The sequence below is a fragment of the Callospermophilus lateralis genome, chromosome 9 (genome assembly GCF_048772815.1).
Source record: "Callospermophilus lateralis isolate mCalLat2 chromosome 9, mCalLat2.hap1, whole genome shotgun sequence".
In the NCBI taxonomy this organism is placed as follows: domain Eukaryota; kingdom Metazoa; phylum Chordata; class Mammalia; order Rodentia; family Sciuridae; genus Callospermophilus; species Callospermophilus lateralis.
Genome location: NC_135313.1, coordinates 14652314 through 14796492, shown reverse-complemented (window position 1 = coordinate 14796492; position 144179 = coordinate 14652314). Strand labels below are relative to the sequence as shown.

The 144179-nt window shown below is 38.8% G+C and overlaps 1 protein-coding gene across 2 annotated transcripts; it reads left to right on the top strand.

The window, feature by feature from the left end:
- Window positions 1–60191: 60191 nt before the first annotated feature.
- On the top strand, window positions 60192–126227 carry Acsl3 (acyl-CoA synthetase long chain family member 3). 2 transcript variants are annotated; one of them, XM_076865600.2, is made up of 16 exons: window positions 60192–60415; window positions 82326–82383; window positions 99604–100021; window positions 106595–106772; window positions 107782–107891; window positions 108713–108851; window positions 109808–109958; window positions 111194–111317; window positions 111553–111624; window positions 113091–113230; window positions 114500–114672; window positions 115861–115935; window positions 116952–117143; window positions 118445–118559; window positions 120174–120331; window positions 125242–126227. In XM_076865600.2, the coding sequence occupies exons 3-16, from the start codon at window positions 99644–99646 to the stop codon at window positions 125397–125399; spliced, it is 2163 nt and encodes a 720-aa protein (XP_076721715.2). In that variant the 5' UTR covers window positions 60192–60415; window positions 82326–82383; window positions 99604–99643; the 3' UTR covers window positions 125400–126227. The 2 variants fall into 2 exon arrangements, with proteins under 2 accessions (XP_076721715.2, XP_076721716.2); XM_076865601.2 differs by lacking the exon at window positions 82326–82383.
- Window positions 126228–144179: the final 17952 nt, after the last annotated feature.

Below are 144179 nucleotides of genomic sequence, written 5' to 3'. Positions count from 1 at the left end.
TCCTTGAGTTTTCCCATAGCTTGCCTGAACCTTTTAATTTAAACAGTCTGTTTACTAAACTCTCCTCAAATTACCCATTTTAATGTCCCATCTGTTTGGATACAGGGGAGGTAGAAGGTTCTGACATATTATTGGGCCAAGGAATGAAGGAATGAGTAGCAGAAAAAGCAGGAACTTTGCAGGTATGTCAGAGTTTAAAACCTGCGCAGGAGGGTCCTGTCCATTTCCCGCCACCCCCATCCACGTCTTGTGACCATCCTGGCATACAGAAGAAGAGCAAAATCAGGTCAGTCAGAAGTCTAACGGACCTGCCAAGGACATGTGGGATCAGCCAGGTGAACCGAGGAATGCTGGTCAGAAAACCATCAGAGTGGTTGAAGAGAGAACTGGAGGCAGCTGATATATTAGCAACCTGACGTAAACACGGGGTCTGTGACCTTGAGGGTGTTTGCATATTTATTGGGGACAGTTTTTATTTCTCCACCTTCCACTCTCAAACCGAGCTGTTTTAAGTTTTATGTCTGAGGACACATCTTATGCTTCTTATATTGCAAGTATGCTTCTCTATTCTTCTCTGGGTAGCGGCCATCAAGGTCACAGTCATGAATATTCACCATGTCAGGCTGCTCTGCCAGAGATTTTCTTCAAGCCATAAGCAAGGTTGTTTGGAGTCTCTCAAGAGAAATTTTAGTTTTCTTTGAACTTTATTCTTGGTATCACAGGCAACAAAGTGTTACAACTAAATATACTGCCGGGTTTGAAAATGGGAAATCTAACTTGTCTCAGAATGAGAACCAACAACGACGCTTATATCGTCAAAGCAGTGGCTGTCACTGCAGAAAATGTGACGGCCTGATTTGAAGAACTGCTGATCTGCCATCACAGCGGAGTTGCTATTTTAACATGGTCCGTTTATTTTGAGAAAAGTCTCCTAGGTGGCAACTTCACACCTGTCTATGAGCCCTGCCTCCCGCATCCCTCATTGTGATGCCCAGTACTGATACCGGAGATTCCCTCAGGGCTGCCAGATTCATCATTTGTCATTCGGTTCACTTACACGTGAACAGTAAACCTTGTCAGGAGATGAGAAATACATTGGCTTTCTGGCCAATGTGCTGAGCTTTGTAAGAATTGCTTCTTTGAAGGTTATATGCTTTGAGTTCCGTCTGTGGTTATGGAGACAGATTTTCCTCTTTCAATTATTCATCCATTCAAAGTCTTTCACGATTGTTCTCTCGGATGATTAATGTCACTCATAATGGAAAAATTGAGGTTACTGCTATCATCAGGGTCATAAAACAGCAAAAGGCTCTCTGGCCTGCTCAGAAACCGAACCTGTGACCCCAATGGGATTAGCACCATGTTATTGACCACAGGTTTATGGGCACTTATTAATAGGACTTTGGCCTGTGGTCTTTCTAGGACAATGGGAGGCAGATGCTGTCATCTACAGTCAGTGGTGCTGCGACATGTGCCAGCCATTAATCTTTAAAGAGAGCTAAGCTTGGAGTCCTCAAAAAGAAAAATTTCAGGTTGGGTCTAAGCATGTGAGGGAGGTAAGAATGGATGACACCTCTCTTGGTATGTTCTGGAAATTATTCTCAGGAAGATACAAATACATCAATAAAGTATTTAATGGTTTGCTTCAGGAGCTTCCTATAAATGAATTTATCCAGGAAAACAGTTTGTTCATGTGGAAAAACAACTCTCAGGAAGTGAGTTTCTCAGCTGAGAGGAGACTTTGCCTATCAGAGAGAAGCTCACTCATCAAGACCCTCTGTGGTGCCACCAACCCCACCCTATGATGTCGTGCAATGGGCCCAGTATCAGTTGGCTTCCTGGATTGAAAAATCAGCCTTACGCCAATTGAGCCTGAGTGACTCCGATAAATAATCTCCCTCGAAATTCTCCTTCGAAGATACTGTCAGGTATTTGTCAAGGTGTTTTTTGCTGTTACAATAAGTATAATAAAATCAGCTCCCAGGGAGTGAGCAGTTAGCAGAAAGGAGGGAAATAATATTCACTGAGTGTGGGTACGGCTTCTCAGTGTTTGTCCAGCCGTGACATGGTGTCATCCACTTCCATTGCTCCTTTGTAGAGTTCACACTTGCTAAGCGTGGGCATCACGCCATGCCGGGGTAGAGAAAGGGTGGTCGGTGTCTTGCTATGCTGATCTCTGAGTCATGGTGAATGGCAGTGTGCGCAGGCAGCTGCCTTAAATATGAAATGCAAGATCAGATGGTCTTCAGCAAGCTGCTGCCCCTCCTCTTCCCTGTGTGTCTGGCCTCTACAAGTGTCAGGTTCACAGAAGTGGGTGTGGAAAATCCTTCCTTGCCATCGTCCCCTCTGACCTCATCCCGAGGTGGGCTTTGGTGGCCATTACTTAGCATGGCCTCATACCTCTTTGCTCAAGTCCAGTGGTTCTGGGCTAAATCATATCCCCCAAGAAGCTTATGTTGACGTCCTAACTCCCAGTGCTCAGAAAGTGACCTTGTTTGGAAGTAGGGTTGTCGACATGAACTCCTTGGGGCTGAGTCAGACTCAGTATGACTGGTGTCTTTATAAAAGGGGAAATGTAGACATAAGGACAGATACAGAGGGAAATTGATGACAGGAAGACACACAGTGAGAAGATGGCCACATGGCTAGAGTGATACATGGAAAACACAAGAAATGACAAGGATTACAGGCCAACACCTGAAGCCAGAGAGGCAAGGAGAGTCTCCCAGGGGCCACCGGAGAGCATGGCCATGCCCACAGTTGACTTCAGACCTCTAGACTCCAGAATGTACAATAACCTTCTGTAGTTTAAGTCACCCAGTTTTGGGTGCTTTGTTACAGTAGCCCCAGGAACCTAATACACCCAGAGTCAATAGGAAAACAAACTGATCACATCAAACATTTTATTATTACACACATGATTTATTTTAAACTGCTATTCAATGTGGTTTGAGGCAATATAATGGATAAAAATAACAGAATGCTGGGTTTCCAGTTACCTAGAAGGGCATTTTGCATTATTTCTTATGTAAATAATTTTCCTCTATGACTCATTTTAGAATGAATTGTCTTTTCCTGAAATATGACTTTATATTGGAGACCTGAATCTATTCTCTTGGGCTCTTGGCATGTGTGAATTAAATTGTTGAAGTGGTTGTAAATACTTTTTCTGCAGATGGGGAGATAATTTTAAAACATTAACTTGCCCGAGATCTCATGACTTATAGATAGTGAAGTCAACCATAGAACTAACTGCCATCATAAAACAAAGTCCAACTTTCCGCCCCACAACTTCATTATTATGGGAACTAATTGTAAAAAACAACTTACACAAAGGGACTATCATAGGATCAATATCGAAGGTCATGAAAGAAAAGAGACTGTTCTGGAAAAAAGAAAATATCAGTGGATAAAAATCTTTTCTTTAACTTCTAGAAAAAAATATAGCTATAGATAAAGATATATTCTAGAAATATTTTTGTTTTAATCTGCTTTTTCGCTGCTGTGAATAAAGAACCTGACAAGAACAATTTTAAGGAGGAAAAGTTTATTTAGGGGCTCATGGTTTCAGAGTCTTAGTCCACAGACTTCCGGCTCCATTCCTCAGGGCCCAAGATGAAGCAGATCATCATGGTTGAAGAGTGTGGCCAAGGGAAGCAGCTCACATGACAATCTGGAAGCAGAGGGGAAGACTCCACTAGACAGATACCAAATATAGACCCCAAAGGCACGCCCCCAATGACCCACCTCCTCCAGCCACACCCTGCCCACCTTCAGTTACCACTGAGTTAATCCCATTACAGGGATTCATTCACTGATTGAATTAGAATTCTCATAACCCAACCATTTCTCCTCTGAATGTTCTTGCATTGTCTCACACATGAGCTTTTGGGGGACACCTCACATCCAAGCTATAATAATTTAGATTCAAATCTAGTAAAACTTATTAGGTATCAGACCTTGTGCTATGTACTTTCATAGATAATGACTTTCAAATCTCATATTGATAACAAAAAAACCACTACTGATATGCATTAGGATTATAAAGGGTTCGTATTAAAACAACAATACTATCTCCACCCTTCCCTCATTCACTTCTAGGATGGATTTGGTAAAAATGTGTTAAATGTTGAGCGTCATACTTCCCTTTGTACCCTTCTTTGATCTAGCTTGTGAGTTTCAGGCTTTTAATGTGGAGGTTAATGCTACAAGATGGTACATGGCACAACATGCATGCTACAGTTTGTGAATCATTTAAGAAGTTTTCAAAGATCACTTAAATTACACATAATTTTTGTTTTTGTACTAAACTCTAGTTTAGTGTGCAATTTCTTAATAGTTTCTGTGATTCAATTCCAAATTTCATGTTGCATTTCCAGTATCCAGTATTAGAAAATCGTGATCACACACACACACACACACACACACACACACACACACACAAGTTCTACATGATGTGAAGTGTTAATTTGAAGAACCAAGAAGGGAAATTGAAGCTTTCTAGGAGCAGTAAGAATTCCTTGGAAAAAGTCCTCCCACACAAATCTCACTGGCCTTCTAAATGTTTGGATCAGGAGAGTGCTTCTCCTGATCTGAAGATTTGAGAAGGATTGAAAAAGGATTTCACAATGTCCTTAGGACAGAAGGTGATCATGAAGTGAACCTACCAAGTCTTGTAGGACTCTAACTTAATGGTGACCAGCCTCACTTTAGAAAGGGGTCCGTAGGGACAGGTTGAAAGACTCTATCCTGGCTTTTTTGTTGAAAATACCTCCTGATGATTTACATGGGGACCAAGAGCATCCATTTGTTACGCTTGCTGATAGTGTCAATCTGGAATGGATAACACTGCCTGGATAATAGAATTAAAATCTGAAAATAACTCTGTAAAGTAGAACCATAAGTCAAATTGAACACCCTATAATATGCTACAAATAAAGACAAATTCTGTTCTAGGATTCCCAAGATCAATGACGTAAGTCAAGAAAGATGAAGGGATGGAAAAGATTTATGGTCTTTACTCGGCTGAATCACCATTGGGAAGTGCATAGAGGACAATGAAAACTTGGCCACCTGCAGTGATCACTTGGAATGATGGAGAGAATCATCTGACTTCTCTGGCTTTGCTCACATCACCCCTTGAACAGTGGTGTTATTGGAAACCTTTTTTTTTTTTTTTTTCACTAGACATTGCAGCTGGGAGTGCTCTACCACTGAGCTACATCCCCAACCCCTTTTTTATTTTTTATTTTGAGTCAGGGTCTCACTAAGTTGCTGAGGCTGGCCTCAAAATTGTGATCTTCCTGGCTCAGACTCCGGAGTTGCTGGGATTACAGGTGTGCGCCACCATGCCTGGTCAGTGGTGCTATTTGGGACAGTGAGATATAGTAGAAACATTGAAAACAGAGGCAAGCCAAAAGGTGAGAGCACTAAAAGTCATGTCATGTAAGGACCCAACTGAAGATGCTTCCTGTGAACAAGAAAATTAAAGGAGATATGACAGCTGTCTTCAAATATTTGTATGTCCGTCAATGAGAAGTATCTCAATTTGTCTGCATAACTCCTGCAGGGCAGAACCAACAACCATGGGAGGATTTGGAGGGAGACTGATTCTGAATCCAAACAAAAACATCTTTCTAGAGCTGCCAAACATGGAATGACCTATCCCTTTGCCTTCAGGATTTTCAAGCGACTATGAATGGCCTTGACTGAAGAAATCTGGCCATCACTTGCAGTTTCCTGCCCAATATTCATCCTCTACTTCCTTTCTCACTACACCTCAGTTTTACACCGGGGTGAACAGGAAACCCAGTTAAAATCTTGGATCTGGAGAAATTGTCTACTGGACCATTTGAATGAGCTTTTGATTTTCTGATAAAATCAGAAAATTAATGATGTAGTAGGGGAACACCCACCCCCTTCTTCCACCTGAAATGCAAATGTGATATAGAAGCCACCTTGAAACCATGAGGACAAGTCCAAGAGTGTCAGGGAGGATCAGTTCTGACATCACAGAGCTGTTAAAACAAAGTCAGCAACTTCTTACTTCCAGATCCTTTGCTGTGTAAAAAAAAATAGATTCCTACTTGTTTAAGCCACTGCAGTCCGATATTCTGTTATTTGTAGCCAAATGCACTGCTTAACTAGACTGGAAAGTGGAATACAAAGAGCAATGGCGACAGGGTGGATTAACTCTAGAGTCCTCCCAACCCGGAGATTCTTTAGTCCATCAGCTAAGTTAAAGTACCCAAAATCTCGTTTAGTGAACCAACAAGTTCAAATATTCTTCTGAATATTTGCTGTGCAGATGTCAGGGTTATAAGGGGACTGACCTCTCCCACTTATGTGTATTCTACCAAAGCATCTTGCTTTTGGCTAAGAGTTTGATCGTATGCTGAAACCCCAGTAAGGTCATTACAAGAAAAGATGATTTCACTTGTGAATGAGTTTTCTATAGCAATTCAAATACAGTTTTGTCATCTATGATCCCTGTTTCAGGTTCAGATTCATATTTTTTTCAAAGGGCTAATCCCTTTTGGTCCAGGGTCTAGAAAGTGTGTTTTGGGGATTTCTACTAGATATGACACATTTAGATCAACATCTCGCCTCCATCACTACTACCAGAAGGAGAGGTAAGCCAGATGGGAACCACCACTGGTGAATGGAGTTTGAGGAGTGGGGCCCTAGCCAGAATATCTGTGGTCATTCCCAGCTTTGAGACCAGGGAAGGAGTGTGGAGAAGGATCTCCGCTGCACCACTTGGGTGAGACCCCACTGGACAGCTTCCTCTACAGATGGCATTCCCATTTCTGTGCAGCTGCACTAGCACATTTCTGGCTGGATAAAGAGCAGGAGCTCTCAGGTTGAGAGGTCTCTGAAATACCAGAATGCCTTCCAGGACCAGGGGCCCAGGACCACAGGTGTGGTGCCCCACCTTGCAAGGTGGGAGAGGTACCCTCTGCTTGAGCAGGGTTGCCAGGGTTAGCTGTGCAGCCAGAAGGGAGCCCAGCCTGGCAGAGTGGAACCAGACCTTGACTACAAGTGCAGACAGGACCCATCCTGGTGGTGTCCAAGGGCAACAGCACCAAGAAAGATGGAGGAGAGGAGGCAGTTTCCTGAGGACTCTGTCCTGCTCTGCCAAGAGTGATGGTTTCCCAGGCAATTTGGAGGAGGGACAGGAACCACATCACTCTAGAGATGGGAGAAAATCACTGGAAACATGGTGGGGAACTCTAGTTCACATTCCAGGAAACCTGGTTGTAGGTTTGAGCTGAACCAAGCTTCCATTGTGACCCAGGTATGAGATCTCGCAGCAGCGCAGCAGCAGGTGGGGCCTCAGTAACTAAGACATTGCCCATTAGGCCATGTAATAATTATCTTTCAAACTGTGAACTTCAACCTATTAGCAAGTTATGAAATCACCTCTAACAGTTTTTTTTAAGCAAGAATTAAATAAAATAGTTAAGAAAGAAAATAACCAAGTGCATTTCTTGTAGTAAAGGTATAGTGCAACTTTGCCCGAGTGTATTGTATGTGTGTGTGTGTGTGTGTGTGTGTGTGTGTACCAGATTTTGATATAAAATGTATTTCAATGATTATGAGTCTTACTGCCAAGATTGAAATATATATATATTTCATTTAAGTAATATAGTCCTCAGGACATTTTGTATCCTGTTTAATTTTCATGATTGGCCAATAGGAAGGTAAACAATTGAGGAAACAGGCCGGTATTAGTTAAACAAATGTCTCTTGGCCTTGGGATGACATGGCCTGGTTTTCTGTTGCTTTTCTGGTTCATACAATTGTTCATATGTATGAGAAGGGGAGAGAATTGTTTGTTCTTTTTCTGCTTTTATTTTATTCTTCCTTGTTGTTAGTGATTTATTTCCTGGAATATTCTCTACTTATATTTCTATAATTTTGGTCACTGGTTCCAACATCCTTCCTCTGGATCTGATATAAATTATGTGGGTTTTGTTAAATGAAATTCTTTCAGTGTTCAAGAGTCATAGTGATGCTTCTGCCTCTTCACATTTTCACTTGGGCAAGGTAAGGACCTTGTTTCATTGCCCTTGGTTTTTCCAAATATTTGGTGCAGATTTTAAACAAGAACACAGCTCCCAGAACCTGCAGAAAGGTTCCGGCCCCAAAAAGAAAAGATTCTGAAAAAGAGGAGAATGCAGCAAACTTTTTGCATGCATGTTGCTCCTAGGGAATTATGATGTGTATTAAAATAATTGAAGTCATACCACTAAATTCATACGAACTCAAGGGCTTCCCAGCTCCCTCCATTTAGTGTCAGGAAGGAGCATTGGAATTCTTGGATGAGTAATGCCACCAAGGCCACAGAGTCTAGGAACTTTTAAAAGACTGAGAGGCCTTCAAAAATAGGGAAACCACAGAACAGGAGAACTTTTTTGCAAGTTATATACTTGGTAAAGCATTAGTATATATCACATATAAAAACCCTTTACAACCCAATAATACAAAAGGCAAATTATCCATTTTTAACAATTGGCAAGGGATCTGAAACAGACATTCCTCCAAAGGATTTACACAAATGTCATTAAGTGCATAACGTGTCGCTTCTCCAACTTTTGGCTAAGATCAAGTGAAGCCTGTGAAAAGATTCTCAACACCATTAGCCATCATGGAAAGGCAAATCAGAACCTCAGAGAGATACCATTCACCTCTACTAGCATGACTCTGAACAAATGGACATAAAATAATGTGTCAGCCAGGACAAGAAGAAATCGGAAGCCTCACACCCTGCTGATGGAAATACAAAGTGATGCCAGCATTCTAGAAAATAATCTGGCCATCCTCAAAAGGTTAAACACAGAGTTACCATAGAGTCCTGCAATTCCATTCCTAGGTGTTTACCCAAGAGAAATTAACACATACGTCCACTCAAACACTTGCCCATAAATGTTCACGGCAGCTGTATTCACAATAGCCCAAAGATCCACCAACTGATTAATGGACACATGGATTGTGGTAGACACATATAGTAGAGTATTATTATCCTTAAAAATGAAGCCCTGACATAAGCTATGACATAGGTGATTGCTGAAAACATTATTATAAGTGAAAGAAGACAGTCACAGACAGACAAATCTTGTATGATTCCATTTCTATGAACTGTCCAGAATTTGCAGTTGCCTAAGGCTGGGGAGAAGGGAGGGAATCAGGGAGCTGGAGGGAAACGGAGTGGAAGCTAATGAAGTTTTTTTTTGGGGGGGGGGAAGGGATGAATTAAGGCATTTTAAAGTTGATTGTGGTGATAATTGCAGAAGTAGGTCAACACAACAAAAACCACTGGATTGTGCACTTTAAATAAGTAAATGGTATAGAATATGAAGTATATCTTAATAAAGCTGTTTTTGAAAAAATACAGGTTGAGAGATGGGCCCTCAGTCAAGAGGCAGGATTTGGGGGTTAATGGGAAGGTCCTAGACCTTGATTGTGGCGGTGGTGGTGAGGGCGTATCAGCTTGTCAAAACTCATCGTAATATTTGTCAATTAATCCTCAGTAAAAGTTGTTTTTTTTAAATGTCCAGAATTCAGACAAGTAGGCCCAGCTGGGCTGAACAGCCTGCTATCAAGCTGTCAGAATCCTCTTTGCCTTCCCACAAGGAAGGTGACCGTACCCAGTGTGAGATGTGCACGATATCTAAGGCCAGGTAGGCAGCAAGACTGGGCGGCCCTGAGACACAGTGGGGCTGGAGAGCCTATCCCAAACTCTCAAAGTCCCAATTGTTACAGCAGCAGGTGACTCCTTTTCTCCAGGTCCCTTGGGCACCTCGAACTGGGTGGGACTTCCTCATGTCCTCCTTTCCAACTCAGCTGGGGCAGGTCACTCTCACCTTGGGCAGAGTCAGAGTCAGGTGTGGCACCAGTGACGTCACACCCCCTGACCTCCCGCAGGGCAGTGTCGGAGGCACAGCCTTCCCTGGGCCGCACTCCCCGAACTCCCCGCACTCCCCGTAGTCCTTGCTTGGATGACTCTCTTCCGTGTATCTCCAGTGAGCCCTGAGAAAACAGCATTCCAACTCCCCAACCAGGCAATTGCTGCTGGAGCACACCCGCCACAGATGCTCTAGGGGGCGCCACTCCAGTTGCAGTGTCTGAACTTGGCTGGGGAAGCTTAGCCCTCAGCAGGCGTTATTCAAAAATAATAATCCAGGGGCTGTGGCTGTGGCTGTGGCTCAGTGGTACAGCGCCTGCCTGGCAAGCGTGAGGCACAGGGTTCCAGCCTCAGCACCACATAAAAATAAAACAAAGGTATTGTGTCCACCTACAAATAAAATTATAAAAAAATAAAATAATAATGCATTTTCATGGGATGGTGACTAGGTATCTGGCACTAGTGAGCACTATTTACATGGTCTTCACATACCTACTCTTATGGCTAGAATATTATTTTCCTTATGTCACAGATGAGGATTGAGGTTTAGAAAATTCAAGTCACCTGTCCAGCGTCACATCCCTGGAGCTCTATCCAGCTAGGATGCAGTGATCAAGGCAGGGGCCAGAGCTTGGACCCTGGGCTGTGACTGAAGCTCAGTGTGAAGCCTGGGTTCCATTCCCAGCACCACCCGCTGCTGAAAAAAAAAAAAAAAAAAAGGTCTTATTCTGACCAGCAAATACACATGAACTTGGTAAACAAACACCAGGAAGACTATGAGAAGTGAGTTTTGATAAGCTTCCTCATCCTATAAGCTGTATTTGCCTTTGTGCTTTCTACCTGCGGAAACAACACAATTTAGGGCTTTAGGAGAAAAAGTAAATTCTCAGTAGAGCAACAGAGTTGCTTCCCTTGTTTGCTCTTCTATGAGAGGACTCCGCGACCATCCGCTGTTCTAGGGACTGAGAGGTGCAGGGCTGAGGTCAAGGGCTGGCTGCCAGTTCTTCCAGTGCCTGAAGCTCTGCATCAGGAACGGAGAGGCTGTGAGGTGGGCGTCTTCCCTGAGGATTGAAATGCAGCCCTTTCTACGTTGGATGGCTCTGAGGACTTAAGGAAGGCCACGAAGAGACCAGCCTTGCCTTGCAAGTGGAAGAAGGGGAAGGGAAGGCAGGGAATTTGTTAAAGTAAGGGTTCTCATCACTGCTCTCCCAGGGCAGCTGCGTGTGTGTGTGTGTGTGTGTGTGTGTGTGTGTGAGAGAGAGAGAGAGAGACAGAGAGAGAGACAGAGAGAGACAGACAGACAGACAGACTCAGCAAGATTTGGGGAGCCAGAGGACAGCTGTTCTAGGGATCTGCTTCCATAAAAGTGGTATGAGGAGCTTCCCAGGCCCTGGGAGAACTTCCAGAAGCCGTAAAGCCACAGGTGTGTAGGTTTGGGGGCTGGAGGGTGGGCAGGGGCAGCGAGATGCTGGGGCTATTGGAGCCCGAGGCCACACTTCTAGTTGCACAAAGCCTTCCATGGCCCGAAGGGGAGTGAGACCCCAACGCCTGAGAGGGGAAGTGTGGTCCTTTTGAATGTGCAGTGGACCCACAGAGATCTGGGCTCATCAGAGGTGAGGATCACAGGTAGCAGCTAGAGGAAGCCGTGGATCACCTCCAAAGTCAAGATGGGATTGTGCACATCCTGGCTCTCAACCAGACCACGGTAGAGACTGGCCCGGGACTTTGCAGAACTCTGTGTGGATCCAGCAGACACTGTGAGGACCACGTGGATAAACCACACACACCCCATAACTCAGACACCATTTTGAAGAGCAGCAGACAGAAGGAGATGAGATGGGAAAGATGAGATGGTCCCTTGAGGGGCCAGCATTTCCTCTGAAGGAATTGCTTCAATGACTGGATTAGAATTAATGACAAAAACGGAGTTGTTTCTCCCTCTAGTAGGACAAATCGTGTTCCCCACCCAAATCTGAATATTGAAATCATAACCCTTGGCCCTTCAGAATGTGGCTGTATTTAGAGATAGTCCTTCAAAGAAGTGATTAAGTTAAAATCCAGTCTTTGGGGTGGGGTTTGATCCATTCTTAGAAGAAGAGGAAATTACCCTCACAGAACTAGGAAAGTACCCACACAGACACGGCCAGGTGAGGACACGGAGGGCAGCTGTCAGCAAGCCAAGGAGAGGGACCTCAGGACAAACCAACCTCTCCAGCACCGTGAGAAATAAACGTGTGTAGTTTGAGTCACTCATTCTGTGCTTTCTGTGACAGGACTGGGGCCTTCTGGGAAACCGAGGCAGTGTGAAGACTCTATTTCCAACCCCAGTTCTTTCCCCAAACACCAAAGGCTGAAGGTTCTCTCTGATAATGGAATGCTTGTCCGCAGTGGGGCGGGGCAGGGAAGAATGAAGGAACTTTGGATTGCGCCTAGGGGAGTGAGGGGAGGGGTGGAGCTTGGGGAAGCCCAGTAGAGAGAGACGGACATTATTACCCTATAAACACGTATGATGCCACTACTGGTGTGACTTTGCACCAGGCACAGCCAGAGGAAAGAGAAGCTGTGCTCCATTTGTGTACAATGGGTCAAAATGCGGCCCGCTGTCATGTATGACGAATTAGAACAAATTTTTTTAAAAAGAAAAATAAATATAAATTAAAAAAACAATACTGCTTCTGTTTTAAATTTCTAGTTGCTTATTGTTAGTATATAAAAATGCAATTGGGGGCTGGGGATGTGGCTCAAGTTGTAGCGTGCTCGCCTGGCATGCGTGCGGCCCGGGTTCAATTCTCAGCACCATGTACAAACAAAGATGTTGTGTCCGCCGAGAACTAAAAAATAAATATTAAAAAAATTAAAAAAAAAAAAATGCAATTGATGGATGAAAAAAAAAAAAAAATCCCAAGTCTTGTGAACAAAGTCAGAATCAGAAGGATTTCAGACATGTGGCTCAGAGTAACAGGAAGGACTTTATTGAAGGAATGGGGGGAAGGGAAAGAGGCCACACTGGAGGGACAGAGTGGGTCCTCTCAGAGAGGAGAGGGACAGTGTGCCTCTCCTGTACCCCAGTTTTATTGGGGGCCCCGGAGAAGTTTCCCAGAGTTCCACCCAGGTCCACCTCTTGACTATTGACTGACGGCAGGATGACATCACTTGCAATCCCCGCGGCCATGACAACTGTAGGTTACTATGGCCCATGCTGACTGGTTCTAATTGGATTCCTAACCATAAATTCCTACAGGTTCTCTGACTAGGAGGAGTTATCCTTATTTCTCTGAATTTCAGGATCTGGTCTGTGAAACGGGTTACAAATTTCTCCCCCTTGAGGGTAACTTGGATTCCTCTTATCAATATTATTTGGGGACTGCATTTCTTTTGCAGGTAACAGGTATTTTGCTGAGGAATGTGACATATTCCTGAGGCCAGGCAGGGCCAAGAAGGCCTGTGGGGGTCAATGGGCACAGTGGGCCTATTTTACAGAATTGTTCCCTTGATATCTTTTCCCTCCACTCCCATCTGTCTGTCCCCCACCACTTGGTTGTAGAAGCCAGTGCAGAGTAGATACTCCTCCACCCATTCCTGAAATTGAACCCAAGGGCAGGGCTGGAGGAAGAGCAAATCACTTGATAGAAAAATAAAGAAGCTATAAACTTCCTTGTACTTGTTCAAATTATTAGAAAACAATTTTTTTAAAACTTTAAAAACAGAACAATTTACCTACAAATAATCGACTCTCGCTTGTTATTGGAGAAGAAGAAAAGAAATTTACTTAGTTTAGTTACTTAACTAAACCTCCATAAATTAAAAAGCAAAATCACTCAAACTATACTTAACATTTTTTCTTTCTTTCTTTTTTTTTGGTATTGGGGATTTCACTCAAGAGTGCTTTACCACTGAGCTATATCCTTGGCCCTTTTGATTTTTTATTTTGAGACAGGACCTTGCTAAGTCGCTGAGGCTGGCATCCAGTTTGCAATTCTCCTGCCTCAGCCTCCCTAGTTGTTGGGATTATAGGCATGTGTTACCTCTCCCAGCTGTACTTAATGTTTTAAATCAAATGATTTTTTTTAGATGTGCACCAGCTAATCTTTTTAGAAACTAAATTAGCACAGTTTATTGCAAATTAGGAAGTATACCGTATTTTAATTCAGAGTCCGTCTTGGAGAATTCTAACTTTCTCCTATCTCCCATTAGATAAAAAGGGAAGGTCATATTTTTCTACTAAAAAATGTCACCTGAAATTAGAAATATTTCCCTTCAATTGAGTTTTATATTTGAACGTTTGTTGTTCCTTTGTTCTCTGGTCCACAGTTCTATTTTATATGTTAAAATTAAAAACAGAGATGCAGAACTTCCTCATGAATATTTCTGAAGAGGGACATTATTTGAAGGGAAGTGGGGCAAATGCAGCCGGTCCTGGTTCGGGCTGCCCTTTGTCTTTGTACGGGCTCAGGCTTTTCCCCTCCATTGTAAGTAGGACAGTCGGGGCCTTAGCCGGTCGCCTCATTCAGGCTGAATGGTAGGGAACAAAACCCTGCCTCTGACTGGGGACACGGAGCCCGGACACTGTGTGCTACCGACTGTGTGCAGTGCCATTTGGCATCCGTGGGCATTTTTGCCGAGTCTTGAACAGTTGTAGCTGATTAAACACAATTTACTAATGCTCATGACTTCCTTTTGGAATCAATTAACTCCTCACAGGCCCATTTCGACAAGCTTCAGGATCAAGGCCAAGTCATCCTGATGTCGAAAAGAAGAGTTTGGAAGCCTTGCCCCCCGCCCCCAGCCACCTGTCCCCCTCCCACCACAGACCTAATGGCAGGGATGCAGGGCCTTGGCTTTGACAGCCTGAGGACTTTTCGTTACAGTCACTCCTCCTTTTTCCTGACTGTGGCTGACCGTCTTAGAGCGGGGATCTGTGGATGTGGCACAGGGATCCCTGGAGACAGGCAGACACAGAAAAGGCACGAGAAGTATTTTCCCAGAGCACATCATCAGTGAAGATGGCGTGAGGGTGTCTGAAGGATCCACAGGCGGTGGAGCTTAGTACATTTGGAAGGAAAGCAGGTCATCTGCGGCCCAGATAGGCAGCTGTGTTCCTCTTCTGTTAAAATCCATTGCTCTTCCAAAAAGATTCCCTGCTAAGTGCTAAAGAATTCCAAATGTAAACCCATGATAAAAATTGCTGGGTCGCTTTTTGGAAAGCTTCCTTTTTATATTTCCAAAATTAATGTCTTCTTCTCCTTGACCTCTTCCTCCTCCTTCTTCAGTAAAATGCTCCTTATGGACATAGACAAAATTCAAGAGGTCTCAAAAACAAATGCTGACAAATGGTATTTTTTGGTAAAGTTCAGAAATACTTCCCTTGAAGCATAAAGAAAAGTGCAGATATAGTCTTTAAAAATCCCATGCTCATCCTCTCTTCTCTCCTAAAGAGTTACTATTAGCAGTTTCTTGTGTGTATTTCCAGAATCTTTTATATATAAGTGCATGCTGACATGTTATTTTGATCCGGTAAAAACAAAACAGGATCTGCAAGCAGGCGAAAGACTACGCTGTTGTCTGCTGGGTGAGAGGGGAGGTGGTCCTGGGTCTCCTAAGGGACCCTGAGGCTCCCTCCCAGTCTGTCCCATCCACGTAGAATTCCCTATGGAAGGATTGTCCTGCTTTTTATCCATCTGTCAGAACACCTACGCTGTCTCCGCTTAGGTTAGCACAATAAAATAAAATCTCATTCAGCGTATTTCCTACTCTAGGTTGTGGGGCCCTAAGGAGCTGATGATTTTTCCAGCAGCATCTCTATGGAGTTCATCTTTGGTCTACAAATTGACAGTCACTTGGTGTTTTTGACAGTCTGGACTGATGTAAGGAGATACCATAGCCCGGATGACTAGAACGACAGATTTATTTTCTCATGGTCCTGGGGTCTGGCAAGTCCAAAATGAAGGGTTAGTTTCTGGAGAATTCCCCCCTTCTGGCTCAGGGGTGCCACCTTCTTATTGGCTTTGGCTCATGAGGACAGGGAGAGAGCTTTCTGGTGTCTCTGCTTTTAATAAGGACACTGTTCTATCAGCTTGAGACCGACCTTTACCATCTCACTTAACTTTAATTACTTCTTAAAGGATCTGTCTCCAAATATAATAAAATTGAGGGTTGGGGGCTTCAACAGGAATTTATATGTGAGTGAGGGGAGGGGGCACAATTCAGTCCATAACAGAAAACAATATTGATAACTATTTTAATAAAATAATAATAATGGCTACTCTTTATTCAAGGGCTTCCTGTGTTAGGTAATGCACAGCATGCTTTATGTGTATTATAATAACTCCAAGAGGTGGACATTATTCCCCTCAGGGTCATAGTCAGAAAACCCAATAAGAGGTACAAGTGAGCATTGACCAGTCAGAAAGATCCCTGGCTATAAAACAGCCAGGGAGGACGCTTGTTTCAGGGCATGTCGAGGATGAGCTCTAAATAATCCCCTGGCCCAGGCAAAGAAGGGGCGGTTTGGAAAGTTAAGTGAGCTGCATGGGCTCACTCAGCTGGCTAGGGATGGAGGAGGGACCGGAAGCCATGTCTCTCTGACTTGGCATCTTTTTGCCACCTTGCCAGGGGCTATCGGCTGGGGTCTCCATCTCTCTCTGCCTCAGTGAGCCTCAGTTACAGAATGTGTCCTGAAGGAGGCTGGCTCGGTATCAAGATCAGTTTGGCTGGGGAACCTCTGAGCTGACCCGGACCCAGCTGGCAGGAAATCTTTGCTGTGCACACTGGCTCGCGTCTGACACTCTTCCAGGGCTTCTGTATCTGGGTCTTGGCATTTGGGTCTCTGGAGTCCTTTGTCTTCTTGCATAAATTTGACTTCCACTGTCCATCTAGATCAGGGTGTGTGCTGATCCCTGCTCACTGTAGAGACTGCACCTCTTCCTTTGTTCCCTTATGGGATCCTCCTTGAGGCTCAAACTGCAGCCTGATTTTCCATCACAGTGTACCCAAACACCATGTCCAAGGCTTCCCAAGGGCTCCCTTCCCAGGTCCCAGCCTTTCTCTAGCTGCTTATCCCTCAGCTGCTGAAGCTTTCCTTCATAGGCCTTTGTTCTTCTCTGCCCAGGAAACTCTAAGTACCCCTCCTTCCTTCCTTCCTTCCTTCCTTCCTTTCCTTTCCTTTCCTTTTTTCTCTTTCCTTTTTTTTCTTTTTCTTTCTTCTTTATTTTTTGGCTCTCATATTCCTCTTTACTTCTTTTTCTCTTCCCTCTTTTTAGAGCTGTGTTAGGACACACCCAAAGAAGCAACTTTCACTTCACAGTTAGGGCTTTGGCTCACCCCGTCTCCTGGGCCGTGGGGAGTGGAGTGTGTCTGTGGGCCATCGGTGCACTTCTCCCTCCATCAGCCCGTCAGTGATACCTACAAAACAACCTCCATTAGGCCGAGTTTGAGGCAGCTTCGTTAGAGATTAAAAGGCAACCTTACTCATCCCAAACTCCACCACACTTTCCCTCAATGTCACCTTGTCCAGGGGGAAAGGAAATACTGTGTTATCAGTAAAACCGCTGTCCCTTTCAGACTTTACCTGGATACATCCTCCATTGCTTCAACAAAGGTCCATTGTACACAGTACTCTTTGGTCCAATATCCTGCGGCGCTCATTATTACTGGAACAAATATTTGTAGTGCAAGCAGAACTTTGTTCTGAGTGTAAACCCAAAGTATGCTTAGAGCTCTGACAAATGAAAACACATTTTTTTTTAGCTTCTCTTTGTTTGAAACACACTATATTGTGTGTGTGTGAGTGTGTGTACACATAAGTGTGTTTTCTGGGTTATGTACGATGGGTAAGCTTCAGGCATTTCTTGACAAATGCTTGTAATGAGAGTTTGCCTCTAGATAACGACTCTAGAGAGCCTTCCCCTTCCCGAGACATATCCCTCCATGCCTCGGAAGATCTCGGTATAAGGGCAAGTTCCTGGCTACTTTTCTTTTGCGACATAAATAAAATGACAGTGAAGACATGAGTCCCACCTTATTGGAAAACTGTCTACATGTTTCTTGAGACCTTAGACAATCTTAAAACAGGAAGGCATGATGCTCACCAGCTAATACATCCACAGAGAGGCATGCTTTACATTCTCATGCCTGAAAGTTGCTCTGGGGAAGGATTCGTTTCCCACCTTTCCCCCACAGTAGTTGACTCTCCAAGATCAAGGCACATCTTGAAGTCAGTATAGACCCTGAACTGGAAGCCTGAGGAATGGCTTCAGGTTGCCCAAGAGCTGACATGCATTCTTTTGTTCACCACCTAACAAATATTTACAGAGTGCCGCATCTGCACTAGATACAGTGCAGGGAGCGTGTCCAGGAGTAGAGGAATAGTTGGGCCCTGGCCTTAGGAGGTGCTCCTGGGCTCCTTGCCGGGGGGTGTGGCCCTGGGCATGGACAGGCAGTGGTGCGCATCTGCTGAGCTAGAAGAACAATGAAATCCAGTCGCCAGGACCCAACGACCTTCCCCTGGTGGACCCAGAAGAGTCTAGCTTTTAAAAATCTGTTGTTCAAGTGTTGAAAACCTGAACCATTTTCTGGTCAGAGAAAATTTTTTTCTACACAATGAAGATTAAAACCAGGAGCCCCTATCCCTGACATTGAAGGGAAGACTGCCTAGGGTTCATGGCTTAGAGATTATTTTTAAGAAGGTTTAATCTTGTCAGGATGGATTTTTGTGACTGTTGCCAGGTCTGGGAACCCTTGGCAAATAAACGCAGATGACATTTGCTCAAAGTAATGCTACCTCAGATAAATGTAAAGGGTCCCCATCTTTCCCCCCAAACTCCTCTTCCCCGCCATGATCTTCCCTGCAGCTCATCTTCTTTGGCTCTGGGAGGCATAGACTCCCCATTCTGAACAGGGTACCATCTGCCTCAGCACAGAATTGTTCTAATGCTGCTTTTGAAAAAGTTCTAAAAGCCAGCAGTTCTTGTCCCCCCACCTTTAGCCCTAGTCATTCAGGGATCAATTCTCTGCCTCATACTTTATCACTGCCATTTATTTGCTTTAAAGTAATTATAATTCTTAAAGACAGAGGGTTTAACCTCAGCAAGAGGATGATTAATGACTTGCTTTATAACTACAGTGGCTAAAACAAGTAAGCTTCCTTTTTTTTCTGAGTGGCACATAGAAACATACAAAATTCCTCCTTTTCTTTTTCGGTATCCTGATTTTCTGGACAATGTTTAAAGAGTAGAGTGGATTAGTATTTTGCTGGGTCCCACAAACGTCTCAGCCCATTCATCCCAGACAACATTTAAATGCCTGTTGGTTGGTCTAAGCAATGATGCGGTAGTGTTGACAGATGACTCTGTGTGGCCTTTCTGCCTGCACCTCCTGGTCATGGGGAGCTTTGAGATAAACAGCAACACTGAAGGTGTAGGTGAGCCCCGGGTGCAGTTCACAGGACCAGAGACCCCCTTACGTTGACAGGTTGGCTCCTTCAGAACCCAATGACTACTCGATGAGCAAGTACTTGGTAGGTAGCCCCTCGGTTCGATAGTGGGAATATTTTACAGCTGGGGTCCAGTCCAAATCCCAATCCTAGGAGCCTACCTGTGAGTGGGATTTGGGTCTTGGGCAGGGTGGACCTATGGCCTAATGACAACTACTGAAATTCATTTTAGGTTCAAGAACTTACGAAAGGCTTTCATGTTCAGGTATAGCCAATATCTTAAAGGGACCCATTTTACCAAGTTCCATAAATGACAACTGTCCATAGAGCTTTGAGTCTAGTTCTCTCTTGAAATTGTGGGCAAATTGCTGTCAATAGAAAAATTATTTTCTGCCACATACTTCAAGATTTTCCATTTCCAAATTCAGTTGATCTTACTGCCATGTCTTAAAGTGTGTAAGAACAAACTCATTAAAATGTTACTTTGTTTTATCATCCAATATTGCAAATCCTATCACTATTTGGAATCATATCACTATATGAATGATTCAGTTCTTAACAGAAGGACATTTCTTGTAGGTCTCATAGGTTGTTACTTGCATACAAGTTTTTTGAAGGCTTTCACTGTATTAACCAAGAGCCCTTAGTTCTCGTAAATATTTTCTTCTTAAGCTGTAAACATTTCTTTTAGAGTCTCCTTTTCTACAACCCTGGGAAGTTAATATTAGAATAAGTGCCTTAATCAAGATAAAATAATTGAAGTCACGGTTATTTTAAAAGTTATCTTTGAATTAACTCTATTTTCTTTTACCTAATAGGACAACGAGGTATTTCCAAGACAATGTTAATTGTTTGGAATGCAAGTACTAAGGTTGTAATATATAGTAGGAAAATTAAGAAGCCTTGTTGCATTTTGAAAATGTTAAAAAAAAAAATACTCCCAAGGAAATCACTCAAAAAAAGTTTTTTGTTTGATTGCTCTTATTTTGAGAATTGGCTACCTGCCAGTTGTCTTAGTTGTATATTAGAATGCAAGTGAATTGATTTATTGAAACCACTCTTTAGAAATAATGATAAGAAATGAAACATGCAGTATGCCAAGTGTAGCTATGTAATTTATTTCGTGCATGACTGGCCATTTTAAGGGAGAGAAATAGGAAGATAACTTTTGTATTAAGTCCAGGCCTATCAGAAACCCTGACTTCTTTTCCTAGCCTGTCTCTGTCTTACTGGATGTCTATATCAGGTCTAAATCTATCAGTCGACCTCTCCTACCAACACACTTCTGCCCAGCTATGCCCATGTCCAGAGTTTCCATTCAGACCATGCTGACGCTGATCTGACCTGCCAATGCCAACCTGAAAGCAGGCTTTTCTCAGCAGTCTTAAATTTTGCAGCAGTAGTCACACTTGCAATCATTACCAAGGACGGAAAAGGAGTCAATCCTGCACACACTTCTGGAAACATTTTTCTAAAGCATGGCTCAGAACTGCAAATTACTCCTAGAGATCATGTTGGAAGTTGTAAATATCTGCTGTTTGGGGCTACTGAGCTGTGGCCTAAGAGGAATGAGTTGCTTTGACATTTGAAGTTAGTGTTTGTGAAGACAGAGAATCCAACACAACATTTAGGAGACAGGAATCTCCAGGACATAGAAAAAGGGCGCTGTGTTAACTGAGGTGGCTGCCCCTTGCTGGCATGTCCAGAGCAATGCCATGCCTCCCACCAGCTATTACACCAGCAAGCTACACAGCTATCTGTCTCCATGGTGGAACTGGATTAAATTGGTTGAAAATCAGATGTATTAATATTTTGAAATCTGTGAATTACAATTTTCTTTTAAGGGTGACAGGAAGCAGAATTTCTGCTTCTTCATCTCAGATGATTCTGCTCCTTGCCCTCATTTTCCTGAACATTCAGCTCCGGCCCTGTTTTGTATTTGATTTAGAGACAGGGAGTTGCTTAGTGCCTTGATTTTGCTGAGGCTGGCTTTGAACTTGTGATCCTCCTCCTCAGCCTCCTGAGCCACTGGGATTATAGGCATGCACCACTGCACCTGGCTGAGAATCCTATTTTCTTTTGCCTTTTCCAGAAGACATGTTGCCAAACTTGTGGATTTTGCTAATCTGTTGCTAAAAAAAAAAAAAAAAAAAGCAAAACATCTCCATGTGTGTGAGTTTCATTGCGTGTTCCTTATTATGGTTGAGATTGATATCAATATTTACCAAAGACTCTTACGAGTTCCCTCTATGAACTGCATCATCATGGCTTTGTCAGATTGGTGGTTAGAGTCTGTCAACTATGATAATTTGACTTTCCATAGTATTTGACTTTTGCATCTTTTATATTTTCCATTCTTGCACTAACAAAATAAAGGTACAATACAGTAAAGGTATAATGAAGTTATCTTTTTTAAGCATAGATAATTATCTCCATAACACATATTTCAAAAGGAATGTAATTTGTTGATTCCTAATTGAATAAGGACTTATCTTTCATTAGTGATGACTCCTTTGGTTTGCAACATAACTGTCCTTATCATGAAAGTTCAATTCACATGAAATGAAAACAAAACATCTATTTATAACCAGTTGAACTATTTCATTATATGTTAGATGACTGCCACCAGTTTCATTTGGAATTTCTAAAAAAAAAAAAAGGCTATTGAATATCCTGAAAAAAAAAAAATAAGGCTAACAAAACCCCTGCTCCACTAGATATTCTCCTCTTTCGTTAGACTTTTTATCAAGTGAGTTTGTTCTTTTGAAACTAAGATTTCTACATGTGTTCTGATTGATTTAAGCTAACTGTACTGTAATTTTGAGACTTGTTCACAGCCAAAATGTGTGTGCCTCCCTTAGCAGCACACTGTGAGAGAGAGGTAAATACTTTTCCTCTCAAAGAACACTATTAAGCATTGAGATGGAATTTGCATATCTGCCTCAGATAATGTGGGGTGTCAAAGCAGGACAGCACAAACTCTCCTTGAGTGGGTCAGCCCACATCTCCTGAGAGAAACAATGATGAAGATAGGGCTGGCGGCCAGACCCTTAGAGCTCTGACTCAGAGACTCCCCGCGCAAACCAGAAGCAAACCGATCCTGACTAACAGGCTCCTGATGCTTCCTGGGGCCTGGCAGGAGCAGGGGCACTTTGAAGAACAGGCATCAGGGCTTGGACCAGTGGTCAAATGCTATGGGGTCGGGAGTGAGAAGGCAGAAGAGCTCTTTCTTTAGAGTGTCAGGGTGTTGGCTAGCAAAAAAAAAAAAAAAAAAAAAAATCTAAGACAGTTCCCCAGCATCCCCAGCAGGAAGGAACGTAAACTACTGGTGGGACTCTCTAGCATAAGCTAAATTTTCTGAGAGGCCCCATCTTTACTGTTAGTCAACAACAATGACAGCAACAATAATACAGTAGATTCTAGTTATTCATGACAGTTATGTTGCACGAGGTTGTCATAAACACTGACTTAGGAAATACTGAACTGTTGCTTTGAGGGGTAAAACATGGCTAGGTTCCTGCAGGCCTCTGGGCATACATTTTCCACTGATCAATACATAACCTTGTTTTGTGTGTGAACTCACAGCCAACAGCACTGCAAGTCACATCTGAATGAAGTGTATCTAACACATGATTTTCTCTGCATGGACATCACCTCCTGCTTGTGCTCAGGAACAGTAATGGCACTTCTGTGCTATACTGGGATGGGGGTGGGGGGCATTTTGAACAGTGAAATCACCCATAAAAGCACAAAGATACAAACCAAAGAAAAACAAAAAATTGCCCTCAGAAGAGAAGCTTGTCTCCGGTATAAGAGTCGAGAGAAGCCAGCTCATTTATCCTCAGTCAGGAATGTGCACCACAGGGAAGGAGGTGTGCTCGAATTTCTTTACTGCTATGTGCAGATCCAGGAAAGCCCAAGAAAGCACAGGGAATATGTAATGATTTAGGGACTGCAATACGTTTTTGCTAGCAGGTAAAACTGCAGGTATAAAATATGCAAATGATGAGGAGCCACTGAATTGTAATTGAGAAGAAGAAAGTTTCTCCATGCCTTTGAGCATCCTGCACTGGTAGCAGAAGCAGGGGAGCAGGTATGATGCCCATAGAGAAGAGCAGCTAGAAATGTCCCTTGGCGGCCACCATGAGACCAGTTTGAGCTCTGATATGAATTTGGTGTGGCCTCTGGACGTGTTATTGAATTTCATCAGTTTCCTCATTAGTAATACTGACATAATAATTCCTGATCCACCTACTTCAAGGGGATATTTTGAAGCTAAAATGTAGAAAACTTGAGACTAATATCAATTAGAGAATTAAGGTTTTTTTTTTTAAATCTAAGAATCAATGGTTATTTCTATATGGATATATGGTAGAAGTAATTTTTATTTTCTCCTTTGTATCTCTGAATTTTGTTTGCAATGATCTCTATTTTATATATATATATAAATGTTTACAGTCAAAAAAAAATTTTAAAGGCAAAATTCATGTGCCATCTCTTTGGGAAAAAACAAAAAACTAAAATGTTAAAGATTACAAGGTGTCACTTTCCTGAGATAGAGCCACACAAGCAGAGGGTTAGTAAACTGAAGTGAAATTCCAACCTGCTCTGTCACGTGCGGAAAGACAAGTCCCACCTGGTTTGCTTAGTTAATCTTGTTGTCAGAGCCTTGGGCTGGGGACTTCATCCACTGAGAAGCCGCTCTGCTCTGAGCAGCCTCCGTCTGCCTGCAGCTGCCAGCACCGCCCTGACTTCATTTGTACTGGAAGAAAAACAAAGGGGAGGAGGACTGTCCCTCCCCCTTCCTAACAGCAGCCAGTGCTAACAGAGCATTAAGTCGGGGGAGGAGGGCGGTCGAGGGTGGGATCTAGGCTGTGTATGCTGCAGCTTTTCACAGGAGGAGCCCCCAGGGTTCTGCCGTGGTTCAGTAATGCAGTTTATACACTGAAGCTCACGTGGGTTTCTTGGTTCCAGGAACTAAATTGACCCAGTGTTTAGAAGGGCATGTCCACTGGGCTCCTTTGAACAAAACGCAGGTTTATCTGATTCGAAAGGGCACTGCCTTCCATAAACAGTCTTCACTAGCCCTCAGATTTCTCCTTGTCATTTCAATTGGACATGCGATTCCTTTTCATTTTCTAATCTAAACTGTCCTGTGGTGTGACTCAGGGCAGCTCAACAGCTGTGATGTTTTATGGTAGAGATGGTTGGTTCTCCACGCTGGGTAATGTGATCCTAAAATAGATCACAGTGAGGCCTAAAGCCCTTCAAGCTCTCCTCCCTGGCTCACATAAAACATAAACCTGGTTAATGTATTTTAATAGTGTTAAACAGTTAGGTCCCTTGCAAAAGTCAACAAAAAGCATCCCTTGTGTAATGATTTTACATCATTTTTAGATATTTCAGAGAAAAAGCCTTGTAGAGTTAATAAGGAATGACCTACATGGTTATTATTTAATAAGAAGAAATACAAAGTAATTAATGCTTACTGGCATTAACGTGTTTTAACATTAATTCTGTTTACCCAACTAATTTATTGTGTAAATTGGATTTCAAACATTAGCTAAATATGTTCTACCCAGATTTTCACAGAAAATAACTGAAAAGACTGCAGCTTCACAGTGATGTATCAAAAGCAAGCAATATAGCAAATTTCAGGATTTTCCATTCAGTATGGCTCTGAACTTAAAACTGATCATGGGGCTGGGGATGTGGCTCAAGCGGTAGCGCGCTCACCTGGTATGCGTGCGGCCCGGGTTCGATTCTCAGCACCACATACAAACAGAGATGTTGTGTCCGCCGATAACTAAAAAATAAATATTAAGAATTCTCTCTCTCCCTCTCTCACTCTCTCTTAAAAAAAAAAAAAAAAAAAAAAAAAAAAACTGATCATGGAAATAAAGTCTATTTTGCTGGGCACAGTGGTGCACGCACATAATCCCTGCAACTGGGGAGGCTGAAGCAGGAGGATCACAAGTTCCAGGCCAGTCCCAGCAATTTAGCAAGACCCTGTCTCAAAATAAAAAAATAAAAAGGCCTGGGGATGTAGCTCAGGGGCAAAGCACCGCTGGGCTCAACCAAAATAAAATAAATAAAACAAACTCCATTAAAAAGGAGATGATAGGCAGATCTTAGGGAATTTCAGTCTAGATAGAATTTTTTAACTCCTGACATATTAGAGTAATTTAGACAAGACATGCTCTTAGAACTATACAAATGGTTAAGATTTTGGTTGAGCTCTTTGTAATTTTGTATCATGGCTTAACTATGAGAATATTACTTTATATAATTCTCTTTTGGAAAAAACCTACGTTTTGTGCTCTATTAGAGAATCACTAAAAGTGTTTACATGAGTTGGTCATGATTGAAAAGTTGGAAATTCAGTGATGACATTTTTAATAATACTCTTGGAAGGAAACTGAGTCAGGAACATGGCCAAATTGATGATGATCCCTGGCAGAAACCAGTCCATTTTGACCTCTACATGAAGTCATAAGCAAAGCCCTACTTGAAACTACGTAGTGCAATCAAGGTACATTTTAAGCACCTAAGAAGAACCTTGAAGTTGGTTGGACTCTCAGCTACTGGAATTCCATGGGTAAGGGAGAAAAAAGGAGAGATAAATAAATGAAAATAAAATGAAATAAACCACGGGCCATGGAACAAAGACTTGGTTTTGTGGAACATTCAAATATATACACAGGCAAAGCGTCTTTGCTGACATGTATGAACCATGCTTTTCCTTAAACACATTAGACATAAACAGATGTCAAAGAAGAAATAAAAAGAAGTAGAATCTTGGGTTGGCCCTGCTCAGAGGGAGCACCCTCCCGGCCAAATCATCTCACTGTCTCTTACCATTTTCCAGTTGCAGACCCTACAGGGAGCCCAGGTTATTGCCCAGCTGAGGTTCTTTCCTCCAGGCCTCACTCCTCTTGCAATAAAACACACTAAAGGACCAGGAATGTCGAGAACACCTCTGTAACTGGGAGAAGTTATTCTTCCTGTGGCTCAGCCCAAAGCACCTGAAATACATTTATTTATTTTATTTTTTGGTGGCAGGAATTGAACCCAGGGGTGCTTAACCCCTGAGCCACATCCCCAGCACTTTTTATGATTTATTTTGAGACAGGGTCTCGCTAAATTATTTAGGAACTCGCTAAGTTGCTGAGGCTGGCCTTGAAGTTGCAATCCTCCTGCATCGGCCTCCTGGGTTGTTGGGATTACAAGTATGAGCCACCATGCCTGGCCCCACGTTTTTTTTTTTTTTTTCATAAACCTCAGGCTGCCTCTTCATTTCCCCCTCTTACTCCTAAGTGTCTATCATTAGTTACAAAGATTCTGTACCCAATTAAAAATGAAATGGGCAGGTGTAGTGTGCATACTTGTAATCCCAGCCATTTGGGAAACTGAGACAGTAGGATGACAAGTTCAAGGCCAGCCTCAGCGATTTAGTGAAACTCTGTCTCAAAGTAAAAAAATAAAAAGTGCTATTGGTACATATCACAATGGAATATTACTCAGCCACAAAGGAGAATGAAATATGGCATTTGCTGGTAAATGGATGAAACTGAAGACTATCATTCTAAGTGAAATAAGCCAATCCCCAAAACCCAAAGGCTGAATGTTCTCTCTGATAAGTGGATCTGACTCACAATGCAGCAGGCTGTGTGTGGGTGGGAGGGTGGGGTTTCACCAGGTTGGACAGAGTGAAGTTGGGGGAAGGAAGAGGGCATGGGAATGGGAAAGGCAGTAGAAGGAACTGTGCTCATATGGGAATATGCAACCAGTGTAACTCCACATCATACAACCACAAAAATGGGGAGTCACACTCCATGTGTGTATGATATGTCAAAATACATTCTACTGTCATGAATAGCTTAAAAGAACAAATAAAAAGAAAGAAAGGAATTTAATTGAATATAAAAAAATAAAAAGTAAAAAGTGTCGGGACTATAGCTCAGAGTGACGGTGTCCCAGGGTTCAATCCCCAGTACAAAACAAAACAACCAAAACCAAAACAAAATCAGAAATTGACCTGAATAAATAAACACACTAGGATACACCCAGACAATCAAGTATGATTTAATTCCAAAAAGAAAGGAGCTGTCCAGTCGTGGAGGAGACTTCAATGCATGCTACTAAGTGAAAGAAGAGAATCTGAGGAGGTTATAGATGCACATGATTTCACATACGTGACGTTCTGTAGAAAGCAAAACTATGCAGACACTACAAAGCTCAGAGCTTCCAGGGTCTAGAGGAAGGGAGAGATGATCTGCAGAGCACAGAGGATTTTCAGGGTTCTGAGATTCTATAGTCGTGGATACATCTGTCTAACTCACCAGGAGTGAACTCTAATGTGAACCATGGACTTTGGGTGACAGTGAATTAAAGTAAATGAACTTCTATGGTGAGGGTTTTAGACAGTGGAGGGGGATGTGGAGGAGGGTGTCAGTGGGCACATGGAGAATCTGTGCCTGCCTTTCAATTTTACTATGAACCTAAAACTACTCTGAAAAGTAAAATCTTTTTTAAAAGGAATAAGAAGAGAAATTTAAAAAATGAAATGAACTTGAGGATATAAGGAAAAGTTAGAAACAGCACCTGATAAATCCATACTAAAGAAGAATAAATTAGCTTTTAAAATCTATCCTAATAAACCTGCAGTATTATCAAAACAAAGTTTTTAGGGTATGTAAATGTTAATCTAATAAATTACTGCAAGACTTGGATGTCCCAAATATTAATTTGCAGAAGAACATATGCCTATAAGAATGAAAGAAAAATTTAGGAGTCTTGGATTTTTGTCTCTAATTTGTTGTACGACAATGGGCATATGCCACGATACTTTCATTGCAGCTTGTCAGTCCATAATAAGGATAATAAAATTCCCCACGGAAGTGACTTCAAAGAGTGTTCTCATGATGAATGAGTTGATGATGCTAACATATCCAAGATGAAAGGCAGTGTTTAAAAACAGAATATCATTGTTCTCATAATTACCGTTATTACTCATACACAAGGGAAAGACTCAAGGGCTGGCCACATGTCATGTACCAGTCTGTTTTGCATTGCTATAATGAAACAACTGAGGCAGCCTAACTTTATAAAGAAAAGAGGTTTCATTTAGCTCACAATTTTGGAAGCTGAAAGTCTGAAGAACATGGTAGAGGCTCTGGCAAGGGTTTCCTATGGCTATGTCACTTCATGGTAGAGGGCAATGGTGGAAGGAAGAGATCACATCAAGAAATTAGGAAACTGAAGAGAAATTGAGGAGCTACAGACCATTCTGAAGACATGTCCTCAGTGGACCTACAGGCCAGTACTCCCTGGGACCAAGCTTCCAATGCATGGGCTTTGGGGGACAAATATCATTCAAATCATAGTAGTTGGTCATAGCTAAAGACCATCCCCCCAAAATGAGCACATTTATGAATTGTGATTTCACTGGTGTTTTAGTGAGATATGCATCCAAACTTGAGTCATTGGTATACTGAAATGTTTTCAGAAACTCGTTTTCTCATGGGAGATATGGAATGTTCCAGAAGCCAATGTAGTACTGGGACTGATTGAAGACTCTAACTGTGCTAACTTTTGATCATTGATCCCATAGTGCTGAGCTCCCATTCGTTGCCATGGAGAATGCAAAGATTCAATTGAGTGGATCTCAGTTTCTATGTCTGTAAATTCCAGGTGCCGGATCAGGTGATCTCTGAGCTTTTTATGAGCTCTGAGGGTCTACAGTCGTATCACTTCAGAATCCTTGAAAGCCAGTTTGCAGCTGATGAAAACCAGAAGAAGTCCAGAGGCAACGACCATTGTCAGTTGGAGAAGGTTGGTCACCGAACTGTCAAGGATGGTGCACAGGTTTAAGGCAAGGGTTCCAGTGAGGGCTTGGCTGTGGTTCTTGTTCTGGAACTATATGCCAGCAGGTGTCCTCATCTAAGCTCAGTGACCTGGAGCGGATTCCCTGAAGTGTTGAGGACAGTGGCAGTGCACAGGGAATGCTCCATCCTCGTCAGATACGACCAAGCTCTGGGAGGATCTCCGCAGCACCAAGTCACTCCCCATGTGACATTCGGTAAGCACCCACTGTGCCGGGCATAGTGCCTACCAGCCTGTACATGTTCTTGCCCAAGAGATGGTGCTTTTGTTTTTGAAAGAAAAGTTGGGATTTATTAATTCAGATGATTGTCCTCAGCTTTAGTAGCTGCAGTGGGGGAAGCAGTGGTGGAAATTTTTTTTTTTAGGTTGACCCGAACCCAACCCTCCCCTCCCGTGATTTTGGGAATTTCATACTGTATTCTCTGATAGCAAAGGGGGTGCCCCATGTCCCTGAACCTTCAGATCCCCTCTTCCCTGCCTCCCGTTAGCCACCACTCGGGACAAGAGCTCAGCTGCACTGGCTGGTGGCTCCCACCAGGGATTTGTGACTCTCTAGCAATGAGGCAGAGATGAACTGGCAGAGTTCACTGGCAGCCAGGGGAGGTGGGCAGCAGCGCTGTTCTTTCCAGATTGTTGTGTTCGACTTCACGGCCCCCTGGAGCCGCCCAAGTTTCTGGACTGTTTTCAAGTCTGATTCTTGGTTGTGAGCCCCTGCTCCCCTCCGATAAATTCCCTACTCACATTAAAAGGAAGAAAGAAAAAAAAAATCCCGTTGGGTCTTCTGCCATCTTATTTTTTCTCTTTAACATCATTTTTTCTCCCTTTAAAGTTTTAAAAAATTTTGATTTATTGAAAACTCTCTAATTGACCCACAGTATTTGTACATATTTACAGGGTATAGTATGATAATTCAGTAAATGTATACAAATATAGTCATTAGGTAATTAGCCTTTCCATCTTCTCAAATATGTGTCATTTCTATGTATTGGGAGCATCAATATTGGTTCCTTATTACAAATCTTCACCCATGAAATATGTCCACCCCCAATGGGTACCACGTGAGTATGATTGTGAGTATCATTGTTACATGTGATTATGATTGTTACTTTTGCAATATTATTAATTTCCTTAGGTTTCTAAAATGATTTTGTGATCCTATAGGAGAATATTTTATTCTCAGGAGATGCATGTTAAAATATTCAGGTTAAATGTCACCATACCTGACACCGAGTTTCAAGTCATTTAGCTAAAGCCCCACACTGTACCCCTATGTCTGTATATTTAGGTGTGTGTATGTATGTGCATAGGGGCACATATACATCTGTGTAACCAGACCTCCATCCACCTCTCTAGCAAGCTGCCAAGGCGTTAGTTAACGTTGATGACTGCAGGTGGAGGATATATGAATATTCACTGCACTGTTCTTTCACTATTTCTGTAAATTTCAAAATAAAAAGTTGGGGGGGGGGTTAAAATACAGTGTATCATGAATCGAGAAAAGTGTTTTTTGAGAAAAAGCTGTGTAACCTAAGTTTCCCCAGATCTCAGCAACTAGAGAATGGCAGCATGTTGCCTGTTATATCCCACAACACCTAGCCTGGAATTGGTGTTTACTGAGTAAATAAACGAGTGGACATTTCAACATCTCTTTAGCCCATTTGTTCCCACTCAACACCAACTCTCTGCAAAGTCCCCCCCCCCAACACACCCAGCTATTCTGAATGGCTTTAACGTGGGCTCATACCAGATTCTGGGCCTCAGACCACAGGCTTGATCATGGGCAAATTCCCAAGCTCTCCCAATGGTGCAGCTACTCCTCACACATCTTTCTATTCCGTTACACTGTGTGTACGGCTCCTTGAATCCATTGTTTCTCATGGGCTGCTGCCTCGGGATTGCTCCCAACATGGAGTTTTATTTTCCTCCGGTAAATAATCCATTGTGCTGACCCTGAGAGATGTCTATGAGCAGTTCTTCAACTTTTCTGATTCTTCGAGGATTGTCATGTATTGTCTATATTAATTTATTGCTGATATGGGTCAGTTTTAAATTTTGCCTCAGCTCTGAAAGTTCAAATTATGGCATCAAGTGTAAATTTCCTGAACCCATCTTTTAATTTATCTCTGAGGTCGAATAATAACCTTTCATCCGTTAAATCACTACCTTTTCCAAAGTGGGGAAGTAGTTTTTCCATTATCAGTTCTCTTCATTTGTCAAAGCAATTTAAGTTTTTTGCTTAGAAAAAGTAAAAGGGAGAGGTATCAAATATGTGGAATTATACTCCTCGTGTAAAATTACTTGTATTATTAATGAGTAAGCTGGGTCATTACTAATTCCTTATAATATCTCCCTAGTTTTTACTAGGTAATTGTATTGCCAAGTGAAGTAGTAAATTTCAGATTTAATACATTGGCTTTATCTATATAATTGGGCTTCATGATCCACATCATATCAGGGCAGGTACTTAAATGGTCTTTACCACACTTGCCTTCTGTCCTCTAGTAGCAAGACACACAGACAGATGTCAATTAAAAAGGGTCAAAAGCCTCTCCCCAAGTGATTTTTCTTTCCTTGGAATGGGGCTTGTTGCCTTAATCTCTATTTCTGCAAACTCTCTTTGCTTATTAGGTTAGTTGTACAAATCACAATCCCTCCCCTATTCAAGTACAAATGTGAAAAAAGCCTTGTAGGTTGGTTACTGGAAAAAAGACTGAGCCTCTACTCAAATAACTAGACAAAAACTATGTATTAATATGTATTACGAGACGTTTCCCTTCAGTGGATCAATGAGAGTAATTGTCAATTGAGCGCTGCCCACAGCTCGGCGCAGATCTTGCTCCATCCCAAAGCCAGTCAAAAGCGGGTTTCAATAGGCCTGATGTCAAGAGATAGGAGGAAACAAGGAGCCTGGAGAGACCATCAAGGAAGCTCTGCAGAGCCAACATGGGAGTCATTACAGGGTGCACTTGGAGCACTTGACGTCATTTGTTCTGGCATCTTGGACAAAGTGGGTCCTGCTTCTTTCTGCAGCCTTATGCAATACTTTTTCAGGTTGAATGAGGTTCTTAACCTCATTCCCTTGTAGCTAAGGTTGTGAATCATTTTATCTATGTACGTACCTTGCTCCCCACCCCCATCAGTGCAGGAGGAGCTTGAGGAACAAGATGAAAGGAAGGCGAAGAAACACAGCCTTCTTTCTGCCCACTTTATTTTCTGGAACCCAATCTCCCTCTGCTGGGACTATGTCTCCATCCTATCTTAGCATAAAAGTCACCTCCTCCAGGCAGCCTGTGTGGATCATTTCATCTAATTTTATTCTTAACTTGCTGTTCTTATCCTTTCAACAGTCACGTGGCTTATTTCTGACTGGACCTTAATTGTAGTCATAAAGACATTGTCTTTGTTTTGCTCACAAGTGGTACAGCCAAGAAATCACACAATTTCTGGTGCAGGGCTCTGTGTGTGTGTGTGTGTGTGTGTGTGTGTGTGTGTGTGTGTGTGGTAAACATTGGCTGGATCAATAAAGTGCATCTCTTCCCTGTCTTCTAAACAGAAGTTCTAATTGGGTCTGTGGGACTTGAGTCTTAGTTGTTGAGGAAATGGAAGTTGTCTTTTTGCTAGCAAAATCCTTTCCTTTTAAAATCTTGCCTCTACTTTGGTTGTCTTTTTACTCCTTCTCAAGTTTGGCTCAAAAAGCTCTAAGTATGACTTCAGTATTTTGCTAAAGGTTTTGTATCATTTTATTATCAATCTAGATATCTTCCTTAGCCAACATTATCATTCTCTGTAAGAAATATTAAGAACTCAGTTATAAAGCCCCTTGGATAATTGGTTATAACTTTTATAAATTGGATATGAAATATCATTGATGTTAAGTAAGCTCAGTTATATTACTGTCACCTCAGGAAGTCATCTCTATGAAATCAAATTTGTGACTTAATCCTATTAAGAAAAATGGCATTTTGACTACTACCAGTAATCAGAAAAAAAAAAGTCTTAAATTATAACAGAAATGCCCAAATAGCATTCAAAATAGAATTTGCAACCTGGGTCAACTAATGTGATCACAAAAGGCAACCAACATTTTTACAAAATATTTAAAATGGAGAGAAAATAATAGCTGTTTGAAGTAACTTTACCTGAGTTATTAAATGTAATTATTTAATAAGTATCTTTAAAATTTAATAAATTACTCCTTCTAGGAAATATTACCAATATAACAACATAAAGAATAGCAGATTTATAAGATCAATTGGAGAACTGATTAAAACTATCAAATAAACTACATTCTAAATTAATAATTACACTGACATATAAATCATTTACATTGTTTCTTTATTAATAGATTACATTAATGATCTTTAATTTGTCCTTTTGACATAATTTTTCCTCATTGTGATTAAACCATGATTTTTTTTAAAATTCATATATCATCTTATACTGCAGGGATAAATTTCTGGAAGTTTTACTCAAGGAGAATTCCTAAGTAAGTATATAAGAGAAGTTAAATAAGTTAATCAAAAGAAGTAAAATGTGAGCTGTTTTTATTTTTAAAGCTTATTTTACCTGAAAAAATTTCAAAATTCTGATCTTTAAAGTATTGAAATATTAAGGAGAAATATTAAGATATAAGGAATAAAATAAAGAAAGAATATTTCAGGCCTTTTTCAGAATTAAAAAGAAACAGATTTAAGATACATTAAATTGGACCATGGATATGCAGTTAAAGGTTATCTGTGTCCCATTGTAGTTTGGCCAAGAATATAGAAGGGACAGGGTATTGAAGTGAACACACCCATTTAGACATTTGTAGGTCTATCATAATGGCAGTTGTAGAATACCCGGCATCTGCTGAGATCCTGAGATGATGTTATTTTAAATAATATGACTTGCTCTATCATGTTCATCGTTTAAATAAGGTCATACCTCCCTAGAATATCAAGTTAATTCCTGGGGCCCTACTTACTTAGATGTACAGGAGATCTGCTTCCTCTCTTAAATGCCTCTCCCAAGAACACCAAGGGGTCACACAGTCCAAACCCATTTAGAAGCAGGCCAGTCCAGAGAATCTGATTCGCCTCTCTGACGGATCTCACATTTTCTTAGGCTGCTGCCTTTGTGAATGCCCCTGGTTTTCGCCCTGCTCAGCCACAGTTCCCCAAAGCACAGCTCCTTGTCAGAGTGTCTTACATTCCTCTAGAATCAGCTCTCAATAATCTAGACCCCAGGACTGGGCCTGGGAGGATCTATCTGCCCTTTTCCCCCTTGGCTAGATTCCTTGTGCAGATCATTTCAGTTCCATAAAGAGAATCAAAACCCCCCAAAGAATAGGAAATGTGAGTCTCTACGTTTTCCCAGAAGCTCCCAGTCCCTTGGACAAAGTTGCCCACAGTATCCCCAAAACACACCACTCCAGCATACCCCAGATTATGGGGAAGAGCATGCTTTGGTAAACCCAAAACAAAACAATAAAACAACCAAAAATAAAAATAAAAAAGAAGAAGCACTTCTTTCCTAAGCCAAGGAAACATGCTTCACATTTATTTACTGCCGCCATCTGGGCTGAGAGGTGTCCAACATTATTTAAGTGACAATCTCTCTAGGTGAATTTAAATTTAGCACTAAGCGTTAAAATAATATTAAAAGTACAATAGAACTCAAACCCCATTTATTTACCAATCCTTTCTTGCATTAACCTTATTTCCTTCCAGTGGTGTGGGTAAATTATCCATATTTCTGGATGAAGAAACTTTTAAAAATTATTTTTATTTATTGGTACATCATAATTATACACAATAGTGGGATTCATTATGCCATCATATGAACTCATATCACATAATAATTTGCTCAATCTCATTCCCCAGTTCTTTCCCTTTTCCTTCCCTCCTCCCTCCTCCATTTTCTGGCTCTACTCTATTGATTTCCCTTCTATTATTGCTTTTGTTATTTTAACTAGTGCAATATATATATATATATATATATATATATATATATATATATATATATATATTTCTATGTACAAATATATCACAGTGAATATACATATACACATATATACCAGTAATTTTCTAAGGGCTATTTATTAAGTAATGAACCATTGGAATTCAAAAATTTCTGTAAGATTTTACAGAAAACTGCTCAATGTAGAATCTCGGTCTTTGGTTAACTAAATCTATTCCAAACAAAGTCTAAAAAATGTTTTAGAAGTTCATTTTCAAGGTCATAACCTCATATCTATGGTTTTATCAGACACTGACTTTATTTGGATTTCCAAATAAAGTGTGTGTATGTGTATATATATATATATATATATATATATATATATATATATTCATTCATTGTGATATATTTGTACCTAGATATAGCATAACTTGGTAGATTCCATTCCCCAATACTTCTCCCATGCCTTTCCCTCCTACCTCCCTTTTGATTTTGACCTTTTCATTCTTTTCCTCTGCTCATGAGATGCCGGTTTCCCCCGCCACCTCTCTAGCTTCTGCATGTGAGAGAAAACATCCAGCCTTTCACTTTCTCAGCCTGGCTTATTTCACTTAGCATGATGTTCTCCAGCTCCATCCATCTACATGCAAACGACATAATTTTATTCTGGGTGAAGAAACATTTTAACACCTCTCCATCGCACATTGACAAAGAATATAGCTACCCCCAATGCATAATAGCCAATGGCTCTTAATTTTCTATTTCTTATAATTTAACATCCTGTACAATTTTGAAATTCTTATTTAACTTCAAAGACCTTTTTCTTGGAAGAAAATTATGAATCAAATCTCTGTTATCTAACTAAAATGCATAAGGAAATAGTATGAATTTGTTGCAGATGAGTCACAATTTGATTATATCCTCATAATCAAACTTGGCAAATCTTAGCAGTCTTACCGTGACCAGATACAGACTTAATATCTGAATCAAGTAAAAATCAAACAAACCAAAGAACCTCTTTAGTTTTCTTTCCACCAACTTTTGAATACAATGTTTTTAGATTTTGCATCTTCATGGTAGGGTTTTTAGATATATTGTCTTGGAAAAATGTATCTGGTTTTTATTCTTCTCTTAATATTCATGTTTATACTCTTTAATCTTCAGAGCTGGAAATTATTTTCTTCTGTATTTTTTAACTTAAAATCTCATTTATGAGAACAAAGACTTTCTGGTCGCTTATGAAGTCTCCTTTTGGATTCCAAGAATTAAACACTGTTGTTTGAAATGTACATGTTTTTTATTTCTTAGTCAAGTCTAATGTCTTTAGATTTTGATGTAATATAAAAGACTGTAAAATATCACATGAGTAGTTCTAAATATTTTATATACAGTTTCCAGTGATTTTCTAAGGGCTATTTATTAAGTAGTGAACCACTGAAATTCAAAAAATTCTGTAAGACTTTACAGAAAACTGCTCAATGTAGAATCTCGGTCATTGGTTAACTAAATCTATTCCAAACAAAGTCTTTAAAAATGTTTCAGAAGTTCACATTCAAGGTCATAACTTCACATCTATGGTTTTCTCAGACACTGACTTCATTTGGATTTTATTTCCAAGTCAGCAAATTGGCAACAATCCATCAGGCACAAAGGAAAGGAGATTAATTGTATTAATTAAGACTTTTTGTCTAAATACCCCTAATTTAGACAATGAAGGGGATTTGCTGGCTTACATAAATACTCCAAGATATATAGCCTTCAGATGAGGTTGAAGCTCACAATTCAACCAATCTCACTAAGAATGGATGTCATCTAGTTCCTCTGGCTTCTCACCACCTTCCAACTCTCTCCAGCAGCTCCAAGTGATAAAATGGCGGCAGCATTCTGAGACCTCATACTTGTGGCGTAACTAGCTTCTTCACAAGCCTTGGGATCAATCATCTCTTTGATCAAATTGTGTAACTTGCCCATCCCTGAACGATCTCAGTGATTGAGGAAAGGGAACATGTCAATTATCTTAAATCAACCACCTCCACCCCCTTTCCAGAAATGTGGTTGTTTCCTTGGGCTGGGATGAAATCTCTGCTGTACCCTGATAGCAGGAGATGGAATAATGGATGTAAGCAGGGCCCACTGCCTCCTTACTTGGAGACTTGGGGGTGTAGAAAATGGCCCATTTAATTTCAGATCTGCCATCTTCAGAGTAGCCTGTTGTCTCTACTCATTTCCACAGAGCAAGCCAATATTTTTACTCCTTTGTTGATGTGATTCATTTGGCTATCATTTATATTATTTCATTTATTGATTTGTTCATCCCACACATATATTTATGTGCCTGATATTATGGTTTTCTTCCCATCTCTTAGGACTGAGTGAGTGTGGTAAGCCCAGGAAGAACCAATATGCCCAGAGGTGATGGGAGCAGACAGGGAAATCTTTGAGCAATTTTTCTTGCTAATGGGCAGGACTGCCAAGACTTTTTTTTTTAAATATAGACATATAACTAATTCCACCCACTCTTACCTGGAAATGCCTGATGATTATCAAGGTCATTAATTAGTCATTCAAAGATAATCCTTGAGAAGCTATTATTTTCCAATCGGCTATTTTTAATGGTACTTTAAAATTCTTTTCATAGATAACAAAGGTAATCTCTGCCATGTATTGAATGCCTCTTAGGCATTAAGTTATTCATTTGACTTGCATTATGTTATTAATTCCTTACAACAAATCTCCATGGTAGAAATTATAATTTTACCAGTGATAAAAGCCAAGAAAATTTCTCCAGGTTGAATGTAACAAATCCAGGTCATAAACATTAATCTGTCCAATGCCAAAGTCAGTGCACATTTCCTGGGCTTCTATCCCCCTTAGGTACACAGCACCTTGTTGCTAATTTTCAATTTTTATTATCATTACTAGGCAATACTTAAACTCGCCTATTTTATCACTGTTTATTCAATTCAATCTAGTAAAAAATTAAATTAGTTTCTATTTCTGAAACTAATATGTAGATTTGAAATGGGTCTAAAAGACCATGCAAACAGAATTGCATTTTACTGGGAAACTAGTGGAGAACTTAGGTTTTCTATCTCTCAACCTGGTATTCTTTTCTGGATCCTGCAGAAGAAGTAGACATAGACCCTTCCTGAACTTATGGGCTAGCTGGGTCTTACTGCTAGCAGTCTAGCTGTTCAGGTCTTAAAAGAGACAACATTACTCTTGGTTATCCAGGCAAATTGTGCCAAGGTAGTGGAATGTCCTCAAACCTGCAGGGGGAAGTCAGTGTGCACCATTACTGCCATTCCTTTCCTTTTCACAGCTGTTGGTAGAAATCTTCTTCACCTTGTCCCATTTGGACCACATGTCTGCCTTAGAATTATCTGATTGGTGGATGGTGAGGATCCCACACCTAATGGTTACTGCTCATTTGGGTACAATTTATCTATTTAAAAGCTGCAAGGTTGCAACTATTAGAGAGGCATTCTCTTTCCTCTCAGCCAGAGCAAAGAAGTGACCTGGGTAAGCACATCTGTTCAGGTCCCCTGTCCCACAGTCCAGACTGCAATGTGGGCTCACAATGTTAGCCAGCCTAGCCCTGCAGGTCACAGGTGGATACCCGTGTTCTCCAAGCTGCCGCCACTTTTACCTCCATCTGTCAATTTCCTGTGTCTTGTAGTTCAATTGCATCAGAATTCTGCAGTAGAAGAAAGAGGTATTATTTATTCCTCTTTAAAATCCCCCAATATAAAGCATCTACTTTATTTAAAATCCAGCAAATATTATGGTTTATTACTAAGCCAAAGGAATTAAAAATAGAACTTCTCTTTTAATATTTTAATTTTTATCAAGACCATTCACCAAGATGCACCTTTTAAAAACGTGTGACTGCTTTTCCCAGGATCTCTGGTAGTTTATGGCCATGACAGAAACTTCTGTGGCTGATATCACACCTCTCCACCCGCTCTGATTTTCAGCTATCTCTGAGATGAGCTCAAACCCACCTCAAGCAGATGCCTGTGTTGTTCCATTTTCATGCCGAGATCCCTCCCACAGGCTGCAGGAGGCTGCTTATCCAACCTTCAACCTCAGCTTGGAACTGAGGGGAGCTCACGTCTACAGGAACAGCCCTTTGGCAGTGAGGGAGAGGAGCCAGTGGGAAGTGCTCCAGGCACCTGTCCTTAGGGTGGAAGATCCTGGGAGACATTCTAGACATTTCTCAAGAGAACTCAGTGAACCAAACCCTTTGCCCACACAAGTGATGAATAATACACCTTTCTATTGTTTTTTCCTCCTTTTCTGTCTCTTTCTTCTCTCTTAGGTCCATCTCCAGGGACCTCCTCCCAATTAAACTACCTGCACTCAAATTCTGCCTCTACTTTTGAAGAGATTCAAACTAAACCTGTGATATAATTTAATGTAAGTGACGTAAATAAGCATATCTGTTCAGGTGCCCTGTCCCACAGTCCCACAGTCTGCAACTGGGACTCTGTCTGCATGGTTCATCCTCCTATCCCAACTTTTCCCAGGACACAAGACAAATATCAGTCCTCATCTCTCACCCACAGCAGGTTACCTGTCATCACTCTGGTCAGGTGTACTGATGCTCCTTAAGAGTAAAAAAGCAAGACTGAATCTCCATGAGAACTATGTCCCTTAAATTCTGACCTTTTCTCCCAACCTTGGATTTGTCCAGCTTTATTCTAAATTTATCTTGTTTGCTACAATCAAGTGACGAGTTCAAGTGCCAAACAACCCTCTTCAACAGAGTGAGAAAATGTCAAGGTCTTAGTGGAGCTAATAATAGGTTCAGTTTCAAGTTCCTCTGTCGGCTTATCCCAATTTTAAATCATTAAACAGTATTTTCTGACACTTATTGGCTATTTTTTCCCTATTTTAGACAATCAACTTTTTCTCATGCACCCCAACTCTTTTTTGTTTTGTTTTGTTTTGCCTTTCCTGTTCATTTGGTGGTTTGGGTTGTTGCTCTGATGTACCCTTTGGGAATCTTTAGGACACCCTGAAATGCTGGGTGAAATAATCATTTTGCAAACCCCTTCCTATTCAGACTGTCTTGTACTGTCACCTTAGCCACTGTCTGGAATTCTGCTCCATTTTTGCCCTCGTAGTTGGCTCTTTCTTTGGAAGTCTTCACGTCTGGGATCCTATTCCCTGAAAGTCTCCTGAGATTATCATTCAGTATGTTTTTAAGGAGTACTCTTGAGACCTAAATATGGGATAGGGTGAGAGAACAGAAGCACAACTGCACAGAGGAGGAAGATGGACTGTTGTCAGGTACAACAGGGAATCATCCCAGAAGAGCCCCAAAGCTGGACGGGTCCTCAGAGCTGTCCTGCTGGAGCAAAAACTCAGCCTTGATGAAGTCCTCGAAGACCCCTGTTGGCTGGAATGGGAGACAGGTGACCTTGGCATAGCAGCTTGACTCAGTCTAGGAATTCCTAAAGAGGACTGACATCCGAGAGCTGAGGGCTGCCATCATTCTCAGCAACTGAGGACATAAATCCTTGACCCCTGAAGGAGGGAGCAGACTCTGGGAAGACTGTCATCCATGGATCCCTTAGCCCTTCCAGTCCTTAGTCTTCCACTCTCCATCCTCTAAGTCCTTGCCTTCAAGCTCTGTCTAGAGATCTTCAAGGTAAAAAATCAAAGACCTAGCAGCATCTTAAAAAGCAAACAGAAAAAAAATAATAAAAAGCATTAAAAGATAGTCCTATTTCCTTACAAAAATATTGAGACATTAAATCATTTTTTTGGTAGATGAATGTCTATGTTTGAAAATATATTTCTGAAGCCTAAATCCTTCTTTTCCAGATACACTATAAACTTTGTGAATTTATGGGAAGTGGAAAACTTTATTTTAAAAATAAACCTTGAAGCAATTCAAAAATAAAGAGGACCTTCCTTTTGAACCAATGCTAAAAGTTAAGCAGGCCCACAGGCACTGTGAGCAAAACTTCTTAAGATTTCTTCAGAATTTGAAAAGATTGGAATAACAGATGTCTTAGAGTATGTGGCAGGATTTTAAAGTAGCTGAGGGAATACTGAGCAGGCTTCCAGTTGGAAACTTATAAATTCTTCTTTCTGAACTTAAAGTACATTCTGAGGTCTTTCTGGCTGTTTTTATGAAGTTTTGAGAAGACGGGAGTGCAAGCCCACTTGAAAGTACAAACAACTCAGTGTTAAGTCACTGTTACAGGCTGAGTGTCTTCCCCCACCTCATTCCTCCTCCAAAAAGAAGACCTAATAGAGACCTAACCTTCTGTACCTTAAAATGTGACCTTATTTGAAGTTAAAGTCTTTATGAAGTTAATCAAGTTCAAAAGAGGTTATGGATGCGAGTCCTAATCCAATACTATGCAGTCCTTTAAAAAGGGGAAATTTGGACCCAGAGACAGATATAGAGGGGAAATGACGTGAGGACTTGGGGAGAACCCCAGCTACAAAGTCAAGAAACACCCAAGACTAGAGTGAGGAGAGAGAACACGAAACATCTTCCCTTCTGTTCTTCTAAAGGAATCAACACTGCTGTCACCTTGATTTTGCATTTGTGACTTCCAGGCGGAGACCATCAGTTTCTGTTGTCTGAGCCACCTGGTTGGTGGCACTTTGTTATGGACACCCCTTCCCCCAAATGAACATAAAACTCTGACAGCCCCTTCTCTGCTCAGCCTCACACAACATCCTCCACGAAGATGGCTCAGAAGTTGAATGGACTTGATCACGGTTCCATCACTTGCTTGGGTTACTAAATTTCTTTTGCATGTTTTCTCGTGTATAGGAATGTTAATGGAACCAATTAAAGAGACCTTTCAAATATGAAAGGAGGTGAGATAGAGAAGACGCTTCCTCTCCGTGTGTGCTATACATCCAAGAGTGTCCTCATACAAGGCTGAGTGACCGTCCTCCTAATGAATGCTTATCGTTTAGTGGTGGGTAGGTAGATCCTTGTAATTTTTACACCTCTTAGAGACTTGAGCTCAGATCACTTCTGTCCACTAGTGCCCATTATTGGTGTCATTTCTTCTTATTAACTCTCAGTGAAGGAGGTCATTAAGTCTCTTGAAACCAAACAATTATTTATCTTTATGTATTGAGAAAGTCGTAAACCAGAAAGACAACCTTGGAGCAAGTAATCAGACTTTCTTGTCATTGTGAGTTTTTACAAGCCCTTCTTGACACGCCATTGAGGACATTGTATATTAATTAGCAAAGTGGGCAAGCCCCAGTGAATCACCCAGCCAGAAACCAGCTTCCGGCCTCTTCTGAGTAAGAAATATATGCAGGGATTTATTATTTTAAATCAATTTTTTAAACTAGTTAATCAACCTTGGCTTATGGCACAGAGACTTTGAAATAACACTAATACATTACAGAGTGAAAATACAGAGATACTTTGAGCTACTGGTTTGATTTGATTACCTAAAATGTTTTCTTGCACTGATGGAGATAATATAAAGTCAATTAAACTATCATGAGATACCTCTTTACTCCTACTTAGATAGCTATAATTTAAAAATTGGAAAACTTTTAGTGAGGATTTTAGTGAGTATTAGTGAGGATTTGAAGAAACTGGAACACTGTACATTGCTAGTGAAAACAAAAGCAATACATTAATATGAATTATAGTTTGGTGGTTTCTCAAAAAAAACTTTACCTAAAATTCCACATGACCTGGCAATTTTATTCTTTGATCTAATATATACCCCAAATAATTGAAAGCAGAGACTAAAGAAGATACCTATTGTTAATCAGGTTTCCAGGGCTGTGAACAAAATATCTGAGATAAACAACTTAAAAAGAGGAAGAGTTTAGTTTGTTCATGGTTTCAGAAGTTTTGGTCCATGTTTTTTTGGCCCATCATTTTGGGTCTGTGGCAAGACAGAATATCATGGAGCACATGGTGAAGCTAAGCTCTTCGACTCATGGTGTCCAGGGAACTCGAGAGAGAGAGAGAGAGAGAGAGAGAGAGAGAGAGAGAGAGAGAGAGAGAGAGAGAGAGAGAGAGAGTTTATTTGGGGGCTTGCAGTTTTAGAGGTCTCGATCCACAGACAAGAGGTTCCATTCCTTGGGTCTTAAGGTGAGGCAGAACATTATGGCAGAAGAGTGTAGCAGAGGGAAGCTTCTCACATGATGATCAGAAGTTGAAAGAGAGACTCCACTTGCCAGATAGAAATATATACTCCAAAGTCATGCCCCCAAAACCCCACTTCCTCCAGGTATAAACCAGCTGCTTTCAGTGACTACTCAATGAATCCCATCAGGTGATTAATTCACTGACTGGGTTAAGGCTCTCATAACCCAATCATTTCTTCTCTAAACTTTCTTACATTGTCTCACATGTAAGCTTTTGGGGGATGTGCCAGGGACCTAACTTCTTTCCCCTAGACCCCACCTCTGAGTTTCCTCTACCTCTCAATAGCATAATTAACTGGAGGCCAAACCCCCAACACATGAGCTTTCTTGGGATAGTCAAGATCCAAACCATAGCCCTTTTCATTGCAGCATCATTCACACTAACCGGAGATAGAAACAACCTAAGTGCCCATCAATAGATGAATGGATAAGCTAAATGTAATCTATCCACACAATGGAATATTATTCATCCACAGAAAGGAATGAAATATTGACACATACAACTACATTTGTGGACCTTAAAAATGATAAGTGAAATAGTCCAGATACAGAAAGGACAAACAAGCAGGCTTTCATCATTATGAATCATCCAGAATAGGTGAATTCAAAGAGACAAAGTGTACCTTAGATGTTACAGTGGCCCAGGGTGAGGGTGAATGGGAATTACTTCCTTAATGGGTACAGAATCTCTTTTGTGGTGGTAGAAAAATTTTGTACAATATTGCATATAAATAATGCCAATGAACTGTTTACTTAAAAATGTAAATCTCATATATATTTTATTAATAAATAAAAAAATAAGTCAATCAGATAATCATTCTATTCTTTTCATGCAAAACCAGAAGCTCTACCATGTTGATGATCTCATTTCATCTTCATTCAGTGTTGTAAGAATTATTGCCTCTATTTGACAGGGAAAACTGAGGCTCAGATGAGGGCTCATGGCCAAGTGGCCATTGACTGACAGAGTTGGGTTTGCATTCAAGTTCATCTCTCCCTTGGGCTATGGGGTCCATATATGATTTTCTCTGTCTGTGGTCTATCAGGATAATCAAACATGTGGTATGTGTGTATGTGTGGGTGTGGGTGTGTGTATCCACCCACTGGTTCTTTACTTTCTTAGTAAGATTGGTGGGTAGGGAGCAGTAGCTGGGAGATCTGGGCTTCATACAGAGAATTTCCTGGTTCAGAAGGAAATGGAGTTTTCTCAAGAAGTCCAGTTGATTCTTTATCAAGACAAGGTTTGCCCTGGAATGTGTCATGCATCTTATGGCCAAGCATGCAGAGAGAGTGAAAAGCATCTGCTAACAACACAAAGGATGGCAGAAGAACGACCCACATGGGCTGTACTATAGGGGCTGCAGTCTTTCTGAATCCTTTTCTTATCCCAGGCCCTGTCTGTAACTTTAGGAGACAGAAGCCAGAGCAGGGAGGGGAAATGAGACTGTTTTTCAAAACAAAACTACAAATAATTATAAAGAAGAGCCTCTGCCATGCTTGGTGAGGTGGACACCTTCATGGCCCCCTTTCAAGTCCACTCCTTCATCTTCATCTTCCTTCTGACTGCTTTTTATTCACTGGACTCAAATACTGGTGACACCCAGGGACCTGTCTGTCCCACTTGTCATACAACCTCCTGAGACTAAGCCCATTCACAGATGAGCTTCTCAGATACATCTCTAGCCCTGAACCTGACCTTTATATTCATTACATATCTCCAACTGGATGCCACCCCAACCACATCCACCCTCGTCTTCTGAAACCTCAATTTGAATGGCAGCATCAACCAACCAGTCACCGAACTCAGAAACCAGGGAACTATCCGAGCCTCGGCCACTTTCTCATCTGTTCTCTTTTCCTTCACTCCCCTTACTTTTCCTGTCCTGCCAATCCTCCTGTATGTTGCTAATCCAGTTTTTCTCTTCCACTCTTAACTGTGCTTTGTTTAATTCTTCCTTTCAAAACCTGCCTGATCTGCTCCAATAGACCACATCGGTCACCAGTCCTGTGCAATCTGTTTTTCAAGGAGTGATTAAACCAACCAACCAACAAACAAAAAACCCACATTGGGTCGTATTTTTCTTTGTTTTAGATTTTAAAAGCATTCAGTAGTGAATGTTTGTTTATAAGCTTAGTTCCCAACATCCAGTCTTGATTGACTGACAAGTTCATTCCTGTTCTTTCCTACACATTCTCGAGCCGCTTTCTACACATCACCTGAGCTGCAGTTATTCTGGCCTACTAGTAATCTCAAAAATGTGCCATTGCCCATCTTGCCTATGTGCCTATATTGTTCTCTGCACCTAGAATGTCCATCCACTCCTTTGTTTTCCACCTGTCTGCCCAACTCCTACATGTTCTTAGCAACTTTGCTCAAATATCATCTTCTCTTAGAAGCATGTTTTGACCACCCAGAACTGATTTGGAGGCTTCTTCTTTGTAGCCCACCCCCACCTTTTTAAAAATTAATTAATTTATTTTAATTAGGTATATATGACAGCAGAATGCATTTTGATTCATTGTACATAATTGCAGCACAACTTTGAATTTCTCTGGTTGTACATGATGTAACATCACACCATATGTGCAGTCATACATGTACCTAGGATAATGATGTCCATCTCATTCCACCATCTTTCCTGCCCCAATGCACCCTCCCTTCCCTTTGCCAAACCAAAGTTCCTCCATTTTTTCCATAGCTCCCCCCTCCACACTATGGATCAGCATCCACTTTTTAGAGAGAAACTTTGGCTTTTGGTTTTTTTGAGATTGGCTTACTTCATTTAGCATGATATTCTCCATTTCCATCCATTTACCTGCAAATACCATAATTTTATTCTCTTTTAATGCTGAGTAATATTTCATTGTGTATATATACTACAGTTTAGCCCCTTTTACCATCCTGTAGGAGCTCAACCCTATCCCTTATTGCACTGTCTTAATACTAATTTTATTACATAATACTCTCACTAGGCTAATTATTATAGGTGAGAACCAAGTCAAATGCCATGTTTGGTAAATAGAAGTGGATGAAAGATGTTGATTGAATGATATCTGCCTAGAAAAGTATTCCTTTTCAGTCTAAGTCATAAAGGGTTAATAGACAACCCCTTCTAACAATGACATTAAGGCTCTGAGCTCCTGAGACTCCAAGATTGCACTAACTAATTATCATTTTTGACTCCATATGGAAGAAGACTTGACAATGAAACCCATGTAAAAGAGGTAGGAGCTGAGAGGCAGGAGAACACATCCCTGATACCCAACTTCCTATGATGCTAAGACTATTTTTCTTTTTTTCAGTTCTTTTTAGTTATACCTGACAGTAGAACATATTTTGAGATATTAAACACATATGGAGTTTAACTTCCCATTCCCGTGGTTGTACATGGTCTTGTATTCATATATGAACATAGGAAAGTAATGTCCGATTCAGTCTATACTGCCTTTCCTATTCCTATTACCCACCCCTTCTTTTCTCTTCATTTCCCTTTGGCATATTTTGTCTTGATTTTCCAGTTACATAATAAAATAAATTCTGTTTCACTTCTATTTGAGTCTTTAATCACTTGCAAATGAATACAGTAAATGCAGAAATCAGAGTAGCCAACAAATCTAGAATGGAAATCTAAATACAGAGGTCCTGTGGTCATATGATGACCATGTGTTTTCCTCTTTCAAAGAATTTCACCCAATGACTCCCCTGGGGCTTATGGTTACTGATGCTGGGAGCCTACAGCATAGGAAAGATTTCCTTGGAGTCACGGGTGAGTCTCAAACTCCCATGAATATGGCCCACTTCGATGGAACAGTCCTACCGTCCATTCCAGCTGCATTTTTCAAAATTTATTTTATATTTGTTTTTAATTACAAAAGCAAAACATGAATATATTCTTCATGTAGAAATTGAAATATTATAGAGAAAGCAGGAAAATGTCCAGACTTTTCATTGACCCTTTCTTTTCAGAGGTCACCTTGTACTTAGCTAATATTCCTTAAAAATTTATAACTCTAGGATGGGGATAGAGCTCAGTGATAGACCACTTACCTAGTATGTGAGAGGTCCTGGATTCAATCTTCAGAACTGAAAAATAAACAAACAAAACAAACAACAACAACAAATAAACTTTATAACTCTTTATAGGTACCCAAGTTTGTTTCAAATGGTTCTGTAGGGGATGGTGACTGTGATCATGAAGTTTCTGCCTATATCTACACTAAGAGTGGAGTTGCATTTAAAAGTCCCAGAAAACACCTCCCCTTTAACTCTATCACCCAAACCAGAGATAGCTCCTACCCATCTTTTAAACCTGTTCTTGGTATTTAGGAATCCTCTTTAAGAGGGCTTCCTGGGAAAGGAAATGAGATAAACCAGATTTTTTTGTGTGTGTGTGTTTTCCCCCTATTCATTTAAAACATTACATAAGTAATACAAGAATATGGAATTTAATGCAGTAGATTTTTAAAATACAGAAATACGTGGAACAAAAGGTGAAAAATCTGCTCTTGTTTCATAATCTCACCATTTGTTCCTCTTCTCGTGCATTGTGTATTTTTCTAGTTCTTCTTCTATGCATTTCAATTTTTCATATGTAATGGAGTAGTATGCTTTAGTAACTTTTCCATGTCAGTGTTATAAGATTAAAAGATTAAGTTATGAAAAACTGAGAGTATGCCTTTAGGTAATGAGATACAGGATGTGCAAGTTTTGAAGGGTGGAGAAGCGCCAAGAAAGTGTCCTCCACAAGTTTGAATAGGGAGAGCTGGGCTGGGTGGGGTATTGAAGAGTTGTATGGGTGTAGCTGAGCTTTTAGTTTTTCTAGTCCGGCTCCTTGAATCCCCAGGTTAGACTCATTTTTTTTTTTTCTATTCCTAATTGCTATTTAAATTTGATGTTTTTAAAAATCACAATGTTTGATTGTTTAATGTTTATTAATGTAGATATCAGTTTTTCTTCCCATGTGCTAATTTTATACCTGGAGATAAATGGCTGTTGAGGAATGATCCTTGCTTTGAGTTCTCCTGTTTATCTGGCAGAAATTTCCTCTTCCTTATCCTTTTCTCCCCCATCTTTTTTTTTTCTTTCTTCTTGTTCCTCCACTTTCTTTCTTCAAGTAGGTAATATTTGGAGAAAGGAGCAGACAAATTGTTTTTTCCCCGATTTTCATTTAATGCAGGCTCAATCTTATGTTTACTTACCTAACACACCATTTTACCCTGAGACTTAGAGAGTGTTGAATACACTCCCAAAATAGTCAAACGTGTTGGCTTTGTGTAATACAAGATATGGCTTCAGGATGACAATAGTACCTTGTTCTCTGGAAATCAAGGTTGTGCCACAGAAAAAAAATCATAAGCTCCAGGGAATCAGGCAAGCCTGGGTAAATATGCAGGTTCTACTACCCACTAATTTCAGGATCTTAAGAAGGTACCCAAACAGGGAAATGCTTTATGGGGTAGTTATCAGATTTTATTTTTTAAAAATATACATATATAACATTGATACCATAGATGAGTGCTATTTTTCCATCTGAACACTTTGATTTTTGATTTTAAGAATAGTTGACAGTCAATGGAAATTTCATACTTTCGCCAACTCAAGCAAGACAGAAAGGAAGAGAGTGATTCAATGAGAAGCTCTGTCTAAAAGAAAACACTGTTTTATGCATCTCTTTTGCTTTATTCCCTTGGAAACCTGAGCTTATCTGACCTAGAGCTGGAAGAAAAAGACGCCCTAGAAATGTGATTCCACTCACACAGATGAGAAGATAGAATGCATGCCAAGCATGTTCAAAAGCTAACAGAGTACCTAACACCGTTTGCTTAGTGAAGACACAACAGTAATTTTGCAAAGTAGCAAACTACTTTCTTAAGCCTCCTAAATTTCATTTTTAAAATCCTCTTTTCGTTTTCCTGTTTGTATATCTGGAAGCTTGGTCTGTGAATGATCCCAAACTAGCTGAAACAAATACACATTTACAAGAATGTATTGACTCTTTTTACTGGAAAAACAGGAGTGGATGCCATCCTGAAGTACTACTGGATTTGGAGATCATTACCCCCACGTCTTCCTGGGCTCTCTATGTGTGTGTTAGCCAATGGCTTCTGAGAGACCATCTATATGAATTCAGTAAACTTCAAGCTTACATGGTTCCAAACCTATCTATTTTCTTAAGATGAGATATCAAGCGCCAGGGAGGGACTCTGATTGGGTCTCCTTGGGTCATGTGACCATTATTTGAGCAAATATTGGTGGCAAGGGGGAAAGAGACATTCCGATTGAAAGGTTGCATCCAGTAACTGAATTCTGTGATCATTGTGAACAAGATTTGGTGACCTGCAGTTCTTCCAGAAACATACAGGATGGGGAGGGGCCATTCCACAAAGGGAAGAGATGACTTTGAATAAAGACAGGAAGGAAGATTTGCCGGACAGAGAACACAACAGATGTAAATGCTAGAGATGATCTTCTACAAATGATCTTCTACCTTTAACAGAGTGCATAAATTAAATTAGAGTTTTGAAATTTTATCTGTCAGGTTCTTCATTCCCTGTGAGAGTATATTTGTCTCATCATTATTTCTGGAAAACATATCCTAAAGTATTGAGGGAAATGATTATTTTTCAGAGCTGCTTCAATAGTGGTAACAGGAAACGATATACTGGGGTGTCTCACCAAAACTAACAAATTCTCACTGAATTCTCACTCATTATCCATTGGGTGGTTTTCTTCTTTCTGTACTTGCTAAAAGTAGCTGATGGAAAAGTGGATAAATGAGAATTTGTGATTTTATAGTTAAAACCAGTATGTGGTGAATTACTGCTTTCTTTAAATAATACCACTAGTGTAAAATGAGTCTGGGAGGCAGATTCTAACCTCATGGTTATCACTGGCTTCACTCAGTGGAGTGGGGTGAGGTGATGGGTGGGAGGTGGAGAATGTTATCCTTGAGAAGGATTAGGCTACTTGCGGAGAAACCTGTTTTTTTTTTAAGGTGACATACTTTTTTTCTTCTTCTTCTTTTCTAACTTAGCTCAAATTCTCAGAATTTGGCAGAAGCCCCTGCTTTCTGGATGAAACAATCAGGATAAACTTTAGGTCTGGCTTTTTTATTGCTCTCCCCGCTAGCCTCTCCTCCTTCTGTGGGAAGCTCCCTCATGCTTCTTTCTATTCTGTGTGACACGGTGCTAGAAATCAGAGATCCTCTATTTGTTTGGGGTCAGTTGTTCTCTTCTCTCTGGGGCTGCTTTCAGTGTAAGCAGCCAGCACTTCTACATTAGGTGGTAGAGGGATCCCACAGAAAGGCTAAACTTTAATGTGCACACAAATCACCTTGTTAAAAATCTGCAGATTCCCCTTCATCAGATCTGGGCAGGTGCCTGGGAGTCTCTATTTCTAACCAATTCCCCTTTGGGGTCGCTGCTGCTGTTCTATAGAACATTTTAAGTAACAAAGCAGTAGAATCATAGGTAGGTGTTCCCACATTTTATTTAAAGCTGTTTTGTACCTCAATGAGGTAAGTTAAATCCTGTTTGCCCTTTTAGTTAGTGCTTTGAATTCTTGTCATTTGTGCAGGTTTGAGCACTATGCTCTTAATGCATGATGACATAAAGACTACTTGAGTGTTGTGGATTAAAGACCACAGAGAAGATACATAAAACAGATTCAATATAAACAAACAAAATGTTTTTCTATTTGTGATCCTAGAGATGTTCACAAGATCATTAGAGTATAACTCTAATAGGTTAGAGTTTATTTAGTATAAATGGGAATAAAATTACCAGCCATAGTCCTGTAACAATGTTTACAAGTGGTTTACTTTTTAAAAAATTTTATGTTATGCTATAGTCTTACTTCATTAAAAATTTATAGACTAAAAACTGTCTTTATAATGATAAGAAAAATGCAAATTTTGAAGTTTTTCAATAACCAAGGTCTGAAGGAAAAAAACTAAAAGGAAAAACTGAAATGACTTCTCTGTTTTGTCTTTGCAGTGCTGGTTAAATGCCTTAAATATTCTTCTCTTCAAATGTATTAATTCAACAAATGCTTTTTGCAGGCTTGTTACAGGTCAGGCTCTGTGCTAGGCACTGACATACAGCAGTGACTGATGTGATTGATCATTTTCAGGCACCTTACAGTCTAGAGCTATGCTAAGCAATGCAGTAACCACTAGCCAATGTGGCTACTGAGCACTTGAAAGGTGACTATGTTATAAGTACAACATAAACACCAGGTTCAAAAGAATATCTCCCCGAAGTATCTCAGTAATGATCTTTTAAATATTGATTTAGAAGTTGAAATAACTATTTTAAATATGTTGGGTGATGACAAATATATTACTGGATTTAATTTCATTTGTTCCCTCTTTTCTTTTTTAACGTGGCTATCAGAATATTTTAGATGACATACTTGATTCCTATTATATTTCCAACGAATGGTGCTGGTCTAGAGCAGTTGATCAGTGAAGCTGACTTTTCTGTATCTAGGACTAATCTGAAAACCTTGTTAAAATGTAGATCTGGCCGAAATGGGCCTGAAGTAGGCCTGGGATCCTGCATTTTTTACAAGCTCCCAGCTGATGCTAACTCTGTTGTCCCTTAGAGCACACTTTGAGTACCAAAGGACTAGCAGACTTATGACGGGGTCAATTAAATGTGGATTGAAATAAATGATTAAGAAAAATATACAGGAATAAATTTATTGCAAAAAGATTGATAAACAAATGTCATAGAAGAAGCAATTGACATAAATTCTCATGCTACATGAGGACAGTTTCTCAGTTAAGCTTTTGAGAAACAGTTTGATGTAAGGCAGATTTCCATGAGCTGCCAATGCCAACGTTGGTAAACATACCTTCTAAACACAGGCATGAACGTACAGTACTCATAGTTGAATTCAACCAACGTTCTGACTTGGAGCAGACAGTACCAGCACATTGGGGAGATCCTGAGGACAGAGACACGAAGCTTCTGCAGCTCATCACAGAATTGAGAAAGAAATACAAGTGGCAAGATCCAGCACAAGAAGCTCTGAGCTCATGGTGGTGCCATCTGATGTATTGCTCCCTTTAACCTCTCTGCTAATTATTGCACTCTGAGTTCCCTGTGGAATTCCCCACCTCCTCAACCGCATTCCCTCAGTGTTTTTGGGGTGTGGACTGAGGGATTCCATCCAAAGATCAAAAGTAAAGTGCATGAGTCGGGCCTGGATGGACAGCATGACGTTCTGGACACAGACTGAACAAGGAGAGACATACAACCCCATAAGAGGAAATTAGTCTTCTGGAAGAGAATCTGGATTTCCAATAGGATAAGAGTCTGGAGGGGCCTCTTGCCCTCTTGCTGCAAGGGAACCTCAGGATGGAACAAACACTGGTACCAAGGCACTTAAGGCACCAATCAATACCAACAATGTTCTCATATCTTTGGAGCCCCTTATCAAGCTGGCCCTGAAGGTAGATATACTCCTGGGCCCTTTAATTTTGTAAGCCAACAAATTCCATTTGCTTCAGCAAGTTTAATTTGTATTTCTACTCCTCATAAACTAAAGAAGCCTAACTGATAAATAGCACAAAACACAGAGTATGGGACAAGTCATTTTGCATAGGAGTTTCATAGTTGCACTTGACATTTAAGTTCAGTGCCTTAAATGACAAAGCACCATCTAAAGGACCTTTTGGTGATAGGAACTTTTCCTGGTGACATGTCTGGATTCTGAAAATTGGGCAGCAGTTCTAAAAATGCCAGGTCTAGTCCACACTCTACAAGAATATGCTCCTAGTTTCTAAGAGAAGCCCTTTAAAGTCAGAGAAATATATATATTTTTTCTGCTATAAAAATCAGGCAGTTCTTCATTAGGGCTTAAATGTCACATAAGAGTTGTCTTTCCTAATCTCTCTATCTAAAATTGTCTCAATGCCTTCCTTTCTTCATTTTTAAATGCCTGAAGAGCACTGTAATTATATTTATTTTTCATTATCTTATTTACCATTTTACTTATTTATTATTATGGTCTTAGAATATGATCTTAGATCTTAGAATATGAACTTAAGGGTCAGAAAGTTTTCAGTCTCTATAGGTGCTGTATCTGTACGGTCCAGATCAGTACTTGCCATCTGGAGGTACTTACATATTTGTTGAATTAATGTTCAAGTAGCTAAGAGTATTGAATCCAGGTTTGGTTTCCAAATATTTTGTAATGATACAGAGAAATTCTATCGGATCCAGAGAAAAGAAATAAGAAGGATGAAGGGTTGTGGAGCAAGTTCATCAAACAACTCTGAAAGGGAGGAATAGGGATAATTCTGGAAAAGAGAACTCTCAGGGATTACTTTCTCAACTAAATCAAGTTAGTCAGCTTTTCTTCACTGTTAACAAAATACCCGACAAAAACAGCTTAGAGATGAAATATTTATTTTGGCTCATGGTTTCAGAGGATTCGGTCCTTGTCAACTTGGCAGCCAGGAAGGTGTGTGTACGTGGTGGTGGTGGGGGAGATAGAACGCAAGATCAAGAACATAAGCACTGGGGGGAGATAAACCCTTGTGAGCATGCCCCCTGTGACCTATTTCCTCCAACTAGGTCCCTCCTCCCAGTGGTTCATCTAGCTATCAGTGAATTAATCCATCGAATGGACACATGGCTTAATCCACTAATGAGGGCAGAGTCCTTGTGATCCAATCATTGCCTAAATCTTGATGGGACCATACTTTGAACACAGGAGCTTTGGGCACATTCCAGATCCAAACCATCACATATATAAATGCTCTTTATTTAAGAAAGAAAGAAAGAAAGAAAGAAAGAAAGAAAGAAAGAAAGGTTGTTCTCTGTCGTCACAAACTTCTAAATCAAAGGAAAAAACAAACGAACACTTTTATAGGTCCTTAGTAAATACTTGACTATCATCAGGCTAAGGGAAATATTTCAGTGCTCAACATGCTGTTTCTTCCTTCAGCCACCCCATCTTTATCAGAAAAACAGAGAATTTTGGTTGCTTATTTAATAAATATTCTGTTCTTCATGGTGAGGGGCAGAAACTTGATTTTATTTAAGATGGCAATATCTGCTTGTAAGAAATTCTGTGCTCCAGCTTCCATAGCACATGACGACATTCTGGTCAATGAGATGTGAGGCGTGGTATTGTGTGTGTGTGGAGAAAAAATCCTTAAAGGATTTACGGGAAATTGCCTCCTTTTTCCAGTCTCCTCTTCTTCCTTCTGATCCCGGAATGCAGATATAATGGCTGATAATTCAGTAGTTATTTTATGACTTTGGAAGTCACACACTGAGAGTGGTAAAACAGAAGGAGACATCTTGGGTTCCTGATGATTTCAGGGAGTTGCCATAATGATCCTGGGGGACCAAATTTGAGACTCTTCCTGTGAAATAAAAACCCTTGTATCTTTTCAGTCACTACTATTTTATATTCTTAGTTACATGTAGCCAAACTTAATTCTGCTACATCTATGATTCCTCTTTTTATAAAAATATTTTTTTTAGTTGTAGATGGACAAAATACTTTTATTTATTTATTTATTTATTTATTTATTTTATGTGGTGCTGAGGATCGAACCCAGGTGCCTCACACTTGCCAGGCAAGTGCTCTACCACTGAGCTGCAACCTCAGCCCCAGGGTTCATCTTTTGTAGTCAGATATATCAAGTCCATATTACAGAAGATTTTTTAAATAATAGGAAAAACCACAAGTACTTTGGAGAATTTAATATAACTTCCTGAATTCAGGGCTCTTTATGTATATAAGAGGGAAAGAGACTCAAAGGAATTGATAAATTACAGAGAAGATTTAGTAAAGATAACATAAAAGATTGTATATGCAGAGGCTCATATATTTGTTTATAGACCTGAAGTAACTTTTTAGACATTTAAGAATGTGTAGCTAATAAATGTTGACTGCTTTAACGGAGAATTATCATTAATCAAAATGAACCAGGAATAAAAAAGTGTGTGTTGTTTCTTTAAACAGCTAGTTAATTTTAGGCTATTTTAATGGAATTCTGGCATATAAGGGATTGAAATAGAAGCTTTCAATATATTTCACAATTTCCAGGTCCTGTTAAAATTTAGGGATTGTCTGTTTTGTTTTCTGAATGAAGAAGAGGGGAAAAAAGAGCAATAAAAATGAGTAAAGGGGTAGAAATTAGGTCATTTGGGAAAGGGCATTAAAACATAGTTTTATGTGCAAAGAAAAAGTAAGAGAGGACTCAAAAGTATTTCACATACTTCAAGAGTCAGCTGGGGCTATAGCTCAGTGGTAAGAGCACTTGCCTAGTGTGTGTGTGGGGTACTGGGTTCCATCCTCAGCACCACATAAAGACTAACAAATAAAATGAAGGCATCCTGCATCCTGTTCATTAGAACTCCAAAAAAAAAAAAAAAAAAAAAAAAAAAGAAAGAAAGAAAAAAGAAGAAGAAGAGTTATTGAAAGGAAGGAACTACTTCTTCCTTTCCTTTCCCCTTTTTTTTTTTTTTTTGTTACCAGGAATTGAACCTAGCTGCTTAGCCACTGAGCCACATCCCCAGCCTTTTTTTTAAAAAAAATTATTTGTTTTAATTAGTTATACATGATGGCAGAATGCATTTTGATTCATTGTACACAAAGGAAGCACAGCTTTTCATTTCTCTGGTTGTATACCATGTGGAGGAGCACTCTTCATGCAGTCATACATGTGCTTATGTAATGACCTCCGTCTCATTCCATTATCTTTTTTCCCCGTGTCCCCTCCCTTCTCTACCCTCCCCTTTGCCAAAAGTTCCTCCATTATTCCCATGCCCCTCCCCACACCATTATGGATCAGCATTCACTAATCAGAGAAAGCATTCAGACTTTGTTTCTTTGGGATTGACTTAATTTGCTTAGCATGATATTCTCCAGCTCCATCCATTTACCGGCAAAGGCCATAATTTCATTCTTCTTTAAGCTGAGTAATACTTCATTGTGTTTATATATATACCACAGTTTTCTTATCCATTAATCTATTGAAGGGCATTTAGGTTGTTTCCACAGTTTAGCTATTGTGAATTGAGCTGTTATAAACATTGATGTGGATGTGCCACTGTAGTATGCTTTTAAGTCCTTTGGGTATAAACTGAGGAATGGGATAGCTGGGTCAAATGGTGGTGCCATTCCAGGTTTTCTGAGGAATCTCCATACTGCTTTCCAGAGTGGTTGCATTAATTTGCAGTCCCACGAACAATGTATGAGTATACATTTTTCCCCCACATCCTTGCCCACACTTATTATTGCCTTTTTTATATTTTATTTAGAACAAGGTCTCACTCAATTGTTTAGGGCCTTACTAAATTGCTGAGGCTGGCTTTGAACTCGAAATCTTCCTGCCTCAGCCTCCTGAGCTGCTGGGATTACAGGTGTACCCCTCTGCACCTGATTGGAAAGGAACTTGTTATTAATAGTGTTTGTGGTATTTGTGAAATTCTACCTCGGGATTTTCCTGCCATCAGTGTCTAAAGAAGGCATTTGTCTTTACTGGGGCAGATATACAACTTGGGTATGAGTTTGCTGAGCAAACCAGGGCTCACAGAGTGTCTACTTTGTACAATAGAATCCTGCATAATATTGTGTTGGGTTCAAGGGATCCACTTTATGGCAGAGGTGCAACACAGGCACGTGACTATGAAATCCATTGGTCCAATCACATATTGCATAACTGATAAATACCGCCTGATGGGACACTTAAAATGACTCTTAAAAGTCCAGCTAAAGGAGCCATCTTGGGGATGATGCTCTGTTGGGGTGGAGCCTTGTCCTTTAAAACATGGTTTATACTTAGAGGTCAAATGATACTGTGTCCCAATAGCTAGACTGCTCTCCTGCAGTCCTAGTAGATATTCTTAAAAGTTTCTATGAAATTGGATTTATCAGGATTATTTAATCTGCCAGCTATTGGTTTAGGGGGACTGGGATAAATGAGTTTTGAAAAACTTCAGTTCCCCATTAAACAACTTATAACTTGTAAGAGGAAGCCACCCTTCCCTTCTGGTTGGGATGGTCATATAACAATAGTGCTTGGAGCAGTTGCAGTTATCTTAGAGCTGTGAAGGGAAAGGTAAAGAGATTGAAGGAGCAGGGATCTAAAAGACAATGTGGAGCCTTTGAAGCAACCCTGCACTGCCTACTGAACATTTTGTTGAGTAACAGATGGTTTTATTGTTTAAGCCACTATTAGACATAAATGGGTGATTTCAGGTGAAAATACAGGCCACATTTATTCCTTCCCTTGGCTTCCTCTGTGCTGATAGTGCTGACCTTCCATTAGAGACACCAAAAAATGCGGCCATTTCCCAGCCTCCCTTGCAGCTAGGACATGGCTGTGTGATCATTGGTATTTGCAGAAAGGTCTGCTGTGAAAGAGTTTAACAAAAAATGGAGTTGGGTGAACATATCTCTATTCTTTGGCTAGATGCAGCTGTGTCTTTATGTGACACTTGAAACTGTGGCTGACCCAGAGGACTATGAGGGGTTGATTTACAGATGAAGCTGACAGACTGAGTGAAAGATGGGAAAAGCTAGTTCATTGATGACAGAGTCCCTGGACTGATTTTGGACTTGCCCTGCCTCTTGAGTTTTCTTTCTGTAAACTAATAAATGTCATTTTAAAGTTTTTTTTTTTTGGGGGGGCGGGGGGGAAGGGGTAGACTATTTTGTTTCTGGAAGCCAGAAGCTTCTTATCTCACAGAATATCACCTGCCACCTTAAACCTTCTTCCAACAAACTCACTGGAAGTGAAAGACCAAAATAATTTCTGTTGAAAATTTAAACATTAGCTAGCCCTGGTATTATATTAAAAAGGGAAATTCAGGGTTTTTTTTTGCACACAGTATTTTATAATGTAAAAACAGATCATTAGGTATTCTGGCAAATTACAAAGACATCGTCCCTCAATGTCCCTGTTGCTGGGAGAATAAACAAAACGTTCAAAAGGACTGCCTTGTTCCTATAGATGTTTCATTCAGTTGGTCATTAGTTTCTAAATTAAACTTTTATAAGAAGAAGGAAAATGTGGCAAATTCTGTAACTCTAAAAAGCTCAGAATAAAAATATACTGAGAACCTTCCCAGGAAAAAAGAGCAACTGTATATCTGGGTTCTTTTAATGAAAAAAATAAAAACAACCTAGAGAGTAGTGGTATTACATTTCTATTTATTCTGTTAAACAGAAGACAAGAATTTAGCATTTCTTTAAAATTTATTTTTCATTGTAGATGGACACAATACTTTTATTTTACTTATTCGAATCCAGTACCTCACATGAGTCAGACAAGCACTCTAGCCCCAAGAATTTAGCATTTTAATTCCAAGTAATATTTTCTTTTAATATAATTCTATGCTTATAATATATAATGTATACAGAAAGAGATAATCAAGAAACAGTGCTGAAATTTTACTCATCTGCTTTGTGGTCATTGATGGGGAAAAAAGGTCTACTGTTATTTTTTATCCAGTAGAAGTTAGAAGGTTTTTCCAGAGGCTTCTCATGGCTCTGGAACTGCCCCTTCTAAGATATGCAACCCTCTGCACAGCAGAAATTTTGAGTTCCACTTATTGTCTTTGTCTCTATGGATATTATTTCCACAGGTTAAGGAGAAATCGGACTGCCATATTTTCTAGTAGGAAAACAGGTTGCCTGAGTCAGGTGTTCTTCCCTAGAGGTAGCTGAACTGGCTCTGGGCCCAAGGTGAGTGAGCTCTCTGCCCGGTGCATCATTGCTCCACCTTGTGCAAGTTCTGGCAGCTTCCCTTTTGAGATTCTCTTGGGAAGTGAGCCCCTGCTTCAGCCTGAGGCTGGCTCAGGAACGCAACCTTTCACCTAATTTTTTAAAAAAGTTCACAGACTGGCTAAATAATAAGTCTGTTAAGGATGAGGAAAAAAGCACCCACTCCTACTGTTACTAGTTTAATGAAAGTTTTCTTTCTTACACTGTAGTTTTCGTTTTACTCATTAGTGTTTGGGGTGTGTGTGTGTGTGTGTGTGTTTGTGTGTGTGCCTGTGTTTTGTTTTGCTTGCTTCTGGGGCGGCGGCAGTCTACCTGCCCCGGAGTACCTTTTTTTTTTTTTTTTTTTTTCCCTTTTTGTAGCGTTTCAAACTAGAAGCAATGGCAAACTCTGAAAATATGGAAACTACACTTTTAGATTCCCAAGAGCGTTCAAAACCAGTAATTTGGAGTAAACTTTAACCTTCGAAAACAGATAGCAAACTTGCATAATGAGTGAATTTAGGAAAAACGGGTTATATACTGGGTTAAATGAAGTCCACAAAAGAGAAATAATAATCGGCATGTTTGGAGATTTAGAGTCTCCTCCCGCTCCAGGCATTTCCAAAAGTAGTTTTATTTTGCAAGATTTAACAGAAATTTGTGTACAGGGTAACTAACCTAGTTCAACGAAGAAAAAAAAGAATATGCATAATTATTTCATGATCTAAATTCCGATTTACACATGATAGCAATAAAAGCGCGTTTGTAGTTCTTTATGGGGGGGAGAGGGTGGTCTTTTCTCCTGAGGGACAGCCCTCGCGTAGACCCTCGGAGACCAGCTACTTCTCCCACGTCGCGTCCGCCCGTCCCGCTCACGTCCCTGCACCGTTGCGACCAGGTCTCTCAGAGCCGACCCCTTCCCCGCCCCGCGCCGGCTGCGGCCAGGTCTGGACGCCGGCGGCGGCTCCGCAGAATGACCCATAGTAACCCCGCCCCGCCCCGGGCCGCCAGCGCCGCGCTCCCCGGCCGGCCTGCGATAGGCCCAGCCCCGCACGCGCCACCGCCCGCGGGCCAATGGGCGGCGGCCTCTCTGCATATGCAACGAGCGCAAGCCCGGGGTGCGTGTCCCGGGGTTCGGCTCAACAGACGCTGCTCAGCCGGCGCCGGGGAGCGACGTCGCCGTTGTCGCCGCGGCTGGGGCTGGGACGAGGAGGCGGCGGACGGGACGCAGACGGTCGTTTCCTCGCAGTGCGGCCGCGCCGGCCGCGCCGGGGTCCCCTGGAGGCGGCGCGGGGCGTGAATGCTCCGGGGCTCAGCCAGGCCTGCGTGGGCCCGAGGCCGGAGGAACCGCGGCCCCGGCGTCGCGGTGAGTGCGGCGCCCGTTGTGGGAGCGGCGGGGGCCGGTTGGCGGCGCGGCCTCCGCGTGCGGTCGGGTGGGCCCGAGGGGCTCCCGGGTGCGGGAGACGCAACCGGCCTGGGCCCGGGTCTCCCGCGCCACCGCGGAGCTGGCTCTGCGGCTGTGCGCGCAGGCGGTCGGTGGTGCTGGGGAGAAGCAGCGGTCAGGCGGGGAGGCGTCCGTGCCAGGGTCTGGGGAGCGGGCGGCGGGGCCTCTGCCGGAGAGCCCACGTGAGCCGGGAGCCGCATCCCGGGAGGAAGGATGCACCGGTCCCTCCCGGCGCTGCGGGGACGGGGGCGGGGTCGCCCACTCTAATAAGCTGGTGCAGTGTCCGTGGGAGGCAACCCATCCCAGCGGTTTCGGAAAACCCAGGCTGGAGGGACGGGAGTGTTCTTTGCTGCAGGGAGTGGGAAGAATTTGAGCGTGTGAGGAGGGTCGACCTTGGCTGTTTGTTGTGGGCACCCTTCCTAGGTGGTAGGACTGGAATTGAGACCGAGGTTTGGGGTTGCTGGTGTAGTTTTCCTGAGTGCATTTTCATTACATACTAGTATGTCATGGGATGCGTAAATAACACCGAGAGAGAGCCTATCGCCAACAGTCCTAGGGGGGTAGGTATTATTAGGCCCGTTTCACAGATGAAGACCCCGAGGCACAAATTGAACTGGTTTGCCCAGACTATCTAGTTCTAGATGTGCTCCAAGCTATTGTCGATAGGGCCCCTCCAAAACAGAAAGAGTAGAACAACGTCTTGAAAATTATATGGGAGCTAAAGAGGGAATAGGCTTTATGCAAGCGATTATATCTGAATAAAATGACAGCTGACATTTATTGAATGCCATGTACTGTTCTGAGAGCTTTATGCACAGTATCTTTACACAGTTAACAACCTTCTAGGGTGGTGGTTACCCATTTTACGGCGGGAGAAACTGCAACGTGGACATATTAACTTGCCCCAGATCTGAGCTAGTAAGAGGAGAAGCTGGGGTTCAGACGGTCTTGTCTAAATCCAGAGCCCTTACATCCACCACTGTAATGTGCTGCCTCTTCTTGGTGGCTGGCCAAATAGTTTTGTGGGTGGATTTTTTTGGTCTGGGTGGTCAGGAGAGCTGTAGTTTGGTGACACCATTTCTTGTGATTATTGGAACCTATTTTGTGTTCCCAACTTGGCTCCAAGAGTTAAGGGGTGCGCTCCAGAGTGTGTTAGAAAGTTATCACAGGGCTGGGGATATAGCTCAGTTGGTAGAGTGCTTTCCTTGCAATCGCAAAGCCCTGGGTTCAATCCCTGGCACCACAAAAAGAAAGAAAAAAAAAGAAGTTTCCACAGGAAAAAGGTGTTGAGACATGGGAGTCCACAGCATAGACTTTATTCTTGTGTTTTCTGGCATTCTGGCATCTTCCTATGCAGTTCTCACAGGTAGGTAAGAGTAAGGTCACTATAGTACTCATTTCCCCTTTAGGCGTTTTCTGATTTCTGTCAAAAGGGTTGATTCTGTAGGATGACAGTGTTGTTAGGGGATAGGACAAGAATGGCCTATTGAACTTAAGGGTCAAGGTGACAAGTCATATGGTATCTTTGGGGCTCAGTTATTGGGGTAGTAAGTTATTTGGATGAGTAACTTCAAGTTCAAATGTTCTGTGAGTCTAAAAATGTCCTCCTTGAAAGGAGAAATGAAGGACAGACCAATTATGATGGGAAAATCAGCTTCTCTCTTCTTTGCAGGGGGCCGGTGTTGAGGGGGATCGGATATTCAGGCTTCAAGGTCTATTTCATTGTGTTTCTCTGCTGTCTGGTTCCAGTTAAATGACTTAATTCTTTTTGGGGAGTTGGTGTGGGTGTGGGTGTGGGTGGGCACTAGGGACTGAACCCAGGTGTGCTTAATCACTGATCTACACATCCCCAGCCTTCTTTATTTTTAGACAGGGTCTCACTAAGTTGCTTAGGGCCTCAGTGAGTTGCTGAGGCTGACCTCGAACTTGTGATCCTCCTGCCTCAGCCTCCTGAGTTCCTGGGATTACAAGTGGGTGCCACCATGTCTGGCACTAATTCATTTTTTCATTCAATTAATTAGTTTACTAGAACTTTCTAACTTCTGTTTCATGTCAGGAACCTTGCTAGGTGCTTGGGGATACAGCAGTAAACAGGATTAATGTGACCTGTGCCCTTAGGCAGAAAACAGACTCCAAGCAAATGATTGTACAGATAAATGAATAATTACAAGTTATGGTACATGTAGTGAAGGAAAGGTATTGAGGGAATGAAGATTATAATCAAGATTGTGATTTAGATAGAAATCTAGGTAACTTTTTTGAACTGATATGGTGAGATTTTACTAGATGACAGTCTTGTATTCTGAGATTGTAGTTGAACATACATAACACAAGAGCTTGAGAATTTTTGAGCAGTGCTTATTTATTTCAGCATCTATTCTTTATAGATAATCTATAATGCTATTCCAGCTCACCTTTTAAGAGAAGTCAAGGGAGATAGGAAACTTTTTCAAATAGTCATTCTGTTTGCCTTCAGGGTACTTAAATCTTTAATATTCCTGAAATGCTTACATTTTTTTTCCTTGAGGAACAGTTGGAAACCAAAAATCTTTTGTGTGCGATTTGGATTTGAAGATGGGATTTAGATTTTTTCCCCCAGGAAGCTGGGCTAAAGATGACAGGCTTTTCTAATTTTGGATAAGCAAGTATCATAATTATCAAAAGTATCTATTGTACTTTATCCTTTATAGAGTGACTTAACTTTAAATTCTCAGCTCTCAGGAGGCCAATGATGGTATGGATTGGGGAATAGATAAACTATTAAATACATAAATATTTCAGTTGAACATGTATGAAGCCCATGTAGATAATTCATTACAATGCTTTTGCCAAAATCAAGCTGCATGCAAAGTACTTAACTTGGTTGTACCATGTGGAATAAATACAAAAATGATAGTCCCTTGCCTTCAAGATTTCAATTTAATTAATACCTTTAATACTAATACTCAAATTTAACCTTCCTGCTTTCCAGTGTACTACTGGATGTTGGTTCATTGGAGCCTTTAAAAGAGCCCTGATAACAGAAATATTGAGAAAGTGGAGATTTTGTGGTAAAATTGTCACAACATGGTGATAAACAGTATATAAGATGTGAGTTATTGAATGATTACTAGATGTTGCACTCACCAACTGAAGATCACTATGTGTGTTGGCCAGTGATGGGGCTAGAACTAGGTTTTGGATATGGGGAGATCATGACTGTAGTTTTGGAAATGATCACTTGGAGCTGCCCTCTATTGAGGTACTGGTTTAGGGTGCAGAAGTAAGGTTTTTGAGCACTAGTGGTAGCTAGTGAGATTTCCTATAGAGAGGCCAAAGGAGGAGGCCTGGGCTGGTGCTGGGTAGAGAAGGCTGAGTTTGTAAAGGAGACAAGAGCGGTGGCCAGGAAAGTGAGAGGACAGCCAGGAGCAGATGTTCCTGCATGGGAAGATATTTATTTCTGTGGAATGCTCCTGTGAGAGCAGCATTGAGAACCATCATTCGTTTAGCACCATGGAAGTCATTGGTGACCTACACAGGAAATGCTGATCTGGTGGCAGGAGATGAGGGAAATGGAGACAGCAAGTGTATAGGAAATTTGTTTAAATGTTGATGGGAATGCTTGCTTGAGAGGGAGAGGTTGAATATAATGGAGAAAGGGTCACTCATTTCTGTATAGTTCCTAAGAGGATGGGAGGGCATGAAATTCAGAGCTGTGACTTAGCTGGGAAAAGGGTTGAGGGGCATGTCTTCTATAATAATGGAAAACAAACCTGTCTTCATCACAGAGTTCTAAACACGTTCCTTTAATTTGCCAAGAACTATTTTATTCCTAAAAATCAAGCCAATTTTTGCTGATTCATGACCTAGTCTTTGAGAAATCCACACCACAGAAACATTGTGTGAAATTGGTTTAGTATGTGGTTTAGTCTTGATTTCATTTACCTTATTAAGTTATATACTTTAATCTGACTTTTGATTATAGTTTATGCCTTTTTTGAAGGAGAAATGTTAAATTCTGTGATTTCTTTCCTATGTGCTTATTTTTGTTTTCTTAAGAAAAAGTCTTCAGATTGTTCTGTTTTCTGAGATTTTAAGTGCTACCTTTTTAATTAAAGTTTTAGCATCTCTTATTACTGAACTATGTTCTCTTATATACTGTTTAAAACATAAGGAATTCTGTTTTAAATTATGTTTTAGTTATTAAAACATAAGGAATAACAAACAGAATTTTCCCATTTTGAAGGAAACAGTGGACTCATTTGATCCGCCATTTATTTAGAATTGAAGCTACACAAGTAACTAGCCTTTTTTTAGAAATGTCACTTCCAAATATAGGTATCTACTTATTTGTGAAGGCGTTTGTTGTCATGGTATGCAGGGACATTGATTTTTATTGTCTCTTTATTTAATGTGTACCCTGCAAGGTACCAGGAACTTGGAAATGATAAACAGTTAGTTTCTGCTCTCAGAGAGCTCATGACAGGAAAGAAGTGCGTGAACAAACATCACAGCATGGTGTGATGGAAGAAAGCATATGAGTAGATCCGTTACAGTATGATTAATTAGTGCAGCAGTGGAAGAAAAACATGCAGAGTGGGCACAGAGCAGTGGGGCTGAGCCAGGTTTTCCAAGATGAAACGAGTTTTGCCAGGTGAACAAGGGAGCCAGGAAATAGAATGCTTTACCTTGAATTTGGAGCTGGTGGTTGTGTGTGTATGCATACACAGATATATTTACATCGAAGAATGATTGAATAATATTGCTAAGAAAATTAAAAAACATTTCTTACTGTTCTAACATTGCTTGCTCAAGAGGTGCAAAGCTGCTCAGTTTTCCCTGCCCTATCATGGTCAACTCTTTATTCTATCCTCTATTTCATGTAAAAAGTATCGGTCTTAATTATATTCTTCTGATACAAAGCCAGGTTTTTCTTTTTTAAATGGGTGAAATAAAGATAATAGCTAACACATTTACAATATACTGTGGCCAGGTACTTTTTCAATTTTCTTTTCTCTTATGAGGTAGACTCTTTTATCATTCTTATTTTACATTTGAGAAAACTGAGGTAACAGAGGATCAAAAGTGACTTGCCTCAATTGGTGGGTTTTATCTCCTGCAGTTTCATTCCAGAGCCCATGTTCTTAATCGAGGTTCTCTACCTCTTCTCGAGGGCCACCCTTTTTCCTGAAGTTCATTCACATTGACTTCTAAAGGCATGATTATATCTGGAAAGGAATTGTGAAGACATTTAAGGGCAATGTTATATCTATTTTAAGTTGCACAATTACTGTTCCCAATAAAGCCCTATTTTTTTTTTTTTTTTAACAGTAGGGAAAACATAAGGAATAACAAACAGAATTTTACTAGAAATTTCTTCTTGTACTTGAACATACATACTTTCCGATACATTCTCTTTTAACATTCCTTCAAAGCACTCATTATCATTGCCCCTCCCTCCCTTCCTCCCTCCCTCCCTCCCTCTCTCTCTTTCTTTCTTTCTTTCCTGGGCCTTGTGCATTGCATGACAAGTACTCTACCACTGAATTACATCCTAGCCCTATCATCGCCCTGTGAGCTTTCTTTTTTGGATCAGAAATATAATGGAATTTGTGATGCCATATCTGCCAATTTCATTTTTTTTCTCTCTTACATAAAGTATAGAGGTACTTTATGTCTGAAAAATATTTCACAACATTTAATACAGTTAAAGAAACTGACTCCCATCCTCCGAATCTCCCAGTTAGCCACTACTCTAAATTTGATGTTTATTATTTTTATGTATTTTCCCACAGTTTTACTACATGTTAGTATCCTCAAAGCGTATTATATTGTTTTGTACATTTTTAAACTTTGTGTTGATGGTGCTTTATGTATTCTTGGGAGCATATGGTTTTCTCCCACTCAGTGTCACTTATCAGTGTGGTTTCACCAGTTGAGTTTCTGAGTGTGGGTACATGTTGATTTACTTCATTCATTTTTACTGGAACATGGTATGTTACATTTAGGGCAATGCCACATTTATTTCCCCTTTACTTTGTTGGTAGACTTTTAGGTTATTTCCATCATTTTGTTATTACAATATTAATTACAATAAGTCTTCTTGAACAAGAATATTTTTCTAAACCCATTTTGACATCTTGGTTACCATTGCACTCTTTTTTCTTTGTTCTTTATATTTTAATCTTAGCCCTCCTCAAATCCTTATATTTCTTGACTTAAGATGCCTTTGTCTGTTGTACTTAAAATACAAACTATAATGGACACTTTGTTGCAATTTCTTGATCTATCAAATAGAGTTAATAGAATCTACCTATAGATCACAATATTTTAAATAAGATTGTATCTGTAATATAGTTGGTATTCAATAATGAACTATTTTATTCGTTTCATTTTTAGAGGATGCAGTATTTTCAAGTTTACTCTTTATTATTGCCTTCTCTTTTGAAACAGCATTATCATCTTCACATATATAAGTATACCTCAAGGAGATGTCTCATTATAACTCTTGTTAGTGGAGATTGGGAAGAGATGTTGATGAAATTGAGAGATATTAGCTAGGTTTTCTTATATTTTGACATCAATCTTTTAGGATTCATTTTGTGCTTAAATTCTTTTGGATACACACACACACACACACACACACAGGATACTGAAAGTATGTCAATATCATGTACTTCTCATTCAGATAACTGACAAGAGTCTACTTTTATTAGTTATAAATACCTTGAAATATGAATCTGATAATAATTCAGGTGACATTTCTAAATATATTATTCTTTATCATCAACTGTGTGTTGCTGTGTTGAGAAGGAACCATTAAAATTTGTGTGTGTGAAACTTGATATGTAAGTTTGAGTTTAACCTTTCTCAGCCTTCCATTTCAGTTTCTGTAACAGGAATATTATAATTCTGATTGTACAGGGTCATGAGGATTGAGGGAGGTAGTAGATAGTAGTTCAGGGCACACAACTGACTACCTGTGAGTTGCTTCTTTCATCTCTCTGCCTCCCTCTTTCGTTTCTAACTTCTCTTTTAACTTCCCTTGTTCCTGTTTTCTCTGTTCTGTTTTATTCCTTCTCCTTCTCTTCACTGTGCTTTTGAGTAAACAGTAACAAGGCATTCTTAATCCAGCAAGTTAGTGAATCTGTTATATAAATACAAGTATACATCATTTAAAGGGGACTGGGAATATTAATTCCTAAGGACAAGAGTTTTCAGGCTATATGGAGGTAACTGGTTAGATGTGGTAATGATTAAATAAGCAGTATGAAGGACAGAGAGGTCATGTTTGTCTAGAAGCTGTGGAAGGATCAGCTAAGCACAAAGTTAGGTTAGATTTGTACAAAGACTTGGGTTTGAGAAAGATGCTCACAGTGGGTGTTCAGGGGAAGTAGAGATGGGTATTGATAGGTAACATTGAGTCATCAGTTGCTTAGGAGGACTGAGGAGACTGAGGATAAATCACATCCCATGGGGAAACAAGGAACAGAGATGCAAGGAACAAAAACAATTAAGACCTTGCATAAACTCATTAATTTATTGATTCAACTCAGAAAGTAATTGTTGAATGAATTAAAGGTTATTGGAATAGGAACAGAGATGAGCAGCTAGCAAATGAACAGAGCAGGAAGAACATGGGACCTGGTCCCGGTGGTTTGTTATTCTGCTGTTAGGATTGTCAGTGTGACATTATTCAAGATGTTTAGTCTTAATAGACCTCAGTTTCCTTTTCTGTAATCCTTTCTTACTTTTAAAAAATATCTGCTATTCCACCATTGTTCTTTTTCTGTTCATTTCCCTCTGCCCTCTCTTACTTGGCTCAGGATTTGTGTGTTACCTACGCCTTAATTCTTTTAAGTGTTACCTATTAGCATTGTTGTTCTTCTTATTTTTTTCTTTTGTTTACTACATGTAATTCATTGGGGTATTTGCCTGGGTCTCTTCCTGTTTAGACATCTCAATAAGATTCTCAGCATCCATAGAGAAGTTCAGGATGGAGTTAGGGCCTTTGGAGGTTTGGTACAAGAAATTGTCTAATCAATTATATTTTAAGAAATTAGTAGAATTTGGTTGTACACAGAAGGTGCTAGTGTACCCTAGAGATAGAGTGATAAATAAGAAAAATACTGCCCTTCTTTGGCACGTAGAGTGAGAACATGAACATTAAGTAGTTCCATAAGCAGTTATTTAATTATAAATGCAATAGGTACTGTGAAGGTAGAATTGAGGGTGCTGATAGTAAAGAATCAACCTAGGCCATGTTTGGACACTTTTCGGAGGAGTTGGCATTGAACAAATCTGGTGAAGGGGATATGGTATGGAGGTAGGGATGAGTGGGCATATTGAGAGTAGAGTGTGTAGTAGATTCAGGAACTTGGAGGCTCTGTGGTGCCAACTAAGAGTAGCTATTCCAAGTCAGTGTGTTGTTTTGGTTCTCATTTACTACAGAAAGTTTAATTTTTATTATTATATAGTAATAACTTTTTTCTTCTTGTGGTTTGGATTATATGATTTGTAATGTTAGAATTTACCAAAATAATCTTTAGCACTATTAAACATCTATAAACTTGCAACAATATATCTAATTGTAATTTATTGCTTTGGTTTTGGTATTACTCACATAGTAAGTTGTTAGTAAAATTTTTCAGCTGGATTATGTAATACTTTATAATATTTTGTAGTGTTGTATGTTTTGAGCACATATTTTAAGTAAATATGTTTATTTGCCAGATTCTGTTCATTTCTTGTGTAAAACAGGATTTTAGTACTGTTTCTATATAAATTTGTAGAAATTATAATGCATTTATATATATGCTTAAATTGTTTCTTCATCACAAAATGACTACATGAAAAAGATTAGAAAATACATAAAAACATAAAGGAGAAAATAAAAATCACTATTAATTGTACTTTCCAGATATAGCCACTGCTGAAATTTTGGTGCTTTAGTCTTGATGTATATTTATGTGTGTTAATAACAAAAGTAGAGTTGTATTTAATTTTTAATTACCTTTCTTCATTTATCAGGAGCAATCCCATGTTATTAAATATTCTTTGAAAATATTTTTTGTGGTTACATAATAATATAGTGTTTATATGTATCATGACGTATTTGACCATTTCCCAGTTATTGGAAAATTTGCTTAATTCCTTTATTCCCCTTATTATAAATAACCATAATGGAAATCTTCAGGAAACTTTTTTCCTCATTAAAGATTCCCAGAAGTGAAATTGTTAGGTCAAAATGTATGAAAAAATTTAAGGCTTTTAATAAAAATTATAAAACTGCTTTCCACAGTTGCTGTACTTATTTTTGTGCCCTCTAGTGGCTTGTAAGAGTGTTTTCACGTAGTACCTGTATGTATTGAAAATGAGGAGAAATATTTTTTCATATTAAGAATATTTTGTGAAATTAAAAACTTTTTTCTTAGCAGCCCAAATATTTATTTTGGTTGAACCAGTCTTAATCTAAGCCTGATTTAAATAATTGCCCTACTTAATTTTTTTTTTTTTTAATTCATTAGCTCTGAGCATCCTTCCCTGCTAAGAATTTGGAGAACAGAAAATTTCAAGATTTAAAATTTTATTTAAAGGTATAAAAGTAAAAATTGAAGATTGCAAAATTTTCATTTGTGTGAAAATTTGAATGGAGAGATGAAATTGGGAATAATTTAAAAATTTATCTTTTGATTTATTTTTTTGTTATATATAATCTGTTAAAAATAGCACATTTTTAGTGCTCAGTAAATGGACCTATTGCTATTTTTACTGTAAATATTTTTTTCTCCAACTCAGGAAGTTTGGATACAAGTATCCCTCAAAGTTCCCCTTGGCCTTCTCTCTGGTACTAAGGGGGTTGGAGAGAGGGTGCTGGGGTGGAGGGAGGGACCTGTTCATATCCATTAGTTGTAATTCAGATGACGATCATAGTTGATCAGTATAGCGTCGTCTGTTAAGATCTGGGTTTTTTTTCAATAAATTATAAGTTGATTTTTTTCTCACTGGTTGATTTTATAACATTTTATGTCCCTTTACTTTTGGTTCCTAGAAAAATGATAGAAAAATTTTCTATAAATTCATCCTTATCTGTACACTTAACTTTCATGTAGTGATTTTAGAAATAAGTGCTGTTAGTACTGAGAGAGGTTAATTATACCATATTATAGTGTAGGAAGGATCACATCTGGGAATCTAGACAGCCTCACTGATTGCTGCTCCCCTCAAGTATTAACTGGTTGTTGAATGAGCTGATGGTAGGAAACCAGCTAACCAGCTTCCCTGTCCCTTTACCTGTTTTGGGGTTTCCAGTGTAGTTTCAGAAGCACAGATGTGCTTTTCTTTACTAACTGTTGTTTTCTGTCATATTCCTTCCATTTTCCCTCTTTAAAAGTATTCATCAAATCAATAAAATGTATAGAACATATAATGTTTTCTAGTTTTATTGGCATAAGTATTTCAAAGATGAATCATTAGAATATCTACCTTTCTGAGGTAGGTAGTAAAACATTAAACATAAACCATGTGAAAATAGGTATATTCAAAGTATTTTGTGTTCTTGAAGAACGGCTAAGCAGTTGTTAGAAGACTTTATAATTGAGTGATATCTGATGTGGGCATGGTACTGTTGCGCATGTGTGAAAGTCCTGAGATTGATGGATGGGGAGGAGCAGTAGATTGGAATTTGCAAATCATAGGACTAGCTCTGATTTCTGGTACCCTTGTCACTGCCCTTGTTTGGGATAGCTTTCCTCAATAAATTGTTCTTGTTATTTTTGTTGTACTGGGCAATGACACCAGGGCTTCACACATGCTAGGCCTGTGTTCTACCACTGAGCTACATCTCCAGCCCTCAACAGATATTTGAACTAATTATTACTTTTTGGCTTTAAATTTTTTCCCAAGTTGGGCACAGTTGTTTACCTGGTTACCATGGAGGCAAAGAAGAAGATCACAAGTTCAAGGCCAGCCTAGGCAACAGAGCAAGATACTATCTCAAAAAATAAAATAAAGTAAAATTCCCTATACCCATTGAAATTGTTGAAAATAAAATAGTAGATGATAATGGAAATTGGATGAATGGAAGAATAACTTAGGCTATTTTAAAGTCATGCAGCCACAGTGATAAAAAGTTATGAAGGTTTACCTTCCCAAAGATATTAGTAGTAGAAGTAAGGTGAAAAGATTTGGAGAGTGTTGGAGAGGAGACCACTGAGGGATAATAAGGGAGATGAGCTGACTAATTGCCAAAGAAATGCATTAAGTAGGCCAGAGGTCCACAGAGATACCACACATAATAGAAGGGACATGTGGTTTGGAGGGGTTGAGAGAATTTGAGAAGGAAGGAATTGAGATTGAGTTGTAGTGGTTAACAATAGGAATCAGAGAAGTCAAGGGGATTGGAGGTTTAGATGAAGTCAGATGGAGATTGAGTGAAATAATTCGTAGAATAGGACCAGTTAGATAAAATCAGGAATGGAGGTGTTTGGGGTTCGTGTACCCATCCTTTCAACAGGTCTGTATTAAGCATCTACTATGTATGAGGTGCTATGTTATATGCCTGTAAAGTGGGAGGTTCAGGAGGGAGATCTGAGTGTACCCTAAGTGTAAGTTAAAGTGGTGGATAGGAGGAAGGAAGTACTTGCTCATTGGCACCAATCTGTGGCTTGAGTGCCCAACTCTTCCTTTACTTCATCCAATTTTGTGACCACAACAAAATATTTAACTTCTCAGCTTCTTTTTTAATGTCTGGTTGATGTCTTCCTTGCAGGGAACGTGGTCCTCTATTTACTGGAGTACTGGAAGAAAATAATGTATCAATCTTTTTTTTTTCTTTCATTCTGGGGATTGAACCCAGGTGTGCTCAGCCATCTGTGTTCACTTTTATTTTGAGAGGGGGTTTTGCTGAGTTTCCAGAGCATATCCTTGAACTTGTGTTGCTCCTGCTTCAGCCTTCTGAATTACTGGGATTATATGTGTGCACTACTATACCTGGCTATACATCTTTTAAATTTCTATATTTCATGCATGATTTATAGTGTTAACAGTGTCCTGGAAAAATGGTACATGTACACAGTGTTAAAGGTACTCAGTTTGGAATGTCAGTAATTTTCATGAAGAGGGATTTGAGTACGTGGAGGCCTATTAGTTTCAGGATAGGCTTCGAGATAAATTGAGTTGGGTTGAAGAGGGTTGACTTTTGGAAATAAATTACAGGATATTGGATTTTGAGAGCTGGTCTCTGCAAGGTCCTTTGGAAAATGTGGACATAATAAAACTAGTGTATGTGGAATATTTGAGTTACTTCATGAAAGTTTTAATACTGTATATTTTTCACACTGTATCATGTGTTAATAGACTATACAGTAAAAACTCCATAGATAGGACACCACCCAGAAACATGAATCAATGAAAAATTACCCTTGGTGAATAAATAATTTACCCACGGATGAATTAGAGCTGATTGAGCATATATTTAAGTTCATCAGGTTCATTTCTATTGTATGATGCCAGAGGACAGGCATGCTAACTATAGATGATTGATTGATTATAGTTTTTGTTATTTCAAATAGCCTTATGAAATAATGATTGTATTTGCTATTGTTCTTAGATAAGTCAAGGATATACTGTATTTCTTTTGGGCTCTGTAAGGGAGAATGGGTTTGTTTAATTTATCCCTCCCCTAGAAAGAAAACTCAGAGGCTGTGGCTGTGGCTCAGTGGTAGAGTGCTTATTTCACACATATGAGGCATTTGGGTTTGGTCTTCCTCACCATGTAAAAAGTAAATGAATAAGTAAAGATATTGTGTTCATCTGCAGCTTAAAAAAAAAAAAAAAGAAAGAAAGCTCAGGGATATTTATTTTTTATTTACTGCCGTACACAGTGAGTGCCCAGCATATAGGAGACACTCATACTGACTGTCTAGTATAATAATGGATATGGGTTACTGAGTAAACATTTATTGAGTTGAAAGAATTGAGCATAATTCCTGAAAAATTTTAGAACGCTAACAATCTCCTATTAAAATGATCAATATACATTTATTAGTGGGAGCTCAGGAATTCTGAAAAAGTAAACTTACTGTTGATAAATGTGTACTTGAACAAGTTAACTGGTTAAGTAAGTAAACACATAGGATTAAGTTTTGTGATGCAGGCAAGAAAATGATGGATTGTTTTCAGTCCAGGCCGCTGCTTGCTGCTTGCTGCTTGCTGCTCACTGCACTTGAGTAATCATGCTACTTCCTGCCTTCTCCAGAGCCTTTGACCCTCCCATAACACCCTCATTGGCTTGCTGTTGGCTTCACCTTGTGTGTGTCTTCATCTTTCTTGCTGGTTCTTTTAGGTCTGTTCTTAATCTTGAAAATACTGTTTCTAAGGGATTCCGTGGTCTTTGAGTAGAATCAATGATAACTCTAAATTTAATGTGTATTTTTACCTGTGTCGAGGCTCAGCCCTTTATTTCTGACAATATACTGAATATCTCTTCTGGTCTTTCCTACAAACTTAATAACCTGCCCTACACTCATATACTTGCGTACATACATCTGCTTTTCCTCCCGTATTCCTTGTTTTTATTGTAAGCCACAGGTTCCTCCACAGTAGAAATGTTGACGTTTCTCTTCAAAGCCCTGACTGTTTGTATCTTATCTGACAGGTCCTGTTCATTTTGCCTCATAAAAGTTTCTACAGTTGGTCCTGTTTATCCTCTGCTGCCTTAAATTCTGCACCTCTTCATTCTGTATGTGCTTGAAATCCCTTCTGGTTTATTTTCTATGTAGACCTGAGCAGTCAATCTAAAAAAACCATTTGTTCAAATGCCTTGCTTAAAAACCTAGCTCATTCTGTCTTCAGCATTTTCTAACCCTCCCAGGTTTTCTGTGTTCCAGCCATTTCAGGCTGCTTGTGGTTCCTCATTGTGTTCATTCGTGCATCTGTTTGTTGGGCTGGCATGATGGAGGAGTCAGCATAGAGGAGTGATTCAGCTCATCTGCGGTCCAAGGAGGACTTCATGGAGGTTTAAACTGAATCTTGACGGATGAGTTTACTTTGGCAGTCCTCTTAGCTTCTTTTGTTTCTCTCCAGTTCCATATCCCAATTTCAATTTCAAGGTGGAGACACAGAAGCCAAGAATGTGCCCACACATTCATATTTTTGATATAAGCGTCACTCTAGATACCTGTGGATGTCCATATTTGACGTGATCTGCTGGGGTGGATGTGAAAGCCAGCTGCTTTGCAATTTATAATCAGTTTTACTCACTGATCTAAAACGCCACAATTGTTAGTTAAAAAATTGCTTGAATATGTTTGGTTTTCAAATTCTGTACCAGAATAATAGTGTTTGTTTTGATATCTAATAGGACAAATATGCATTAAGAATTCTTTTTCTCTCAAATTTTAATAGATAATCTTAATTTTTCTTCCATATATTAATATATTAGTATTAATATATTAAGATATATTAAGAAACCATACAAAACAAAAAGTTAGAAAAATCTCACTAGGATTTTGATTGGGGGATTACATTTGGATAACAGGTTAATTTTGGCAGAAATGTATTTTTCCTTTCCACTCAGAAATAAGTCTGTCTTTATGTTTAGGATATTTAGTGCCTATCACAGTAGCATTTTCCATGTGTACGTGTGTGTGTGTGTGTCTGTGTATGTGTAACCTTTCCAAAGTCTCATGCATGCTGGGGAAGCAATCTGTCACTGAGCTACATCCCCTGTCCTGGTATGGGTGTTTTATAACATGAAATGTTTTAAGGTTGTTTTTGTTGTTGTGACTAAGATCTTGTTTCTTTTCATTTGCTAACTGGTTCTTAATACTATATAGGGAAAAACACAACTATTATTATTATGTCCAGATGCCTTAGTGAATTCTGCCTCTGGTGGGATAGTATTCAGATGATTGTTTTGGATTTTGCCTGACAGCCACTTATCCATGCCGAGTGATGTTGTTTGTTTTTCCTTTTCTAGCATTTATACTTCTCTCTCTCTCTCTCTCTCTCTTTTTTTAACTTGTCATTGTATTGGCTAGACCACAGTACTGTTCAAAAGAATGTAGTGAAAGCCAAGTATATAAGCCATATATATATATATATAATTTTAAGTTTCTTCTTGATACATGATAGTAAAAGGAAATAGGTAAATTTAGTTTTATTTAATGCAGTAAATCCATAATATTTCAGTGTAACTAGTACAAAACTTACTAATGATCAATTTTATATTCCTTTTTTAAAACTTAGTCTTTGGAACCTCTGTGTATTTTACACTTTGAGTATACTTCAGTTTGGACAAGCCTCATCCCAAGTGCTCAGTAGTGCTGTGGTTAGTTGTTAATTCATTGGATAGCATGTTTTAGAGTCTTCTTAATAATATACAGTAGTTATGTTCATAGTGAGCTTCCTTGTCTTAGTTTTACTTTAATGGAAATTGCTTTTGTTCATTTCTGATAAATACTCTTTTTTTTTGGATAGTTTTCTTTTGTTAAGAAGTATCTTTTAAATTCAAAAACCTTAACACCAAAATATCCAAATAACCCAATCAGTAAATTGGCTAAGGATCTGAACATACACTTCACAGAAGAAGAAATACAATCAACCAACAAATATATGAGAAAACGTTCAACATCTCTAGCAGTTAGAGAAATGCAAATCAAAGCTACACTGAGATTTCAACTCATTCCAGTCAGAATGGCAATCATCAAGAATACAAGCAACAATAAATGTTGGAGAGGATGTGAGGAAAAGGGTTCACTCATACATTGCTGGTGGGGCTGCAAACTGATGCAACCACTCTGGAAAGCAGTGTGAAGATTCCACAGAAAATTTGGAATGGCACCACCATTTGACCCAGTTATCCCACTCCTGAATTTCTACCTAAAGAACTTAAAATCAGCATACTATAATGATATAGTTACATCAGTGTTTATAGCAGCTCAATTCACAATAGCTAAACTATGGAACCAACCTAGATGTCCTTCAGCAGATGAGTGGATTAAAAAAATATATACACAATGGAATATTACTCAACCTTAAAGAAGAATAAAATTATGTCATTTGCCAGTAAATGGGAAGAGCTGGAGACTATCGTGCTAAGCGAAATAAGAAATTCCAAAGAACCAAAGGCCGAATGTTTTCTCTGGTGTGTGGATGCTGATTCACAATAAGGTCAGGGTAGGGAAGAACAGGTACTTTAGATTAGACAAAGGGGAGTGAAGGGAGGGGAGGGGGTTTGGGGGTGGATAGGACAGTTTTGAATGAATGGGACATTATTACCCTATGTGCATATATGATTACATGACTGGTGTAATTCTACATCATGTACAACCAGAAGAATGAGAAGTTTATTTATGTATGATATGTCAAAATGCATTCTATGTCATATATAACTAATTAGAACAAATTTTAAAAAATTGAAAAAGTATCTATTAAAGTTAATGATTTATATTACTTATCTTAAATATGTCTAAAAAACATACACTGACATGATCACAGGGGATGTATGGGTGTCCTGGTATGGGTGTTTTATAACATGAAATGTTTTAAGGGTTTTTGTTGTTGTGACTAAGATCTTGTTTCTTTTTATTTGCTAACTGGCTGTTAATACTATATAGGAAAAAACATAAAAAGTTTTCTGATACTTATGTTGACTTTTTAATTTCAGCTGCTACTATTAATTTCTAAGAGCTTTTTCTTATTTTTATTCCTTCTTTTATTTTTTAATTTTATACCTTCTTTTCCCTCCCATTTAGCCTTTTAATATAGAGAATGATAATTGTGGAGTCCTAGTTGTGAAGCAACTTTATACTTGTAAACAAACCATGTTTAAATGTGATGTAGTATTTTTTGGGGGAGGGCACTGGGGATTGAATTCAGGGGCACTTGACCACTGAGCCAAATTCTCAGCTCTATTTTATATTTTATTTAGAGACAGGGTCTCACTGAGTTGCTTAGCAGAGGCTGGCTTTGAAATGGAGATCCACCTGCAGTGGTGTAGTATTCTTTTAACTCTGCTAGACTAGATCTGCTGGTGTTTGGAGATTTTTTTCCCTAGAGTGGTTGTCCTGTGTGCTTATGTTGAGTTTTGGAATTAGCATCATATGTATGCTTGTAAAATAGATAATAAAACTTGAGATCAATTCTTGCTTAAAAACTGTCTTTGAGAACTTTTATCAAAGGCATATATTCACATGGTTGAGGGACTTGGGGTCCTTACATGTCTGGAGAATTTCTTTATTCTACTTGTAATTGATGGGCGGTTTATTTGGGAGTGGAATTCGAGGTTAAAATAATATCCCTCAAACCTTTTAAGGCAAATTGTTCATAGCTACCTGGCTTCAGGGTGCTCAGGTGTTTGCTGCAGTGTGATTCTCATTCTTTTATGGAAAGCTCCACAATGTATCCTGATTTGTTGGAAGCACCCTCAAATTATACTTTCTAATAACACCAGCTTTTACTCTGAGAAGCATCCTTGTTGTTGATCACTTCAGGCACACCTTATTTGTAGATGATCTGCTTTTTGTGTCTTTTTGGAAGCCTTTAGGGTATTCTTACACCTTGTGCTCTGAGAATTCAGCAGGCTGTATCAAGAGGTCAAGTTTTTACATCATTCATCTGCTCTCCTCTTTAAGTTTGAAGACTAGTGTCTGTCAGCTCCAAGGTATTTTATTGTAGGCTGCTTCAGTGATTTCTGCCTCCTCCTCCTCCGCTTCCTCCTCCTCTCCTCTTCTACTTTTCCTTTCTAGAACTTCTTTTTTTTTTTTTTTTTAAAGAAAGAGTGAGAGAGAGTGAGAAAGAGGGAGAGAGAGAATTTTTAATATTTATTTTTCAGTATTTGGCAGACACAGCATCTTTGTCTGTATGTGGTGCTGAGGATTGAACCCGGGCCGCATGCATGCCAGGCGAATGCTCCACCGCTTGAGCCACATCCCCAGCCCCTCTAGAACTTCTTGTAGTGGCACTTGGATCTCTTAGATACATTTGACACCTTATTTTTAAATAGAAGTCAAATTCTTTGATTAGTCTTCTCTCTTTGCTTTTTTCTTCCTTTCTGGGAAATATTCTTAATCTCATTTTCTGATACTTATGTTGACTTTTTAATTTCAGCTGCTATTATTAATTTCCAAGAGCTTTTCTTATTTTTATTCCTTCTATGTAGCATCCTAATCTTGTTTTGTAGACATATATGAGAGTCTCTTTCCTATTGAATATTAATTACATATACATATTTAAAATTTTCCCCCACTTTCTACATTATATATTTCCATTGAGGTTCCTCTTCCCCTCTGTTTCTCTTTCTTTTAAAGCAGTGGTTTTTCTCATCTATCTGGTGATTTATAAGTTTTATCTTCTGTCTAGATTTTTAGTTTTAATGGCTACTCTGTTTCTTTTCCCACCAATTGTCCATTCTGCCACCAGATTTAACATTGTGAAACATAGATCTGATTTTGTCATTCTGTGCATGAAAATGATAACCTCTTCAGAAACCTGGTTGACGTCTCAGCCACTTTGCATGGCATTCGTTTGCAGTGGCAGCTCTGTGTTTGCTTCCTAGGGCTGCTGCAACACATCACCACAATGCTGGTGACTTAAAAGAGCAGCAATTTATCCTCTTATGGTGATGTAGGCCAGAAGTCTGAATCAGTATTATGGGCCAAATCAAGGTGCCAGCAGAGTTTCTGACTCTCTGAGGCTCTGTGCAGGAATCTGACCCTTATATTTTCCAGCTTCTGTTGGCTGTTGGCATTCAGTCTAGTCTCTTAGGCCAGCGTTGTCAAATCTTTCTGTTTCACATCATCTCCTGTGTATGTGTGTCTCATATCCCTCTGTTGCTCTCTTACAAGGGTACTTGTGATTGTTTTAGGGTTCACTGAATAATCCAGGATCATGTTCCTGTCACATAATCCTTAATTTAATCACATCTGCAACGATCCTTTAAATAAGGTAACGTTCGCAGGTTCCAGAGATTACAGCCTGGTATGTCTGAGGTTGTTTGTTTAGCTTTCTGTCAGTACTTTTGAGTTTTCTCTAATTTCTCTCTCTCTTTTTAAATTTTTTTTTATTATTTACTGATGGACCTTTATTTATTTATTTGTTTATATGTGGTGCTAAGACTCCAACCCAGTGCCTCACACGTGCTAGGTAAGTGCTCTACCACTGAGCCACAACCTCAGTCCCTCTAGTTTCTCTTTTGTTTGTATGCCTCTGTGCTTTTGCAACTGTCATTATTTATTGTTCTGTTTAGGCAAAAATGTATGTATTCAGTTCATAATGACTTCTTTGACTTTCTTCCTCCTAGACAGAGGACTGCATTTGCCTGTCAGATTTTGTACTATAGTCTTTGCACTTCTTCTAACAGTATTTGTCACATTAAAGCATTTTGCCTTGTCAGGCTTTACAGTGGTCTAGGAACTTTTTGAAGACTAATTAAACACTAGGGACTGTCCATTGGACCATTTAATTAAAAGTAGGCCAAAGTAAGTATACACATATGCCATACTTTCTCCAGGGCAAATTACTTTCTTAAGAGGCATTTGCTAGGTCATAGGAATTTACATTTTCAGCCTTTGCTAGATGCTGCCAAATTGCCCTCCAAACCAGTTACACTTCCCCCTAAGTACTAAGCTCTATTGTGTTCCCTATATCCTTTTCAATTCCTGTATTTTTTTTTCATTAAAAGAAAATTAATGGGGAGAATGATAATGTTTTACTTTACATTTCTGTGATAATGAGGTTGACCATTGTTTTTTCAGTATGTGAAATTCTGTTAATGTAGTCTGCTTTCTTTTATCTACAGAAATTGTACAAATATAGATATGAATGATGTTGCCGTTCTCACTTATATATGGGGAAACTGGCAGAAGATATTAGCAAGGACATTTATAAGATGTTTTCCTCCCAGATGGATATTTGAACATGTCTAGAGTTATAGCTAATAGGAAACAGAGCAGGGATTTTGAACTCAGTTATATCTGGCTTTAAGGCCTATTTCTTCTTTCCTCTCTTATAGAACATGAGAAAATTAATATGCAGTGGTATGCTGAAGTTTGATCCAAAAGATTTAACTTTTAGCTCTGCTTTATAGCTCTGTGACTTCAGATTGGTGTTAAAATATTTTTAAAAATGACTATCAATGACAATCAATTTGCTTTATAGGTGACTGAGAAAAAACATTGGGATAATGTAAAAATGTGTTTTATGAACAGTATGCTGCTATGAATAATTTTAGTAATTATTATTCTTTTTTTAAATTTTGTTTTGTTTTTGGTGATTCTGCAGATTGAGTCCAGCGCCTTGTGCATGCAAGGCAAGCACTCTACCAGCTGAGCTATATATCCACAGCCCCCCCCAGTAATTATTATACTTTATTATCATCATTTTAATGAGTAAATAAATTTGATCTTCTCTTGCTTTTTTTTTTTTTTTTAATTTTGGAAGTCCTTTGCTTTTAATGGACTTTATTTTTTTTTTAAAGCAGGTTTAGGGTCACAACCAAATCTCTGTACCTTCTTCTCAGTTTTAAGAGAAATTTACTGCAGGACACATACAGCTGTCTTCATTATCACCATCCCACACCAGTGCTACATTTGTTACAGTTGAACATGCATTGACACATTACCTTCACTGGAGGTCTGTTATTTACATCAGCATTCACTATTGGTGTTGGATATTCTCTGAGTTTTGACAAATGTATGATGATGTGTCTGCCATTACATACCATTCAGAGTATTTTCACCGCTCTAAAATCCTTTGTGCTCTACATGTTCATCTCCTTACCTCCAAGCTTCTGGTGTCTACTGATCCTTTTTACTGTCACCATATGTTTTCCTTTTCCTTAATGTTATGTAGTTGACATTATACAGGAGGTAGTCTTTAGATTGTTTTCTTTCAATTAGTAATATATATTTACATTTCTTCCCTTTTCGTGGGTTGCTTTATAGGATTCCTTTCTTTTTAGCATTGAATCATATTCCATTGTTTGAATGTACCACAATTTATTTATCCATCCATCTAATGAAGGATTTGTTGGTTGCTTCCAAGTTTGTGATTATGAATAAAACTGTTATAAACATTCATGTGCACTTTTATTTTTTGGTACTGGGGACTTAAGCCAGGGGTCCTTTAGTAACCAAGCTACATTACCAGACCTTTTCATTTTTTATTTTGAGACAGGGAGGGTCTTGCTGAGTTGTGCTGAGGTTGGCCTGAAACTTGTGTGATCCTCTGTAGCTGGGATAACAGGTGTGTGTCATTATACCTGGTTCATGTGCATGTTTTTTTGTGAACGTGTTTTCACCTCTTTTTGGTAAATAGCAAGAAGTATGATTGCTACATCATATGTTAAGAGTATATTAGTTTTGTAAGACACTTCTCTCTCTCTTCCATAGTGGTTATACTATTTTTCATTCTCATGAGCAATGAATGAGAATTCCTGTTGCTCCTCATTTAAATTTTTTTTTTAATTGTAGATGGACACAATATCTTTATTTTAGTTTTCTATGGTGCTGAGGATTGAACCTTGGACCTTATGTGTGTGGGGCAAGTGCTCTACCACTGAGCTACAACTCCAGCCCTCGCTCCTCATTTTTGCCGGCATTAGGTATTGTCAGTATATTGGATTTTGACTATGCTAGTAGATATGCAGTAAATACACTATACTTTTGTTGTTGTTGTTTGAGAAAGATTACATGATAAAATATTATTTGCTATTATGATAGAAGGTATTTCTAGAAAAACTCTCCAAAAATTTTCCTGTGAGTTTTAGAAGTAAAATATCTTTGGGGAAAGGTTCATATTTTTAACTAAACTGTGATCAATGCTTATTGTCTTCATGTGTTTGTTTTGACAGGTAGTGACCCAAAGGCCCTTATCTTGAAGGCACTAGTACCTCCTGCCATTGTCAACTGGTAAAATATTTAATTTTTTATTATGAAATATTGCTTTAAGCATAAAATATATTAAGTTAAAATAAGTTATGGCTAAACTGATGAAAACGCTTTCCATTTTGTGTTGTAGAATTAGGAACGTTATGAGACAGTAGTTTCATACTTATTTTAACTCCATACAAACCTATTGAGCATTAAAGCATATTGTTTAGCAACGTTGTGTACCTTCCTTTCCTCAGTTTGGATTTCATTAAGTGTTTGTACAAAGGATATAAACTAAGTAACCTCTTTATTTTATTAAGTTTATCGCTAATTATACTAATGTTAACCATTTCAACCTCTGATGGACACTATAAATTTGTATTAGTGTTATTATAAATTTCTAACTGGACATTTTAACAGAAATGGTAGTTTCAAGGTTAGGAAAACAGCAATGGGCTTTTTGTTAACCTTTAGAAGGTTCTACATGATAATTACAGTAATCTTGGGCATGCCAAAATATATCAAAGTTTTCGTTATTATGGTTTCTGAAATAGATTCGTGAGATTGGGGGCAATATTTTAAGGATCAAGTGACCTGAAAGTTTTTAGCATTCTGTAATATGAAAATAAAATTAGATAGTTTCCCTTGTTCTTTTGCTAGGGCCTACCCCTTAACAGTATGGAGTGTGTCCTTTTAGACCTTTTGTGTGCATAACTAATTTTATCATCTTTTGACAAAGCTGGGTGTTGGATAAAAGAATATACTTTGCCTGTTGATGTCCTTCACTTTAGACATTGTTTGCTGTGTCTCTTTGAGGGATATATGTTGCAAAACTATTAGTGCTTTGAAGTTACTAAGTGAACATATTGGAACAATACAGTAGTCCTCAACCTCAACAAATTTCTTTTAGTGGTCAGTAGGTTACCAAACTTTGATCCTAGCTAAGAATACATAATTAGAATTTAGATTTACAATCAAATTGAAATTACCAAGGTAACTTATGACATTAAAAAATAGGTAATAAATAGTAAGGCATTTATAGAAATGATTATAATTAGTATTGCCTAGCTTGTGGTGGATGGAGAAGTGGGTTTGGGAGATTTAGTACATTTACATGTGCTCAATGTAGGACACTTAGAACACTTGAGGGTCTTTCTGTAAAAGGAGGATGACATAACTGGGGGTAGGGAATGGTACATGGGGAAATAGTGGTATTGTATGGTGACAAGAGTAACTTTGTCCCTATCATAATTTTGCCTAGGTTTGACCAGGTAACCAAAAGTGGAAAGGAAGCTCAGAGTCATATTTCATAAGTTATTTATGTGATGAATTAAAGGGGATGTCATGAACTACTTGGGGAACCCAGTGTCTTGGATTCTGGAACTACAACTCAAATCTTTCACAATTCGGAACTGCCTATGTTCGGAAGTCCCATGAATTAAGAAATGATGTCAACACTGAAACTGATTTACATGGGTACATGTCCTATGTGAGATTGTCAGATTTAAAACTCCTTAAATACCCTAGGAAAGCAGATTTTTAAATACAGAATTTTATATTCATTTCATGTTTTTAATAGTCTATCTAAAAATGACTTTAGAATTTCAAAGATATCATTAAGAAATAGAATTGTATATGAATAAATTTATAGACCTTCATCACAGCTATTGTAAAATGTTTAAGTCTATGTATGGATTCTCAGCAAGTTTATTACTCTCAGTTTTTTCCCTTGATTCTCAGTTCTGTTGATAATAAAAATCATCCTGTCATGATTATAGTAATAATTCATATTTAAATATTTTGTACAGTAGATGTTTTTAATGACCTTCAGCTTTTAATAACTTATTTTGCTATTCAATGTTCTGTGTTCACTTGGCATCAGAAAGTGTTACCTATATGTGTAGCCCTGCATTAGAGAAATTGTTCAGAAACTTTTTATTTGTATGTGAAAGTGATGAGAAGTTAAAGGAATGGGTACAACAGCAAGTTGGGTTTAACTGGAAAAGATTTCTTAGAATTGGGCCAAACATTCCACATAGGAATTTAACTGGGATTGCTTTTTCTTGTATCTTCTCTTTTAAAAAATGTAATCTGGATTTTGAATACTTAAAACTGCAGAGGCCAGAAAATGGTACACCAGAGAATGGAAAAGAGGAGAGAGAAGACAATTATTTATCTTAGTAGCTATTGTTTTGAAACATGTTGTTTAGGAAAAGTTTTATTAGTGTTAAAACAATAGAAAATTTATGAGAAAAGAAAGCACAGTTAAGAATTAAAAAGGAAAAACATATGGGCTGGAGATAATATAGCTCAGTTGGTAGAGTGCTCGCCTGGCATGTGCAAGGCCCTGGGTTCAATCCCCAGCACCACCACCAAAAAAAGGGGAAAAACATAAAAGTAGATAACATTGTATGAATAAAGTAATAAGACTTAGGATGGGTTGGGGTTGTGACCCTAGGTTCGATCTCAGCACCATCTAAAAATAAATAAGTGGAATAAAGGTATTGTGTCCAACTACAACTAAAAAATAAAAAAAGTAATGACTTAGGAAAAGCTTTATTAGTGGTAAAACAATTGAAGATTTATGAGAAAATAAAGCACTGTTAAGCATTAAAAAGGGAAAACACAAAATAGTAAGACTTGACCAAAGGAAATAGTTGCATGTTTGAACCTTTTTCTTAGCTATTTAGTCTTTAAGTAGTACATATAAAAGTGAAATTATGTTAGTCGTGATGCAGGTAATTCATTCCACAGTTAAGCTGTATTTCTCCAACATTTTTATAAATTCCAGTTATGCTATATGTTATTTGCCTTTTATTCATTTTGTTTTTTAGCTGATTTGCCCAAAATAAAGGTGAAAATATGGGCTTTTTGGGCAGGAGGGGAATGAAGGAGAAGATAAGGAAACACTCAAGAAATCTTAGCGGACCAAATTAAAAGGAGTAGGATTCTGATAGACGTAGATTATCAGCCAGCCAGATTGATGTCATTATGTAATTTTAATATTTTATGTTTTCCTTAAGTATGTCTACAGCTCACTCTCAATAACCATTTTACTAAAGATGATTGGAATAAATAAAGAATAGTACTAACAGGGTGAATAGTCCTATTCAATATTTTCTTAATATAGTCAAGGTATTCATTTTTTGTCTAGCTGGCACATACAAAATCTTGCTACTGAATAGGGCACTAGAGTCTAGTTTCTCTACTCCACCATTTGGATAATGCAATGATTGCTTGATTTCGGGGTTTTTAGCACCCCCCCCCTTCCCTCCTGACCTGCGGGAGAGATTGGGAGAGCACGTCCCAACCAGGAAAGGAAAAGGCCAACTGACCGCCCACACCCAGCACTCCCCTGCCAGAGGACAATCAGACTCGTCAGGGAGACCAGTCAAAGCGGGAGCTCGTTTATTGAGAAAACACACACAGCTAATATATTGTACAGGATAAATCAGGATAAAGGTCAGCAGGGTGGGGAGAGTTCATGTGTACACCCATCCTACAGGCAGTAATGGGTGACAGGAGCTGTCCAAGGTTAGAAGGGTTCTGAGCCTATCCTAGAGGTCCTCAGATTTTTTGTCACAACCCAGGCAAGCCTTCTGGCTGATTGCCAGGCGCTATCTTAGCCACTTGTGGCCCCAGGACGATGTGGGTAGCAAGTTAGGTTTCCTCTTTTCTGATGCAACATGCCCCACATGTTACACCATGCCCTACAGCTTTACATGTCTTGTCATCCCTCCCCAGTCCCCTTCAACATGTCAAATTTGAACAAAATTCTAATATAAAAAGTTATGCTTCTGAATGGAGAAACCTTCATGTCACTTCTTTTTAGATATAATAGGTGAATACAGCTTGGGAAAGTAAGTAGAAAGAAAAACAGGAGTAGGATTTCCTGTGGGTGAGCAAGTTGAAGCAAAATGATTCAGAACCCAGAACTGATTGGAGGATAAGTGTTTGAGTGCTGGGACTGGAGGTGGTTAGCAGCACACTTCATGGCAACTGAGATGGCTGAGTGGACTACAGAGCACTTTTGAAGTACAGAGACACTTCTGCTGTATCTTGTTAGGGAAGTTTGTTAAGGAACATCTCTTTTAAATATTTGATGGTTGTGTGAGTTGAACTGGTTAAACAGTTTTGAGTGTTATCCAAATGTATTCTTTACCTTTGGGACTAGAGTGGGATCCAGAAAGTGGAATTCAGTAGTTCTGTGTTATAAAATCCAAATGTTTAAATTTTAGCACAGAGTACTAAAAACAGGAAAATATTCTTAGCATGTGATGACATCTTAAACAAAAATGAATTTTGTAATCAACTCATTGAAGCTCATGGAGTGAGATCCCCAAAACTGACTAGCTAGCCAGAGATGCCAAGTGGAATACTACCAATTTCAAATATAAGATGTGTTAAGTATCATTCTTACTTTTGCTTATTATTATTTTATGTCTTATAAGGGACTTAATGGATAGACAGAGAAGTCAGGATGAATGTATAAAATTAGATTTTACCCAGTGCAGTAAAACTGGTGTGTCTTCAGTGGTACATGGGGGTTGTAGTTTGAAACAAACAGTCAGTTCTCCTTTACTTGACTGTAAACTTAATCCAGGCCTGAGCCCGTCCGTTCTTTGTTGGATCACTCCTTCAAACCAGCAGTTCTTGTGGCTTGGCATATTATCTTTATGTTACCGCCTTTGGCCGGTGACGAGTCCTTGCTTCCCCAGTGTTGAAGAATAACACCAGAAAAGTACGCCAAGGCAAGGTCAGAGTAGAAATTAGAAGTTTATTAAAGGACAGCAGAAAAGACTTCTCCCTGAGGAAGAAGGGGACCCAAGAGGTGGAATCGTTGAAGGGCGAATGTGTTCCCCTTTTTATAGTTTTGGTGATGGAATGTAAGGGGGAAGGGTTGGGACACAGGTGGGCCAAACAAGTAATCTGGGCAGGAAGGACTTCATTATCACTTCTTTGGGATGGGGTATCTCCAAATCTGTTGGGGGCTGTTTCCTGGGTTGCATTAACATTTCTTTGGGGTGGACTTTGGCCTAGGGCCTTTCCGGGACTTCGTTAACATTCCATGAGTTGTCCTGCATTTCCGGAATCATTGTCAGCATGGCCTCCATTTTAGATTTCACTTGATATGATATTAGACCCGATTTACCTAACTACACTGACTACCTAATTTTAAATCTGGCTTCATTTAGACTGCATGTTAGAAAAGCATTTGTTGTTGTTAAGATAGTCCATTCATATGGTTCAAAAATGAAAAGGAATTAAAATCTTCTTTCTTGTACCTATTCACTAACTCATCATGGAGATAATCTGGTTTGATTGGAGAAGGTAAGAAGTCTTGAAAAGGATCTTAGACTTTTTTTTTTTTAATGGGCAATGTGAAAATAAATCCAGTGGAACACTTTCCCAACCCTCTCACCCTCACCTTCCAAAAAGGGAATTATTTAGGTCACTTATATCTTCGTTATTTGGTGGCTATCAATAATTGATTTTGGGGAGCTTTAGACATCAGTAGAATATATTATTAAAATTGATCTGTGATAGTTGAATCTTAAATCCCATCACTATTAATGGCAAGCAAATTAAGATTTATTGTCCTGATCATGGTACTGGTGGCAGAGCTAAGATGTGTGTGATATTTTTGCATGTATGTATCCATGCATGTGTTCAGTCTGGTTGGGTTTTTCTTTCTTGTGGTGGTGCTGGGTACACCAGAGTGCTATGGTTTTGATTTTAAATGTTTCCTCAAAGGCCCATGTGCTAAAGTTTGTTCCCTGCTCATGGCTCTTTTGGGAGGTGAGACCTACAGGGAGATTTGAAGTCAGTGGGGGCCTTACTTCAAAGGGAATTTTGAGACCCTAGATTTCTTCCTCCTTCCATCTGACTGTGAAGTGAGTGGGCCTTCTTCTCTGCCATATGTTCCCACCATTTTGGACTGTGCCACCACAGGCCCAGAGCAGTGGGGCTAGTCAGTTATAGACTTTAACCTTCAAAACAGTGATCCAATCATAAACTGATTTATCTCAGGTGTTTCTAATAGTAATGGAAAACAGGCCAATATAAGGTATACAGTCAGTGAATGTTTTAAATCCATTCTCCTAAATCAAATATATATTTTTATCATGCTTTTAGACTTTAGGGGTAGAGAAGTGAATATTTTCATTAGAACTATGGTGCCACTCTAAAGAAACTTTCCAGATAGCAAATAAGAGTTGTTGGTTGCATTTATGGGGACCCAGAAGACCCTTTTGCTATAGAATGAATTTAATGACTTTTATTTCTATCCTGTGGATACTGCAAATGTCTTCAGTTCTGAGGGTGACTCCTCTTTTCTTTGCTCAGTTCACCAGCTTTGTAGAGAATAATTTCACAGATCTACCAAGTTTGGATTGAGGTATTGTGCTGCATCTTTCAAGCTTACAATGATCTTGAAATGTCTTCCTTAAGCTGCAAACAGATCTTAGCAAGTAGAACCATTTGATATACATATAAATATGATCCTTAGTCACCATTTTTCTGTTACTAAAACATGCCATCTCTGTTTTCAGATAAGAAATTACAGCAAATTTTTTTCTTTTAAAAAATGAGCAGGTGTGGGACTCTGATACTATTAATACTCTTTAGTAACCGTTTAGCGTAAAACTTTACTTAACATCATTTTATACACTCTGAAAATGTATCATTTGAGAGCAATTTTGTGGGTGGGCATTAATCTTCCTTATTTTATGTATAGTTGTTTCCATAATCCAAAGATCTGTCCTCACCTTTCTGTCAATGACACAAAATCCTTCTGCTCCTTCATTTTTTCCAACGCTCTTGTATCTCAAATAATAGAGGTCACACAGAGAAAGATCTTCCTTACTATTTGATTATTAAGATTTTAGACAATTACTAATTAAGGTGATACAAGATGTAAACTCTTGACATAATGCAGCTGATCATTTACATAGAACATTTTAAAAACACATTGAAGTGTTTGAACCTAGCTATCTATTATCACACAGTTTCACATTTTAAGATTTGGTGTTTGCTTCATCTATCATTTTATAAATAATAATAGGTCATTTTCTTTTAATGCTGTTAAACTTGACTCTTCTTGTTATTTTAATGAGCAATTCTGAGAATAGTAAAGAAGGGAGTTGTTATATTTTTCATGATGCAAGATTAATGTACTTTGACCCGAATTTATATATTTAGAGATAGTTGCTTTAAAATCTTGACTTGTTTATTTTTTCCACTGTGGTCAGTCATATAACCTAGTGTACCTGTGTATGCATTTTTCTTTTCTTGCCCTTTCGCTAAAATGAGCAAGATATAGACTCCTTCTGGGCCAATGCATGTATACTCTTCCTTCAGTATCATCAGGGAATTTGTTCTGAGACCTCTGTACATACCAAAATATGAGGATGCTTAAGTTTCTTACAGAACTTAAGAAATAAGAAACTTATTACCTGTGCACATCCTCCTATATATTTTAAATAGTCTTTAAATTACATAGAATACCTAATACAATGCGATGCTATGTAGATAGTTGTTTTAACTTTACTGACTGGAGAATAATGACAAAAAAATAAAATTTTCAGTTTAGACACAATTAAAAGTTGTTTCAATATATTCAGCCATGATTGTTTGAATCTGTGGATGAAGAACCCATTAATATACAGGGATGATTGTACCTATAAATCTCTATAAGTGGCTGCATCACAGTCCATTTAGTTTCTCAGTCATTCTTTGATAAGTAGATCTTTAGATTGTTTTCCTCTTTTAGTTGTTCATTTTTTTCTTTTTTTGGTCACTGAAACAATACTTCCATATCTTCCAAGCTTTGCCTTTAGACTAGGCCACTTACTATCCCTTCTTGTTGTAGTCATGTATACCTCCTCCTTCCTTCTAAAGCCTTAAATAGCTGAATACCAGAATAATAGGCTTCCTGTTACTCTAGAGGTGAATGATTTCAGTGTCTTTCCAATACTCTGGTCTTCACTTCCTTGACAGCCTGCCTTTAAGTGATTTTGTATTTCATTCTGCATTTGTTACCCCCTTCTTCCTGATCATAACCTGGATCTCCACAGGAACCCAACTCACATTCTCTATAATCGAAATTTAAAGGATTGGTCTCAGACTGTCACCTCTTATGGTTCTAACGTGACCCAGGATCTTAGTTTATTGTTTCTGTCTTTTGATAAACTCTTTGTCTCCTCAGGCTGATGAGTGTGCTTGCTTGCCTTCCTTAACTTAATTCTCTGATGAATCATTATAATCACATCATTAGAAACAATCTCAGTTCCCTTTGTCCTCTCTTTCCTTTCCATTTGTTCCTGGGACCTCTGTAGGCCAAACTGCCCAGTGTGGGTTGCCACGCTCTTTTCTGGAGTTAAGGTTGGGTAGGTGGGGTACCTGGAAGATTCCCAAGGCTGGGTCAATGAAACTGCTGGGTGCAGCTGCCCTGCTGTTTCATGGGACCCTGGGTGGGTGGACTCTCCAGAGCTATGCATCAGGATCCTAATTGGGGTTGGCAGGGTGGGGGATGTACTGTGCCCTTTATCCAGGGCAATGCAGTGGTGTGGTAACTAGGAGGCTTGTGAAGATTGCAGGCTTTTCCAACAGCAAATGCCTTAGGTATTTATGGTGTGTGGGGGAATTCCCCACTTGCTCAAGTTCTTGGTTCAGGGTTGATCTCCACAGACAGGATGGTAGCTGCTTTGTGCTTAACTTCCTTCTTTATGAGGCTATCTTGTGTTTCTGTGCTTTACAACATCTGTGTCACATCCACCTTGCACTCAGGTGCTCTTCCTCAGACATTCCAGTGGAATAGTTCCTGGTTTTTCCTTGTTTTGGTACTTTGCTCTGGAGGGAAGTGTGCCAGGCGTCTCTGGTCAGCCATCTTGCTCATGTTCCCTTCCTCACCTTTGCACTTGCTTACAAAGTAAAGAAAGCACATTGTCATGTGAGTATTAGCCATCTGCATTTTCTTTCTCTACAGCCCAGTTTTCCTCTTGTTGCTTTTTAAATTTATGGACACTTTTCATATTTTGTCATTGTTACTTTTCCCCCCCCAGTCTTGTTTTCCTTTTGATTTTTAAATTGTTTCAACTTACAAAACTATTAAATCTTTAAAGTTTATGGAGGAGGAGAATTGGTGAGAAAAATTTGAAAAATATGGTCTTTAAAATTGTAGTTCCCAAGCATTATTATACATAAAACTCACGTGGTTTCTATTTGAAGATACGCACGCCACTAGAGTTTGCATTTTCTAGCTGTTGGGGTGGTAAGGAAGAGGGAGGCATATTTGAGTAAATTTTATTTCAAATAACCTCTAAGGTAATTCTAATAGTGTGATTGGTTAGTACATGGACCATGTTTGAGAGACACTGTTGTAAATCTATATTCAGAGTAGTAAAATATTAGCAAAGCAGTAGAAAAATAGATCAGAGAGAGAGAATAGCAGTTATAAATATCCAAGGGTAAATGAGAAGTTTTTAGTGAAGGTGATATTTTGGTTAACTGGGAGAAGGTTGATTTGTTTAATAAACAGTTTAGGAGGTTCTTGAGAAAAAACCTTCTTTATAGGAAAGTAAAGTCTGTTTTAAAATCTGGATGAAGGGCTGGGGCTGTGGCTCAGTGGTAGAACCCTTGCCTCATGTGTGAGGCACTGGGTTTGATTCTCAGCATCACATATAAATAAATGAATAAACTATGACCCATCAACAACTAAAAAAAATTTTAAAAAATCTGGATGAAAAATTATGTAAATACTAGAAAAAATATGAGTCTATTAGCTTAATCTTTGGATAGATAAAACCAGTTAGACTGGCAACCTAGAAAGAAAAGATTGACAGATGTGTTTACTTTTCAGAGTTAATACAAATGTAGAAATATGAAAAATTGCCCTTGACTAGATTTCTAAGTTCTTTACATTTTTCTATAGCCAATAAATAGGGTGCAATTTGCCAAAGGTTCATAATTCTACCTAATTTTTCTAAAATAAAAATTCCACCTCCATCTTACTTCACCTGGGTAGCTGGGATTACAGATGTGTACTGGGCCTGGTTTACATATTGCCTCCTGAACACATGCTGCTTCTGGTACTTGTTCAAGCCCCTTTTTTCCTATCCCTGTCCTCACTTAATTTTCATGATTTTAATAAATTGTTATTTGTGTTTTTTACTGCATTCTTCCTGAAGTGCTATTTATGCTCAGTGATTAATACTTACAAAAAGTTTTATATTTTAACCTATGATTTATTTTATATTATGCCTATGATCCATTATTGTTAATTTTTTTATATGGTATAAGGAAGGAGGTCCAACTTTATTCTCTTATGTTGATATTTATTTGTTGTAGTGTCATTTGTTGAAAAGACTGTTCTTTCTCTAAATACTGTCACCCTTTTGAAATCCAGTTGTCCATAATATAAGTGTTTATTTCTGGACTTGAAGATCTGTTCCACTGATCAGTATGTCTGTCCTTTTCCTAATACCCTCATTATGATGATTACAGTTGCTTTGTGATAAGTTTTGGAATGAAAATATATAGGTTCTTCAAGTTCATTCTTTTTTTAAATTGTTTTAGCTGTATTAGATAATTTGAGATTCCATATGAATTGTATAGGATCAATTTACCAGTTTCTGAAAAAAAAAAAACAGCTGAAATTTTAATGAGTCTATATATTGATTTGAGGCATATTGCCATTTATTATTATTATTTTTATTATTTATTTTTGAATGCGGTGCTGACGATCAACCCCAGAGCCTCACACATGCTAGGCACGTACTCTGCCACTGAGTTACAGCTCCAGCCCCAAGGCATATTGCCATTTTAACATTAAATCCTCTAGTCTGTGAACAGGGGATATTTTTCTATTTATTTATGTCTTCTTTAATATCCTTGAACAATGTTTTGTGGTTTTCAGGGTACAAATTTTATAGTTCTTGATATAGTTAAGAGTATTATTATCTAAGTATTATTTAAGAGTATTATTATCTAAGTATTATTTCTAATATTATAAATATAATTGTTACTTTAATTTCATTTTCTTATTTGTCATTGCTAGTATATAAACATAAATTGACTTTTCTATATTTATCTGATAGTAGAATATAAAAATCAAAATGGAAGCTGTGTGCTGTGGTGCACACGAGTAATCCCAGTTACTCTGGAGGCTAAGGCAGAAGAATTGCAAGTTTTAGGTCAGCTTTGGCAACTTGGTGAGACCATGTCTCAAAATAAAAGATATGAAGGGCTAGGGATACAGTTTAGTGGCAGAATGCCCAGGGTTCAATCCCCAATACCACTCTCCCCCAACCGCCCGGGCCCCACTACACACAGAGGAGATTGTAGAAGCTACAAAAGGAGAGCAGAACCTTTTCTGAGCCAGAGATTTGCTGAAAAGAGATAGATGACCATGTTAGATACCATGTTAGAAACTGATTCCACCAGAGGGAGCTATTTTCCCAAACCTAATATCTTGCAAGGATGGAGAAATAACAGAGTTCAGTTTTGCCTCCTGACCTGGCAATTTCAGTGGACTTAAAAATTTTTACCATCACCTAATTTGCATCAGTTTCCAACTTATCTCAGTCTTGCTTACCTCCCCCAAAGAATGATGCCAAGCTGCATGGATCCACGTATTGTTAAAAAAGACCAAGTTCACTTTCTTTGGTGTATGCTTGTTCTGAGCCTGTGTTTCTTGATTGGCAAATTTGTTTTGTACCAAGTAAAACTATCTTTGCTTTTATTTTAGCATTGTTTATCAGTTCTTAGCTTGTACATCCTTAAAGGTAAAAGGATATCTCTTATCTCTTGTCAGAACATTTCTGACACCAAAGGTATGGATTTTCTACATCAAACACTTCTCCAGTTCTCTGGATACCAATGGGGTACATTTTACTTTAGTTCTGACAGTTACCCAGAGTTAGCACATGTTTCATAGGTTAAGGACTCATTCTGACAGGATTGTCCTTGTCCTTCAGACACTAATTACAAGTAGTGGGTCCCCAGGTCACCCACACTGCTCTCTGATGTGGCTACAAAAATTGGGAGCTAGCCTTCTTGTCAAGTTTGATAATTTGCTGTAATATACTCAAGAAACACTTTATTTCCAATTGCCAGTTTATTATAAAGAATATAATAAAGGATACAGATGAAGCCACATGACCAAGTACATAGGTTGAAGTCTGAAAGGGTCTCTGGAGTGCAGGGCTTTAGTACATGTGGAACTGCGGTGTGCCACTCCATAGCACATTGTTTAGGATTTTTACAGATTCTGTTACATAATTGATGAAATCATTGGACATTGGTATTAGCTCAATCTCCAGCCCGTCATTATTCCCCATAGGTAAGAGATAGGGTTGAAAGCTCCAGTTCTAGTCATGTAGCTACTAGCAACTAGCCCCTTGGTGGTAACTAGCCCCCATCCTCCAACAGTCACTTCATTAATAAAATTTGAGGTAAAGTGTGTGTTATGGAATAATAAAAGACCCTTATCACTCAGAAACTCCAAGGATTTTAGGACTTCTGTGCCAGGAACCAGGAATGAAGACCAGATATGCACTATCTATATCATTCTTTCATAATAACACAATCTTGTATCCCTACAATCTTGCTGAATCCTATATTTGAATTGCTTTTTAATGGATTTCTTATGATTTTATGAATAGTTTTTAAGTTAAATCATGATATTTTAAGTTCAAAATGCAAACTTGGAAAGTTAAATTTTAGAAACAGAAAGGTAAACAAGATTGATAAGTCCTTAGCTAAACTAACCAAAAGAAAAAGAAGACCCAAATTAATGAAATTAGAAATGAAAGAGGAGGGGCTGGGGTTATGTCTCAGTGGTGGAGTGCTAGCCTTGAATGTGCAAGGCCCTGAGTTTGATCCTCAGCACCACATATAAATAAATAAAATAAAGTTATGTGTCCAACTACAACTACAAAATAAATATTAAAAAAATAAATGAAAGAGGAAAAATCACCACAGACATCAGAGAAATCCAGAGGATGATTAGGGACTATTTTGGAAAACTACACTCCACTAGAAGAATTGGATACATTTCTAGACACATGACCTGCCACAGTTGAACCAAGAGGACAGAGAAAGCCTAAACAGCCCAGTGACTTGCAGTGAGGTAGAAACAGTAATAAAAGCCTTCCAACAAAGAAGTTCAGGACCAGTGAATTCTCAGGTGAATTCTACCAGACATTTAAAGAAGAAATAATGCCAGTGCTCCTCAAATAATTCCATTAAATAAAAAGGGATAGGACTCTTTCAGATTCATTTTATGAGGCCAGTATCACCCTAATACCCAATCCAGATAAGGATACATCAAGGAAAGAAAACTAAAGACCAGTATGCCTAATGAAAAATCCTTAATAAATAAAAAATCCTTAATAAAATACTAGCAAATTATATTCAGTAATATACTAAGAAGAGTGTACATCATAACCAAGTAGGTGTTATTTCAGGGTTGCATTGATGGCTTAATATATGCAAGTCAATAAATGTAATTCACCACATAAATAGAATTATGGACAAAAATCACTTAGTCATCTCAGTAACCTTTGACAAAATTCAGCACCCATTCATGAAAATAAATTTCAGAGTACTTAGTTAAATAATATCATTCTCCTGGTTATTAGTGTACATTTTTTTGTTGTTGTTGTTTTGTTACTCTGATGTCCTCAAAATAGCAAGACCATTTGTTTTATGTGCCATTTTCCTGAATGGAGACCTTCATTGTCTCTCCATGACCTTTATGGCAATGATCCATATTCTTTGGACTGGTTTTCAAAATATTATACGGTATGTTGTCTAAGAAAACAGCCTGGGAGGGTGAACAGAACCTGGGCCCCATTTGGAGTCCTAGCTTCTCCCCAGTTGTGCATGAGCAAATTTGGAGGTGTTTCTTATCTTGTAAGAGAATTGGATTTTTAATTTTTAAAGCACAGTTTTCTTTATTTCCTTGAACGTATTCATGCTTTGATCTCTTTTAAATTAAGTCTGACATCTGAGTCTTCTCAGGGACAACTTCTGCCTGCTTGCTTCCATTTTATATGTGTCATATTTGCTATTTGTTTGCATGCCTCATAATTTTGTGTTGTAAACTGGACATTTTAGATGGTATTGTATAACAACTCTGATTAGTGATCTCCCTTTTCTTCCAGGACTTCTTGCTATTGTGGTGTTTGTTTGCTTAATGACTTGGTTAAACTAGTTCACTGAGTTTTTTCTTTCTTGCATAGTATACTGATACTACTCCTCTGAGGGCACATTCTTGGGCCCGCACACAGTCTTCCCTTCTCAAGTGCTGACAGCAGTTTTAGCAGAGTTCACTTTAACTGTCTCTTTCTCTGCTTTCCTTGTTAAGTTTGTAAGTATTCTGTCTCTGTTGGTATCACAACCAGCAGTTATTCTTTACTAATTAATTGTTGGGTGATTTTTTTTTTTTTTTTAAATCCTTTTGGACAGAGCTCTGGGCCATAAATAGCTCCTTAAAATACATGCCTTTTCATAGGGGTTGTACCAGAGGCTGGTCTTTTGAGTTTTTCAGGAATCTTAGAGGGTTCTTCCTGGTTTTCTGTTAAAAATTTGATTGGCTTATTCTTTTACTTAAATGCTTTCATGTTGCCATCAACTTCGTGTTAATTGCTCACCACCAAAGTGTTTGTAATTTTTGACAGTGCCATCAGACATGAACTACTCCATTTTCTGTTCCACATAAAGTCAATCTTAGAAATTACTAAGGAGTTTTCTGTTCTTACTGCCTGTGTCTCTGGCCTGTGCAGAACCTCTATGCCATTGATATGGAGGCTGGGGCAGTGGCTTGGTTTTTCTTCTCTGCTTATGAGTGGTATGCTAGGCCATGGATTTAGGTGCTGATGTCAGTTTGGAGTTTCTCTACCTGCCTGGAACCTCTGCCTTAAAAGCGAACTAAAATCATTTTGGAAAGCAGTATAGGGATCCTTCAAAAGATTAGGAACAGAACCACCATATTACCCAGCTATTCCACTCTGTGGTATTTATCCTAAAGAACTAAAAGCAGCACACTGTTGTAATACATGCATGCCATTGTTTGTAGCAACACAGTCAATGGTAGCCAAATTATGGAACCAGCCTAGGTGTGCATCAGTAGATGAATGAATAAAGAAAATATGGTATATATACACAATGGAGTTTGCTCATCCATAAAGAACAATGAAATTGTTATTTACTGTTAAATGGTTAGAACTGGAGTGCATCATGTTAAGTGAAATAAGTCAGACTCAGAGTCAAATATTATTTCTTCATGTGTGGAAGTTAGAAAGTAAGGAACAAAATGGATCTTGTGAAAATAGAAGGGAGATCAGTAGAGTAGAAGAAGGGAACCAAGAAGGAGGGAGGGGGAAGAGGGAGGGGAAGAACTGGGGAATGAAGTTGATCAAACTAAGCTAGGTGCATGTATGAATATATCACAATGCATTTCAATTTTATATATAACTGCATCCATTAAAAATAAATAGAATAGAGGAAGGGGATCAGGGGGAGGGAAGATGGGAGGAAATAGGGTAGTACTAAGGACTGAAATGGACAGAACTATGTTATGTGCATTGATTAATATGTTAAAATGAACACTACTGATATATATATATATATATATATATATGTATATATGTGTGTATATATGTGTGTATACGTGTATATATATATGTGTGTATATATGTGTATATGTGTATATATGTGTGTATACATATGTATATATGTGTATATATGTATATGTGTGTATACATATGTATATATGTGTATATATGTATATATGTGTATATATATGTGTATATATACGTATATATATACACACACACACACACACACATATATCCATGATGCACTTAAAAAAATAATAATCTGTACTCATCGTTCTTGTCCTGCTGCACCTGGGATAGAACTCTTGTCTTATAAGTGGAGATTGGGTTAAAGAAGGGATTCCTCAGATCTCTTAACTACACTTTGCTGGAATAGAATTTTTGTAACGTGGAGCTGAGGTGAACTCATAGTCCAGGATTTGGATCAGGGCAGACAACGAGTTAGTAGTTTGCTTCAGTTTTTTTCAAGAATGACATTATTCCCCATGTACCACACAATGGTATTTCCTCTGCCTAGGGCACTCTTCATCTCCGTATAGGCACATGGAACACTCTTTTCCTTCTGAGTCTCTGTTTAGAGCCAGGGAAGCTTTCCCTAAGTTTCCATACAAATTACCTTTCCAACATTGTCTCCATCATTTTATCTTTCACTTACTTGGGTTTATTTTTTTCCTAATAGCATTTAATACCATTGGGCATGTGTACATACACATGTATGCATTTGCTTGTCTCCCTCTCCCAGTAAAAGTGTGGGTCTCTTAAGAGCAGGGACTTTGTCTGTTTTGTTCACCATTGTATTACCCATATTTAGAATACTGTCTTGAGAGCCTGTTTGGAGGTTCTATCAGGGAAGCACAGCTCCTCCTGTACCCTTGATTGAAGAACAGCCCTCCTTCATTGGGAAAGTTTATCCTCTTCATTCTCTTTAACTGAGCGTGCAGCTTCAGGAGGGACACAGGTGGAGTAGTGAGGAGGGAGGGGATACCCACCTAACCAGCCAGATGAGCTGAATCAACCTGGTGATCAGTGGGGTGACAGATGTTGCAGCTAGAGCAGCTCACATCCTAGAACAGTATCTAACACAGTAAAGTTTCAATAAATTTGATGAATGAAGAGTATAAAATGACCGCAGTTTATCGCCTTGTTGCTTCATTTTAGTGCCTAAGTTGGCAGATATTTAGAAGTACTATGAAAAATGAATTTTACATGTTTGCCAACTTCAGTACTTGCTAGAGTGAGAATGGTGTTCACAGGGTAAGAGTGCAGGGATTGAGTCATGAAAGAGAAGAATGTGGCATTTATGCACAATATTTGCCGTCTTTAATGTAGTGGGATGCTAAAGGACAGGAAATAAGTAAATTTTTGTTCCCCCATCCCTTTCTGGCTTGCTCCCTACTTAACTACTAGGAAGGGTTAGGTTGGAAAGGCCACCAGTTTACAGTGTGATGTGGAAACTTCTCTAATTTCATTGTTACTGAATTTGGTACAAATGAGACTATTAGAAGCTTCAGGATATTGGTAGGGGACAGAATATTAATTCCTGCCTGATTGGGAAAGTTTGTTTGCTTGACTAATATGAAGAACTGTTCTTTATTATTTTTAAAATAATTTCAAACTAATGTCTTTTCCTTCCTTCTAGATTCTTGTTGAAACCTGTTAATTCTACTTCTTGAACACTTATGAATAACCAAGTGTCTTCAAAATCATCTACCATGAAGCTAAAACAGACTATCAATCCCATTCTTTTGTATTTCATACATTTTATAATATTACTTTATACTATTATAACATATATTCCATTTTATTTTTTATCTGAGTCAAGACAAGAGAAATCAAACCAAATTAAAGCAAAGCCTGTAAATTCAAACCCTGAGTCTGCATACAGAGCTATTAATAGTTTAGATGGTTTGGTTTCAGTATTGTACCCTGGATGTGACACACTAGATAAAATTTTTATGTATGCAAAAAACAAATTTAAGGACAAAAGACTCTTGGGAACACGTGAAATGTTAAACGAGGAAGATGAAATACAACCAAATGGAAAACTTTTTAAAAAGGTAAGGTAATATTTCATTGCTTTTGACTTCCCTCTGAATACAATGTACTTTAGAAGTGGTGGCAAGGGACAAGTGACAAGCACAGCCTTCTCCTGCTGGAATTTGCTGATGTTGGAGGGGAAAAGGGACTAGACTATGTTTTCATCTTTCTGAACCTCACAAGCCTAATTTATTCTGCAGTTTTCAGAAAGATATTTAGAATGCCCCCTGCTCTGGGGCTTTTTTGAATCTGATTATCTCACAGGGCTTAGAATAGAATGTCTTGTAGTTTTGGCTATGAAACTGTATTCCCTGGTTTCCAGAAGCACCTGGGTACTTGAGATACCTCCATATTTTGGGTGTGGACCTTCTGTTTCTGATTTTCATGTGGGTTTCTGTGGGTGCATAATGTCTTAATACTTTGATTATGGCAATTGCATGGTTTAAAAAATATCTTTTTATAACTATAGAGGAACCTGCCATTATTGATTTGAAACAGAACAAGCTGTCCCCAGAGTTAGAGAAACATAGTTATTAAGGGCCTGGAATCCTGCCTGTAATCCCAGTGACCGGGAAGCCAAAGCAGGAGGATTGCAAGTTCCAAGCTGGCCTTGGAAACTCAAGACCCTCTCACAAAATTAAAAACAAAATCAAAACCCCCAAAACGGGCTGGGGATGTAGCACAGTGGTGCCCCTGGGTTCAATTCCCAGTGGTGTTTGAAGGTGGGGACAAAGCCTGGACTCCAGATGCAGACTGTAGATTTGAATTTTATCTTTGCCTCTTACTGGTCTGTGACTTTGGAAAAGTCAAATTTGCCTCAGTTCTTTTATCTTTAATATGGAGATAATGATCATCACATTTGTTGTTATTTTTTATGAGCCAAGCTGTTTTGAGATCTTTACATTCATCAACTTTCTAGAGTTTAAATGACCCTAAGAATTAATATTAATGTCTCTTCAGATTATAGCATTGAGGCAGAGATGGGTTAGGTAACTCTACCCTGCTGTATGCATAGATTCCACAAAGCAGGAAGTTTTTGTACTAAAATAAAAAAGGTTAGACATCGAGACATACTGTTTTTAATCAGCAGTCTTTTCTGTCTATAGTACAATATTATGAGGCTCTATTCAGTATAGGAAGTTTTATTTAAGTTTCCTTATGTCAAGAAGATTCACCCTATTGTTAGTATTTGCCTCAAACTGTTCAAAAGGTTGTATATAGACTGACTAAAAAAATGGAATATTTTTCTTGTCTGAAATCAAGTTCATTGGGAAAGTAGAACTAATTTTTTAGGTTTTGTGTGTAATAAATGAAGCAGATCTTTTCTTTTGATCTTCCTAGAGAAGAAAGTGTGCTTGGCCACCAGTTAGCTAAGCCTTGCATTTCTCTTGGCCCTGTGTTGCCTTGTGGCACACAGGAGAGGAGGTGGGTATCTCAGCTACATGTTAAACATTCTGGGCTTCCCGGCCCATGTTAAACCCATTGTATTGTGATTGTAACAGCCTTTGTCATGACAGGGTATTAAGTATCCTGACTTCTGTCCTTTGTGCCTACTACCCTGCCACCCTGCCACCGATCAAAACAAAGATAGCTCAACAAAGATAGCTCAGCAGGAGGGTTAGAAGATATACTTTTGATGAAATATTTTCATTAAAATGATTACCATACTTGAAGGCTTTGGGAGGCAACACTTTTAGGGCTTGTTTAAGCTGGGATGTATCTGATATGGTAAAGCAAAGCTATAAATATTGTATACCATACCCTTACAAACCTTATTTCAAAATAATGATTTTATTTTATGTATTTTTTTTTTTTTTTTTTGCAATGGTAGGAATCCAACCCAGGGTCTCATGCATGCGAGGCAAGCACTCTACCACTGAGCTATATTCCCATTTGTGAACTTCATAGCTTTGTTTTGCACAAACTGAGAAACAAAGGCACAGAGCAAATTCTGCTATGATTTTGAGGCTTGGTGAGCCTTTTCATGACTATTTGCCCATTCTTCCAAGCTCTATGTTTTATAAAACTATATAGCAAGATAAACATCTTGGCAGGTGTGTGTGTGTGTGTGTGTGTGTGTGTGTGTGTGTGTGTGTATCACCTGATTCTCACTGTACCAGCAGCAATAATGTTTTGTTGAAATGAAGAACTGTGAAAGATTGGATTTCAGAGCAACTTTAAAAATGCATGTGAACCTGAATAGAAAAGAGTTGCAAAAAATGAACATATCAGAAATGGAAAAGACCACACGTCTGGGTTCAGATAGTTTTTGAGCTAAATATCTGAAATACTTTTAACTTTTTTCTTGTGTATTTGTTACATATTAGAGGATTATATTATCATAGTGCTCACAGAAGACTTTACTGACATTCCTTATAAATTGATCCAAAAAAGATAATAGAAACACTTATTTCTGTCCTTATAAATTGACCTCACTTTCTTTTCCTCACTGCCTTCCTTTGTGTTGCCTCTTCCTCCAGTCATTTTTTTTTTATCCTTTAATGTGTATGTGTGTGATATTTACTTCCCGATTTGTAAGAACTTTAACATCATAATTCATGTAAAAAGTAATGGATCTCTTGGCCAGGATCTGTGGTTTGGTATTATATCTGTTTCTTCTTGGTTTTCCCTTTGAAACTTGTTCTTTTTCTTGCCATTTTATTTATGAAAGGCACATTGGGTACCAAGTTGCTCAAGCAAGATCTTTTATTTAGAGTGCATAGAAGCTAAATGAAGCTAGATGGATTTTCTTGATAAGTTGTAGATGGACAAAACACTGCCTCACCCATGCCAGGCAAGTGCTCTATCACTGAGCCACAACCCTAACCCCCGGATAAAGCACAATTTTTGAATAGTTCTTTCCCAAATAGTGAAAGGAAAAAAGGACCTAGTACTTAATAAAAAGGTTTGACTCAGCTGTCTGTAAGCTTGATCCTCACTAGACTGTCTCATCCTTCTGAGTCCTGAATGGTTACGCATTTGTATGCTTTTATCTTATAGTATGTTCTCTATGTTGTCACCATTGTATTTTTATAGTTTTCTTTTAAAGTAAGTGACCATGGTCAGAGCATCTAAGACTATAGGTTCCTGAACAAAACTAAATTACTGAGTTGATGTATTCCGGGAAGTTATAGTCAGAATGATAACATTGATGTTATATGTTATACCTTTCATAAAATAGAAATATAGACAAGTGTGAGAGAGGAAAGTGATCTTTGGAGTCATCTTAATCCCCTCCCTAAGTTTTGATGACATAATTGCTCAAAGATTCCCTGACAAGTCATTCAGATAACCATGCTGTGAGGAAAGTTGACCATATTTACATCATGTATATATTTAATATTTAAGAAGTGACAGGCAGAGAATGAAAGTGATTGTTGATGACAACAGAACTATGGTAGTTAAATGTTCAGATGGGCATGGCTTTTTTTTTTTTTAATCAGTCTTAAAAAGTGAGGCAGCCAGCCAGAGGGGAGACAGATAAGACTTCCTTGGGCTCAAAATGAAGTTGTACTTAATTATACTATCCATTCCATATTTATCAAATAATTGTTGAGGGCCTCTAACAATAGTGAACAAGTTATGGTGGTTACTCTTCTCTGGTACTTAACATTTGCATGGGAGGAAAAGAGACAATAAATAAGTTAACAGAAATGTGATCTTTTGTGAAAAAAATAAAGAGGATTGGTGATCAAGGAAAACCAGCCCATCTTAGTATGTTATGATTCAGCTGAGGCCTGAATAGCAAGAAAGAACCAACTTTTCAAAGATATGGGTAAAGAAAGTTCTTTGTAGTGGGATAGAGTAGAGTAGTGTCTCAGAGGCACTACTCAGTTGAATGAGGTCTGTCTTTGGGGTGTAGAATTTAAGAAGGCATTTAGATTCGGAGTGCCCTACATACCTGTCTTGCCCTAGCCTAGCTAGTCTGAAAAATAGAGAAGACAAAGTGAATTAATAGGAAGTAGTCAGGGAAGAGGATTTGAGAGGAATACAAAGAGGCATGTCACTTCTAGATCCCCTACTGCTTGTCAGGCCAGGGTAAGGTGTTTGGTTTCTTCTCTAGTGCTGCTGGAAGGGGAAACCTGCAGAATGTTAAACAGGGGAGTGACCTCATTTAAGTGGATTGTAGGGGAATAAGAATGAGGGCAGTTTGACCAATTGGTAGGAGTTCAGGGGAAAGATGGACCAGGGTGACAGGGATGGAGGTGGAAAGAAATGACTAGATTCTGAGCATACTTTGTAGATCGAGTTGGTAAAACTTATAGGTGGATTTAGAAATGAGTTGTGAAGATAAATGTAATGGAGAGTGTCTCCTAATTTTTGTGTTGAGCAGTTGAGGGGATGGTACAATACTGACAGGAATGACCAAGAGAAAAAACGGGGAGGACAATGAATGAGAATTTTTTTTTTTCTTTCTTTTCAAAACTTGCTGAGTTTTCTGGGACTGTTAGATAGCCTACTTGAATGTAAAAAAAATGGGTATCCAAGTTAGGGGTCTGGACTGGAAATGAAAATTCTGAAGACTTTGAAGTAAACTCTTCAGAATCTGGCTTTTGACAGGAATACTCAGCCATGTGGACTACAGAGTATAAGTATAGATCAATGTAGGTTATTAAATTTAATGATAGGAAGCTTAGGAAATTTCTGTTTAATTGCTCAGTGAAATATGAGACAGGGTGACCAGATGGATTTATGAAAGGGAGGAAGTAAACAGAAGGTTTCAAAGATATTTCAGAGGGTGAGAAAATGAATATACTAGGGTAGAATAAATAATATGATTGTGAGCTGCAGAGATCTGTGTGCTATATTTAATAAGGTGATTTCTTTTTTCCTGCAGCAGTATTTAACAACAAAAGCAGAATAACTTAATTAGTTTAGTCTAGGGTTGGGCTAACCATAGAGACAACAGTACAGAGTTAGGATTAGAAAATTTTCAGAGCAAGTCAGATAAAATTAAGGAGTGACTATTGTTATCTTAATGCAATCTTTATGAGAAATATAATTACTAGAAGACTCAGTGGTTTAAAGAATTCACTTTATGTTTAAATCTGCAAAGATTTTTTTTTTTAGAGAGAGAGAGAGAGAATTAATAGATATATATCTATATATATATATGTATTTTTTTTTTTTTTTTTAGTTTTCGGCAGACACAACATCTTTGTATGTGGTGCTGAGGATCCAACCTGGTCCGCACACATGCCAGGCGAGCGCGCTACCGCTTGAGCCACATCCCCAGCCCCAAAATCTGCAAAGATTTTAACTTATGTTTTCTCTATATAAGGAAACCCTTGAATTAAATTTGATTTGATTTCTTTGCCACATGGTGAAATCACATGAGTTTACATATTTTAATTATATATCTAATACCTTTTCAGAACACACATATTCTTTGAAATTAGAAAGCTTGTCATTTAGATTCTGGACTCTTTTGAAAGTCACTCAGTCTTATATTTCGGATTATACAATTCTTAATAATTATAATGCAGTTTTTGTGCATTTTGGCCCATTTCTCAACTGTCTTCTCACACCTGCAGAGCTCCTTTTGAAGTCATTGGAGCTCCCTGTGCTGAGCATTTCATAGGGGTGCAAAGCAGGGTGAGAGTTTGGGACCATTACAGTTAAGTAAGTACCATCTTAAGTACAATTACTTTATTCATCAAAATAAAAATTTTATTTATTAAAACATTCATTAAATAGGACACTAGAGGGCAGCATTTGTCCTTTTTGTTTTCATCCCACCTTGTCTGGAAATTTCTTGACTATTTTTTGCATTTTAAAAAATGAATATAGTCAGATGTTTTTGAAGGTGTTTAGATGCAAATTACTAAAGCTGTATTTGGGAGCTAGCATACTTCTGCAGAGTCGGCTTTTTATTGAGTCTTTACTTGTGAAGGGGAATTTATGGTCTTATCTAAAGAAAATTCCTAAAGACAAAAATATGTTAACTAGCTTTAAAGGACATTATTTCTAACTCAAACTTCATTATTACCTGCACTCATGCTATAAACACGGACGAAAGGCTAGAATCAAGACTTATTTATTCTGTATACAGCAATTCAAATTGAACAGCCATAAATATTTCTATTACTTTGGGGGAGCAGGACCAATTTCTATTTATGGGTCATGTTGTATCATTTAGTATTGAAATAAAGATGTTCCTAAGGGAAAGAAAGTCAAATTTTGGCATTAGTAGTACTTAGTACCAGGCCAGACATTAAATTAACAGCTAAATCATTTAAGTAAAGGAAATCTGCAAGTGAATTATTAGTAGATGGCCAAGAAATTGACCTATAAAATTCCATCAAACTGGATATTTTTGAAAACAAAAAGTACTCCCCCATTTAAAAAAAAAAAATTCTGTCACAGTTAAAGATTTAGAATAGGATTTGAGTTGTTTTAGAAGATATCACAAAATAGCTGATTTTTAAAATAGATTTTTCACTTGAAACTCAATTTCTAGCTTTTTATTGGGCAAAATGTTTTATGCAGATGTAATATGCTAGTTATTAAATTTGAAACATTCTGACTTCTGTCTGTAAATAATATTTTGGTTATATTAAAAGCTATTTGTATCTTTTTTTGATGTTTATTAGGTTATTCTGGGAAATTATAATTGGCTGTCCTATGAAGATGTCTTTGTCCGAGCCTTTAATTTTGGAAATGGCTTACAGATGTTGGGACAGAAAGCAAAGACCAATATCGCCATCTTCTGTGAGACCAGGGCCGAGTGGATGATTGCTGCACAGGCATGTTTTATGTATAATTTTCAGCGTAAGTAAGCTTTCTTGTTTTCTGAAAGAGTGAACTTTTGTAATTTGGAAGAGGTGATATTTTTAAAATTAAGAGGTTAGCATTCTTGTATCCAATCAGTGGAGAACTCTTTGTTAGGATTTGGATTTTTTGGTCTCTTGGAAAAGGAATCAGTTGTGGAGTAAATTGTACCTGTCAAATGTAGTAAGGGGACTTGAATCTTTGCGGGGGTGGGTGTATGGTGCTGGGAATTGCATCCATGTCTTACATGTGCCAACCAAATGCTCTTACATCTGAGGCACATTCCCAGCCCTACTTGGACCTGTTAATAGGAGACTTTCTGGGTCTAGGGAACTACGTCTATACCTAGGGCTTATTGCTCTGCTGCCCTCTCTCAGGAGCCCCCGTTGAAGTTACTGGCATTTCATTAATGCCACTTCGGTCAATAGCAACAGTTGACCTCTAAAACATGTCCATGCTGAAACTGGTGGACTTCAGGGTGCTTAATTGCATGATTGGTAATTTTAATGTTGTAGTTATTTGGACGGCAACTATGATGGTCATTCTATGAGATGGTCCTGGAAGCATAGTTCAGAAATCTTTCATCTTTTAGATGAAACAGAACAGAAACTTTTCACCAGATTTCTTGCTGTAAAATCTTCCAATTTTTCTTTAAATAAGCATTGTCTTTGTTTTCACAGGTTTGGATTTGCATTGTTTATTTTAAGAAGCTTTAAAAGAATTATTTTCGAAGTCATTTTATGTCTCACGTTTTTCAGTTAGGCAGAAAGTAAAAAAAATCCATGTTATTGTAATATCTGTAGGTGAAACAAAATAAAAATTCAAATTTGATTAATACTTCAAAATAATTTTAGGAAACATAACACCATTTCTCATGGACTTATTTATTTAATAATCTAGTGTTCAGAAAGCTCCTTGGGACTGACATCCATTTCCAGGGATGCTGTTTGCATTTGGTAGTTCATGAGGTGTTTTGAATATCTGATTCTTGTGTTTTTTTTCCTTGTAGTTGTTACATTATATGCTACCCTAGGAGGTCCAGCCATTGTTCATGGATTAAATGAAACAGAGGTGACCAATATCATCACTAGTAAAGAGCTCTTACAAACAAAGTTGAAGGTGAGGACTGTAGTTACTTTACTTCAAAATTTTTACTATGATGAACCTTATTATTGATAACTTAGTTCTTTTTTGATCTTTTAACATTTTTAATATTTTTGCAAGCTTTTAAAAATATCAGATTTTATTCCTTTCCTTTGAAATAGAAAACTTAGATTTCATATATATTCAGATAGACCCGAGTTACAAATTGCTAATAGGCCTATATCTAAATTGAAGAGGCTACAACTTTTTCTTGTATAATACTCCTCTATTTTCTAGTGTATTTTAAATAAATTTGTTATTTTGAAGGGCTATATTTAAAATCAGTAATTCACTGAGTTTAAATCACTGAGTAATAATGATTTCTAGGACAAATATGCCCAAAAGGGAGATTCTTAATAAAATCGGAAAAGGGTTTCTTTAGTTTCTAGACAGCTTTCTCTAAAAAGAGCAACATCTGAGATACTCTTTTTAAATAAATTTACAAGTGAAATCCCCCTCCTCCTCCTACACCCTCTCCTTACAGCTCCTTCCTGCACCCTTCTCCTTTCTGGCTTTGCCTCTGGAAACTTTATCCTGTATTTACCTGCCCATTTTGTTAGGCAGTAACTTTGTTGATTAGGATTTGACCCAAGAACAGGGTACACACTGTAAATCTAGTACAATGCAGTAGTGAGTTAGATCAGTATTTATTGATCTAAAAAAAGATCTTTAGCTAGTGCACGTCTCCCTCTTGCTTTTTTTGAGGCAAGAAATTAATAAGTCACTGAATATAGTAAACTTCTTTTATTGGATCCTGAACTGTTTGAATAAGGAATGTGGTAAATGTGTTTTTCCAGGATATAGTTTCTTTGATCCCACGCCTGCGGCACATCATCACTGTTGATGGGAAGCCACCGACCTGGTCCGAGTTCCCCAAAGGTGTCATCGTTCACACCATGGCTGCAGTGCAGGCTCTTGGAGCAAAGGGCAGCATGGGTATGTCACATTTCCCTCATTCCTTATATGCAGTCTCCAATCACCATATTCTCCAGAATTACTCCAAAGATTTGATTCTCGGGTTAGATCAAAAATCACATTTGTCTAGGCATATTTGGGGAAGGTGGGCTCTTCTAGAAATACTTTTTATCTTGCCTTTGAAAAGAAAAGTTTAAGGAAAGCACCAACATCAACATTAATTTATTGGTATTCTGAAAGTAGTACTTAATTGAAATGAATTTTAAAACTTTTTCCCTTACATCATTCATTTTTCTTGTTTCCTTTTTCTGATAGTTTTGGAGAGTTTAAAGTTAATTTTATAAAGTGATGCCATTGTGTTTGCCCATGTGCATCACTGTTAAGTTATTAACAGATGGCTAAACCTAGAACTCCTCCTTTTACTTCCTGCTCCAACTCTAACCTTCTAGAGGGATCAGATTTTTTCCTCCAATGATAAGCACAATTAGAAATGGTAAATCTAGAAGTTAGGACTTTCAAATAAGCATTAAAAAAATTAGAGAATTTACAGTTGTTTTGAGATGTTGCAAAGTCTCCTGGGATATTTGGACTATTTCCTCTGAAGTTCAGAGACAAGGACCATCAGAGTTAGCAAATGTCATCTTACAAAGGGAAGTGTCTTGATATGGTGGCAGATAATTATGCTGTGAGCTGAAGGAGTGAATGGCAGATGCAGAAGTAGTGACTGGTGAGACAGAGGGTCACTCTCTTGGGAGAGAGGCTTTTTCTGACCTATCCATCTAAATAGCATCTACTGTCATTTTCTCACCTTGTCTTTATTTTCTTTATGGACCTAACCTGTCTGTCCCAATAGAATTTATGTCCTTTATATGTTGGCCACTGTATGAGTAATTGTGTTAACAAATAAATGATTATAAAAAAACTTGATGTGGCTGAATTTCTTAAAAGTATGCATTTTTTCTTTTCCTTCAATACAGAAAACAGACCTTATTGCAAACCATTGCCCTCAGATATTGCAGTAATCATGTATACCAGTGGATCCACAGGACTTCCAAAAGGAGTCATGATTTCACACAGTAACATCATTGCTGGTATAACTGGGATGGCGAAAAGGATTCCCAAACTGGGGTATGTCATAGTGAAATAGCACCGAGTAGTTCAGTATTCTTACCTGTTGTTATAATGTTTGTGTCATTTTAGTATGTCATTTAGTATGTTAAAGTGCTTCTTCAGTCTATTCACAGTAGGCATTTCCTTAAGTTTATTAAAACCAGTTATAAAACAGTTACTTGTATGAGGCTTGAAATGTAATTTGTAGGTTTTTAAAGTGCATATTTTATCTGATTTTATAATTGTGAATTCCCTAGTTTAAATTATTTTAATCAGTTGGTATTGTCTCCCTACATACGTAGTCATTTTTATATCTAAATACAATTTAGGTGAGCCTTACAAGCATAGTGATTTTTATATCTAAATACAATTTAGGTGAGTAGATAATCTAACCCAGAAATATTTATTAAGTTTCTGTATTTACAGTCTCTGATTTATGTTTTTAAGACTGACTCCAGTGGCATACGGTAGGATATAATGAAGTGGGAAGAGACTGATGGAGGACACTGGATGGAAGTTTGAGGGACGTAAAGGAAACATCCTAGATGATATCAGTATTGTAATGAGTGATCTGGTGCAGTGGATGGATATTTTTGATGCCATTATGTATAGAAATCACACACATACACATGGAGTTACTGTGGGATTGAACTTGGGGATGGAGAGAAATTTTTCTTTTATATATATATATACTTCAGGAAAAGAATTAAGAGCAACAGTTTTCTTTATAATTTTTACCTCAGTTGCCCTTCAGATTTTAGTTGTGGGGGCAGTTCTTGAAAAATATACACATAGGTATGTACATATTTTCTTACATGTTAAGATATTATTATTCTTAGTTATATCTAGCTCCCAGAATAGGCATGTTTTCTGTAAAATTCCTGGAAGACACTTGTGAAATCTATTTGAGTTCTTTGGGTTGGCAAACCACTAAAGACCATCTCCTCCTTGGATTTCTTCTGTTCTTCTGTCCCCCGTTTCTATGCCTTAGTACTTTGTGTCTGTAGCACTCAGTGTGTGCCTTCAAGTAGGACTGGAAATAGCCACTGCCCAGGGTACCCACCACCTCAGTTTTAGGTTGGGCTGTAGTACTTTTTTCTTAATATTCTATGTCTGTTTGTCTGTCTCCGTGTTTCTTTTTCTTCCTCTAACAACAGGAAGCCCAAACTGATACTTTATGGCCCTTCCATGTGCCTTCTGTGGCAGGGAGAATGCACCTGACCTTTGCTTTTTATCTCTCTCTTTTCTTTTAGAGAGGAAGATGTATACATTGGATATTTGCCCCTGGCCCATGTTTTAGAATTAAGTGCTGAGCTTGTTTGTCTTTCTCACGGCTGCCGCATTGGCTACTCTTCACCACAGACTTTAGCAGATCAGGTAAATCTGTCTGTAACTTGAAATACTTATCTAGAAAAATTAATTTTTTGCAATTTTTTCCTGTCAGTATACTGACACTATATTAGAAGAATGACAATCATTTAAAAATAAGCTCTTTTTAATTGCTCTTTAGTATATAAGTACATTAAAAGGATAAATTTACAATAGGCTTTTTAAATCTAAGAATTCCATTGAATTTTTAAAATAAGGATCACTTTTTCTTTCTGTTTCATAGTCTTCAAAAATAAAAAAAGGAAGCAAAGGGGATACATCTATGTTGAAACCAACACTGATGGCAGCTGTCCCGGTAAGAATTGATGATTATTTAATATTGAGTTCTAAAGAACTATCAGCAACCCCACTTGACAAGGCAGCTTATGGAGGATTTATTCCATATCGAATATCAATATTGCCTTAAGTGTTATGATAGATATACTTACTCTTGCTTTATCTTTTTATTTACTAAATACTCAATTTAGTTTCAGCTTCCACCTGATATAGTCAGTTAATTTACTTAAATAGCTTCTTTAAAAAAAAAAAAAAAGAAAACTTTATTTTTTATTTATTTTTATGCGGTGCTGAGGATTGAACCCAGGGCTTTGAACGTGCTAGGCAAGCGCTGTACTCCCAGCCCCTTAAATAGCTTCTTGTTAAAATCATTTTTCTGATACCTATTTGCTGAGTAGTAGAAACCTTAAGTAAAGTGCAGTAGGAGATAGGAGGAAGGAACAAGGCCACTTTTTTTTTCTTTTTAAATATTTTTTTATTGGAGATAGACATGGTACTTTTATTGTTATTTATTTTTATGTGGTACTGAGGATCAAACCCAGTGCCTCACACGTCAGGCAAGTGCTCTACCACTGAAGTAGGCCACTTTTACCTACACATATTCCCTCCTGAGTCCTCAGAAAGTCTGACCAAGTTACCAAAAAGAGTGACAGAGAAGCTGTTCCAACTTTGAATTACCTGAGAAGTGCCATGAATCCAATTATAATATGAGAGTGGAATGGGTCTGGGAATAAGAAAAGGGACAGCAACGATTTTCTTTCTGTCTGTTCCTCATGTGGGCTTCATGTAGTTTTCTGATTTTGCTTTGAAGTGTTGGGTACTTGAATGCTCAGAACAATATTATTACATAGTTCTTCCAAAATCAAATGAAAATGGTTAGTAGTTTTGGAAATTGTGTGAATATAATTACAGTTTCCTAAGTAGTATCCTACTTTAAATTCTTAGTTCACTTAGAAGTTAATGTAACTTAAAATTGTAAAGGAAAAATTATTTTTTTATTAAAGCAAATTGCAGTTCAGACAAGGGAAATTTCATGGGTACAGCATTAAAAAGAAAACCAAAAACCAAAGAACAAAACAAAAAAATGCTATCTATGATCCTTTTGTGAATGAAATAGGTGATGTTTATGTGATAATTTTAGGAGATTTTAAAAAATATTTCAAATAGTTGTTCATTTATTTTATAAATTTAGTTTTTAGTTAAGAATAAGTAAGATAAATAAGTAAAGCAATATAAACAATCACTAATGGTATATTCCTGCCTTAAGGCATTTGTTTTTCTTATTATTCATTTGTGTATCTATTTCTGCTATTAAAAACTATCTGCAGAAATTTCACTTTTAAGCTAACTGTGACTATTTAAAATTCTTGTCTTGATAGAATACATCTTTGAAAATGTCTTTTAATATTGATAGAAATAGCAATTGGTGGTTATGTAAATACATGAGGCAGCTGATATGATATCATTATTAACTCATACATGTAGGAAATCATGGATCGGATATACAAAAATGTCATGAATAAAGTAAATGAAATGAGTAGTTTTCAACGGAATCTGTTTATTCTGGCCTATAATTACAAAATGGAACAGATTTCCAAAGGGCATAGTACTCCACTATGTGACAGGTAAGTAAAGGCCCATCTACTCTCTATCCCTCTCACCCTCTTTCTATCTTTCCTTCCTATTCCCTTTGGTAAGTGAAGGGTTGTTAATATGATAATTGTGAGAAATAAATTTATTTTTAAAAGTCAAAGAACTATTTAAAAATTTACCTGCATAAGAATTTGAAATTTTTCACTTATAATTTTGTTATATTTAATATTGTGCTTAAGTTTTATCATATTTTTGTTTTAAAATTTAATTCAATATGAATATAAAGTGATAACTAAATATAATTAATATTTCATGTTTAAAGTTTTAAATGACAAGTTTTACCCCCACCTATATTCAGTAGATTTATGATTTCTTATCAAATAGTTTAGAAATCAGAATATGAAACTATTACATTCAAATTATTTTTTATGGGAATATAAATACAGTTTTAAGATGCTTCACATTATTTAAAATTTTATGTTTTTTCCCTGCCTTACTTTAATTACCTATTTTTAGTGAGATAAAATAATTGCTATGGGAAGTCTGTTCATCTATCTTTTCTTTTTCAAATGAATTGTCACTTGGTCTTAATCTTTTTCAAAAAAGTGTCTGCCATCCCCACCCCATGCATTTCTGGGGATGGAACCTAGGGTGCTGCTCATCCAAGGCAAGCACTCTACTTTGAGCTACCTCCCTGTCTCCCTCTTCTCCATTTTTTGACTGAGGTGTAGTAAACCATCTCTAACGTGCATTTTCGAAACATATCAAAAAATGTTTGCATTTTTTATTCATACCAAATACTTTGCCAGATTTTAAATAAGCAGTAACTACTTTAAAACTTCAATTATCCTGAACTTTTTAAAAAAAGTTAGATTGCTGTATCATAGAATTATAAAATTCTAATTTAGTTAAAGCAAAAAATTAGTTTGCCTTTAATAAATTGTATAAAGGTGTGAGATTGTTTAGTATTAATATATAGTAAACAATGATAGATATTTTCACACATACGTATAAAATGATATAAGTTGCTCTGGCCATAAGGGATTTCCATTACTTTATAAAATTAAATCTGGCAATTTTGAATTCAAATGTTACTTGAAAATTTCTTAAAAGGAAGCCATTCTTTTTTACCTGGTTGATGATATACTAAAGATTTAATAGTGAGTCATGATATCTTCTGAATTTGGATAGGTAACTTAATTTTGAAATCTCATATAACAAAATTGAGAGGTTAATCTAAATATTTGAAAAAATTCCATTCAGCTTTAAAATCCTGTGATTCTCTGATTAATTTTTTTTAGATTTGTTTTCCACAAAGTTCGAGGCTTGCTAGGTGGAAATATTCGCCTTTTATTGTGTGGCGGTGCTCCGCTTTCTGCAACCACACAGCGATTCATGAATATCTGTTTTTGCTGTCCTGTTGGTCAAGGATATGGACTCACTGAATCAACTGGGGCTGGAACAATTACAGAAGGTTAGTGTCATCCATGAAATGTCCTCTGAGTGCCATTGGAGGCTGGGGCACAGCTTTAGGCCTTTTTTAATTTTATGAAAGAAGAAAGAAAATTAAGGTTTTTGTGTAGCAGAATAATGGTAAATTCCAGATACTGTGATTATTATTATTGGTTTATTAGGATGTATTATGTGGATCAGTAGTCAATAATTCATTTAGAAGAATTTTTAATATTAAATTATAGGATGTGTAATATTAAAAAGTGATCAACATTCTGGAAAAGAAGATTTAGTAACAAATGTTGCTTGTATTGTATACATTAGTTTTCTTACAGCAGTTATTAAATTTCTTCTTTCTAGAAGAAATTTAATTTTAATTTAAATTTAATTTTAATTTCTTCTAGAAGAAATTTAATTTTCTATTAAATTTCTTCTTTTTTCCTAGTTGTTTGGGTAAGTGTATTAAGACTCAAATTCCAGAAATGTTTATGGGAGTCTTCCTAAGTATGTAGAGAAATTAGATTCAGGTCTAGATAATACAGTGCCAGAGTTTATCATGGTGTCATGGTTGAGGAGGGGCTCTTCTACTACCTCTTCAGTGGTTCCTGGCGAATCCCATTTCAGAGAATCCTACTCCTAGAAGAAGCTACTGTGCATTTTCTAGATAGTGATAGAGGCTAAACCTCTTAACTGAGCAGTTTTTCCCCCTCTTTATCACGAGAGCTTCTATTACAGCTTTCTTATGTCTGGTCTACTTTGCATTGATTTTTTATATTTCTGTGTCTTTGTTGTGTTCTCTATATTTTACATATTTTTGTAACTTACAAACATCATTTGTACGAAATAAATAGTCCTAAATACATTCATATGGTTTCTTCTGTGGATCCTTAATTTCTGTTTTTAAGATTTAAGCTGAATGTGTTATTAATCAGTATCAGTATATGTTATTAATAACAGTCTTTGATTTCTGATATTTGATGATTTTCATAGAGAAAATTTGTTGTAGTAATTCATAATGGTGTCTAGTAATTTGGAGTTTGCAAAACACTCTGTGGGTCAAATAGTACCCCTGTGTTGGCCTCACAGCTGGCAGTTGCAGCTTTGCTGTTCAGGATGCTCTAGGGCTGTCTAAGTTTTCATTTTTCATAATGTATAAAAATCAACTCATTAACTACTGTTCTGAAATAACTTTTTCCCCTTTGCATCTTAGTGTGGGACTACAATACTGGCAGAGTGGGAGCACCATTAGTTTGCTGTGAAATCAAATTAAAGAACTGGGAAGAAGGTAATAACCCATTTTAACCAGAGCATTAATTTTTATAAGATTAAATTGTGAAATTAGAAGCATACTTCATTTTCTTATTTTAGAATATAAAATTACCTACAGGTACTCTTTTTTGTTATTTATAATAGTTATATTTATCCAGAAATGTCAGATACATTTATTTTGCTTGTTTCTATAGAATTATAAATGTTTTAATTTTGCTTATTATTACATAAATACAAGTAAGATTATGGCAAAAACTTGAAATGTACTAAATGCATCATGTTAATAAATTAGGAGTGATCATAACATTATTTTATAGAAGCAGAATCATAAAATTAATCCTTTGAGGAGTTTTACGTGTTTTTTTTTTTTCTTTTCCCTGAGGACTTCAACTTAGAATTTGTCAGAAGGAAATTTTCTTTTAATCCACATAAGTTTGTTTGTTGCTTTTGCTCTTGAAAATACAAATCACTTTTTAAAAATTTATTTGATCATATTAAAGTGTAAAAATTGCCTATGATTTATTGGGATGTACCTTTCTTATATTCAAAGTAAAGATAAATCAGTTCTAAGGCTCCAATTATTTTTAGCAGAATTAATGATAATGTTCAATAGAATTAAGCTTTGAGTCAGTCTGAAGTTTCTGTAAGAATAAATCTTCCACATCTATAGTAATTTAGTTTTATACATGGATTTGTTCTATTATTTAATTCATGACAGTACTTTTATTGCTTTATTAGCATGACATTTAAGACTATAGAAACAATTTACTTGTGTAGTATTTGTAATTTATGTAGTAGATTAATTACATTCTTTTTCCCCTTGTAATAGTAGCTTAAAAGCATAAATGCTTAGGGTTAAGCAACTGAAATATAATATTGATACACCTCATTCAATCTCTATGTTTGTCTTGTTTCCTTTAGGAAACTCTGGATTAAAATAAGATATTCCTATTAGGAAACTGATAGTGTTAAATGTTCATGTGATACATATAGGATAAAAATGGTGAATTAACTCTTAAATTATTCTGTTAGGTGGATACTTTAATACTGATAAACCACACCCCAGGGGCGAAATTCTTATTGGTGGCCAAAATGTGACAATGGGTTACTACAAAAATGAAGCAAAAACAAAAGCTGATTTCTTTGAAGATGAAAATGGGCAGAGGTGGCTCTGTACTGGAGATATTGGAGAGTTTGACCCTGATGGTTGTTTGAAGATTATTGGTGAGCCATCAGATATTTTTTTAATAGTGAATGTTTCTCAAATGGGCTTATGCTAGAGGGCTGGGTTTAGAGAAGTTGCCGTCAGTGCAGGGGTATATTTTTATATAATGTTGGTGTGGTCTGCTATGCCATCTCTGGAATATATAAACATTTTTAGTAGGAACTGAGGATTTATGAGGTTTTACTTTGAGGTCTCAAAAGCTGCAGCATTGGTGTTTTTAGTTACTCTTAGGTGACTTTACCATTCTGTCCTGCTTCTGTAGGGAATGCTCATTTTTGTGACTTACTTGACATCTATAGATTATTGGGCAGGGGTTTCCTGTCTGAACCTAGTCTTACCTTGCCCAGTTAAATGAAGGAAATCCTGACAGCTCCAGTGCTATGGCCCATATGGTGTGAAAAATACCTTCCTCGGCTTTTTGTGTTCATGACTTTTTGTGTTCATGACTATGCTGGTCATGCTAACTAGAAGCCCTGAAGGAGGTGAGACTCTCCCTTTAACCAGCTTCCATACCTGTTTCGTAGCCCAGAGTTAGCTTATGAGATGTGCTTCAGAAGTACACTCTTGCTATGTTCATGGGTCAGGCTGTTCTGCCACTCTGTTCCTCTCTGTTGCTTTGCTTATGTCCCCACCCTTCTTCATGCCTCTCACTGATACTCTATGGTTACTAACCGTAGACCTTGCCAAATCACTTTCTTGCTTAAAATCCTTCAGTGGCTGCTCCAAGTTCAGTTCAGGGTGCCTCTGACAAATGAACATTGTTCACCTCCTACCTCTTTCTTTTCCTGTCTTCTCCCCTATCCTGCAGTAATACAAGCTGACCAGGTTCTGGCCTTTGCCAGTGCTGTTCCACTTGGCTGCTTCTCACTCTTCCCTTCAGACTTAGCTCAGACTCCACTTATAGAAATAACCCTGAATCTACAGGTTGGAGAAACTTGACACTTAGCACTACCTATTGTGTTGGCATACTATGTTTCTGTGTTATGCCTTTCTTCAGACAGAATGAGAGCTTACTGATGGCATTTCATTTCTTTTTCCTGGTGTTGATGAAGACCAGGAACATACCCATTCAGCAGAATACACCTGAAGCCCTCATGATGGGGTTCCTTAAATATAAGTTAATTATTTTTCTTTAAAAGAATATTTAATTCTATAAAAGTTGGAGCCTAATTTTATTATAGTATAGCTGGTAATGTTTAATTTAGCAAAGTTTTAAATAATTGGATAGCATATTATTCAGGGAGTGGCAGGTATTTACATGTATTAATATTCTCATTGTTTTTCCTTCCCTTTTGCACAGATCGTAAAAAGGATCTTGTAAAACTGCAGGCAGGAGAATATGTTTCTCTTGGGAAAGTGGAGGCAGCTTTGAAGAATCTCCCACTGATAGATAACATTTGTGCATATGCAAACAGGTAAGAAAGTAGACTTTGTACTATTTATACTGAAAACACTGGGTGTGCCACAAGCATTTTCAACCTGTATGGGCTTCTTTGTAAAATTATTCTAAAAACTCTTTCCCCTCCTCTGTGATTTCTGGGAACAGTCTCCTCCTTACAGCTATAGCTGATCCTATGTGGTAGAGCATAAAATAAAATAAAGCCTTTCTTATGGGTGCTTAGATATTGCTAATTATCTGTCTCTTTGCCTAGGGAAGTTTCACAGAACCAGCCTGAGGAAAGAGGAGTAAAGAAATGTCAGCAAGTGGTCCTCTGGCTAGTACTTAGTGCCCTGCTTTCAGCTCGAACTTGCTTAGGCCCTGGCTTGTCAGTGGAGCCAGGAGTGACCCACCTACAGCTGAGCATCATGGTCCAGATGATAGCAGAGAGCTGGAAAGGGGATTTAAAGTTAAAATCTCAGATCTCCATTCTTGGAAAATGTGTTAGAATTTCAGATTAGAACTCTTGATTGCATTTTTCATAACAGTATAATTATTCTCCGGTGATATAATGATCAGATATTTTGTGGGTATAACTGTTGACATAATTGGAAAAAGAAAATCGGGTATCAGAAAAACCAATTTAGAAATGGACTTTGGGGTTATAGCCCAAGTTAAGGATGAATTTCAGGTTGAATACCCTTAATTTGAAATGCTTGGAACAGAAAGTGTTTCTGTTTTCACAGTGTTTGCAAAGGATATTTGCAAAGACTTGACTGACTGAGCAAGCTGTACTTTGATTTATAAATGCTTCTGCCATTTAATTAGCCATTTAGTATTTTCTTTAGTGAAACTACAGCTCTGGATTTTACTTATAAATATCACAAAATTTTACCTTTAATTATCACAACTGTTCTCCTCTTCTTGATGCTGTTACTATTCTTCCAGTTACTATTTTATAAAGTCTTCAAAAAAATCTCTGCCTCTGAGCATACTCAGAGTTCCTCAGTGAATACAGATGTTCATACTAAGAGAAAATGAATGTAATGATGTTATTTTGACTTGCCACCAAATGTTTTTAGATACAATTCCTAATATATGTCAGATTTTATATTTGTTTTACCTATTGCTATGAAATACTGATTTTTTTAAGATAAATTATTTATTTGCAATTTTCTTTTCAAAAAGGTATATCCAGTACTATTCATATTAGTTATGTATATTTGAAATTTATCATGCAATGTCAGATTGAGCTTTTTAATAGTAAACTTTCCCCTAGAATATATTATAAATCAGACAGTAAAACTGGCTCTTGCATGAAAAAAGTATGTCATACCAAATATGGCACATGCATTTTTTTGTTTTGTTTTGATACTAGGGATTGAACCCAGGGGTGCTTTCCCACTGTGCTACTCTCCTACCCCTTTTTATTTTTTATCTTGAGACAATTTTACTGAGTAGCTGAGACTGGCCTCCAACTTGTGGTCCTCTTGCCCTAGCCTCCTGAGTTGCTTAGGGTTACAGATGTACTGGTACATGCATTTTAATAAAAAAAACAAAAGATTTAGTTATAAAATATCAAAGTATCAGTAACTTCACTTAACTCATGATACCATCTTGTTTCTTGGTTGTTGTCCTTTATGTATTTCAGCTACCATTCTTATGTCATTGGATTTGTTGTGCCAAATCAAAAGGAACTAACAGAACTAGCTCGAAAGAAAGGACTTAAAGGGACTTGGGAAGAGCTGTGTAACAGTAGTGAAATGGAAAATGAGGTCCTGAAAGTGCTTTCAGAAGCTGCTATTTCAGGTGAGTGTTTTGTTAAACTAATTCTTAAGAACTGTTCTTATCGGTTTAATCTGTCATGTTATAAGAGTTTGGGTACATCATGTCCTGCTCAGAAACTATTTCTACTATTACTAGATAGAAGAATATATACTTATCAGTTTCCATTTCAGCTCTCTGTGTACACACAAATCATCCACTCCTACCAAACTGATGTACATGTCTCTTTAATGTTGTGATCATTGTAGCCTTTGTTCTCTTGGAAGGCCCTTTCTCCACTTAGCTGTTCTTCAAGGCTCTGCTGAGCTTCATAAGCATGCTAGCTCACAGTGCAAGGTCTAAAACTCCTTTTGGAATTGTATACATTGTTAATGTATTGGCAGTTTACTGTATTGATATGTCCTATACTGTCTGTCTCCTTTTTTTTTTTTTTTTGGTTCAAGACTAAATTGTTGATTTGGTTAAAAACAGCAGTATCTTTTGAGTTAAGCATTAAGTGTAACACAAACATGCATTTTTAGTTTATTTGAATATGTTATGTAAGATCATGAGAAATGTAAATATGCATTGAGACAAAACGAGTAGTTATTCTGGCCCTTTATTTCAAGAGTATATCAAGATTGAAAGTAATTTTTAGGTAGCGGAAAACTTTGAATCAGTGCTAAATTGATTTAATTAATTAATGGATGTTCATTAAAAACCTATATTATCTCCCAATAAAGTGAAATATCCAAACATTAACAACTAAGCATAATATACCTTTTGCTTATTTTTATATAATAACGTTTTTGAAATATAATTAGTCTGCCGTACAGTTCACCCATTTAATGTGTAATAAGATATTTTTTAGTTTATTCATCAAGTTGTAGAACCATTACCATAATCAATTTCACAACATTGTTATTACCCCACAGAGACCCCATACCCATTAACAGTCATTCTCCCTTATAGTATGTATCAATGATACTTAATTCCCTTTTATTGATATAAATATGTAGATATATAACATATTACGTAAATGTTATATGTCATATAAATATTTGTTATGTTTGTATTATATAAGTGGATATATGCCGAATTTTGTTTAATACATTCATCAATTGATAGACATTTCTTTTGTTTCCACTCTGGGCTGATGTGAGAAATGCTGCTATGAACATGCAGGTTCAAGCTTTTGTATGAACATGTGTCTGTTTCTCTTGGATAGATTCCTATGAGTGGAATTGATTTGACATTTGTTAACTTTATATTTAAACTGTTTTGAATAATAGAAGAGTCAAAACTATTTTCTAAAATATTTTTTCCAGTATTTTCCAATATGTTGCTACTATTTTACATTCCCAAGTGGGCTTATCAGGGTTATAATTTTTCTACATTCTCATCAACACTTGCTATCATTTGTTCTTTTAATGCTAGCTATCCTAAGTGTTATCTTCTTATGGTTTGGCATTTCTCTGATGGGTAATGTCAAGTATCTTTTAATGTGATTATTGATGTATATCTTCTTTGGAAGGTGTTTATTCAGATCTTGTCTCCCTTTTTTTTAATGGTACTATTTGTCTTTTTAGTACTGATTTAGTATGGATCTTTTACATATTCTAAATGCAAGTTGATGATCAGTCTCATTTCTGCTCTTAAGGCCCATCAAACTGATTGAATCAGGCCCAGTAAGATTGTTTATTCTATAAGAAATATCCTCACACCATCCCCTAGATTAATGTTTAATTGAATAACCAGGCACTTTATTGTAGGCAGTTGAAACATAAAAATGAACATCACAAAGCATTAATAGGAATCTATTTAAATCACAGTTTCCAAATAAAGGCAATAACAAAAGTTTAAGACTTTTGTCTAATAGGATACAATTATCCTGCTTATAACCCAAAACACTAATCCTTTCCCAGAGGAGGATGCAAATTCCTGGGATGATTTTTAGTCATGTCCTTTGGTAGCCTGTAACTTATGTGCTGTGACTTTATTCAAGCATGTTATAGATAAGGGAGTAAAAATATTCATAATGAGGGAGAAATAGCTGTTGAGAGTTCTCATTTCTCCAGCCTGCCCTGCAGTCTTGCCGTGTGTGATTTTTTTTTTTTTTTTTTTTAAAGCACTGGTTCAGGTGGTGTGAGTACCTGCTGAAGAAGATAATTTTAAGTTGGTTCCTAGAGGAGAATGCTGACTGGTTCGAAATTAAAAAAAAAAAAAATAATAATAATCCAGCAATTACTTTATAGTCTCCCCATATCTCAGTAGTATCAGACTCTGTCCATTCCGTCTTAATGATATGTGCCTTCCTGATTTTGCTCATGTGTTTTTATTTCCTCTTGGAAACATCTCCTGAAATACTTTTAATCTTTGAAGAGTCAAAACTTGTGTTCTGTCTCCATGTTTACTTTTACAACTAGAGTTAATAGATGTTTTTTTACTTGTAAGGCATCTTGTGCCCTTAATTTATTAGCACATTTATTTTTTCAAATTTATAGTGAAAATCATAATATTGAATTTCCATTTTAACCCTTTTTTTAAAATTTTATTTTTTTATTTGTTCTAATTACTTATACATGACAGTAGACTGCATTTTGACACATTGTACACAAATGGAGCCCATCTTCTCCTTCCTCTGGCGGAACATGGTGTAGATCACCCCAGTAGTGTAATTATACATGTATATAGGGTGTTAATGTCTGTCTCATTCCACCACCCTTCTTATCCCCACACCTCCTGCTGCCCTCCCTACAATCCAAAGTTCCTTCATTCTTCCCCACCCAACCACTCCACATTATGGATTAGCATCTGCTTATCAGAGAAAATGTTGGCCTTTGGTTTTTTGGGCCATCTTAACCAGTTTTTAAGTGTAGAATTCTGTAATGCTAAATATATTTATATTATTGTGCAACAGATCTCTAGAACTTTCTTGCATAACTGGTACGTTGTACACACTAAGCATTGATTCTCCTTTTATCCTTCCCCTGCCCTTGGCAACCACCTTCCTATTTTCTGTTTTTATAATTTTGGCTACTTGACTTTCATGAATGGAATTGAAGACTATTTGTTCTTTGGCTTCTGGCTTATTCTGCTTGGCAGGATGTCTTCAAGATTTATCCATGTAATGGCATGGAGCAGGATTTCCCTCCTTTGTAAGGCTTATCATGTTCCATTGTGTGTATATACTACATTTTTCCTTATCCATTCATTCATCTCTCAGTGGATATTTGGGTTACGTCCACCTCTTGGCTTATTGTGAATAATAGAGTGATGAAAATGGATTTTCAAATATCTCCTTGAATTTTTTTGGAACTATATCTAGAAATGGGATTGTTGATCATATGGTAGTTTTATTTTAATTTTTTTGAAGCATCTGATCATGACTACTAATTTACATTCCTGACAATGTGTATAAGATCTCCCTTTCTTCACATCCTCACTAATACTTGCCAGTCTAATAGGGAGGACAGGGTATTGTGATTTTGAATTGCATTTTAGTTTTTAGGTTCTTTTTTTTTGTAGTTCTTTGAGTTTTAAAGTCAGGTGGTTGATTTGAGATTCTTTTTTAAATTTCCATATAGTTATATATTTTTCCAACTGCTGTTGATTTCTAATTTCATTTCATTGTGGTTGGACAAGATGTTTTATATAATTTCAGTCATCTTAAATCTGTTAAGACTTGTTTTGTGGCCTAACCTGTGGTTGTCTTAAAGAGTGTTTCATGTATAATTGAGAAGAATATACATTTCTTACATCTTCCTTTGAGAACTGACCGTTTTATCATTATATAATGCCCTTTGGCTCTTAGTGTTATCTCAGTCTATTTTATCTGATGTAAGTATGGCCATCCCTTTGCTTTTCAGGTCCTATTTCCATCATGTATCTTTCTATATCCTTTCATTTTATAGCCCAGGTTTGTGTTTGCAGTTAAAGTAAGTTTCTTATTGACAGCTTTTGAGTGTGTGTGTGTGTGTGTGTGTGTGTGTGTGTGTGAGAGAGAGAGAGAGAGAGAGAGAGAGAGAGAGAGAGAGAGATCCATCTGGTGATTGCATGTCTTCAATTGGACATTTAATATATTTAGATTAAGGGTAATTACTGATCTGAGCAGACTTAACTGTTGCTATTTTGTTATCTGTGTTCTGTATGTCTTATAACATTTACCTTTTCTGTCTTCTTCTGTTGTTTTCTTTTCCAGTGCAGTTACTTAAAATGTCTTGAACTATGTTGATATTAACTTACCTCCAATATTATAAAACTCTATTTTATATTCCTGCTTCTCCCTTGATGTTGTTACTTAAATACTACTCACTTTTTTTTTTTTTTTTTTGGTGCTAGGGATTTAACCTAGGAGAGCTTTACCACTGAACTAAATCCTCAGCCCTTTTTTAAAATTTTGAGAGTGTCTCGCTAAGTTGCTGAGGCTGGCCCCTAACTTAAGATCCTCCTGTCTCAGCCTCCTGAATTGCCAGGGTATGCACCATGGGGTTCATATCACCTCTTTTTAAAATTGTGTTTGTGTATTTGCTAGTTAGCTTTTTGTCGCTGTGAAAAAATACCTGAGAATAACAATTTTAAAGGGGGAAAGATTTATTTTGGCTTATAGTTTTAGTCCATTGTTAGCCAGCTCCTTTTCCTTTGGGTTTGTGATGAAGCAGAACATCATGCAGAAGGGTGTGGTGAAGGAAAATTGTGCATCTCATGCCAACTGGGAAACGCAGAGGGAAGGGAGACAAGGGTTTGGAGACAGGATGGAGTTCCCCAAGACAGATACTCAAGCACCCACTCCCTTGGGCTCGGGTCCCACCTCCTGCATTCTCCACAACAAAGTTTCATGGGCTAAATGGTTGGGCATTTTGGTGGGTACCCCACTGGGGAAGTTATACTATTTGTTAAGAACTTTAATTATACAGCTTTAATGCCTTTTTTTTTTTTTTCCTTCATCATCTCAGCGAGTCTGGAAAAATTTGAAATTCCAGTAAAAATTCGTTTGAGCCCTGAACCATGGACCCCTGAAACGGGTTTGGTGACAGATGCCTTCAAGTTGAAACGCAAAGAGCTTAAAACACATTACCAGGCGGACATTGAACGAATGTATGGAAGAAAGTAATTATTCCCTTTTGGCGTCAGTTTGCTACAGTGAGCTCAGATCAAATAGGAAAATACTTGAAATGCCTGTCTCAAGTTGTGAGGCAAACTCCATTCCTCATATTAAGCCTAAACTGTTCTTTCTCATGACATCACCATTTTTTAACTGACAAGATTAGTAAAATGTTAAGACAGCAAACTTGTGTCTGTCTCTTCTTTCTTTCTCCCTCCTCCAGTTTACCACCTACAATTGTACTTGTCAGTAGGAGAATTTTTCTGATCAGATTGGGGAAGAAGTGATTTTAAAAACCTCAAGTTTTTAAACATGATTTATATGTTCTGTATAATGTTCAGTTTGTAACTTTTTAAAGTTTGGATGTATAGAAGGATAAATAGGAAATAATAAGAATTGGTTATTGCGGGGGGGCTTTTTTACTTATTGTATTTAAAAATACAAGGGTATCATTGTGAAATTATGTAAATTTCAAATGCTATGAATCAAATCATTGTTGAACAAAAGATTTGTTGCTGTGTAATTATTGTCTTGTATGCATTTGAGAGAAATAAATATACCCATACTTATGTTTTAAGAAATTGAGAACTTGTGAATATATGCCTGACAGTGTCTTCTTTATATATTTGTTTTTTATTAGGAAAAAATGTAGTTTGGTTGGTGTTGCATGACACAGATAGCGGAGAAGGGATGGATTTAACAGTACAGGGGACAGAATAGCCAGTGCCGCACCAGTTGGTGATTGGTCCCAGTAGGTCACTCTCAAGATGTTTGCTGTTTTCTGTTTAGCTGTTGAAATTAAGAAAATATCCAAAATTAAATCGGAGTAATTCTGAAAGATAGGGTAGAATTTTAAGAACAAAGTATAAAAAGTTATTCTTTATTTAATCATATGTACATTTACTTGTCTGTATGAACACATCAGTTGTGGAAATTATTCTACCCCAAACTCTTCCACTTTTAATACTTAATTTTCTAAAATTAGAATTTTTTAGAGTAGTTTGCACTGGTGTGTGTGTGTGTGTGTGTGTGTGTGTGAGAGAGAGAGAGAGAGAGAGAGAGGGAGGGGGGAGAGGGAGAGAAAGAGATATATTCAGGGGTGGTAGCTTATATTAAAAAGCACCTTTTCTTTCTATACTAGAAAATGAAGTAATTTAGAATGCTGCTTCTAGTAGCATTCTCACGAAGAGAAATTTTGGATACAAGAGAATTTAGCTTTATAATGAGGAGATTTAATATTTGATTTGTAGATTTTCATGTCAGTGTAGAAGCCGTGATTAAAACATTGCTTATATGTTACGTAGTAAGTCTTTCATATGTATTGCTTGTCTTATTAATTCTAGATATAAATAATATTGCATCATTTAAGATATGCTTAAATTAGGATTTAAAAAGTCACAGGCACCGCATTTTTCATGTCAGACTAGCTATTTTCTTGATTCTGTTACTTTAGGCAATAAAAGGCAAAAAAGGAAAGAAAGAAAAAAAAATATGAACATAAATCTGTTCATCCAGTAGTGGGAATGTTGAAAGCAGCTAAGACCTGGTGGTTTTGGGTTACATAAAAAATGTATCTGGAGACATTGCAATACACTGTTTTGTTTTTAACTTTTCTCGTATTGTTGTGTTATTGTATTGTGTTTTGGATGCTTTTTTTCTTGTCATAGTTTAAATTTTAATAATGTTTAGGAAAATGCCAAAAAATTAAAAATATGAAAAAAAAATACATGGAACTTCTCTGTATCAGGATGCTGTGATCTAAACATTAGTCCAGGGTAGATAGAAACATTTGTTCCTGATGCTTTGTCTTTAGAATAATGATTGTTCAAATGATTAAAAGGTTGTATTTACTTAGAATGAAAGCTTTAATACTTTAAAGGAACGATATTCATTGACATGAAATAATACCAGTTGAATAGGTAGCTTATCACCGATTCAGAATAAAAATTGTTTCTTTTCAGAAACATCTAATGAGGCTGTTTTAATCCATATCAAGTTCCATTTATTTTCTCATGATTAACGTTTATAATTCAGTCTTAAAAATGTCAGATAGCAGGGTCAGATGTCACAGGAGAACAGGAAGTAGAATCCCCTTTCAAACAAATTATTCTCTAACCCAAACCATCTTTAGTGACTTGAAAAATCCAATTCTTTCAATACTCCCTTTCACGGAGAAAAAACAAAAACCACATCCATTCAACAATTATGAGAAAGACTGGTATGACCAGTTGATGTTTGAGGAGGAGAACTTTAAGGAATTTCAAATAAACTGCTAAATTTATATGCATATATAAAAATACAGTATGAATCCTAGAAGAATGTTGCTTCAGAACTATTGTTTTCTGGAAATAAACTATATGAAGAATCTATAGACGTTTCAGTCCAGTAAGTTTAGCAGTTTACAGCACACTAGACTGGTGGCCACCTCCCCACCCCATGCCCCCGATGGCATTTTTTTCTTAACAAATTTAATTAGTTTTTTTTGTTGTTGTTATTTAACAGACAATAAAACTGGAAGTGATATCTGCTTTTTAAATACTATCTTGTTTTTAAGTCGTGGAGTTGATATCCATGATGTTCTCTATTCTTGTAAATTTTCAGCCATGTTTAAAAATGAATGAACTGGGAATAACTTTGTTTGCTACTAACATACTCAAGGTTTTACAGGTTTTTAAACAATTAGTCCCTATGATACAACTTTAAAACTTTTTTGGAAAAAATCTGATGTGTGGATTCCTTTTGTAAGACAATTTATGTACACCTGTGATGTTTTAAAGGGGGATCCACTTTTAAACAGTGTACATACTGGACCACACTGAAATGTAATGCATCCTTTCTATACTTGTTATTCACTCTGAGTTCATTTCCAATGTATTTTTAGTTACTGGTGTTTTCTGCCTAAGAAAGTGCATCATAAAGAAGCTCCATAGCTATATTGGTATGGACTATTTATTTGTAACTTGACATGAAATTTGAAGAATAAAGATGTATAAAAAGTTAAAGTTTCTGATATTAAAGCTTCAGTATTTAAAAAATGTTGAAGAAAAAGAAAAGCTCTTCCTTTAAAATTCAAACTTGAGTTGACCTTCCTGAAATACTTGCTGAAAAAGAAGTTTGGGGAATTTTCTTTCCTGGCCTACCCACCCATCTGAGGGGACATTTTTATTTCTAGAAGTTCAGTTCTTTGTTTCCTAGGATTCTTGTGCCTTGCCCTACCCCTTCTAACTGGCCAGCCTTCCCTTTTGGTGTTGGGTTCATGCTGTCAGCAGGTAAAAGTCAGTGCGGGTGAAAATAGAGATTGGAAGTAAACTTAGTGTTAAAACTTGTGGGGTAGAGAAGTGTGCCAGCAATAAAATGCCCACCTTTTGTGACATCATTTACTCCTGTGAATGGGGAGGAAAAAATTTATGCCATGATCTGAGAAGCTAACCCCTCCCTGCCAGTCAGGGGAAACAGCCTGTGTAACTTGATGGTAACATACTTTTTATAAAAGTATGCCTTTTTGTGTAGTCCTGCAGCAAACCCAGTTAATTTTTTGTAAGCATCTGGAAGTTTCAATGTGTTTTGTATGTTTTGTTTTTTGTATTAACAATTGTGTCAAATTTTCTGTTCATTCACTTGGCTCTATTTTAAAACACTGGTTGCTTAATACTCTGTGATCAAATATACTCATCAAATATGAGGTAAATCTGTTTTCTGGATCTAGATTCAGTTAACTTTCCATCGAGGTGACACAATTCGAAGGGGAAAAGTTTATTTTGGCTTGTGATTTCAGAGGCCTCAGCCCACCTCACCTGGCTCTATGCTCAAGTGAGACGAGGCAGCGCATGGTGAGGGAGCTTGTGGAGTGAAGTTGCTCACCTCGACTGGCCCTAGGGCCCAAGTTCCAGTGTCCCCGCAAGGGCATGCCACCAGTGACCTAATCTCCTTCCACCAGCCCCATCTGCTAAATTAAGTCCCACTACCACTATCAGCTGGGGCCAGTCCTTCAACACATGAGCCTAAAGAACAGGCTGTGGACCAACAGATAGCTTGATTTAAATAATAAAATGCATAGTCTGAGAAGGAAAAGAACAAGCTCTGGTTCCCTGCTGGTCAGTCCACATGCTCCGTGCAGGCTAAAAACGCCTGTCCATTTCAGACTCCCTCTGTAAACCCAGTGCCATAACGTGGTGCCTGACCCATAGCAGGCGTTCAGAACTGTTGAGTGAATTAAAATGTTAACCAAATTATAGTGACAATGCATGTATGTGCCTCTAATATCATGCCTTTTTCTAATTCAGACTTTTATTCAGAACATTTTTCAGCAAACCCTTCCCCACTGATGTCCTTAATTAGTGACAATCCTTTGAATAAGGATTGTGGATGAATCCAGAAGCGACTTCTTGCATTTGGTGATTCCTTTTTATATTAGCCCTCTGTTCTTTGTGAAGAAAGGAAAGGTTCTGCGTGGCTTTTTGTTAACCAATGTTAGGAGATCTCAGCTTGAAGACTTTCCTGCATAAATTTTACAGAAATAGGGGTTCTTTATGAGATTTTTTGATGGTGGAAGGTTTTCCGTGGTTCGTGCACTCGCAGTTTTCCTCTCTGAAGAGTGCCCTCTAGTGCTGAGAGGGAGGAGCTGCAGGCTTCCCACACTGTCAGCCTTCACAGGCTTCCATCCCTGTGAGATCTTGATGTGCAGTCAAGGGCGAGCTTCTCCACAGAGCTCTGCCCCGCCCCACTGCAACCTTTTAAAACTAATGTTCTCAGTTGATGAAAAAGGCAGGGCCAGTCTTTCGGAAGATAATTTATCAATACTTTACACTTATGGTACTGGCTACCTGTATGATTTTTCACTTGATTAATGCAGTGGTTCTTTTTTGTTTCAGGATAACTTTGTTCTGAAAGAAATGATGAAATTATTGTGGATCCTAGAAAACTTTTGTGCATGTGGCCTATATCTGAAGATATTTTTAAGTTTCATATTTTTTTCTAAAGAATTTGTACTTCACCATGATACATGGAGAATTTTCAATCATTCACTTTGATTTTCCTTAGTGATGACCATAGTCTCTGTGTGTGTGTGTGTGTGTGTGTGTGTGTGTGTGTGCGCGCGCTTGCTTTCTTGTGTGTACATAAAGATAAGAGAAACAAAGACAGGAGTTCGGGGGGGGGGGGTGCTGTACCTGTGGATACCTAGACTTCCACCTTCACTTGGGGAAAAACTTCATAGCTGTTAGAACACAAATGAGATTCGTTTGGTGATAGATGCAAACCCCCATATTCTTAAAATTGAATGGAAAGCCGACCCCTATGTTTTCTGAATAGTTGATTCCAGGCTTTTAAACTTTTCATGAATAAGTCCAGAGTTCCAGTGCTCTTCTGAGCCACACCTCTTCACCATCCCGTGGCCACAACCTGGGCCCTGTCATCCCCAGAAGTACCCAATGTCTGCCACCTGAGAACAGGTGAATATTGAAGGCTGAAGGTCTGAATGAGATCAAAAAAAGGACTGGAGGTCAGGGTTCAGGCTGGGAAAAGAGGGCGGAGGTGGGAAGTTTCTCACGAATAAAACACCCCAGCAAGTGCGTCCCCCAAGCCCCTGTGTCTGGAGCTAAGAGATGGTCCTCGGGGTCCCTCAGCCTCCCAACCCACCCACCATGGGCTGCTCTCTTCTTCTGAGCACTGAGTGCCTCCCAGGCTTCCCGGGCTCAGGCCCTCTCTCTGCTCTGCTTTGTTTGCCTGCTTCATATCCTGTTTTTCAGCTTCAGTGTGACCCCGTCACCACCCACTATCTTCTCCTGCTTTGAGTGATTTTAATCATTTAAGTTTTAACTGACAGGTAATTGTACACATTTTGGGGATACAGTGTGATATTCAATGCAAGTATGTTTTTAAACCTGATTAGGGCAGAGGTACCAGAGACTCCTCTCCCCCCCTCCTTCCTCCTTCCTTTCTTCCTCTGTCCCTTCTCTTCCTATCCTTAACTATAAGCCATAACTTCATGTGCCTTCTGAGTCATTTGAAGGAGTGTTTAGTTCTTGGCTTTCTTGGGAATACAGTAATAGTGAGTAAAGGAAAGCTGGATGCAGTGCTGTCAATCAAGAGGGCTTAGGAGGAATTCCTGAAGGCGGGCAGCCTGGTGCTCCTGTGTCCTGCCTCCCTCCCCCACATTACAGGAAGACTGTGGCCCTGCTGCGTAGGGATAACTGATGCTGCTGTCTGTGACTGTGGCCACCCGACTGCTGACATACCCCAGCTCTGCCGCTTCCCAGAGCTTTCTGTGAACAGAGCGCTGGGGATGTGCTGCAGCAGGCAGCGCTGTGTGCACAGGTAGAGAGGATGAAGGATGCAGCTCGCCGCCATAAGATACCCATGAGCACTAGACCCCTATGTGCCCTTCATGTTGGAATGGACAATTAGGTCTGATCACGGGCAGGGGTTAAAAGGATTTTTCTTCTTCTTTTTAATAGGCGCATTATAATTATACTTACTAGTGGGATTGTTACATATTTGTACACACACACAGTGAATTTGGTCAACTTCATTTTCCAGGACCTCCCTTTTTGTCCCTCCTCCTAGTCCCCTTCCTCTATTCTAGGTCTCTCTTCTGTTCTCATAAGATCCCCTACTCTCTTTGCTCTGCTTTTTTCTCTCTCGCTTCCACATATACAACTCTCGTCTTTCTGAATCCAGATCATTTTGCTTAACATAATGCTCTCAAGTTCAAAAATTTTTATTGCAATACTGGTAATGAGATTTGCTTTCTGAATTTTATGATTAGGCATATGATTAGTCCTTCTTGCCCTGCTCTCTGCCCCTCCCCCCTGCTTTAAAGATACAGAAAGATCACTTCGATTTTATTAAAAATCTGTGTTGAGAAGCTGTGCCTTGGGTGACGCTCAGTCTTCATGCTTGTGTGCTGGAATAGCGGTGGACTGAGAATCAGCTTGGTGCCTGTTACCACCATGAAGCCTCCTGATGCTGCTGCTTAGCTCCATGTCCTTATCATGTCAATCACCTTCCTGCTGATTGACCCTGGGGCTCACAGGGGCTCAGTTAGCATGTGATAGAGCTGGGGTGGAACCCAAAGGGGAGCTCTTAGACACTGTTGGTAGGGACGTAAATTAGTAGAGCTATTAGGAAAAAACAGTCTAGGGATGTCTAAAAATAGTCACCAGAAAACTTATCATATGATTCAGCCATCAGCTCCCAGGTACAAACAGAAAGGAAATGAAATCTATATGTGCAAGAGATACTCTGTACCCCCAAGTTTATTGCCAGCATCATTCACAATAGCCAAGATATGGATTCAACTAGGTGTCACATTAATGGATAGATGGATAAAGAAAATATGCTGATTATACACAGTGAGATATTATTTAGCCATAAAAAGAAAGGCAATTCCGTCATGTGTGGCAATATGAACAGAACAGGAGGAATTGCGTTAATTGAAATAAGCCCAGCGTAGAAAGACAAATACCACATGTTCTCACTCATGTGTGGAAGCTAAAAAATGGATCTAGTAGAGGTGGAGAATAGTGTCCACTAGAGGATAGGAAAGGAAGGATAGGAAGGGAAGGAAGGTCAAGTGCCAAAGTGCTGTTAGGTAAGACGAATGAATACCAGCCTTCTACAACTTGCCGATGACACAGTCCACAATAACTTATTACGCATTTTACAGAGAATTAGGAGAGAAGGCCTCCAAGGTTCTCAGCACAAAGAATGATAAACGTTTTAGGAGGTGTAAATGCTAATTGCCCTGATTTGATCGTTGCACATTATACACATGTATTGCTGTCATGCTGTGCCCTATAAATATGTAAGACCGAAAATAATTTTCTTTTTTTTTAAAGATTTTTTTAAAAATATGGACACAATATCTTTATTTTATCTATTTTTATGTGGTGCTAAAGATCAAACCCAGTGCCTCATGTGTGTGAGGCAAGCGCTCTACCGCTGAGCTATAACCCCAGCCCCTGAAAATAATTTTCATTGGAAAAAAATCCTTCCTTTTTCCCTTGGCGATGACTCCTCCTTTTAAAGTCATATGGCCCTTAAATGGTACCCTTCATCTAATATTTAATATTCTCTCCCTTACGCTCTCATTTACCTCTTCATCATTAGATCACGCTCCTTAACATCTAATGAGGGTAATAATTACTTATCCTATGAGTATTTGCAACCGGCTCCTTTATTAATCAGCTTTGCATCACTATAACGAAATGCCTGAGGCACCTGGTACAGAGAAGTGACTTGTTTGGCTCACAGTTCTGGAGACTCATGTGCAGGGCAGGGTGGCCTGAGGGAGTGGGTCTCTGGCAAGGGCAGCACATCATGGCAGGAGCATCTATTTGAGTGTTTGTATCTTGAGCCAGGAAGCAAAGGGAGACTGAGGGACGGGGCCCTACAATCCCCTTTTGGAGGCGTGTCCCCAGAGACACGGGAACCTTCCAGCAGGCCCCATTCTTAGAGGTCTCCAGCACTTTCCAGTACCACCCTGGGGACCACGCCTCTGCACACGGACCTTGGGTGGGGTACTCAAATCACATCCACTCCATTGCAGCACCTTCCTTCAGTGTGTAAGGAGGAAGGACTCCGACTTGCTGGGCTGTTCCCAGTTGAGTTCTTGGTAGGGTGTTGATGGTGAGCAGGGATGTAAACAGGTGACAAGGACACTCTACGCTCTGTGCCATTTCTTCTAGTTGTACTGTCCAGTGTCTCAGGTACGATGCTGAGCAGAGTGGGTGACGGTGCAGATGGCTCTCAACAGCGCACTCTGTCTCAGGGGCTAGCTGCCCACCCCACTTTCCCATTCCTTCTTGGTAATAGAACCTCAAATTTACTGAGCAGAGTGTTTAGCCAAAGGATGATATTCCAGACATTTACTGAGCAGAGTGTTTAGCCAAAGGATGATATTCCAGACATTACTAGGTACGGTGAAACTAAGTTTTGTTCAAGAAATAATGAATAGCCAAGTGGGGTGGTGCATGCCTGTGATTCCAGCCAATTGGGAGGCTGAGAGAGGAGAATTGCAAATTCAAGGCTGGCCTCAACAATTTATCAAAGCCCTAAGCAATTTAGTGAGGCCTTGTCTCAGAATTAAGAAATAAAAAGGGCTAGGGATAGATAGCTCAGTGGTAAAGTTCCCCTGGGGTTCAATATTCAGTACCCAAAACCAAAAACAAACAAAAAAGTGAATCATTTTGTGAAACTTTATTTTTTAAGACAAATTTTATTTTATTGTGTATTGATAGAGTATAGCTATGTATATTGTTGGGGTACAAAAAGATGTTGTAATATATGTGTACAAAGTGCAATGATCGTATCAAGCTACTTATTGCAAATCAAATCATGGGATACTTTAGATCCATCTCCTTCCTCTCTCTTTGCTGCTGCTTAGAATTTGAATGTAATGACTGGAACCCTAGAAGTCATTTTGGGCCACGAGGTGGGTTTGTGAATGGGCATCATGCATTCAGGTGGCTACATTAGCAAGAGAGATGGAGCCTCTGTCGCTGATCATTAAGCACTGTCACATCAGTCCCAGATTAAAACAAAAACAAAAACAAACAAAAAAACCAACAAAACAAAACACTTTCACCTTGTTTGAGTGGATGTTGTTGGAGTTTCCAGTCACATGCAGCCAGTTAATTTAATGAAACCTTAGCTTCTTCATCTGTTGAGCGATAACAGTCTACCTGCTGTTCTCAGGACTCAATGAAAGAGTTCATGTAAGAAGAAGCCTGCCCTCGGTAGGTGTTCAAGTGCCCTCTGCCAGTCGTCAGTGGAAGGCTTGCAGCCCTCCTGCACTCGCTCTCCTCCTTTCTGAAATCATAATGATCTTTTCTTGAAGAGTCAGCCTCTTCCTTTCAATTTGACTATTACAGACATTTTATTTGTTTTCCTGTTTTTTTCACATTGATTTTAAACATGTGCGAGTTGTTCGTGTTAAATCAAAGCTGCCCCTGGCCCCTCCAGCCCTCCATTCCATCTTTTTCTTATTCTTCCAACTCTGACTTTTCAAAGTCGACTTTCCTCACCTGCTGTCTGAGCGGTGCTGCTGTGTCCGCAGGCCCCTGGAGCCTGGCTGTGGGGGCCAGCCTCCCTTCAGAGCCTTCTCCTCTGACTCCCAGCTCTGCACCTCTGCAGGTCCTGCCCTCGGGCTCTGGGAAACACTTTGTCCCCATCTCTTCATCCCCAGAACCAGAAGAGCCTGAGATCTGCTCCAGGCCATTCCCATAGGATCCAGAAAGTTCCGGGAATTTATTTTGGGTAACTAAGGCAGGAGCCTATGGCTTGTGCCAGGTTGGGACAGGCCCTGGCCGGAGCTTCCTGCAGGTGTTTGCCAGAACTTTGCCCTGGGTGGCTTTGTCCCCCTGGGTTCTTCCCTCCCTCTCTGACACGTATTTTCCTGGGGTCTTTGAATCAATCACTTGCTCTTGAAGGCGCGTCTGCATTTGGGGAGCTAATTCCAAAATGACCTCCATTTTCCATCTCTCGTTTCCTCTTCGGCCCAGGACACTCTGGCTTTGGGCCCCATCACTCTAAGGAGGCAGCTCTTGTGTGGAGCCCCAGTGACGCCATGGAGACAAACCCAAGGTGCACAGCCCCACTGGATGCCATGGACGCTCTTCTCTGGTGCCCCCTCCCTGGCTTTCCTCTTCCATCTTGTGACCTTTCTTCGGTGTTCCCAGGTAAGCGTGTCCTCCTCCATCAGCCATTGAAACAGGAGTCCCCAGGCTCAGCCCTGTGCCCCCTGCTGTCCTCCCTGGTGAACTCCACACCCCAAGCCTCAAGGTGGCAACCAGCAGTAGCACACCTTCTGCCTCAGCACCATCTTCTCTGAGTGCCAAGCCGTTGTCTGTTAGATCTGCACGTGGTTGTTCTCAAAAGCACTTCTGAGCTAAATTTATCAGATCTAGTCCACGAAAGCAGGCGGTCCTCTTGCCCTCTGTTCCAACGTAGTGCATGCAGACACTTGTCCATCCTGGCCAAGACCTGGGAGCCGCCTGGTAGCCAAGGGGCACCAACTGCTGGGAGTGGAGGACTGGGACTCCTTTCCCTCTGCCTCCACCTTCAGCTCCACCCCTGGAGTCCAGACTGTCTTCATTGACCACCCGTCTCAAAATCAGCCTCCTTGCTGGCCTTCCTGCATGCATTTTTATATCCCTCTATTTTTTTTTCCCACACTGCTCCCAGGCTGATCTTTCCAAAATGCAAATTTAATTATGCCTTAAAAAATGATTTCATTGAAATATAATCACCCATTCAAAGCATAAAATTCATGCCTTTTAGTATATTCAGAGTTGTGTAAACATCACCACAATCTAATTTTAAGAAAGTTTCCATCATCCCCCAAGAACCCTTGTACCCATTAGCCCCCACTTCCATTTCCCCCTCTGCAGCCCTAGGCAACCACTAATCTGCTTTCTCTATGGATGTGCCTATTCTGAACATTTCAAACAAACATAACCATATAATATGCGGTGTTTTGTGACTGGCTTCTTTGACTCGGTGGGTTTTCAAAGTGTGTGGATGTTGCAACATGTATCGTACCTCATTCTTTTTTTACTGGCTGAATGATATTGCCTTGTAGGGTATACTACATTTTGCTTATGTATCAATCACTTGATGGGCATTTGGGCCCTCTTCTTTCTTATGAATGCTGCTGACATGAACGTTCATGTACAAGTGTCTGGAGGTGCGTTTTCATTTCTCCTGGGTGTAATAGACCTAGGAATGGGATCACTTGATCATAATGTAAATCACACCTCTTCCGTAAGCTTTTCAATGGCATTCCATGCCCTTCGGATGAATCTGGCTCCTCTTTTCCCGGTGACCATGTTCCCTCATGGTTTGACCCCGCCTGCCTTGCCAGTCTCCTCACTGTGTTCCAGGATTTAGGCCACTGTGGCCTTGGGCTGGTCCCTGTCTTCCCATGCCTGCCTTCTTCCCTGGGTTGACTCACTCCTTCCAGGTGTATCCATGTCACTTCCTCCGGGAAGCCTTCTTTAAGCTCCCTGAGGACACCAACTTCCCCTTCCACACCACCATTGCACCATGTAGCCCTCTGTAGTACTTGTAACTTTTAACCCACTGCCTTTCTATCTTTCTGGGCATCAACTTGACTCGATTAAAGGATGCCCATAGGCCTGGCAGAGCATTACCTTGGGTGCATCTGTGAGGGTGCTGCCAGCGGAGGTGAGCATGAGAGTCAGTGCCCTGGGTGGGGAACACCTGCCCTCAGTGTGATGGGTGCATCCAATCAGCTGGGGGTGCCCAGAGAGAATAAATACAGAAGGCACATTGGTTTCTCTCCCTGAGGGACTGGACATACTGTCTATCCAGCCTGGGACATCAAAATTCCTGGCTTTCTGTCCTTTGGAATCCAGGACTTACACAAGTGGCCCTCTCCTTGGGGACTCAGGCTTCTGACCTCAAATGGAAAGCTGCACCATTAACTTCCCTGGGTCTGAGATTTTCACACTTGACTTGGACTGAGTGAGTGCTGCCAGCATCCAGGGTCTGCAGCCCGTAGACCACCTGTTGTGGGACTTCTCAGTTGCCATAATGGTGTGAGCCAATTGCCCCAATAAGTCTCCCCTCATGTATCTCTATACATATCCTGTTGATTCCATTGGTTTAGAGAACCCCCACTAATATGTCAACCATGTCTATTTTTTTCACACCTCACCTTTGTAGCTCTTAGCATCTATTCAGTGCCCAGGACACAGTAGGTACTCAAAAATATCTCCCCATCATTTGATAGAAAATGTCATCCTCTCCACATGTATGATTAAGTCTCAAGAAATATCCAGTTCAGCTAAGTGTTTTTGGTCTTTATGTTAGGGAAACATGAATCTATCCAATGATGCCAGCTAAACTATGACATAGCTTCAAAGAATAAAAGGGCATAGGCTTCCCAAAGCCCACACCAGCAGATGAGCAGAACTTCACTGGTGGGATGTGACTACTCAACAGTGGATGACCTCATAAGGTTTACTGGAAAATAAGCTCATCAGGGATAAGACTATTGCTTCCCATGGTGTAGGAACCCCAGATCTGCCATTTAACTGAATTCCTCAAGGATGAGAAGCCATGTGTATTTCTCAGGGTCAGGAGCACACAGCTTGGTCTTGAGACACCTCCACTGACTTCCTGTCTGGTCCCTGCATCTGCCTCAGAGGGATCTAATTTAATTAGATCAGAATGTAAGGAGAGCTTCTCGTCTCCTCCCTTAAACTGAAACAGGAGAACTGTCTGCCCCCGAGCGCGTTTTAAAAGGAAATTGGAAGGAGATAAATGCAGCTCTCTGGGAGCAAAAGTCTAGCTGCTTTCTGAACTTGGAAGGTCTTCTAAACTCTGGGGCAGGACACCTCTTCCAGGTAGGTGGGTCCTGCAGCACTACTGCAGACATCTCGGAGGAGCCCCTGGGGAATGGTGGTGTGCGAGGGTGGCCTGGGCCAACAGAAGAACGTTTCCAGATTTCTGGGGGCAGCCTCCCCTCTGGAGTCTCAGGAAAAGGCTGCCACGCAGGGTCAGCGGCGCGTCCTGCAGAGGCCACTGCGCCCGCGCAGGGTGGTCCCGAAGCCTGCTCCGCTCCACGCCGCCGGCGATGCGGCTGCTCCTCCGCATCCTTCTCCTCCGCCTGGTCCACGCTTGCCCTGTCTCCCTCGTCTCTTGTTGGCGTCCTCAGAAGCACCCCCTGAGATGGACATATGTGCGCCCACGACAGAGGGAGGTGTGTCCCCAGTGCTGCGGGTTTGGCTTTTCCTAAAACACTATTTGCACCATTTCATACCTCCCCCACCCCAAGGCTCCTCGTTGTGTTAACCATACACTTAAAACTCCTTGGCCTAACTTCGAGGTCTTTGAAAATCTGGCCTCAAGGTACCTTTCTGTCACAGAGGACCCTCATCCCGGTCAGATGGCCCAGGGAGGGCACCCTGGGTGTGATTCTGCCCAGCACCAGCAGCCGTGGACATAGCCATGCGTCACTTCTCTCTCCCAGGCCGAGGGACAGTTGGAAGGTTCCAGTGGGCACAGGGTGACGGGGCTCAGCACGGTGTCCGGAGATGCCCCAAGCCTGGGCAAAGGGGCTGAGGGCTGCAGTGTCCCTATGCCACAGCTGGCTTTTTAAATTTTTTTTTCCGGTCTGAATATTTTCCTTGCTGGGCTACAAGCCGAAGGGCCCTGCCTCTCCCCACGGCTGGTCTGAAACCCCCGCATCCCGAACCGCCAGGGACCGGTCCCACCTCAGTTCTCACTCTTCTGTTTTAAGTCTCTGATGATTTCTTCTCTCAAATTTCCCTTTCCCCTGCAGTTCTATTCATCTAACATTGGGTCTTCTACATCTCTTCTCTTTTCTTTGTTTTTGTGAACCTTTTTTTTTTTTTTTTTTTTATTTGATCATCTGGATTTTCTTTTCTAACCCTCATTGGAATTTTGTTTGTCCTCATTTAAAAATTTCCAATGGCTTTCTTTTTATTTCTGATTTTTTCTCTTGACAGAGTATCATATTTTTGTCTTATGGGTATAATGACTAATTAGAGGTTTTTGTTTTATTTTGTTTTATATTGGATGACATCATTAATAAATTGTCTGTGTCCTGAAGTGACTGGTCAACCTTGTCCATTCAGGTTGAAGGGGTGTTGCATAAGCACAGAACCTATCAGCTAGGTGGCTTTGCCTCTGGGAGGTTGGGGACATTCTGGATGCCAGAATGTGATGTTTCCAGTGGGGTGTTTTGATTTGCTTTGAGGATAAATCTTTGATTACTAGAGTTGGGGGCAGGAGGGTAGGGAGACATCTGGCTTCCTGGTGATCTGAGGAAGTTCAGCAAGGCCAACCCAAAGCCCACGCCTTTGGCCCCCTGCACTGTCCTCTCCTGTTTTTGGATCTCTGGGGTGGGCAAAGCGGTGGGGCATTTCCCTGGAGTGCACCCCCTTCCATGCAGACTCCAGGCCATGGCTTCCTCTGATTGGCTTCATTTCACTATGCTTCATCCATTCTCCATCTCCTGGTCACTTGAATGTCCACTGAGTGCAGCCCTGACCCCTTTATTTTCTCTATTTTGGGGTTTATAGCCTTTAAAATTGTTTTGCAGTGATTGAATGTCAACTCAGATGAGGGAGAAATGAAACACATTTTGTGTTTGGAGCTAGAATTTTTGCTTTCTGCATAGTTGATTGAATTAACTCTTCAAATCAAGGTAGTTTTCTGTGAAATGGGACCTGGTTGGAAAAATGGCACCACTGGACTGTAATCCACCTTGGGGAAGGCAGGGGCCTGGCGCCTGTGGGGTAAGGTGCTCTGTGGTTCAGTTGGTTTTAACATTTCGGTTCCCTTGCCCTTTCTGGTTCACATTTTTATCTGCCTCACCAACGTGTTTCTCATAGATGGACTCACACATCTGGGGAGCCATTTGCATCTCCATTTTATGGCCTTTCGAATTTCCAGTCTTGACTCTGCCCTTGTGCAGGATTTGAAAGAGATGAGAAAATATGGGAAGTATTCTTTGTGGAGAGATTCATATTCTAACTTTCCTTCAAAGCTGCAGTCCTTCGGGATTCCTTCCCTTTCAGAAAAGAACAACTTGGGCATTTTATGATCCCTTATCTCTGACTTTTTTTTTTTTTTTGGTTGTTGTTTGGTTTGCTAGGGCAAGAAGGTTATTTCCTCTTATAGTTTTCAGAGTTGTGGGGTATCCTTCCTCCCTTCCCCACATCCGTGACACATGGTCATCCTCCTCTGACCGCGCCCCCCATACTTTAGTATACTTTAGATGTTTCCCCTTCAAAAGAAAACCAAATTGGTGGTTTCAGTTCATCCAAATAAAAACCATCAAGCAGAGCAGTGTGACATGCTCCCTGAGTCTCTCAGGTCACGTTTCTGGCAATGCTGTGTCCCTTCCCTGTTATTCCTATCATGTTTGGCTTTCTCCCCTGGTGCATGACACTCTCTTGGCCACGAAAAGTTCCATCTCAATTAAAAATGGAGGAAAAACAGTCATTTGTCTACATTATAGGTGGGAAAAAGTGTCTGACGGACTTGTCACTGAAGATAGTAGAAAGACCTTTCCTGTCCTGCTGGGGTCTTTGGGGGCAGGTGACTGACTGGTCCAGGATGGAATTGGCTCAGAGGGAAAACTGGGTGGTTTCTTTCTGTGTGTTCTATTTTGGAAAAGCTGTCCCCAATTAGTTTACAACATATTTTCAACACTTTTTTTGGGGGGAGGGAGGGAAAGAGTTAAACTTAGCAAATTTAGACCAGTGGCATCGAATGCATTCACAATGTTTTGTAGTCGTTCTCAATATCCATTTCCAGGATGTCATCATTTCAAACTGAAGCTCCACACCCATTAAGCACTATCTCCCATCCCACTCTCTCTACAGCTCTTGGTAACCCCACTCCAGTCCTTGTGTCTGTGACCTTTCTCGTCCTAGCCGTCTCATGGAGTCGTTGGCTGTTTGTCCTCTGTCCTGGCTGACTTCACCTAGTGTGAATGGTTCATCCATGCCGGAGCATGCATCAGAATTTCACCCTGCCTTTTTTCGAGATAGGAGCTTGCTATGTTGTCCAAGCTGTCCTTGGACTTGTGATCCTCCTGCCTCAGGGTCCCGTGTAGCTGGGATTGCAGGTACGTGCCACTGCACCTGGCTCATCACCTTTTAGTCTTAATGATAATCCAGTGTATGTAGACACCAGATTTTGTTTGTTCATTCATCTGGTAATGGACATTTGGGTTGCTTCATTTTTTGGCTACTGTGAAAAATGTGATGAACACCTGCACACAAATGTTATGAGCACCTGCTCGATTTCCTGTTTCCACTTCTTTGGGTACAAATCCACAGGTGGAATTGTGAGATTGTACAGTAATTCTGTTTAAAGGTCTTGAGGAGCCACCAAACTGTTTTCTACAGCAGCAGCATACTATTTTACAGATGAGGAAACGAGGCTTGGAGAGGTTGTGCTACTTGCCCACCATCATGTGGCAGGCCCCTAAAGAGGTAAGTAGTAAGGTCCCCAGGGAGTGCTTTCCTGATTAAAGACTCTCGATTAATGGTTATTCTTTTCCTTTCTGCTTCTGATGGTGATTCAGATACCCTGGCTTAAAGTTTAAATTGACTTAAGACTGTATACCTTTTCTTTCGTTGTCTTCTAGATACCACAAGAGTAAACCATCCCCCTAATCTTGGCTAAAATAATGAAAGAAACTTCTCATAATTGCAAGTTCCAGGCCAACCTGGACAAGCACATGGACCTTTCAAACACTTCATGTGCGAATTACAAACCATCCTTCTCAATCGGGTCTTCTCCCAGAAGGCTTTGCTGGTGAGAGTCAAGAGAGCTGGAGGGTCTGGAGAGTAGCAGAAGTACTCCTCAAGTTATTGTAATGTAGACTTTTCACAACTGAAAATCAATCTGGCCCTTCGCCGTCCTCAATCCCAAACACACAGGGTAGAATTAGTGAGGTCGTACTGGGGGTGGGCAGGCTGAGTGTGAAGTAATTTGTAAGGACTATGAAGTTGAATCTGGGACTCCACTGGCCTTTCTTTGTCACAAGGCTGCTTCTTCATGTCCTCTGTTAGTATACCCTGCCTTTTAGGCGACCAGTGATCCTTCACCTCTGCCCTGGCCCTCTGCTGCGTGTAGCTCGGCTGTTGGCTCTTTGGGTTGGGATGAATGGAATCAAGCTGTCACTTCTCCCAGGAGTTACTTACGTCTGAAACCTGAGTTCCCACGATGGAATATCACAGAACTCCCCATCCATCTCTTGGTTCCCAGGTTTGAGGCTGGAGGTCAGCGGGACTCGGGCCTCACAGGACAGACACGTGGGGCACTGACGGATGACCTGACCTACAGGGGTCCCTGATGAAGGAACTGAAGTGGGTGGCTGAGAGCTCTGAGGGAATTTAAAAGGCCTTCCGTTCCCTCCTTGCAGGGCCTGGAGAAAGATTTTTTTTCTTCCTTCTGAAAGTGAGAATCACCGAAGTTAAATCACCCCCAGGCAAGGAGCATCTGGGAAGACAAGAGCTGGTGAGGAGAGGAAGTAAGGGGTTCCTTTCTGGATGGAGAGGAGACAGTAAATAGGGGCCCTCCTCATACAACCCTGACATAGGAAAATGTCCTGCGGAGCAGGTGTAATTCTCAGATTTTCCACAAGATGGTGCAGAAACTCCGCTCACAGTTTGACAAAACCACTCTGGGTGCAGGTTTGCAGCCACTGCTGGACTCCTGGCAGTGGATATGCTGTTTTGGAGAGCAGGACGAAGCCTTCACCTTGGCAAAGATGTCTTTGACATTTTAAGCATTGTGATTGAATAGTCAATTAAAAATTTGAGTTTCTTATATATATATATGAAATGACAAATGTGTTCGCAAACTCCTGGCAGAAGCTTGGCTTGTATAAGAGATCATGGTCAGAGAGGGAGATGCAAAGGAAACCTGAGCCCCAGGCTGTGTTGAGTGGTGCAAAGCACCTGGGACTCCTAGAGAGCCTTGACGTCTAACTGGGGATCGGATTGTCCACCACACTGGGTCTTTCCTATGGACAGTGTGTTGTGCTGCAGAGAAAGTAATAAAAATGACTGGGAGAGAATGAAGTTCCCAACACATGGAGATGATTAATGTTTGAGAGATGCAAATGCTCATGACTCTGATTTGATCATTACACATTGTATATGTGTATTGAATTACCATAATGTACCCCATAAGGATGTATAAATATTGCCTCAATAAAAAACAAACAAAAAAACCAGTTCCAGCCTTTATAGAGCTTACAATAATAGCTTATCCTATTGG

What these genes read in the sequence shown, in the direction of transcription:
- Acsl3 (XM_076865601.2), top strand. Translation starts at nt 99,644, where the DNA reads ATGAATAACCAAGTGTCTTCAAAATCATCTACCATGAAGCTAAAACAG. An exon ending in TTTTATGTATAATTTTCAGC is followed by an intron (nt 106,773 to 107,781) that starts GTAAGTAAGCTT and finishes TTTTCCTTGTAG; the next exon opens with TTGTTACATTATATGCTACC. An exon ending in TGGAGCAAAGGGCAGCATGG is followed by an intron (nt 108,852 to 109,807) that starts GTATGTCACATT and finishes CCTTCAATACAG; the next exon opens with AAAACAGACCTTATTGCAAA.